Source organism: Apis laboriosa, unplaced genomic scaffold (genome assembly GCF_014066325.1).
Source record: "Apis laboriosa isolate Shangri-la unplaced genomic scaffold, ASM1406632v1 scaffold64_cov150, whole genome shotgun sequence".
In the NCBI taxonomy this organism is placed as follows: domain Eukaryota; kingdom Metazoa; phylum Arthropoda; class Insecta; order Hymenoptera; family Apidae; genus Apis; species Apis laboriosa.
This window is the reverse complement of record NW_025224011.1, coordinates 1298193-1412463: the sequence shown is the minus strand read 5'-3', so window position 1 is coordinate 1412463 and position 114271 is coordinate 1298193. Positions and strand designations below refer to the sequence as shown.

At 32.1% G+C, this 114271-nt stretch overlaps 8 protein-coding genes and 2 long non-coding RNA genes across 13 annotated transcripts; 5 read left to right on the top strand and 5 right to left on the bottom strand.

Annotated features, from left to right (window-relative positions):
- Positions 1 to 49989: 49989 nt before the first annotated feature.
- On the bottom strand, positions 49990 to 53374 carry LOC122718531 (mitotic spindle assembly checkpoint protein MAD1). Its single transcript, XM_043943634.1, has 7 exons — positions 52904 to 53374; positions 52482 to 52739; positions 52178 to 52408; positions 51637 to 52073; positions 51080 to 51529; positions 50708 to 51006; positions 49990 to 50462 (listed from the first exon to the last, which is right to left on the bottom strand). The coding sequence occupies exons 2-7, from the start codon at positions 52737 to 52739 to the stop codon at positions 50101 to 50103; spliced, it is 2037 nt and encodes a 678-aa protein (XP_043799569.1). The 5' UTR covers positions 52904 to 53374; the 3' UTR covers positions 49990 to 50100.
- A 1120-nt stretch (positions 53375 to 54494) lies between these two features.
- LOC122718549 (ER membrane protein complex subunit 10) lies at positions 54495 to 55841 on the top strand. Of its 2 annotated transcripts, none has more exons than XM_043943659.1 (4): positions 54495 to 54849; positions 54912 to 55190; positions 55261 to 55527; positions 55610 to 55841. In XM_043943659.1, exons 1-4 carry the CDS (start codon positions 54793 to 54795, stop codon positions 55703 to 55705), a joined length of 699 nt encoding a protein of 232 aa, XP_043799594.1. In that variant the 5' UTR covers positions 54495 to 54792; the 3' UTR covers positions 55706 to 55841. The 2 variants fall into 2 exon arrangements, with proteins under 2 accessions (XP_043799594.1, XP_043799595.1); XM_043943660.1 differs by having other exon boundaries at positions 54498 to 54849; positions 54927 to 55190.
- Positions 55842 to 56118: 277 nt separating this feature from the next.
- On the top strand, positions 56119 to 59030 carry LOC122718510 (Bardet-Biedl syndrome 2 protein homolog). The gene is made up of 11 exons (XM_043943598.1): positions 56119 to 56343; positions 56444 to 56563; positions 56637 to 56825; positions 56914 to 57096; positions 57158 to 57380; positions 57463 to 57674; positions 57802 to 57972; positions 58040 to 58144; positions 58238 to 58550; positions 58617 to 58871; positions 58932 to 59030. Exons 1-11 carry the CDS (start codon positions 56119 to 56121, stop codon positions 59024 to 59026), a joined length of 2091 nt encoding a protein of 696 aa, XP_043799533.1. The 3' UTR covers positions 59027 to 59030.
- A 107-nt stretch (positions 59031 to 59137) lies between these two features.
- Positions 59138 to 63067, bottom strand: LOC122718511 (ras-related and estrogen-regulated growth inhibitor). The gene is made up of 4 exons (XM_043943599.1): positions 62925 to 63067; positions 62421 to 62643; positions 61834 to 62020; positions 59138 to 59615 (listed from the first exon to the last, which is right to left on the bottom strand). The coding sequence occupies exons 1-4, from the start codon at positions 63061 to 63063 to the stop codon at positions 59433 to 59435; spliced, it is 732 nt and encodes a 243-aa protein (XP_043799534.1). The 5' UTR covers positions 63064 to 63067; the 3' UTR covers positions 59138 to 59432.
- Positions 61957 to 62437, top strand: LOC122718512. Its single transcript, XR_006347398.1, has 3 exons — positions 61957 to 62055; positions 62210 to 62333; positions 62396 to 62437. It is a non-coding gene; the product is annotated as an uncharacterized LOC122718512 (long non-coding RNA).
- Positions 63068 to 75449: 12382 nt separating the features above from the next.
- Positions 75450 to 80181, bottom strand: LOC122718498. Its single transcript, XR_006347394.1, has 3 exons — positions 80100 to 80181; positions 76350 to 76645; positions 75450 to 75764 (listed from the first exon to the last, which is right to left on the bottom strand). It is a non-coding gene; the product is annotated as an uncharacterized LOC122718498 (long non-coding RNA).
- A 1052-nt stretch (positions 80182 to 81233) lies between these two features.
- On the top strand, positions 81234 to 91249 carry LOC122718496 (insulin-like growth factor I). Of its 2 annotated transcripts, XM_043943581.1 has the most exons (3): positions 81234 to 81632; positions 86547 to 86817; positions 88934 to 91249. In XM_043943581.1, the coding sequence occupies exons 1-3, from the start codon at positions 81298 to 81300 to the stop codon at positions 89012 to 89014; spliced, it is 687 nt and encodes a 228-aa protein (XP_043799516.1). In that variant the 5' UTR covers positions 81234 to 81297; the 3' UTR covers positions 89015 to 91249. The 2 variants fall into 2 exon arrangements, with proteins under 2 accessions (XP_043799516.1, XP_043799515.1); XM_043943580.1 differs by lacking the exon at positions 88934 to 91249 and having other exon boundaries at positions 86547 to 87392.
- Positions 91250 to 94751: 3502 nt separating this feature from the next.
- LOC122718533 lies at positions 94752 to 96857 on the bottom strand. The gene is made up of 3 exons (XM_043943636.1): positions 96650 to 96857; positions 95975 to 96252; positions 94752 to 95262 (listed from the first exon to the last, which is right to left on the bottom strand). The coding sequence occupies exons 1-3, from the start codon at positions 96855 to 96857 to the stop codon at positions 95068 to 95070; spliced, it is 681 nt and encodes a 226-aa protein (XP_043799571.1). The 3' UTR covers positions 94752 to 95067.
- Positions 96858 to 100419: 3562 nt separating this feature from the next.
- LOC122718601 (coatomer subunit beta) lies at positions 100420 to 104260 on the top strand. Its single transcript, XM_043943783.1, has 10 exons — positions 100420 to 100543; positions 100710 to 101123; positions 101198 to 101531; positions 101607 to 101895; positions 101970 to 102310; positions 102404 to 102665; positions 102768 to 103135; positions 103206 to 103650; positions 103712 to 103947; positions 104030 to 104260. Exons 2-10 carry the CDS (start codon positions 100756 to 100758, stop codon positions 104258 to 104260), a joined length of 2874 nt encoding a protein of 957 aa, XP_043799718.1. The 5' UTR covers positions 100420 to 100543; positions 100710 to 100755.
- A 120-nt stretch (positions 104261 to 104380) lies between these two features.
- Positions 104381 to 114061, bottom strand: LOC122718600 (transient-receptor-potential-like protein). Of its 2 annotated transcripts, none has more exons than XM_043943781.1 (19): positions 113912 to 114061; positions 113130 to 113309; positions 112817 to 113036; positions 112317 to 112514; positions 111916 to 112105; positions 111159 to 111344; positions 110307 to 110497; positions 110038 to 110216; positions 109117 to 109401; positions 108777 to 108967; positions 108576 to 108658; positions 108366 to 108487; positions 108034 to 108215; positions 107634 to 107824; positions 106791 to 106984; positions 106407 to 106694; positions 105882 to 106002; positions 104713 to 105737; positions 104381 to 104518 (listed from the first exon to the last, which is right to left on the bottom strand). In XM_043943781.1, the coding sequence occupies exons 2-18, from the start codon at positions 113301 to 113303 to the stop codon at positions 105484 to 105486; spliced, it is 3249 nt and encodes a 1082-aa protein (XP_043799716.1). In that variant the 5' UTR covers positions 113304 to 113309; positions 113912 to 114061; the 3' UTR covers positions 104381 to 104518; positions 104713 to 105483. The 2 variants fall into 2 exon arrangements, with proteins under 2 accessions (XP_043799716.1, XP_043799717.1); XM_043943782.1 differs by having other exon boundaries at positions 104384 to 104518; positions 104605 to 105737.
- Between the last annotated feature and the right edge of the window lie 210 nt (positions 114062 to 114271).

Sequence of the window (114271 nt, the reverse complement as noted above, 5' to 3'; positions counted from 1 at the left end):
AATTTCAAGAATTATTATTTCGCCTCGCACGAGAATTTTGATTCGACGCGTAACACGTGGCCGGCCACCACGTTCGCTATTATTTCAACGTCCTTTCCAATTTCTCCGTGGTCTCGTTCCGAAATAAAAGCGGGAGTGGGAGAGGGGGGGAGGGCCCTGCCACAAAAGTGGTGGTGGCCGAGCAGAAAAACGACTGGCACGAGTGCGGTTGAAGGGAAGAACGGAAGCAAATATTGTCGATGCATTTGGCGGCGAGGAGAAATAGAAAAGCGTGGCTAGGCGAGACCGAACGAGAAAAATCGTGCCTCGAGATACCGAAGCCCGGTGGGGCCGAGAGAATCGAATTACGCGATCCGGGCCATAAAATAAATAGACGAATATTCATTCCGTTCTGGCGACCGACCACTTCTCCACTCTCCTCTCCTCTGTTTCCTTTCCACTCGTTCCGCTTCGTTCTTCTCCTTTATTTTCACCCCTTGTCACCTGTCTCGTGTTAATTGATCGCTTGGATTAATGGCGGCTACGATCTTCGACAACAGCCTGGTGAATTTTGTATTTTTCCTCCCCTCCTTTTTTTTCCCTCGATATTGGAATATTTTATTGATCTGGTGTTGTTTGTTCGTGTTTGTTTGTGGAGTGGATGGTCCCTGTGTTTGTACACTTTGTCATTCCTTTGCAATTTTCTCGTGTGACTTTTCCTCTTTTCGTTTGAGATCGACGTGAAGAATGGGATTCAGCTTCGTAAATTCTTCAATAAATTATGATCGACGCGAGTTATTTGTGTAATTATTAGTAAAAAATGGCATCTCGCCAAACTTTCTAATTTGTACATAAAATATAATAATTAAATTAATTAAATTATTGTTAAATTATTATCGATACAATACCTGATATTTATTCTAATCAAAGTATTCTAAAAAACGAAAAACGATAAAAGGAAACGCTCGCAAAAAATGATCTCTAACTATCTCTAATCTCAGTTATCAGAAGCCAGAAAAGAAATTTCCAACTGCTTTCGTATTCGATCACACGATCAGCCACCAGTTTAATTACAATCAAGTTTCCCCTAATTTAAAATTTCCTCTCTTCCAAATCGAATATTCCCAATTTCCCAATTCTCGTCGCGCGCGGTTACGTCGTTTCAATTTTCCGCGTTTCCGTTTCGCTCACAATTCAACCGGATATCCGACGCTCCTTCTCCCTCCTCCCCTTCCTCCCACTCTTTTTCCGCGAGATCCGCGCCACGAGTAATTCAAACGTCGGATACGGGTTCGAAGGCGGTCGAGATTCGCCGCGATATCCGCTCCTTCCTCTTCCCTCTCCCTCCCCTCTCCTTCCCATCTGCTTCTAACTTCAAAATTGAAAATTCGCGTAACACTCTCCCGTGTCACGTTCGCCCAAGATGCCGTACTCGATCGGCGGAATCGTACCGTGAAAACTGTGTGTGTGTGTGAGAGAGAGAAAGAGAGAGAGAGAGAAAGAGTCACGTAACGTGGTGGTAAATTTTGTGGTTCGAATTTTTCGAAATGGAAAAGTTTGGACAGAAGGATTCGAGGATCGAAAGAAATTAATAATAGAATTATGATGATATTGGATAGTTTGATAATGTTTCTTGGTTGAAAAAAAGAGAATTGTTAGGTTGGAAGTGTGGAAGATATAAATTAAAGAAGAATAAAGGGAATAAATGAATTTACTTATAATAATATTCTTGATTCTATTCTTATTGTGTTTAAATATTATTATATTATTATTTTGATTTCTAACCATATTTTGATCGTTACTACATATATATATATATATATACGATTAAATCTAATCTTTTGATAAGAAATATAATCAAGAATTAGTGATATGTATTATATAACAACTTTAATATAATAACTTAATTGAAACTATCATTCAATATTATCGATAACTACTTAATCTTCCCTCATCCAAACTAAATAGATCACTCCTGACCAATGTTTCCAAATACTTAGGCGATCTCTCTAGATATGGATCAAAAAAAATGATCATTTTTCAATCAAGCAATTCGTTAATGTCAAGTTTATTTAATTTTTCGGAAATCAGAGATCAATTCTCGTCTTAAATATTAGAATTTTAATTTTAATTTTGATTTTTCTTTTTTAGAATTCTCCTCCCACTCCTCCAATTTCAAGTCCAAACTGAAACCCGCCACCCCCCTATTTCAAGATCTCATCAAAAACTTCGGCCGAACGATAACGCTGGAAATTTTATTGGATCTCACGGAGAATTTCCATGCCTCCGATTCCGTGCACCGATTTCTTTCCAGCCGCGGTGCTCACATCGGAGAAACATCCAGGATATCAGGGATAGGCGGGACGAAACCGAAACGAGCGGTTCAGCTCGTACAGGGACAAAAACTGTAATCGAATCCTTCGCCTAGTTGCCGAACTCCCTTTTCCGGTCGCGCGACTCCACGAATTTTTTCTCTCTTTCTCTCTCTTTTTTTCTCTCTTTCTCTCTTCAGCCCCACACACACACCCGATCGCAATTTCGGGTGAATACCATCCGCTTGAACGATCTCGTTCCGATCGAATTAAAGAAGTTCGTGAATCGGCGATTAACGTTCCTCTGGTTGACGTTGCGAGCAACATCGTTGAAAACAATTTGTGTGAAGAGGAATGTACGTTGGAGGAATACGAAAATTTTTAACAGCTTTGATTCTCAAAAGGGAGGATATTCTTAAGTGGAGGATAATTAGAGAGTAAAGAAAAATATCTTGTCTTGTGAAAATTTTATCGGAAATTGAACGTTGTACGCACACACTTGATTTAATTGAATTTTATTTAAACTTGTAATGGTACGATATATCTATCGCAATATTAAAATGTAATATTGTTGTTCAAACAATTTCGAAGAATTTAATGGAAAAATTAATTTTTTCTTTTAAAGAAATGGAACAGCTGGAATAATTTCGTGCGCTATCGGATAAAATCCCTCCTTTGTACGATCGCTGGTAATTGTTTCATCCGAGAAGTTCCATCGACGGGGGGTCAACGTTCGAAAATCACGCACGTATCTCGAGTTTTGTCGTTTTTCATCGTTCCGAGCCCACTTCTTCCCTATCATCGGTCCATCTAACCCCGTATCCCTCGGGAAATTTTAAACTCTCTCTACCCTTGGCTCGAGCAAAAGCTGTGTGGGTGGAGAAAGAGAGGGAGAATACGTCTTCCGCTTCATCCTCTGCATACTGATCAGAGGACGTGAGTGGCTCCCACTTGCAACTATTCTGTAGTACACTGTTCAGCGACCAATGATATTGTTGTTAATGGCGTTGAATTAATTTAACGAGAATGTGTATTATTTTCTATTCGTTTTTCACCGTGGATTTTGTTGAATATATTCGAAATTTTGAAGGAAGTTGATGTAGATTCTGATCATGCTTCGCATAAAAGTTAGAAAAGTTTTTACTTTCTCTTCAAACTACTTCAATGATATTAACATCACTCGAATTTTATTAATTTAACAATAGTATTTATTTTTTTTTTTTTACAGTGGATTTTAAGAAATTCTAAGACAAAACATTGTGGACAAAAGACATTTAATACCGTCAATTATTCGATATGAAATGAAATTTACCATAAAGTGACCACGAGAAATTGTATCGGATCAAATCGGTTTTGTCTCGAGGAAGATTCTTAAAACGTAGGGCGCAAATTAATGGCGGACGCAAGTGGAGTATTCTGTATTTCTTCTCTCTCTCTCTCGTGGCGTCTTCTGGCAACGGTTTGCCAGAAAGCCGGCAAAAAGTGGGAAAAAAATGTTAAGCACGTGGAAGTAGGTACGGTTGATGGAAGTAATGGTCTTTGGGAAAAGGAAGCCGGGACTAAGGATCCTCTCTTAACGTTTAAAGGTCTATACGTTACCATATCTCTGGAACGGTAACATAGTTTACCTCCAATCTATTATACCACCGCGACCGCCATTTTTGCCCGCCTTGGCCCCTTGAAATTTTCATCGATCACGGGAATTCTCTTATGCCACCGTTCACTTTCAACTCGAGGCCGGGTAAATTTGTGGCATTGTTTAATCGGCTCTTCTCTTGGCGACTCTTGGCTTGGTTTACCATTTTCTTTTTTAGCAATTTAACGCTGAACAGTGGGGGGGGGGGGAATTTTTTATCTTGGAAAGAAACGGAGAATAATATCAATTAATTTCAAATAAGAAATTATCTTGAGAAATATTTGTTAGAAATGAAATTAAAATTACGTTCCTGTACGCGTCAAAGTTATATAACTCGACTTTTTCTTATAAAGATGAACAAGTTTAAAAAAAAAAATTGCAATCACCCTTGATCTAAACGTTTTACGAAGGCATCGATGCGAATGCCTCTTTATTTATCTCTTCCATAAGATGCTATATAATATCAGGCTGACCTATCGAATCGAGTACTAAAGATACTCGTAAAACTACCCTCTTGAAACAGGGACTCTCCTCGTGTGTCAGAATCGACGTGTGGAAGCACAATTTTTGCGCGAATCACGTCGTAGGAAGTGTAATAAATTATATTATATTGCAATTATTCAATACATATAAAAGAAAATTACAATAAAAATACACAATTTTCTATATAATAATAATTTATTCATCTGAACGAAGATCGAACAAAGAAAATTGTTTCTTTGATCTTGATAATAACAAAAACCAATTTTCCTTCTGTTACATATTAACATTCAACATATTGTTAAAACTAACATATTTACCATATTTATTCACTTAATAATGAATTAAAGTCACGTACAAAAGTGGCGCCTCGTTTTTCTCCATTCCGCACTGAAACATCTTAAATATTTATTCAACAAACTCAACAAAACCGTGCGAAACTCCACCGTCGAATTCACTGGACATTCACAACAACGGTTTCCCGATACCGTGCCTCGTATTCAAAGCTCGCTCGATAACGAAATGAAAAGACAGAGGCTAAAAAAAAATCCAAAACAAGATAGTAGTCCGATGTTCGCAGAAAGAGACAAGGAAAGAAAGAAAGGGGGAAAAAAGAATGAAAAAGCCGGCAAAAATAGGAAAAAGTTCGGCCAGCCGGCGGACGAAAATATCGTGCCACGTGTTACCCTGAAAAATTAATCGTTTCAGGACTCCCCCGGGGAGAGGCTGCGGCTTCCACTCTTATTGCCACCTCGCTCCACGATGGTCGCAGCCAGTCCTCGAGGACGAGTTAACCCGTAAATTCTCGGTGAACGCATCGGCCTGCATGAAAATTAATGACAGGGGCGTGACGAGGGATGATTCCACGGCCAAGTAACTCTCCAAGACCGACCAAAGTGATGATGATCCTTGCCTGTTCGCAACAAACAGATAATCCTCGATGGCTCGTTATCCGAGAGGAGGCGAGCAGGCGTAGTAAGTCATACGTGTGTTGGTGTCCCTTGATGAGGGTTGCTTACGTGTTACGAAACCAACCCCCGAAGATCCTCTAAACGGCCGGAAACCGTACCCATTTTCGGTCTATCCCTCGCCAGTTTTAAAGGTTTTTTAACCGGAGGCAGGAAGCGCAGTTTATATTATACGATGCGTTGAATCCAAGTGGTGGAAAAGGCAATTTTCTCCTCTTTTCGTGGATTTCGAGAGGGTTGAAAGAAGATTGCCGGTGTGGATGGAGTGGAGTTTAAAAGAGTTGCACGTTTGCTTGGTATTTGGGATTGTTGGTAAAGTAAATTTTGAGTGCGAAAATGTCAAAGGATGGACACAGAGATACTGATAATAAATATTTTTAGGTTTTACCATTAATAACATGGACGTAAGCAATATTTATTCAGAAATAAACGTATCTATTGCATAATTTATCTTGAAATTCGAGATTAAACTCTATTGAAATTAGGAAAATTTTGAATCGTTACAACTTCGAAGATAATGACTTCCGGTCGATGAATGAAGGCTTATACAAGCGCGAAACTTTCCCCTTTAAAACGCTTTTCGATTTATCTCGATACGACTTCCGGTTGTCGAGATATCGTCGTGTAAAGAAAAGGTAATTTTTAATCGTTTAGTATCTTCGTCCTTGTCGCTTACTCGGAACTCTCGCTCGCGCCTCGCCTCATTGACCTATTCCAAACTCCAGACAAGCGTCAGACGCGATTCCTGGAAGAATATAGTTCTAGGAAAAAGTATAGATCAATGGATCGCAGGCCCATTCATAATTTCTACACTGCGCTACGGACATTTTGAGCTCATCTTGACAACTAATTGAGATATTCGGGATAAAACGAAAAGGGACTTCAATGGCATTGTTTCCGTTATTTTCTGAGTAAGTTCGATATTTTTATTTTTTGCCATTTTTATATGAAAAATCGAAATTTAATTTGACGATTGCAATGATTCGTTCCCATGATGTTTAGAGAATTAAATTTATTTAATTTCACGCCTCTATATTCTATATTAAATTGGAACAATAATACAAATAATTTTTATTAATATTAATATTAATATTATATAATATTATAATGATTATATCAAATTCAATCGTTATATGTTCTTGAGAATTAAAGTAAGGGATTTGATCATTGCTTATTTTTATCAAAATTGTTTCCATTTCCCTTTTTTACGAATGTAAAATAATTTTAGTAAAATAGATTTACCTGATTTGGAGTTACGATCAAATTATAATCGCATGCTTTCGACAATTAACCAGGAGAACGATCGATTTAAGTAAAACTGTCTGGGAGCAAGGTTCAAGGATAACGCCGGAAGACAGATCGGCCGGCTTGGAAGGACTTAGCAAACCGTACTTAGAATCGAGCCGAAATCAATATTGTCATGCATCTTGAACAAGGCCAGCAAATCTGACTTGACTGAAACGATAATATTGATTAATTTAATAAATCGGAAATAAAAAAATATTTTCTTCCAATTAGGCATAACTCTTAAGAAAATTAATTTACTTTTATTAAAATTGGAAAAAGATATAAAAGATACAATCCCAGATCTCGCCATTCTTCGAAGATCTCTTTCTTCATAAACATCCTCCTGGTCGTTCATTGAAATAAATATCATCTTCAAGATTCCAATAAAAACTGCATGGATAAAGTAAAGAAGGGACATTAAATAAATACAAAAATGAAGCAACGAGTCGTGAATAGCGTTGTAGCGATTAGAGATGCGGCTAGCGGCCACTGCCAATCATCCGGAAGCCACCAGCCGCATAGCAATTTCCTGTGGCCTCTGCTTGATCCCCGGGAGCGTCCTTTAGCCTCCACCGATAATCAAGCCCCAGAATCTGGAGACGTTTCTCGAGGTAAAGGTTGTTGCAGATCTCCTTTGCAGATTGCGCCATTGCTCGGAAACAATCACAACCGAATCGTCTAATTGCATCGAAATTTCACCACGATCGCCCTCCTGCGATTTTCTTCCTCGTTATGCCCCTCCATCGTTTCTCTTCCCCTTCTTTTACCCTTTTATACGTTCTTGTATAAATGACAGTTGGCGAAACGATCCGCTCTTGATTCGAATGTGTTCCTTAGTAGAAAGTAGAAGATGAGGAGATATGGAAGCTTTATTCCAGAGATAGAAAATTGATGGGATGTAAGAACTTGAATTCGAAGTATATGTAATTATTAGTCTGGTTTCTTCGTTATTTATTTAGTAATAATATATTTTAGAGGATGTTTTTTTTTATATTTGCAAGATGTTTATTTAGGAAAGAACTTAAAGAATGTTTCAAATACATTCTTTTTAATATAATTTTTTGAATGTTATGATTCAAGGCTCCATATTCCGGTCTTATAAAATGGTTTTCATAGAATATAATGTGAAAGTAATATATTCTTATAATGGTTTCTACAGAGTTTAATAAATTTCATTTTTCCATCACACTGTTTTTGTTGAGAATTTCATGGACAAATTCTTCAGATTTATATATTTTAAATTTCACTTTACAACACAATGAATGAATTAACCACGTTGCAAATTGAAAAGAAAATTGACCGTGTAATACAAAAAAAAACTTCTAAACCTCACATTTATAATTTCCTTAAAATTTCCAAATTAATTCGAGATCAAAATTAATTAATTTTCCCCTCTCAGAGAGCCAAGAAGTCAATCCTAATCCAATCTCTCAAAGTGTTTCCTTCACTCTCAAATCAGTCTCAACCAAATCTAACGAAGCTGTGCAAGCTCCACTCAAAGAGATCCCTCGAAAAACTCCAGCAAAATCTCTGAACATAACGTACGAATATCTCTTTGACTCTTCATCTTCGCCATCTTGACACGAGCAAGCGACATCATCGAATCGTCCAATCATTCATAAAATATTCGTTTTTCGCGAGAGATCTTTCGTTCTTTGGTTTAAATATTCCAACATCTCCTCCTTCCCCTCCTGAACCACCCCTTCTCGCGCTTTAATCAAGCGACCGTATCCTTGTCGTCGCTTTTACACCCGCATTGAGACTCTTGGAACGAGTATGAATCTTCTCTGCAACACGTCCTTTTCTCCAAGATATTTACGATCCTTCGTTCGTTCGTCAAAAGAAACGAATTTCCAACCACCGTCCAAAGTTGCAATCCCCTTTTCACCGAATCATCCTCTGTTTCCTGAACGATCTCTCGACATGATTCACGCCTTCGTGTTGCAGTAAACATATTCTAAAATGATATTTCCATTCGATAGATTAAATCGTGAGGAGTTTTGATTTCACAGAGTTATCTGTTGTGGAATGGTTTTAGAGAGATGGAAATATGATTCTTTATTTCTTTTCATTTCTTTTTTTTTTTTTTTTTTTTTGGATTTGTGGTGGAATAGAGTGGATTAATGGTGTTCAATTTAATGTGTTATTAGAGTTTTTGGGTATGGATTGTGAATGGAATTTGATACATTTTATCTTTTTTTTTCTTCTTTAATTTTATGATATATTATTTTTTCATTAAGCGTAAATTTTGCCTTCAATGGTTAAATATGTGATAGTGTTTAACGTATGCTGAAATAAATTGGGGAAATAAGAGGTAAAATTTTTTTTAAATTAAGATTTGATTTGTGAAAAATTTGTATATGAAATGCATATTAAATATGCGTGCATTTAATTCCCGTGTCGTTAAAGAATAATCAACTCAAAGGGAACGTGATACACGATGAAAATTATTTATTCGAAAGTGAGATTTTATTCTTCATTTTTATTATAAAAAAATATCTGAGTTTGTAATGTATAATTATCATTACTTAACTTTTAGTACAGTTTAAACTACATGCTATTTGCACGATTCAAAAGCGCAACTTTTGATGAACCAACTTGAAGAAGGTTCCATAAAATAATAAAAAAATTTCCAAGTAAACATTACTGCAATCAGACTTTCTGAACACCTGTTACTTTTTCGAGTAACTCAAAGAAGGACCATCATTTAATTCAAAGAAAATCAAAACGATTTTGCAAAGTAAATACAAATATTTATGTGGTTCCTTTTAATTTCGAATCATATTCAACAAATTTTTAACAAAATTAAAATCATCTTATTATATATATGTTACAAATTTAAATAATAATTTTAAAAAATATTTCTAATTTATATACAAATATTATTTTATTTATTTCTTCTATGTCACATGCATTCTATAGACATTTCTACATTCACAATCTATTATTATCATTCAGTTACATAAAAAATCCTTAAATCTTTTGGATTCCAGGTCATGGAACATAAAATTACATTGAAAGATAGAACAATAGAATTTCTCCTCTATTTGTCTATTAACTTTTATTTGATATCCCAAAATATTGTGGAGAATCCTTCTATTTTTTATCTTCACAAGATCACAAAGATTCTCAGTTTTCATTGTTGCCATTGAAAAATATTTTCATTGAAAATAAACACCTTGAATGAAACTAATACACAATATTAGTTTTAGTGTATCCAATGTATTGACACTGCTTGCATTGGCCCATGTGCTAGATGCCTCGGATCAATATTACAATTCTACTGTCAATCAAATCTGAGCAAATATCTCGATTATGGAATATCTTGGAGACGGAAATATCTTATTATTTCTCAAGTATACAACGAATAAACGGTAATAATTCACGATCATCATCGATGAAAATTCACCGTTAACATCGTCAGACGTCCATTGGACGCAACCGTCGTTCCCCATCACGGTCACGGTTTCCCAATATCGATGCAAATTTTTTTGCACGCCACGCAACCATCCAACGACCGAAGAAAACGTTCCACGAAGGGAAATTAATAGCATGTCCCGTTTAAAGCAATCCGTGGAGCCGGAACGTGTCCTCGCCGTCGCCTTCGTCGTCGTCGTCGCAACGACGTGGAAATATATTACCTTTGGCGGAAACGTCATCGCTGAATATTCGGGATTTCTAGTCCGCGTGGCTTGATTCCGCGACACAATTTCGATGCAAATTCCCACGGATTCAATCCTCATCCCTAAATGTCCTGTGCAGGGGCTTCTCCTTTTGGAAAGTCTTTTGTTTCGCCGTTGACAAGAAATTTTCATTCGGGTTTCATTCGAATGTTGATGAATAGATCGTTGGGTTTTTGCGGTTATGCGGTTAGAACGAGGTAAAATATTCGATTCATTCGTAACAAAAATTTGTATTAAATATTAAAGTAAAAAATAGTTTCTTCGAATGAATTTCTATTGTTTAATGATATATGTTATAAGATTTATTACATTACATTCCATACATAAAAAAAAAATCACAATTTATTTAAATGTGATGATTCAAAGATGTTCTCTTTAATTGATAAGTGTATTTTTGCATAAATTCTGATCCCAAATTATTAATTATTAAATTATAAAATTATCGAGAAAGAATTTATCGACAGGGGGGAGTAGGAAGGAATCACAGCTGCATAAAGAATTTTTCCTCCAGGTCCCATTTGCCGTATTTCACGCGCGACTCTTTCACCCCTCCCCAAAATGCTCGAAAATACTCATAGCCGAGAGGCAAACGCCTCGCAGCGAGAGGGTTAAATGGCGGAAAACGGCCGCTCTGGAGGAGCGGCAGCGTGCTGACTTCATTCTGCTTCCCTGCTCGGTAAATTCTGGAACCGCCGGCCGAAGAAGCCAAACGGTGTAACGTGGAAAAGAGAAATGGCCTCGAATTAGAAAGTGGAATGGAGGGATGATCGTTGGATGAGTGTCGGACTCTATTCGCTGTGTGGACTTAAGGGAGTAGCTTTGGGGCGTTTTCAGAGAGGAATATCGTCTTTAAGGAAGCTCTGAGATGAGTAAATGCGGGTCTCATCTTCTTTTTTTTTTCCTTTTTTTCTTTTTTCTTTCTCGTTTCTCTGAGAATTGCGCCTCCTGGATGGGGTTTGGTGATGTTTGTGCTTGAATGTTGAGATGAGTTTGGAAAGGTATCAAGATATAAAGGATCTTGGAGGAATTTTTTATTCGGGAATGTTCGTTTATCGCATTCGAAAGTGATACGTTTGTTCATACGTTTGAAGATTGAGTTTAAAAAGGAATAATTAATTTTTGTTATAAATCGTAAGTATAAAAAAGTGATTTGAATAATGTTTGTATCGAATATTTCTATATCTTTTCTTTTAAATGCATGAATGTTCGAAATTTATTAATAATTATCTTGACATGTTGGTTAATTTTAGGTGTACGTGGGAATTGGTATGTAAATTAATTACTACATAAATACGTAAATACGAACGTCAGCATTGCGTATATATACGTGAACTAATTTAATGAAAAGCAATTCTTGTCACTACGCAAAATCAATAAATCATAAACGTAAATTATTTTAAATTTTTTACATTAAAAATCTCAAAAATAATGTATCAAAATTCAGTACTAATTTATATATATTACATTTATCTTTACTGATTCATTACTCATTTATTAAAATTCTGAATATTTTGAAAATATTTTGAAAATAATTCCAAATGTTCCTCATTAAAATTAAGTTACAATTAAAAAGAAGAAGATCTTTCTTTTAATTCGAAAAAATTTTCGAATCTTCCAACAATCTTTTTGATTGTTAATCGATAAAAAATAAAAAAAAACATATTCTTCGAGCTAAATATTATCCACATGATTGGAACACAGAAATTGTCCGTCTCTAATCCGATTCTCGTTCTTAGCTGTGAGATAATTTCATCGAGGAGGAACAATAAGGAAACAATTGGAGCGTGATCAAGGATTCGTTGAAAATTTCACTAAACTAGTTTCGAACCGCGAAACGACAATACGAAGCTTCGAAGAATCTTCAATTGAAATATTTATGAGCTCTAAGAGAACGCACATGGAGATCTTTTTTACTATGTCGAGGATGAACGAAATTGGTTGGTTTCACTTGAAACCTCAGTTTATATAAGATTAAAATAAAATATTTGATAATTCGATGATTGAAATTTGAGAAATGGATCGTTTAAATCTCAAAAATTCGAAAATTCTGAAGAAAATAGAAAATTAAAAATTACAGATTTAGAAGATTTAACAATTGGATCCTTCAAATCTCAAAGATGGATTTATCAATTTTTTCATCTCAATGGATTTATCAAATTTCAGAAATTCAAAGCTTGAAAAATCAGAAATAGAAAATTAAAAATAGAAAAAAAAATCATTTGGAACTAACTTCAAAGAAAATAGTTAAATCGACAAAGAATTAAAATTAATATATTTAAAATTATAATACATATAATTTGTTGATTGTTTGATACGAATCTCGATACAAAAATAAAGGGTTGAAAACTTTCAAAGTTGCATATACAGCTCGTATAAATTACGAGCAATAACAATGCACAGTTGTAGAAACATAATAGAAACTTTGGTGTATTTTTTTTTTCTTTGTTTTTTTTTTTTTTTTTGTTGAAAAGTAGCGATCGTGTTGCTCGACGCAGCCGAAACAAAAAAGGGCTGGGAGAATTGGATGCGAGGAAATGCAAACAAGCAGTGAATGTCGATAATAAAATTCGAGATGCATTTACTTTCCTGTTTCTATATTTGTTGAAAACCGTTCAATAATCGGGTACAAGGGTCTGAAAATTACGAGAGAAGATTTTCGTACTTTTGAATCTTTCTTAATCAAGAAATATTTATTAAAAACAATAAAGTTTTCAACGATTATCGTGTACGTATATTTTTGTCTTATTTCTTTAAATTGAGGTAGGAAGCTGCAAATTATTTTATTTTAAATATATAATAAAAAATTATAATAGAATATTTTTTTTAGGATACTGTTTTTCATTAAAAATTGGAAGATTTAAAATGAAATAAAAATTTCGTAAACTCTATGTTATATAATATCTTTTTGTTTAATTTAAAATATCTTTGTAATAAAATGTTTATTTTAAAAGTTTCAATTTATTTTATTTTACGTGACTTGGAAAAAGCTATAACTTATTTATAATATTTTATATAAAATATCTGAAATATAAAAATATTTCAATGAATTTTATTTTAAATATTTAAACGATGTTTTTATCTATTTAATTTTAAATATATAATATAAAAATTTTATTTTATTTTGTCACATCCAATATTTAAGAAAAAAATATTAATTGTTATTTTATTCTAAATATTCGATCATTTGGGTATATTTATCGATCCTCAGATAAGAGAAACGTATTCAAATTGCCCGTTAAAATATTTTTGGCATTTAGAAACGATCGTGCCGATATGGATAACTGGTAAATGCCGATTTCGAATGGAATGAATAACAACACAGACTGCAAACACGATAATCGGAAAATCTAATCTGAACCCGATATTATGGAGAACTTGTTCGAGTTTGATCATTGGGATTGATCAGATTACCCGAGCTGTGTTGAAATATTTCCAAATCCGGTGTAAATCAACCTGTAGCCATGGAAATCGATCATCTGATATCCTCGATACTGACAATTATAACATACCTCATCCACTTTTGATTTGGAGAGTATCCGTGATTCGTTAATGTTTTTTTTTTCATAATTATTTGCATTTTAATTGTAAATTTTTACTTAAACAAATGAATGACGAAAAAATATCGAAAACAAATGGAAAATATTTTCCACTTTCATTTTGCAAAGCATGAAATTAAACATTTGATTAAAAAATATATCAGTATATCAAAAAAAATTAGCGTTTCAACTTTTAATTTCCATATGAAGCTTTACAATCTCTCACTGTGCTGCGTTTCAGTCCAAAAATTTCTGATTCTTTTTCACTTCTCCTGGGATACACCATTCACATTATTGTAATATTAAAAAAGATAAGATTGAAAAGAACATTAAGGAATGACAAAGAATATTCTAAAGAATATTCTAAAGAATACATTAAAAAAGAGAAATAAATAAAAGATTTGAAGTGAAATTACAGAAAATAAAATCTTCATTTAAAAAAAGAATCTCTCAAGAATGAAACAGTAAAAGAAAGAAAAAGGGAAATAATTAGCTATAAATATTTTATTTTAATTTAAAAATTTCAAATACTCTCTTCAAGAACGAAAATAATTTAAATTAAAAAAAAAAGAAAAGAGAGAGAGAGAGAGCAAATTATTAAATTTAAATATTTTAATTTATATAATAGAAAATAGAATCTCACTTTGAAGCGCTTTGATGAATAACAAGACTTAAGATAATTTAAAGAAAAAAAACCTAAAAGAAGAAATAAAAGAATAAAAATAAAAAAGGAACGTGAAAAATAAATATTTTTATTTATATAACGCGAGATAAAGTCTCGAGATAAAGATAAAGTCAGAGTTTGAAACACCCTCGAGACATACCAACCTCCATTCTCGTTCTCAGCCGATGGCAAGAATAACTGACTTAAAGAAGATGGAGGATGGAATTTGTCTCGTCGCTTGAATTAGAAAGTTGCTCCTGTGAGAAATTCCAAGATAGTAATAAAATGGAAAAACGTGCAACATTATTATATTCATTATTTAGTGGCTGACCACTCCTTCATTCGCACCCTTAGGTAGTATTCACCCTCTTTTTTCGACTGATCCGTGAAAAGCGTATCGATTGGACTGATCCTCTGGTAAGATAAGGATTAATTTTTACCCTCGTGATCTCCTACTGTACTTAATTTACCGTGAATCAATTCTCATTCCCCTCTCATCTTCAAAACGAAGTCAGTCGTTATGAACGAAGTTAAATCAATTTTCATGAAATTGATTGTAAATGATTTTTTATTTTCGATAAATAACTCCAAAACTATCTGAAATCAAAATGTCAAAAGGAGAAACTGTTTTTCAAATATACAGCATTATCGATCATCGATCCCATCGTTAAAAACGATCTCAAACGACTCTAAACGATTCTGAACGATCTCAAATCAAAATAGCAAAAGAAAAAACGATGAAATTCCATTTCAAACAAACGATAACTATTTCAACGACATTTATTTAAACGTTAAATATTTTCTCACCAATTTTAAGAATAATCTCAAACAATCCCAAGCTTCGAACATTATCGATTTCATTCCCATTCAAATACTAAAAACAATTTGAAAAGATCTCAAACAATCTCAAATAACAAAGAAAAAAATCTCAATAAGAAAAAAGAAAAGCGAGATTTCGCTTCAAACATTCTCCATTGATCATCGATTTTGTCCCCACCAAACATTAAAAAACGATCTGAAACGATTCCAACAAACAAATCTCAAATCAAAATAGCAAAAGAAGGGACGAGATTTCGTTTCAAACTTCCTCCAACATTATCGATCATCGATTCCATCAGACACTCCGGCTCCGCCATGTTTTTCCACCGATTCCCCACACCCCTTTGAAAACTCAACAAGTGACTATCCTGACGCTTGACGAGCATCGCTCCCTTCGTATAGAAACGGAAGTGCAAAGTGGTTCATCGTCTTTTCCAAGTAATTTTCCCCAACCTTTTCCATCCTACCCTCCCTTCCTCCCCCTTGACTGTTCAACTTTCCTGATTTCCTTCGCGATTTTACTCCGTGACACTCGACAACGACGACGCGAAATTCTCGAACCGGCACGTCCTCCTGTTTGCCAACCACGAACGTTTCAACGTGAAATTTTATTCCGAAATTTCGCGCACGCGCTAATAACAATCGATTTGATCGGATTGATGGAAAGGATTGAAAAGGCGGGAAAAGAGGGATACTTCCGGTTTCTAGATTTCTAGCTTTCAGGGTTTATAGAATGGTGGTTGGAAATTTAGTTGCAACGTTGCTTGCGACGTGTAGATGTGTGTCGTACAATTTCTCTTGAAAGCGATTCGTTGTGGACTTTTGCCTCGTGCGAAGGTAAATTCTCTGTTTAAAAAGTAGAAATATTCGAGCGGATAAAATGAGAATTTCTCGAAGTTTTTTGATCAACGTTATAGTTTTAGAAGTATTGTGTAAGTAGTGGTTTTTTGAAGATTATTCTGATATGTAAATGAGAATGTGAGGTTTTTTTTCGAAAATTTTTTAATATCTTGCGTATTTTTTAAATGTTATTAACACATATTATTTTGTAGAAATGAAGTCGAGATTAAATACTTCGGTATTTCGTTATTAATTTTACAAATATTAATTCCAAAGTGGAAGTTTGATTTGTGAAAATATTTTTAATCTATTAATTTTAAAAAACGAGGAATTTTGTGTACTCTTAATATAAAAGTGATGTTTCTTTCCTATAAATAAATTATCGTGACAAATTCATTCATCAGATAAGCAATAATTGAACTAGAAACAAAACAAATATTCTACAATATACTTTGATATATCTACAATATATCATCACATTAAAATTATATTCACGTGAAACCAGACAGAATAAATGAATATAGATCCAACTTTGTCACGGCAACAATTCTAATGAACATCATTACGTTATTTTAGAGCATAATATTATAATCAATAATTATCATTATCACGTGATGAAACGTGCTAATTATACAAATCTCGTTGAATAATTATTCACACCGTCATTCTAATACCAGATAGCAACAATTTTAAGATATCTGAAAATTCTGAAACAACATATCACAACTTATCCATTTATAATATTTTCACTCGCTTGAGAAATTAAATTTCTTCGTATAGAAACGATAAATAAAAAAAAATTTGCTCGTAAAGACGATCAGACCCGTATAACGTTCCCCATTCTTCTCTTCAAAATAATTCAAACGTCTTTTATTGTTCGCCGGATACGTGGTGTTAAAATTCAACTCAAACAACTATCGATTCTCGAGAATCGTTCGATAAGGAAAGCACAATGGAAGAAAAATCCTCGATCGACGAACGGTTTGGAAATTCAATTAAAAGAATCGTGGACGCGTGTCGGCGCATTATCGATCTGGGCCGGGTTTAACAACGGCCTGGAGAAAACTGGCGCGTTAATGTCGGTGTAATTCAATTAATTAACCGCAGCTATTACACACGTTGCCGCATGTCAAGCGTTTCTCGCGCCGTGCACCCTCTCTCGTTTCTCGCTCGGTCAACGACTAACCCCATCCTTCGTCGCCCCCTCCCTCTCTTTTTCTCCTTCGAAAATTCCTCGAAAATTCACAGCGAATAAATAGCAAAGGGGAAAGGAACGAGAAGGAGAAATAAGAAATGAAAAAAATTGATAAATAAAAAACAATATCGCAACATTATTTTGGCGGAGAAAAGATTGGTGAAAGAAGGTGGGGAAAAATGATTTCGATAGGATAGGATATCGAAAATGTGCTCGAGATTCAAGAAGAAGAGTGAGAGGAGAGTATCGTGGAGGAAAATATAGAGGTGAAATATTTCGAAGTAATTGGGAAAGTAATTATCAGGCTTGTTTTGTCGATACGAAAGGCACTAACGAGACTAACGTTAGTGTTAACTGAACTAGTGCTGGCTAGAAACAACTTAATATCCCTAAATATAGTACAACTTAATATCCCTAAATATTTCTTCTCTTTTTCTCCCGCTTTGAACCCATTTCGAACATGTGATGTTAGGAATATAACTTTTGGTTATAATCTCTGAGACTTGGTTGAGTAATGGAATAGATTGGCAGGGAATTTTGGAAATATTTTTATGTTGGGTAATAAGAAATTCGACAAGTGAAGGAAACCAATCTTAGTCGAATCAAAACATTAAAAATTTGATAAGTAGAATAATATGAAACTAAGCATTTATAAAATCAACTAAAGCTCATAATTCTTTAATGAAAGAGAGAAGAGCCAAAAATTAATGAAAATAAAATAAATATTACATAAACGAATATGAAAAATTAAATTATATATATGGAAAAGAGAACAGTTAAGAAAAGACAAAGGAGGCAAATATTTAAAATAGATATCACTTATATAAATATTTTTCATTTCCTTTAAAAAAGATATTTCAATTCTTTGTGTCTCTAAAAATGAATTGACGAGAAATTGAATAATATTTTTAAAAAGATGGAAATACAATACACGTGTTCCTGATCCATTTTATTCGAATGAAATGATATTTTGTCGTATAGAGTTAGAATAGAATTACGTCCAGTTCTAAAAGGAATCAAGTTGAATGCAAAAAGAACCATGTACGTATGGCCATGTAATCTTGTTACTTTGAAAATTAAACTAAAAACGAATGAAACTGTCATTCGCAAACGACTTTAAAACCATGACAAGAAAGAAAGCTAATTTTATAGCGCAACGACAAGTAAATAGGCGATAAAAATTAAACGACCGAAACAGACACGAGCTCAACCCATTTCTCCACAATAAATAATATAAATAAAATAATAATTCTTATTTTTATTAAGAAATAACTAATGCAACAAGAATATAATTATATAAAAAGATATTTGAATGTTATATCATTTATATATCTATGAAAATAAATAAAGAATAACAGAAAGGAATGAAAGAATCATCTTGCAGTATCACGACTGAGATCGCCATCCTCTCCTGACTTAATAATTCTTACATAATACAAATCTCCTCGATAGCTTCTGTTTCGCTGACAATATTTTGAAAATAATTAACTTTTCACTTATTTAATTTACAATACAATTTTACGATAAAAAAATATATCATTCAATAATTCAATTATAACAATTTAAAAAAAAAGAAATTGCAACAATTATTCTTACTACACATCACAAATTTTATTATTCGACCATTTTCCCCTTCCTCTTCTTTCCTTTTATCTTCTATCTTTATAATTTTCAGATCTCCGATGATTTCATCCCAACTCGTTTACAATAAGATAAGTTACCAATCCCCCTTGATCACGGTTTCGAACGAGGTTGCACATAGCTACACGTGGCGACACGTCGCGGCCATTAGAGGGAAACGTATAAATAATAGAAAGCCGGGATAAGTTTCGGTGCTCTTAGAGCCTCGGTGTCCCCTGCGTAAAGGAGGCAGGATAAGAGGCTGCTTTTAAGGACATAAAATACGTAGACACGTAAGAATACCTGTGCGCGTCCTCCATACACATGCGACTCCACCACTTTACTCCTTCCTTCTCCTCGTACCCACGATTCCGGAACACCACTTTTCTTTCCCTCAGGAGAATTCCGTAAGTGTATCGTCTGATCCTGAGCGTGTGCCGGGTACGGATCGAACGATCCTCAATCGATGTGTCACTCGTGCCTTATTAAACTGAAACCATCGATGGCACGTTTCACAGACTGTTTCACAATTCGAGGATGGAGTTGTTGATGTATAAATTTTTGCATGAAATACGAAGTTGGTCACGAAAATGTTTGGTAAGAGTTTTATGTATGTACATATATGAACGAAAAAACTGGAGGAGGAAAAACTGATGAATTTATTTTTATCGGTTTTTTTATTTTTTTATTTTACGTGGTCTGAGGAGAAAAGTTATTTCTTGAAAGTTACAAATTTATTTTAAAGAACAAACGTGTTAAAAAGTCAAGTTTGAAATGTATGTAAATTAGTAAATCGTGTATACTGTGTAAAGAATTTAAGTGAGATCGATATTAGATCGATTGGAACGTAGTGTGAAAATGTTAAAGATGTAAAAAGGAGTCTGAGATTGTGCGAAGAATGCTATCCAAGACTTTGAACGTGCTGGAATGCTTCGTAGGAAATGGCTGCATCGAGTTTAAGGAAATAGAGAAGTAAACAGAGAGTGAAACGTATCCAAAGATACGTCTGTAAAAAAAAAATTCACTCTCATTGCATTCAATAGTACAAAAATATAACATTAAATTTATTATTAATTTCCTGATATTTTTAAAACATTTTTAATATTCTTATAAATAAATACAATTTATCAAAACTCAAGAAATCAAGAAAGGAAATACTTGGATATCGAAATATCGTCGCTATATAACGAAACATCATCGTCAAATTTACAATAAAATGTTTAAACGTAACCACGTTTTACGATCTCTCTTATAAAATTCGCATGATTTTTTCAACCTTGCATCACTTTCGTGGATCGTCCGCCATAGTTTCAGGGAATCGTTTCTCCAGCAATTTCGCAAAGAGCACAATGCGCTCCTTAAAAGCAGCACGGCCGACATATCAGAAATTCCTAGCAGGCCATTCCTTGGGATTCCAATAATATTTCAGTAAATGCTCGGTACGCATTTCAAATTTTGGTTTTTCTTTTTTTCGAGAAAGAAATGCGAGAAAAAAAATTATTTCACTATTAAAAATAATATCGATATAAACTGCATTGGATTTATTATAATTATATTCTAAAATTTATTAATTGGGTTCGATGAGATTGAACTTGTTGCGAACAATGAAAACTTATGGTGTACGTGAGGAGATACATCGATGCTTAAGCAGGCAACATCAAATTTATGCTCAACAGGGAAACATACTTTCGTATCCCTTACAAGCGAATTATTACTCTTAGCTTGGATTATCAGTTTCTTAATTAAAGGACCATGTTTCTAACTATGTTTTCGTCGTTGGAATGCTGGTTTCTCAGTTCAGTGAACTTATTTGGCCGATCTACTGTGATGTTGTACTATTTTGTGAGCTAGAATTTAGATTAAAAATTAATATTGACAAAAAATTTAACCAAAAAGTTTGATTATAAAAAGAAATATATCGAAAGAAAAGAAAAAAATATATCTCGATAATTTAAAAATCATATATTAATTCCATAAATCTTTTAGAACCTTTTCAATGAAAAATGAAAGCACTTTCTTTCTACCATGTATCGTTATTAAATTCTTCTTCACCCTTGTTCTTATCCCACACGCTTTTTCTCAAAGTATTTCTTTTTTCCTCTTCTTTTAAATACCCCTAATTAATTCAATTTTTAATTTAATAATATGTTTTACACGCATGTCAGAATAAACCAAATTCTCAATACATAACACGATATTTATTGGCAATTTCGAAATGGAATCGAAACCAATTAAAATTTTTCAATGGACTTAAAGCATAAACAAGATAAATTCCTGCGCGGAATACATAAAAAGGCAGAATCTGTGAACATAAATCAGGCGAAGTTTATGGAATAGAGTCAACGTCTATTACTCAACGTCCTGTCAACTCTTCGATTCATCCCTCAAAAGCTTTGGGTACAATTGGCCTTGTCGAAGCATTGCTAAGCAAGTCTCGCGCGATGATACATCTGAGGAAACTGAATTGTATAGTTTATGGTATAGCTGGTGTATACGATATCGTTTCAAGGGTTTCGAACGAGGGAATTAGGATGTACGGGTAACAATAAGATCAATTTTGGAGGGGAGTCTCTGTCGGGATAGTTGAGCTAACCAAGTTCTTGGAATTAGTTGGGTTTTCGAAACTTCTGCCCTTGCTTTGGACCAAGAATCACTCAGACAGGACGCGAATCACTTGAACATCGTAGTTAGAATTACTTACAACGAAACTTTTGGAAACGATTTGCTTTGGAATGATTTTTTAAATAATTTATAGAAAAGATAATTTAAGTGTATACAAGTTTGAAAAATAATAAAAAAAAAAATTAATATTTGAGAATTATTTAGACATCTTGAAAAATATATTAACTATCTTTGATTGTTTTTGATAAAAAAAAAAAATAACATTTTTGAAAGAAAAAAAATACTTTTGTATTTTCAACAATCTTGATATTAAAGACAAATAAGATTGTGCAATTAAGATAGGAAATTAATTTAAAGATTTTTTTTTAATATTATTATTCATATTTAGTATCACTTATTATTATCAATTAAAGTGAATTAAGAAAATATTTTTATCAGTCACTAATCATTAATATATTAAATATTTTCTAAATTTATTATATCATGAGATATCTAAGAAAATTATCTTACAAATTATCTTATTCTAAAATATATATCTATATATATTCACCATTTTATAAGAATCTTAACCTCAATCTTATTCGAAACAACAAGATTAAAAACGTGTAGAATAAATAGTACGGAGCAGACTATTCTTTCAAAATCTATCACAATAAAATAAAAAGTGCAAAAAAATTAGATTCTTATTCTAAAAATTTTCGCTGTTTCACAAAAATCCTAACCTCAATCTTATTCGAGATGACGGAAAGAAAAGTGACGTTTCAATCGTTTCGAAACGATAACGTTCAACGTTTTTCCTTCTTTTCTTCGTTTCATAATAAAAACTTTAAAAATAAAATCCACGGAAGGAAAAAAAGTGACGATGGTCTTTATATAGAAGACATATTTGACGGAGAAGAGGTTTAAATAGAGCGTAACAAATTGTTAACTTTATGGAACTATAGTTTCGTCTAAAGCTCCACTATACTAGGCCCGTATATTAATCTTGAAACTGGCAGACCACGGTTATCGATTCGCCTCTGTTTCATTCGACTCTTTCAACCTGGAAATATTATCGGTTCTATTAAGCGTCACGCGACACCGATTTCTCTCTTCCGCATTGATTCTCGTTTCCAGGACAAATTCTGGAAGAACAGAAATATAAAAAAATAAAAAAAGTATAGAATTAAAAAATTGAGAATTTTTTCCTAGAAAAACGCGTAGAAATGTTTAGAAGCAATTGTAATAATAATAAAGATAAGGATATGCATTTTGGAATTTCATTTTAAAATATTTTTAAATTGTGAAAAAGAGAAGAGAAGGATATAATTTTTCGGTAGTTAAATTTTTATTCGAAACTTTTTAAATTTTTATTATAAATTTTATCAAAAATGATATTACTTTTACGAATATTTCACGAATTGAGTTATTAAATTTCGATTGTTAAATTCTTAAATTTCTGGGTTGTTAAATTATATCGAAGTGTGAAAGCAAAAACGATATTATCGTTATGGATGTTAAAATAAATTGGATAGTTGTTAAATTTTCTTTTATAGTTTCGTATATATTTTTATGGATATTGGTCTATAAAATGATCGTTGTTATGAGACTGAATAGTTATTATATCAATTATTACTTACAGTTCCAATATCATTACTGTCTTCTTTATTAAAAGAATATTATTACAATTGAAAAAATTTCTTATATGAATATATATTTAATTTTAAAATAAGCAAATATTATAAATAAAAATTTATAAAGTTGCAATTTATAAAATGAAAATACAATATAGAATTATTTTAAAATGTTTAGAAAATTTACTGTAATAATATTCTCTTAATGTGACATATATAATCCTCTTGACAAAACAGGAATTTTAGCCTCTTGCTGTAAAATGTCTACTCGTGACACATGACACGGATTATGATTCCGTTTCAACAAAAGCAGATATCATTCGTAATAATCCTAATTTTATTTTTAAAATAAGTATCACCATGTATCACAAATATTACATGTGATATTTTACTTAATTTAACCTTACATCTTTATTAAAATAATAAAATTAATAAAATTAATATTACATTATTATTCAAAAAATCAAATCAATTTACATATTTTTCTTCGAAAATAAACAATAAATTTATCTATAGACAGAACACGTTCTCCATAATATATGAAGACTCAGACTGTCTAAACAGACTGTCTAAACTGTAATTCATATTCACAGACGGTAAACGGGGATTTCGCATGTCTCGACCTCATAAGGTGTTAATGATCGTGGTTATAACTTCGTATCCGCTTTTGATTAGTTGAACGTTCCACGTTCATCTATCGATGAAGGGCCAAACCCTTTCGATTGATGATCTTTTTATTCGACAGAATAAAATGAACGGAATGGCATCATAGTGGTGATAACAGCATTTGGATCTCATGGAGAAAAGATAGGGGAACAAAAATGATACTTTTTCGTAAAACTTGGCCGGGGAAAACACTTAAAACGCCACTTTGCGCGATTTCCTTCGAGATTCCCTCGAATTTTCTTGCATTGAGTGGTTTTTGCTGTTATTGCACTATACGTCCACCGTCCGATTTTCGGTTCAATTACCTTCGTGACAAATGTTTCGATACTAGTTAGGGTGGAGTGCGGATTTTTCGTTGATGATAATATAATTGATCGTTAGTTCTGAGAAAATTGATGTATTTTTAAAGAAGATATATAGGATTTTTCGAGGATGGTAATAAAGAAGAAATTGATGAATATTATTTTATATTCGGAATAATTATGAAATATTTAATTTCGAGAACTTTTGCGTTTTGATATTCTAGGATTAAATATTTTTAATCGTTGAATAATCATAGATTATATACTACATAGTACTACAATTTTTTTTATTTAATTATTGGTTATCAAAAAATGATTTTTGTATATATCTATAATCTATAATAATACATTCAATTAAGATTTAATTCAAAACGTCACATCGGATAATTTAACACCGTGTCAATCACTGTCAGAAAGCAGTTGAGATCGAAATTATCAAGCATCTCCATAATCCAACAAGAACTTATTACGAAAATTCCTGTTATGCGTTCTCATCGTGGATCTTCATTCATTAGTTGGAAATTCGGTTATGGTTAACCCTGAGATCAGTTGAGTTGATTCTGGATTATCCTATGGAATAGAAGCAGGATATAGATAAAGGCCAGCCAAACTTAGGACATTAAGGCTAGAATAGGGAGATTGCTGGTCGATGAAGAGTTCATTGAAAACTTAGAGATACAGTATGTTGCATAGGAAAATAGTTAACCGATTCAAGATCCTCTAGATAAAAAATATAAAGTGTCTTCGTATCGTTTCTCTGTATAATTTTTTAATTTTTGAAATTAATTTTTAATAAACTATTATAATATTTGTTTAAAAAATCATCTCCTATTGATAATTCGAAATTTTAATTAATTTTGATTTCTTTTACTTTCTTTTATTAAATTTTTCAAGTTAACCTATTACAATTGCAAAAATCATTAATAACTTTATATCGTGAATATAAAATCGAAATAATTAAACATTTTGTACATTTAATTATTCTTTTCCCCCGGAAAATCGCTCGAAATAACAGTTATTTTTTATCACAACTATTACAATATCAAATCTATAATTAGATTTCGTTGCAGTCTTTTTTAATAATTCAAAGTTGAAACAATTTTAATTTTCTCGTCCTCTTTCTCGCCCGAAAGAATAATGGGATTGATCTTTGTTTTTTCGTCCTATCCCTATCGCAACGAAACAAATATCCGTAGCTCTCTTAAAGAACCCCTTCGAACAGCCATGCATCCCCTCGTTTCGAACGATGCATCACAGTTAACACGCGATATCGCCTAGAATCGGTTCCAATCAATTTCAGAGCAATTTAAAGCTGCTCTCTAATTCAGCCAATGTTGTTCCTCTCCTCCACCCATCTTGTCTCCCTTATTTCTTACGTAGATAAAATTTGTATGTATTAACAGGATCGAATAATCCTTCCTTCCTTTATCAAACGTAATTAATCCTTCTTCGTTTCTTCATATTTCGAATTGGATTGTTTTAAAAATTGGATCAATATATTATAGTCTGAAAAATAAATTTTTATATATTTTTTTTTATTTCATTTCTTTTTTTTTCGTAAAATGATATTGAGTTGTAAATAACGGAAAATATTTCGTCCGAAATAAACGACATAGTACATAAATGTAAAGAGATGAAGTATTAAATTCATTTTATTTTAACAAGTATGATATGACACATTGAATGTGCAATATATGTAGTTTTTTAGAATATTTCTTTTTTTTTTCAAAATGTATAGACATATATTGAAATAAAAAACATATTACATATATTAAACATATTAATATAATAATACAAAAATGCAATATACGTAAAAATATTGTTTAATAACAAATAAAAAGAATTTAGAGATCGAAAAGTCATTAAAATTTTGAGAAAAATCGAAGATATTCAAGAACTGAAGGAGTAAATAAACAAAAATAGACAAAAGCTATTGAAAAATGAAAAATATGAACGAAACAAATAAATATTTAATTTATTTCAATATAGTTAATTTATAATATATAACATACTTACCAATTTAAATAAAAATTATTTCACTCGTATAATTAAAAACGATTAAATATAACAAAAATTAAAATAGACAATCAAATATAGGCATTCATACATATTTTTATAAAAAAACTACATTCGATTTTTTATTACTTGCAAATAAGTATTGTTTAATTTCTCTCTAAAGCTCTCAAGCTTACATCCAATCTTTATAAACGCGAAATTGAAAAACTTGTGACAAGATTGAAGAAGCTAGAATTACAACGGCGATTAATTGTTTTCCGTTTATGCAACCTTGTCCCTGTTAAGCTTGTCGAACAAAGAAACTGAACTTCCGTCCAGTTTAATAACTTCTCTTTCCCATCCTCGTTTCGATGTTCTCATTAAATTTCTTATCAATGTATTGGATCCATTCGATACAAATATCGTTTTCCATTTTACGCAATCAACGATCATTAATTGGTAATATTTTAAATTTCAATTGAACAAAGATATCTCGTAATCATCATTTAAAACACATGGCAACCTTAATTCTATTGATTTCATTAAAATAAATCTTTTTCAAATAAACATATAATTGAAAATCAAAATATTAAATGTAATTTTTCGAGATGATCGTGACAAGTGTCCCGAAAGAAAGAGAGTCTAGACGAGTCAAGGGATGAATTAGAATCATAAGGGTGGCCTATCACGCGATTGTCTTCCTTTTTGGAACATCTTTAAAAGCGACGATCATGCGAGTTTCACGGAAGTTCAAAGGTGTTTCGTGTCGGTTCGCATTACATTTTCTCAATCATGTAAATGGATTTTCGTTATCTGTCTTCCTTGATAAAAGGTTATATTCCGGAAATATAAAAATGATAACGTGAACAGGGGAGATCTCATCGAATTATCGAGTCCCTTTGATATTTTTCTTACGGTTAAACCATTTGTCGGGGGATAAAATTTCTTTGAAACGTAATATGTAGATTTTTCTTGTAGATTGTGGAGAGAATTTTATATCATGTAAAATGTATAAATATAAGTATATTTTATAAATTTTATGTGAAAAAAATTGATTCTTTTGAATTCAGAATAGAATAAAATAGAGTAAATAGGGAAAAAGTTAATTTAATGAATGTTGATTAGAAAAAAAACTTTCGATTTATAAGAAATATAAAATAAAAATAATGTGAAAGAATCTGCGACAAGATAGAATGAGGCAAGTAGAATAGATAAGCATATAGACAGACACATTAAGTGACGGAGAAAAGAAGTCGTGGAAAATTAAAATTGATGATAGCGTATAATCCATCAACTGCAAGAAAATGCATACTATGCATACCATCTAAACAATATAATATAAACAACAAAAGAACAAATACATCTAGTATCTAGTAATATCTAACAGAAAAGATGAAAATTACAAGTAGAAATATATTTGACTAGACAGGTAATCACGTTTAAGTATCTTTTATTTAAATTTTTATTTAATTTAATTTAGCTTGTAACGAAAAATTAATATTTTACTTGCATAAATAATGTAATGTAAATTAGAAAAGATTGTATATGTATATCTTAATAATAAATCAATATGTAAATCATAATTAAATTTAATTATGTATCATGTATGTATACATTATGAGTATACATAATAGAAAATTAATACCAGTCTAGTAATAATTTACGCTTGTATAAAGAATAATAAATGAAAAAAAGATCATACAGTATATAATTCAGAATATTTTCACATCTCATGAATTCTAACGCGTATTTTATCGAAAAAGAAATCCAGTCTTTAATTATTATTCCCCTGATTAAAATACGTACACACACCTTAATTAATCAAAACGGTTTTAAAAGTATTATAAATCAGTAATATAAATCAGAACGTTTAAATACGTAATATAAACCTGTCGTATATTTTAACGAAAAAAAAAAAAATTCACACCTTCTATTAAGATTCACGTATAAACAGCGTATATCTATTATACACAAATTATAATTAAGCAAACAGGTTTGGAAAAGGTGTTGCACACCGATACGTAGATCAACAAGTAGTATAAGGGCGGATCCGATCAGAACAGGCGGGGGTGATTTGCATGCAGAAAGTATCTCGCGTTATTCTCCAACACTTTTACGGTCTAACAAACAACTAAGATTTGTAGCTAAACTCGAGTAACGAGCGCTATCGCTAAATTGCCGTATTCCGCAACGGAGAAGTGAAAATTAAGGCGAGAGCTTGCCTCTCGATACGAGAGGCAGCCAGCTGATGAATGTGCGCGAGCGACCTGTTCACAGTATTTTTGCAACTTCCATTTACGTCCGTATAAAACAGAACCCCGTTGCAAGTCGCAATTTTTATCGCACAGGTTGAGAAGTGACGAGTTTTTCTCTCTCTCTCTCTCTCTCTCTCTCTCTCTCTCTCNTTCTCTCTCTCTCTCTCTCTCTCTCTCTCTGTTCTGTTCCTTCGTTTCTCTTTGCTCGTTGCGATATAATAAATCGATAGATTTGCTTCAACGAAGGGTATCACGTATGAAACTAAAGTTGCAATTTGTCACCGTTTACAATTGTTATGAAGGAGCAGAAATCTTTTCGAAAATTTTATTGGATGAGATTTTGAGATTTGAGAAATTTGTGGAATGATAGGTTGAATGAATTTTTCTGAAGAATTATTGTATACTTGAGAGATACGTTTGAATGTAAAGAGTGCAATTTTAAAATTGGACTTGTCGAATTATTTTCATTCTTTTTTAATTTAGAATATTATAGAATTAAAGTAGAAATTTTTTTGCTATGTATCGATTAATATTAATAAATATTAAATGATATATTAATAGATAATTTTAGATTAATATTGAATTTTATGGAACAAGATCAAAATCTTCTGTATCTTTTTGCACGATTATAATAAATAAAAATTCGAATTAAATTATGGAATTCATCAAAATACTTTTGAAATAAATTACATAATATCCAGATTCCAAAAGTCGAGTTAAAATATCCGAATAAAATTTAAAAGAAATTTGTTTAAGAATGTTTAAGAATTTTAAATTTATCTTAACAGAATTTTAAAACCGGAAGTAGTCACAAATCATTTTGGACGTTGATTTATCTGAAAGAATAACAAAACGAAGTAAGATTGAGAAGAGCGTTCCTGCGGTCGACATCAATTTTTAGCTTGGACGGAAGGAAGATTAGTCGTCGGTGATGAGATTTTATGGAGAAGAGGAGAACTATTACTCCTCTTTTGATGTAACAACTTCCGGTATCCGGTTTTACTCGAGGCAAACAATTAATTATCGGGAAAATGTATTTTAAAAGATGTAGCGATTATCGATCAGCTGATTATTTTTCAAATTATCGCAACACTCGGATAAATCCGCAATTCTGACTATTGGAAATTGAAATTAAGGGAAAACTGAAAGACGTGTATGCATTGAGGAAAAGTTTAACAAATAAATTCTTTGTGTGAATTTAAATTTTTTAATTCCGAATACAGTTCAAGTAAAAAAAAAATTCTATTGATGAACAATTTGCAATAAATACCTAATAAAGTGAAATAAATAAATTAATAATTAACAATACGAGATTTTATAGTTGCTAAAATCTCAATCAAAGAACTTCAGCTAAAAAATTTCTCAAAGAAATTAAATCCATTAATTAATTAATTAATTGCAGTATACAATTTTGTTAATTTAATTCATTTATTCATTCAATACCTAATCAATACTATTCTATTTAATCTATCAGATTAAAAATTATCCAATTTCAATTCCATTCACATAGCTTACCCTTAAACGCCTTCCATCCACTTTTTACCAAAATTCCTTAACTCGATCCCATCAGAAACAGAGCCAATATCTCAGACAAAAAAAAAAAAAGAACACCCCTGATTGTCCATCGGCCAATAAGCTTCATTTCCGATCACCTTTCTTCCTTTCTATTATATTTCGAACGCGTCTCGCCAAACTTTCTATATACATACCATCGGTCCATCCACACGAAACACGTGAGAGGCGAACCAATACTCGTTGGCTTCCTGACAGACACCATCTCCGGCTGATTCCGTTCGACCAAGGACGCTACAGTTAGGTGCCACACCCTCTTTCCTCCTCGTCACCGATTCTTTCCTGCTTCCCCCTTCTCCCCCTCCGTCTCTCTTAAATGGCGAGAGGAACAGGATGAAGGAGAATCGTTTGATGAATCGACTCTGAACTACGTCCGGCATACGTAAACTACTGGCGAGGGTGGGGAGTCGTGAACGATGTCATCTTCTAGAATGCCGAGGAAAGCAAACCCTTCGTAACGGTTGGAAACACTTGGAAGTGATTACAGAAGAGAAGTCTCTTGTTGGTGCTGCGACGCGGACACTCGAGAGGCCAGTTCGCTGACGCGAATTGCTCCTGGTAATGGGAAGCTTTGCCAGCTGCAATTGAAGAGGGATTGATGGGATGGAACACTTGCTACGAAATTTTTTCTTTTCTCTTCTCTTCTTTTCTTCCTTTTTTTTTTCTGTTTGGTTAATGTTTTTTTTTGGATATTTGTGAATCTAATCTGCATTTTGAGTAGCTAGGCTTGTAAGTTTTAACGGAATAAAGGTTTTAAGTTGAAATTGTTTCTTAAATGAGAAAAGTCTTCGACATTTTTTTTCTGCTTTTAATTCTTTTGCTTCTAATGGTGGAAAAGATTATATTTTGATATAAGGATTAAAGGTAAATTTGTTACAAAAGGTGAAAAGTAAAAAGAAGAATTATTAAGTAGAATAAATCTCTTGGAAATGGAAAGTGAAATTTTTCAAACAATGCCTGTATCTGTCTTTAAAAATCTTTCTAGTCTCTTATATTTCTTACGTTTCTTTTTTCTTTTAATAGCAAAAAAGTATTATTCTAATAAATAATAACAAGATGAATCTTTGAAGATAATAAAATATAAGAGAATTTTCATAACTGGATAAACAACTATTTGTTATATATTTTATATTTATGATTAAATATCCTGTAATGGAATTTTTATTATTAATTACATTTTTTTCATAATATAGCTATCTACTTCAAGTTGATCTACTTTTTTGTCTTAAAAAATTATCGAAACACCTTACCTTAAAAACTCTTCCTAAGTCTCTTTACAAAATAAAATAAAATAAGAACAAGGATCCTACAACGATCCCCCCAAAATTTAACCACCAAATACCAAAGTGTCCATAACAAAGAATCCACACATCCCAAAAGCGATCCTTCACCCAAGCCCGCCTTTCACCCAAAATTCACGCAACAATCGGTGTCGTCTGGACGCCGCCTTTAGGGTGGGTTTGGAAAGGGTAAACTGAACCCCGTCCCACGAGGTACATATTGTCAGTTTCAGCCTCGGTCTTCGCTACTTGTAGACTCTGTAATTTCCGGCTGCCACTCGACCCGCTCTTATTTCCCGTCACGTTCGCCATTCGCGTCGCTTTTCTCGCCGGTCCTTGCCGGCCCTTTAGGTGTAATGGAGCCGAGAAACAGATAATTACCCCCTTGGCCCTCTTTGCCCCAAAAGAATCGGCACTCGACCCGCCTCCCGTATCCTAACCCAGTCGTTTTTCGTTCCGTTTGTATCGACCATTCTCCTTGCAAAATGGAAACTCACACGGCGGATGAAAGTTTAGGGTTGCTCTAAGAAGAGAGAAGATCCGTTTTGTTTCTTTGAGGAGGAGGAGGAGGCAGACGATGGTTTTAAATTTTTTGAATCGAGTAGCAGGATCGAGGTAATGGTATTAGGATTGCAGAAAGGCACAAATGAATGATAATTGATTTTAATATTTTTTTTCACGGTTTCAAAACTAAAATTTTTCCTGTCCTCATCGAATTCGAACACGTATATTTAATTTGCAATTCTTAAACTTAAAAATCGTAATAAAGTAATCCTCCAATTTTTATAAACCTTTATCAAAAAAACGCATTCATTAATTCTCAATTCGGAATCGATCTTCCAAACTGCGCCGCACATTTTCCAAACACCCTTTACATCCGAAACATCTTCTTTCCACGTCACTCGTGACCCATTAATTCGCAATTCCCCGAATCGGAGACGCGTCAGATTCGAGCGACGATTGCCACCCTTCCACGAGGATTGGAGGGAGCGTAGTAAAGCGTAGCTGAAATTCGAATAAATTACACCGTGTTCCGGGCGTTAAGCGGGAAAATTTGTCGGCCGATTACCGTGGAAATTCGTGGATGGCCGCGCGCAATCGGCTGCTCTATCGTGGCAGATATGTCGGTATCAATGCGACACGGAGAGACGTATGATAGACGATCGCATTATTGGCCCATATTTCACCCTCGAACACGCCGCCACGAACAGCTACTGCTTCATTTTTATTGGGCGGATTACAAATATGTGCCAGCCGGTTGAAAGAGGGTTGGGCGCCGATATCCGTGAGGGTGGGGGAGGGGAGGGGTGATCGCGGCGGCGCCGATAAAACGACTGTTTTATGCAAACCGCGTTATCAATGCGGCGTAAACCGGGCGTTGACTCCTTCCGCCGGAAACCAACCTCTGCCTCTCCTTCCTTCGACGTCTTGGGTTTTTGCCGGCCTGTTGTTGGAAGGGCTCGTCACGCGCCCGTTTGGAGGAGGGTAATAGAGAGGCTGGAAGGGGCGAGTTGTGGATTCGTTGCTGAGAATGGTGGAAAAAGAATGTTGTAAATTGAAGAAGGGAGGGATAATACTAGAAGAAGAAATCTCTCTTTTCTAGAGAGAAGGAATCGACGATGAACGATAAATTTTGGTATTTGGTATTATACGATGATATGATTCCTTTATTCCTTGATTCTTTGATTTTGCTTTTAAATTGATTTTAAATTATTATATTTTTCAGTGAATGATTGAACTGTCAAGTTGAATTTGTCAAGTTTTGTCTTCCTCTCAGAAATTTGGAATAACGTTTTAGAAATTTTAATTTTTCCTCATTCCCAAATGGAAGTATTCATTCTAGAAAATATATATAATTATGTAAGAATGTTTATATTTTTATGTAAGTTTTAATTTATTCTTATATATTCAATATTTTTTTGATACTTGATACTAACTTTTTTTATTAAAATAATCTTCCTCCAAAATGATTCATTTATTCTTTGTTACAGTAAGCTTCATTTGCGGCTTCATACCAAGCACGATTGTTAATTGAACATCTTAGTTTTTCGTAATGTGCATTGTGCTTGCCCTTTTAATATAAATTCTTTGTTCACGATATTCGAGTAACTCTGAAAAGCTGTTAATTTCTTTTTTCATTCTTCTTTTTCTCCCAGCATGGTAAAAGACGAAATTCGTTCCATTTTTCCATCTCCTTTCTTTTTATTTTTCATTTAAACGCTTCCCTGTCAACGCGCTTCGTCGAATCGCTCTGTTTTTCTCGTTGGACAAAAAAAGAAAAAATAAAAATAACGCGATAAAGAAACTCGACGAATTAATAATCTGTTTATCTGTTTCATCGTTGAATCAAAGATATATTTTGAGCATCGATGTTTCTCATTTACAGAGACGTGAGAGCCAAAAGATTTATTTATTTATTTTTATATTTTAATAAAAAAATTAAAAATCTATTTATTCGTCATAATAATTGGATTAAATTTCGTTTGAAAGTATAGAAAAGTCAATCGTCTATAGAAAAGTTAATCTCGAGTTTGGATTTGGATTCTAAGTTTAAATTTTGAGTTTGAATTTGGAATTAAATTTAAATTTTGATTTAAATTGGACTTTGTATTTAAAGCAACGTTTAAAAGATATATCTACATTACACGTGGTTGCACGTATATGATAATCTCCAAGCCATACGTTATAAGATTTTAAACGTGAATCAGATAAATTGATAAAAGAGAAAAGAGGAAAAAAGATACGTTTATCTCCGTATTGGATCTATAGGAGAATATTCATTGGAGCTGATGATTGCATTATCGTGATTCCATTTTACGAATGCAAAGAAGTCGTTTGTTCTATTTGTAATTGTTCCATCATTGTTGTATCATGCATACACCGCTCCATTTGCGATTGGAACTTTTCATAACGAAATAAACTGAATGTATGAAAATATTTGCCTTCGTTCCGATTAAGCTAAAGAATTTTAAACGCTCGAAATTATGATCTTCTGTATTTTTTAATTCATTTTGCGAGTAAGCATCAAGTTCGATTAGACTTTAATCAATTACTCATCTCTCATTATTTCAACATGGGAAGAAATCTTTCACGTGTACATTGTAAAAAAAAAAACGCCAATAAAAAAACCAAGCCAATCAACTTCACCAAACGACAAACAATAATCTCTACAACATCGATCCGCTCGAACAACAAGAATCAATCAACCGAATACAAATTCAAAACCAAAAAAAAAAAAAAAGAAAAAACAGAAAAAAAAGAAGAAAAAACAAAAGCTCTTTCTCCACGAGAAACACGTTTCGCACACAAGCGAACATCCGGTGAACCGCAAACAATCTTCGAAGAACCTCTTTATATCTGTTCGAGATCAAATAGAGACCAACCGGGTTGGAACCGAGTCGAATTCGAGAAAATCTTCCGTGGGAGGAAAAGTTTCCTTGAAAACACCAAGAACAACGGGGTAACGAGAAGTAAATAATGCGCTTGGTGGTGAGGGTGGGGGGAGCAGGGAGGTGGAATGGTTGGAGGAAGCGAAAAACGGCGGGAATTATGCGTGGGCGAAGGAGGAGTGGGGCCACGAAAAGAAATATGCAAATACAATTGCGTCGGCGGTTTAATAAAATCTGAGTGAGCGCGGTTCCAGGGGATAATCACTGGCGCGGAATGATTGAAGCAATAACGCGTAAAAGAAGAAAGAAAAGGAGGATGGTGAAGACAGTCATGAATGCATGAGTCGGCGAGAGTGAGGGGGGGGGGGAGGGATGCATGAAAATTCAATGAAAGAGTGGACGAAGGGAGTGGCAGGGGGTGGAAAGCGAGAAACGTAATTAGATGTTTCCTGCCGCGAAGAAACTTTGATGGACGAAAGCTGAAAAAAAAATGAAAATGTTAAACGATTTTATTATTCTTCTTTTTTTGAGAGAAAGAGAGAGAGAGAGAGAAAATATATACGTTTTGATATTTTTTCTTTTTATTTGAGACAGATTGTTTTTTTTCTTGTTTTTGTTTTTTGATGGATGTCGTGGAGCAAGATTTAATTTAAAGTGGAAGCCAATGAGCAATTTTATTGTTGGAAACAAGCTTTAGAAGAGATTTTTTTGAGGAAAAAAATCCTTGAAAATTATTTATTGAATTATATTGTTGTATAAATAATTTTCTTAATAATACTTTTTTTCATCTTGGATTGGAGAAAATTTTTGAGTGAATTATTTTCGTCGAAAAATTATATGATATGTAATAAAAAGTGGTTAAAGATTCGCGTTTTATCCCCGAATGTTCCTTATTCGATGTCGTCTATCGGTTCAATTTCGATATTGTATCGACTTCAAGATCCGGCCTAGTCTCGCCTGGAAAAGCTCGCATCTAAGGCTGATGGAGCCAAGAAACAGGCAATTATGCCGCGATGGCTTCGAGAAACTACCCTCTTAGCCTTCGATGAACGTCATAGCAGTTTATAAGCCGTTGGTGAAGAGTTTTCTCGATTATAGGGAATATCGATCTCGACGATCAGGCGAAGAAAGAAGAAATATTTAATATAATTATTTCCCTGTTAGCGAAAATTATCTGGGGGAAAAAAATACTAAAAATTTTACTAAAAATTACAAAAATTTGAAACGTTTCGCCAGCATTATTAAATGTATTAAATTAAAATCATTTTTCATTTTTATTTCGTGGCAAAATTGTCTGAATTTTTTGAAGGAACAGTGCTATTTTTTAATAGACTTTAAATATATTTTAATCCAAAATACATTAACTTTTTAAAGAAACATTTTATGCCTATTGTATACGTATGTATATTTTATAACATCATAAATATAATTTTATCATTTTTTCTAAATCATTATAAAAACCTCTTTCTGATTATTAGACTGCGCTGCTAATTATTAATAACTATTATTCAAGGATATTTTACCGTATAAAATAAATACAATAAAGTATAGAAGGAATGAAAATAAAATAAAATAAAATGTATTTCCTACATTGAATTTAATTCAATTCAATCATTTGACATTTATACGATAATTAAGACGACATCAAACCTCGAGTGAAAACAGGTACAGGTACCAATATCATCAAAGATTTCGCTCTCGATTAACAGCTAAACGCATTCAATGTTCAAACAGTTTCACGGTGCTCGCAACCGAACAAACATTTGCTCCCGGCGAACTTCATATTCAAGGTAGGCGGCATCATAATTCGCGGATTCCGGTAGATTAATAAACTTGCTGATTAAATCTCGCGTCTTATGTACCTCGACAAGTCGTCACTTCTGAAGAAGATAACCAAGATGAACCGGTAATTAACTCCTACCAATTTCTTTTCCACCGAAGATTCAACTTCTTTCTCAACTTTTTTCACCCTCTCCCCCTCTTGTAAAACCCTTCCCTCGAAAGTTTCCTGCAAGTTTCTGCACGACACTGAGGGGATCGAAATGACTGATCGATTACTTATTGAAATGTGTTAAGATTGTGTCTGGAAACGGAGCGAAGATCGTTATCGAGAAATTTATATTACTTAAGATAAGTTACTTAAGGGAGTATCTGCACGAAGGTGAGAGATTTCTATTTTTGAAATTGATAGAGTTAAATTAAATTTTGAATGTAGTATCCTAGAATGTATTTTGATAATTTTTCCTGTAACAATTAAATTATTTTTGATTGATTGAAATATTTTTAAATAAAATGAAATGTGGAATTTATGTTTTAAATATATTTTATAATATTTTAGTACATTCAGAATATAGATTATTATATCTTGATGCATTTCAACTTTAATTTAAAGTAGTACATTTTTTGTTATATTTTCTTATATATTTATAATTGAATATGTAAAAATATAAAGAAATATTCTATATATAAAAAGTTCAATGAAATACATCAAATATAATAAATACTAAAATATATTTTGAATATATTTTATGAAATATAATTAATATTATTAATATTTTTCAGATTTGAAAGAATATATCTCGACACAACGAAGAAACTGCAATAAAATGTTATATTGTAACATATAACGAAATAAATTTGAAGAATTATTGCCAAAATCAATGAAACAACAATAACTATTTATTTATTTCATGTAAAATGCATCGTGTTTTCTTCTTTGTTTATTTTTAAAGAACATAATTTTATTTCATTAATGAAAATTACCAAAAATTTACAGGAATATAAATCAGCATCCAACAGAGAGCTTGGCAGAAATCCCTATTCCAGTAGTATATATATATGTACATCGCATATTCATATAGATCTTTTGTCCTAATACCAATGTCCCTACGTTTAAAGCATGGATCTAATGGATAGCCTAAGTAATCCACTCCCAGATGAAACGAAACCCTCTGATCCTCTCTTCTTCCTTTTCCATCCTCTTTCTCATCCTTCAACTTAACTAGTTCTACATATCAAGCACTCTTTTAAATTACATAATCCACCAAATTCCATTAATTCAACCGATTATCATCAAAAAATTTCATCTAAAATTTTTCAATATATCATTCGTCAACCATAATTTTTTATATAACGAACTTTTTAAATTTTATATAAATGATAATAGATATCATAAATATGATATCTTTAAACATTTATTATAAATTATTGTGTTGAGATCCTTAATTACAATTTAATAACTAGTACAGGTATAATATAGTCAGATAAAGAGAAACGCTCAAAACGTAGATCGGTTGTAAAATAATAAAATAGTAAAATAAGACAGCCATGATTAAATAAGAAGAAAATAAATGAGCGTATCAGATAAGTAACATAAGCATGTTATGATTAGATAAGTTATGCGGCATAAATATCAGCTTATTTACTAAAATTTCTCTTCTTCGACATTATTACATCTCACTACAAATGATAATCATAATAAATATACAAACTTGGAACGAATTCTTGAAATACACACGATTTCCATGACCCCATTTATAGAAGTAATGCTCATTCCACTACAGTACAGTAAATCCTTCCTATTTTTAAATAGGTTCTCTCGACTGTTCTAATATATCTCCATTATCCATTAAAAAAAATAATAAAAGACAATGATCAGAGCATCTCTTCGTCTCTACCAAGCGTAGAAACCCAATTGTCACTTTCACACTACAAACTGTCCTCGGTTTCTTTATCTTTCCGGCTGAAAAATTGCAAAGCAACGGGTCAGAAACTGCTTCAAAGTTGACCAGGATGATCCCTATAGGGACATAGAGTGTTCGATAAATCGGCAACACACTGGATCCACGGTCCACGTCACCTTTTCCTTCTCCTTTTCGCGTTGTCGCGGGATGGAAACTGGTTCAGAGAACGAAGAAAAAGGAAAAGAGGGAAGGATGAGCCATGGTATTCCTCCAGAGGTATCCGCAGCCTTGATATATACCAGCCTCCCGCACTCCTTGGCAACTCTGATCGAGCAAGTTCCTCGTGGCAGCGCCGCGAGCGCACACAGACTCGAAAGTTAGTCGAGGCTGCGCTTCGACACGTCTCTCCGTCTGTGTCGCCCGACCCTAACCACCCTCAACCCACCCTTGACTCGATCGAATGCGAAGAACACGAGTCCGTACACCAACGTTGAGAGTAAGTTTCATCGAAGATGGACCAACTTTGATAAGATACCCGTTTACCCTCCGCTCAACCCCCGATTGATTATCTTCCACGTTGGTGGTGGTATCGCGGATGATGAAGAATCACCAGAGAATTTTTACACGAAAAAAATATAAGAAACCGTTTTGGGAAACAGATTTTTTTGATTGGTGATTATTGATCGAAAAAATTTTGGCGATTACGATGGATGAATATAATGATGAAAAGTAAAAGGATCGTTGATTAATTGTGATTTCGTCGTGTCGAAATTATTGTTGGTGTGAAACTAAGGGTGAAAGATTTTAGATAGATTTTAGAAAGTGTTACAACAGCATCGGTGTTTGTCTTATAACCTAAGTGTAAAATTCTTGGAGGAAAGAAAGATGGTGGAAGATCGATAAAAAAGAAACAGGTACTGCATTATTCAATAAGGTTTTCGTCCTTATACGAAGTCAGCTTTTGAATTTTCTTAAAAACAGTGTGTAAGAAAGCTTTTTACCTTAAAAGAGATAGTGGTAATCGTGATAAATAGAGATACTATTCGAAACTAAAATTTTCGTTTCTTGAAATTATTAATTCTTTACGAATGGAATGGTGAAAATTATATATTTGTATGATCTCTTAAGTAACGAACAGTAAGGAATATCTATGAAAGCGGTGAAATAGAAGTGAAGTAGACTAGCTACTACGACTGCTTTTAAACGGAAGTCAAAGAATGAAGTTATTCGAGTGACAATGCTTTATAAACGAAACGTGGATCCCAAAGAGAGCCTCAATGCATTATAATGCAGCCGCTTACGATGCTAATTGTATCACAATGACAGACTATCCTCGAGCAAACTCAATAAAATTTAACATGGATATTTAACATCTTATTAAAGGAGAAATTATAATTATAAATAATATATTTATATTTAAACTAAAATATTATCAGCATAGAAACTTAATTTATAGTAATTTCATTATTCATTCTCGAAAAATAATCGTAAACTATTAAAATTGAATGCATAACGCACGCATAATCTTCTACTTCTTTATTATTGGCTACAACAGATTTATTCTATTTGTCTGACTGTTCTGAATATTCCATTATTATATATCTATTATTATTCTATGACAATCTTCCATTTCTCCGCTCCAAATTATAATTGTATTCTAATGTCTGGTTATGATTCACTTGTTCCGCTTGTCTGATTAAGACTGCCTTATTCTAGTTAATCTAGTGACTGTGACAATTAGACTGTCTTAATCTAACCTTGTCGAGATAAGCTTATTCTATTTATCTGACTATTCTAAGTGATTCTGTCGTATTATTATTTTACGAATTAATTTTAATTCGCTTTTCGAAAATAATTGATCAATGTGAGGGGAAAAAATGGACTACGTTGACAAGATCGTTGGAAACACGATAAAAATGTCGGTTTTTAAAAGGTAAAAGGAAATGCGCACGGGGAATAATAAAGGCAGTAATCGTAAAGCAAGGATCAATGTTTCAACGTGCACTGTTCTGCATCCAAGATGCACGTAAATGGAGACGGGTTCTCGTATTTCAGGCAAACAAGAACACTGCACAGGCCACGCCTTTAACCATGTTAATCATTGAGAGGCTTCTGTTAATCTTACAGGAATCGACACGCTGCATTAACACCCGACGTGCAACCAATCTTTGATGCAAATCATGCAAATTAACCAATACCCATTGATGTAATTGCAGCTACGTTACTAATACTTAGAATACTGAAATGAGAATCCAGGATCGATTCGCTTAATTAAGAAACATTCGACTGATTGATATATTCTAATTTGTAATATTCTACTGGAAATTCTTAATATTTTCTTTTCATATTACGTTAAATCTAGAAAAAAGATTACAATAGATTAAAAATAATACTTTACTTGTTTAAGCAAAGTTTAATTGATTGTAACGTACGAAGCGCTTTGACTCGTTATTAATTAAAAAGTAATACATATAGTATTTAAAAATAAAAATTACAATAAAAGAATATTATTCTATATTCAATTTATTTTAAAAAAAAATAATTATTTGACATTTTATAAAAATGTCAAAATTGGTCAAGAAATTTTTATGTTTTAAATCTTAAAGTCTAGTTAGTAATAAAAATCATCCTTTCAATTTTCCATGAAATGAAATATCAATATTTTATTGCAAAAATAAATATTTATCAATTTCATTTAGAACATCATAACCAAACTGGAAGATATGTTCAAATCTCCAAACTAAATTTCAATAACAGATCTCGAAAAATAGTTCCATTTTTCCAGTCCAAACTTTAAATAAAATCTCACAAAACAAATAACTATAAATATTTTATTGTAGAAATAAAAATAACTATTAATATAATTTTATTCTAAAACAAAAAAAAAGTCAAATCAAAAAAATATTACCTATTACCAGCCTTTTATAACAAATTCCCAATTATCCAATTTCTCATCCTCTAATAAAATCCAACTAATCAAAGAATTATTTCTTTAAATAAAATAATTTTAAATATATAACATACATTATTTTTCATAATATATAAATCTTGTGACGACAAAATCTTGTGACGTCTAGTCTTTATTCTGATTTAAAATTAAAAAATATCTTTCAACCAAACAAATTACACAATTTCATGATAAACATTAATACTTCTACATTCGAAATAAGATAGATTAGCCAAGTAGAATTAGACAGTTTCTTCTCAGGCAAATAGAACAAATCAGAATAACACACCGTATTAAAAATCACATTTAAACATACAAAATATCGTTGCCAATAAATTCCCTAAAATATTATCCTCACGAGTACAACATTAAAATCGACCACAAAATAAATCCTGCGCCCTTTCAAAAATCCTTCTCGAAAACGAATACCCATCAGCGAGGAACGCGCGCTGCTTTCGTTCCAAGACAGACTTTCCCCTGCATTGTTCCGCCGGCGGAAGAGGAGGATCCAATTAAAAACCGGGTCGGCGGGCATCGTGGAAACGCGATTAACGCCGCGCCATCTCGCTCGCGGAAATTCCGCGCCGCCTCGATGTAACTCCTCGCGACGGCGAACGGATTAACATGAAAACAGAGTTAATAGGAACTTGGAGAAAATTATGGCGGCGAGAATACAACGTCGCCTTGGCCGAACTTGCGCTCTCCTTGCGTCGTTCGTGATTAAAGGCGTGGCGCGTTTGAAAAATCGTACTCTCGTTAACCTCGTGGAACGCGGGTCGAGAGGGCCGTCGTGTAACCCTCCACGGGGTGGAAAAACAAGCGGAAACCGGCCGAGTGTAGGGGAGAGAGAGAGAGAAAGAGAGAAAAACGTTTCCAACTTATCGAATAAATTTAACGAACCAGGAGGCCAGGAAAGGTTTCTTGTTCGCGGGCTACGAGCACGCATTTAGAGGCTCCTCATTATCGAAGGTTTCGGCGGTGGGAAAAGCGGCGTTTACACGGCAACTTGACATCGTTCCGCTCGCATGCAAATTACATCTGGCAAGGAAAGAGGATTGGGCCATGTTTTTCTTTTTCTTTTTTTTTTTTTTTCTTGCTGAAGTACGAACATAAATCGCTGCGATATAATATTGTTACCCTCGTGAACCGGTTTCGTGGCTCTTGTATCGAGACTTTGGATCGTTTTTAAATCTTGAAACGTTGTATTTTCTTCGAGATTCGAAGAGGAGGCACGTGGTTGAATCTTTCTTTGCAATATTGTTTTTATTGTTAGAGATGTGTATTGAAATATTTTAAATTTTAATTTCTTTTTCCGAATATATTGTAGAGAAAATTATAAAAATTTTGATTTCGTCGAAATGCTAGATAATACACTTTAATTGAGGGCAGTGTATGTTTCTGCCCTGGGATTGATTACTTGGAGAATGATTGGAAAATTGATACAGTATTTGTGTATGTGTGTGTGTGTGTATGGAGATTGGTTTTAATGTTTGGTTTGCGGTGAATCGATTTTTCGAGAATATGTTGAGTAAATTTTAATTAATTTATGTATAAAGTGTGTAACCAAAATGGGTGGTCAAACTTTTCGTATTTGATCTGATTAATTAGGTTAATTGCTTTTGTTTTGTTTCTTTCTAATTCATTCTGGTCTCTTTAGATTTTAACTTAGAAGAAATATTTCTTAAATTTTAAAATTGTAATCTTGTACGAAGAAAGAACAGTTTCAGATTAAAACTTACTATTTTTAAAATCAAATTATAAATTATTAAATCGATTATTCATATACATAACAATTTTAACGAAAACTTGTCGTTCTCTTACTCCCATCTCGTTTTCCTTCGAATGAAATCCCTTCAGACGACATTGTCCACTCGGTCAACACCCAACATCCCCTTTTCTTCAATATCCCAACCTTTTTTTTTCTTCTTTTTCCTCTCCTTGCCATGGATCCAAATACTTTTTCGAGGCTAATATCCCATGGGATTAATCCACGATTTCCACGCGTAAAAGATACCTCAAAATGAAAAAAGAAAAAGCATCGAAGAACACGATGGATAATCTTTCCTCTAATTAAATGCCGTGTCTATCAATTGATCCATCCTCGAATCCTTTAAAGGATTCATTTCCTCGTTTCCCCCATGTTCGATCTGTAAATCGATGAAATTCTCGTATACGTGGGATCATTGGAAAGAGTACACACGTACACACTATCGAACGATGAAAAGTTAAAGCTTATCACGAAGCCTCGGCTCGAACTTTTGAAATAAGGAAGCTTCATTTGCCCCTACTTTCGATCCCTTTCCTTTCGAGTTTCTTTGAATTCCACTTGCCTCGTGACAATGACTTAAGTTTCATTCCTTTCGGATAGTTCGCGCAGTCTCGCGTATCTCCCTCCACCCCTCCGTGCCCCTTTCCCTGCTCCACGCCCTGTAATTTGCGCTTATCGACCTCGCAGACATCCGCTTTTTCGAGCTCCTCTCTCTTTCTCTCTCTCTCTCTCTCTCTCTCTCTCTCTCTCTCTCTCTCTCTCTCTCTCTCTCTGCAAACGTGCGGGATGGTTAAAAATTCCATCAATCTGCGCGGAAAATTGCACGTTTCTCATATTTCTTGATCACGAATGTGTATGTGGTTTGTTATAGTAAATATTATATTTAATACGTATTATTACCATATCGTACATTACGTTATTATATCGTACAAAGGTTTATTTTGATACGATTTTTGGTCGTAGGAAATTTTGAGTATATATATATATATATACGTGAAATGATAGTTATGAATAAATATTAGGTGTTACGTGCTGATGTGTTATTTAAATTGATGTAGATATATAGTAAATATGGAAATCATTTTGATATCAAAAATTTATTTCACGTGTAAGGTAATAATTTTATTGCTGTTTGTAAATTTGAATTTGGTGTACGAAGTAAATAAATGAATAATTGAAATTATTTATTTGAAATTCTATCCTCAATAACTTAACTTTATACCATAATTTTATTCGTAATGTTAATTTCTATTGTCATTTTATAAATTATTTTATAATATATTGTATATATGTTATATAAGAGAAGATAAATCTTATTTCTTCTGATTCAATATTAAAATTATTATCTTAAAAATGATGAAATAAATAAGAACGAAAGATTCCTCTCGCAAAAAGAATCTTATTCTATTAATTAGCATCCTTGCTAAGTGACGCAGTGCTCTAATATCGAAGAAAAAGCACAATAACGGGTACAATTGATTCCCCAGGGTACAACCCCTCGCTGGGAAAGCAAGAAATTTAGTTCATGGTTGCAGATAACTGAGCAAAATTGTTATATATTAATTATGCCGGTTAAGCTCGCAAATACCTGTTATTTTAATGGATCCTGATCGATATTTAACGAAAGAGGTGTAAGTTATTCCGTAAAAAAATTCTGTGTCGAAGATAGAAGAATTATTTAGGGAGAAAAAATAAGGATGATGAAGTAGAAAATATAAAAAATAATTTGTGTTAAATGTCTTCAATATTTTTAAAATTTTTAGAAATTTGAAGATGGAGTATTTACTAATTTTTGAATTGACGAAAGAGAATTGAATTTGAAATGGGAATGTATAGGAAGAATTTCTTTCTTGTTCTACTAATATCTTATTATTCCATTTATTGCATTATTTCACAAATAATGATAAATAATTCATTTTTCTAAAGTCTGAATATATATATATAACAAATTAAAATTACAAAAAATTGAAAATATTTCTATCTATAAAATTATTACTATCAATCTCTAATACAATAAAAATATAATAGCACATAATAGATATTTTTGTCGTAAATAATTAATAAAAACGAAATTCTTAAATTTCTTATCCCTTGCATAAAATCCTCTTACTTTTTCAACTCCTATACATCCCAATTACCATCATCGTCCATTTATTTTTAGAATCACTCACATTACAGCAACGCCGCAAGAATCGTTTCTCCGAGGATCCTGTCACGCCAGATTATTCTACGTGTCGCCTGCGAAAGGGTTGATCCCGAATTGATAAGCAAGGGGCCATTCGACGTGATCGCGAATTAAAGCGGAGAGAGTCGATGCGTGGCTGGCGCGCATATGGAAGGTAGTTGGATGAGTTTGCGATTAAACGCGATTATAATTAAGGATAATGGAGTTTCGGATGGGGAGTTCCCGTCTACTATCGAGCTCCCTTCGCAGCTGGCGCCGTTCTATCGAGTTCCTGTCGTCGCCCAGCCAGCACCCCCCTCGAAATGCTTTTGGTCATCCAGTAGTTACACCGTAGTACATCCTTCTGGTGCACGTACAAAACGTGCACCCTTCCCACCACGTTGCCGTATCCGACGCACCACGTGTGTGTTTCTACGTGTTTTTCGTTCGCTCGAATTCGAGCTGGGGGGTATGTGAAGGGAGGGTGTGTTCGGACATATTTCCAAACGATTGTTTCGCGATAGAAAAGAATAGCGAGGGAGAGAGAGAGAGAGAGAAAGAGAGAGTATTGATTTTATCGTGGGACGTGATTTTTCGGAAATTTGGATTAAATATAGGGGTATTTTTGTAAAGAATCGTAGAGCGGGGAGGTGTATAAACGATTCCTCGCGGGAGTCGTTTAATTATTTTTGCATCGTGATAATTTTTGTGGGGATATCCGGTTATTATTTTAACGAAGATAAAATGAAAAAAAGTGCAGTTTTTGCACTTTGAATAAATTGTTGGCGGTTGTTGTTTTGTCGTTTGTTAAATTCGTGACGATTTTGCTGGTTGAAACTTATAATTAATGTAATTAATGTAATATTACGTGAATTTATTAATTAAAAGTTATAATTTTCTAGTGGTTGTATTGGTAATGATTATACATTAATGTATACGAATGAAACGTTACTTTTAACATTTTTATTATTGGTCAAATCTTAATAAAGAGTTGAGAATTTGATATGAGAATTTGATATACTATGAGATACGTGTTCTTGGAAGATTATATAGATTCTCATTGAAGACTCAAACTTGATGGACACTTTGAACAAGAAACGTCGAAACTGAATTAATTATTAATTCTACTAGGTTGCAATAACTAACTAACTAATCAAGTATTGTAATAAATTTGATAATTAGCAATCGTCGATAATGAAATAATAAGAAATATAAGTCCACAAAGCGCAATTAATAATCGAATAATGCAATATACTTTAATGCAACATATGATTTACGATCTCTCATTCAAAAACGAAATTATGAAACTAATCAGAAAGAACTCATTTGGGAGCCATCTTGAGTTCCGGCAAAACAATCCTGTGTTAATAATTGTGTTAATAATATTTAAATATTATCTTTAAAAACATATACGCAAAAAATTTCTCAAAATAATTTTGAAAACAAGGATAATTAAATTTGATATTATAACTAATTCAATGATACTTTCTACTATGTACTTTTTTCAAGTACATTCTATTGAAATATACTTATCTCATTTTTATAAAAGTGTAGTTATATCACCTTTTCATTAATTTCCACGAATATATCTCAAAGATAAAGGTGATTCAAAGAAACACAAAAATAAGTAACTTCATTACACCCCCCAAGCTCATTGATTATTAAACTATTCCCTTTCCCTACACTACGTCGTTCCCAGTTCGGCTATTTACCTCGTGCAATAATAAATGCTCGAAAACACGTACGCGTAGACACACACATACACATACAATTCACACTCGTTCAATTCGGTCTCGTAAGTTGTACGAGGATGACTTCTCCTATAATAAAGACCGCAACCCTCGAAATAGTTTTTCTTCGCGGACAATGCAATTGGTATCATTCCTTTGGGAGCAGGCTGTCCTTCTTTCGGACACGTAGGGACAAGGTGGCAGTCCGCTAACGGATCCTGAGGGAACAGTCCATACAATCCTCCTCTGTGTCGTTCCATACTCGTGGAGAATTCGAAAAGTTACCTCCTTGGACACGGTGAAACCGCGTAATTGAGATGAACGATTTTCTGGCTCCTCAAGGAGGAATCCCTCTTCTGTATTTTTTTTTTTTTTTTTTTCTTCCTTTATATATATGTTTTTGGATTATAAACGACTACTTAGTTGAATACTGTAATGGACTATATAATAAAGGAACTGATTTCTGATGATTTCTGATCTAAAAGTTTACTGGATATAATTTTTTCTTTTTTTTTTTTGGAATCGTATTCTTTTTTGTTGTTCCATTAAAATAAAATAACATAGAAAATATAATGTATTACTTATTGAATTATGAATTATAATTGTTTAAAAATATGAAATGTAAGCAAGCATCTCTCTGCTGAGGAATTTTTCACACTCTAAGCGAAACGAGGCTTTTCTTTCGAACTATGAATTGATCTACGATCTTTAAATTAGTACGATTAAAGCAATATTTGAATAAAGAAATAAAGTATCGAGCAATTTGAAAATACAAAAAAAAGATACAAAAATAAACATGATATATTATATTATAAACGATACTGAACAACTATGGATTCTTGTTTGAAAATTTCTGAAGATGTGAAAATATTTTCTCCTCTTTTTGAAATATATAGTGCATCCCAACAATAAATGCAAATTAAATAAACTATGATTTCCAATGGAGAAGAATCATAATCATATTTCATAAGAATCAGAAGAATGGATAAAATATTTTTTTTTTTTTTTGAAAACTTTGAATAAAAGAATTGGAACTGTCCTTTTTTTAGAATTTGCGTAATATGTAATAATATTGAGTATAATTTAGATGAACAGTAGTTTTTTTAATGTAAAGTTTCGAAAAAATTTTAGATTTAATTTTGTTTCTTTTGATATCATATTTCTCTTTGGCTTCTCTTTTGAAAGCTTTGAGAGTGAAGTGTTGAAGGTTTCTCCTTTTTTTTTTAATTTATTCTCCTTCATATTTCATGAATGATATTTTTAGAAGGTAACTTGAAGAAAAAATATGATTTAGACTAGAATTATGCTTTCTTTTGTGATATTTAACTTCATTAGAGTAAGTTAGAGCAGAGAAAATATATGATGAGGTTTTTAAAGGAAATTGAATAAAGAGAGTATGGAAATGATACATTGCTCGACATTTTTACAGTTTTAAAATTATATATATTGTATGTATATCTATATATATATATAGATAATGTAAAAATTAATAAAAATTAATAAAAAATCAATGAAATTCTAAACGATGACTTTTGAACATAGATCTCTTTTGTTAAGAGTAAAATATATTTTATTTCGTTAAAGAGAAATAAAAGAATTGATATGACGAAAGTTTAGTTAGTTCATTTGTGCAACGTTCCATTGTTGATTAATGAGAGAAATTTACAAGGAACAAGAGCGAAAGCAAACAGACTATCAGTGTACGTTAACAGAATGTTTCTTTTGGTGAAGTTTCTGATTCCGTGTACCGACGGAATTGGACGCGAGATTAACATCGTCTGTCTTGAGTCAATCTATTCGAACACAGACAGAACCTGAAGTTTCTGAAGTTGGAAATCCCTAAGTTATAGAGACGAATACCATTGTGTTTCTCGCGTTAAGTGTTAGATCGCCGCAATGGTCAAACTAATTTCAACTTAACTTACTAGTAAAGTGATATTTCGTTTTCGAAGATTAATATTGACATAAGTGAATAAAAAGAATAAAAATAATTATCTAAATTATGTTTAATCCAATTGCTAAAAATTATTCAATAATTTTCTAACTTTTATTTCACTTATTCTATTTGTTTGTTTGTGTTCTTTTTTTAATAGATTAAAAAATAAATATTTCAAAAATAAGAACACAATACATTATTATACATTTTACTATTTATAATCGAATATCCTATGTAAAAGTAAATATCTCATGTAAGTGATTCGTAAAATAAGAATATTTTAAGCATTCTATATATATATGTATAAAAACAAGTTAAAAAATTATTTTTTACACGTTGAATGTTGTTTTCATGATCAATAAAAAATATTAATTTGCTATCAGGAATGTTAACCACAACTTAATATCTAAATTATTATTTCATAACATTCAGCTACTATTGTTGCGGATAATTTTATTAATTATTAAAAATTGACCGACTTCTATTATAACGAATGTAAATAATATAGATTGATCTCGCATCATGAACATAATTGATATTTCATTTCAAATACCAATATGGAATAAACAAGATGTATCGATTCGATTATATTTGATTACGATTAATTACATCGAATTTAATTTCATAAGAAATTAAAAGAAATTCTAATCGATGACACATGAAACTAGATGAAATAATATATCTTAAAAGCAATATGGCAGTTTTATTTGTTACTCCCATTCATTAAAAACACATGATTATGTAATGAATAAATGTTATTCGAGGATGAACTTTTTTATAAGATCTACGAGATCTAGCAATAAAAAATATATCAGGACGAACTAATCTACTATCACTATAATAAATTTTTACTTTTTGCTAGGAAATGCATTTAAATATTATTAATTTCATAATTAAAAGAATATATATAAAATAAATGATTTAAAAAATTATATTAACATCTTATGGATTTTAATTATTAAATTTTATCTTCCAACTAATTCATTTAAAAAGTTCTTTCAAAAAAAATGTTTTAAGATATGAAATAAATAATAAAAACCAGTAAGGATTGTCGCAAAGAATATAATTTCTGAACTATATGACTTGTCAAAAATAAAAGTTTTTCAAAGCTGTCTCGCTTTCTTTATACCAGATCTCGTACACGAAAATTAATTGGCGATTAGGAAGGTACACTTAGAATGTTCGTCATAGTTTGCTGATTAAATAAATCTGATTGCACGGCATTGAGAAACATAGGTACGCTGTGTTGTTGTTGTAAATATTGCTCCACCAATGCTCCAAGAGTCGCAGAGAAAGCAGTCTCTAGAAGATTCACTCCTTCCTCTCCGATTTTGAAAAACAAAAAATCATCTGGTGATTCAGCGTACTGACTATACAATTTATATTGACCTTCCTTTGTTCTATCTACTCGCCAACCAAATAATTGATAACAAGCTTGTCGATATTCTTGCGAGGATGCTTTGAAAGCCTCTTTGAGACGAGCTATTTTGATCTCGTGAGTCTGTTTGAGTTCTGCTATTTCTGAAAATAAAATGAAAAAAGTTAAAATAGTTATAAGTTAAAATAGTTATAAATTAAAATAATATAAATAGTTATAATTAAAAAAGTTTATAGGAAAAAAAAAGATTTCATTCATCGTTGATTATCCTATTTAAAAATTTCTTATTTAATTTAATTTAATTTTTTATTTAAGAACAGATTTTAATAAAAATAAAATTTAAATTTATTTTTCTAATAATAATAATAATAATAAAATAAATAATTACCTTGTGCTTGAAGAGAAGATGTTGTCGCATTAATTCCACCTTGCATTACTTTTGCCCTAAGTTCCTCCAGTTCACATAACAACGCCTTTTGCTTCTCTTCCGCCTGTTGTTCTGCGATAGCAGCAGGATTCATTGTAAAGTGTAATACTCTTGCATTGGAATTGAAGTCACCTTTTAGTGCTCGATGTTCCAATTCTCCCTTTAATCGCTCAACTTCTTCCTTTAATTTATTACACTCTTCTGTTTGGTTATAGCCTTCGGCTGCTTGTAGATCACTTTCTAATTTGGCAACTAAATCCCTGAAAATATAAATCTCTTCAATAATCATATTAATATTGAGGATAAAAACTTTCAAATGAAAATTAAATTTACCTATAAACATCTATCGTGCGTTCCAGCGCAGGTATTCTTTCGGTTATTGCATTATTGCTATCTATAGATATTTCCTTTTCGTACAAATCTAATTGTTGTCGATAACTATCTCTCTCCCTCGTGATAAGTAACATTTTTTTTTGTAGTCTACCCACATATGTATTCAATTTTTCTTTGGAAACTGTCACATTCATAGCTAATTTTTTAGCGTCTTCGTAATTTTTTGATAAAGTATGTGATTCCCTTAACGCAGCATCAAGTTTCGATCTGAGTTGTCCTTCTTCTGCTTTTAAAACTAATTCGGCTTGTTGCAATCGATTCAATTCACGTTTTAGAGCAGATGGTCCTGTAATTCCAATAGATTCATATTCAGCCAAACGTAACGAAAGCTCCGTTTTTTTAGCTTCAAGCATTGCAACTTGTTGTTCCACTCTTTCTGTATGTTCTAATCTACAGAAAAATAAAAACATATTTAAACACAATAAATAGCAAATATTTATCAATCATAGAGATATAGAAAAATATTCCTTTATATTATATTATATTCCGTTACATACCTTTTCATTACATTAGACATTTGTTCTTCTAAAAGTAGTTTCCCTCTAACAGATTCTCTTAATGAAGCAATGGTTTCTTTTGCAATAATTAATTCTTTCTCAAGTTCGTTTGCTTTTGCTGCTTTTGCAGTGAACATTTTTCCCTCCTCCCATTGCATCTTTTCTGATTCTAACCTCTCAACCTTTATTTTTATAGCCTGAAATTCTACATTTTGTAATTCCAATTCTTGCTGCTTTATTTGATATTCCTTCAATTTTTCTTCCAATTGTTTTATTCTTGTTTGTGCTGATTCTAATTTTGATTGTGTATCAAATCCATCAGTAAAATCTTTTGTTACTGCTTTATTTTCTTGGGTAGATGTATGTTTAAAATCACCTAATAACTTTGCATTTTCATTCATTAATGTCATAATTTTCTGTTCCAAATTTGTTTTTACCTACAAAAAATTTTATATATTAAATATATAATATATATAATATATAATATATATATATAAGTGGAAGATCATTAAAATAATTAAATTATATATAGATATTATACCTCAAACAATTCTTTTTCTGCAGCAGCCTGTGCTTCGCGAGTATCCTGAATTGTTCTACGTGAAATGTCAAGTCGTACTTCTAATTGTTTAATTGTTTGTTTATCTTGCTCTACTTGTATTTCTAAAATACCTTTTTCTTTTTCAAAAACTTCTTCCATTTGTCTACGTATTTTATGAAGCTGTTGTACAGCAGCTTCTTGATGAGATAATCTTGTTTTCAAAGATATAACCTAATAAAATATAGATTTTTGAAATACTTCATTTTCAAAAATTTATATATAACATTAATTGGAAACATATTACCTCTCCTTTTAATCTTCTCCATTCCCATGGACTACCAGGAATATTCTCTGTTTCACTTCTATTTAAATTAGAATTATTAGAATCACTCAACTTTGGTCTTTTTGGTGAAATTATACATTCATCAGTGTCAAGTACTGATGTATATGTAGTTCCTGATAATTTTACAGGCACACTATTATTACTCTTACGATATGCTTCAGAACCTGATCTAAGATCTTTTATCATTTGAATAACACTTGTTGGATCTTTATCATTCATCTATAAAAAGAATATAATATAAATTATTATATAAAAAAAAAGATTATGATTATAACCTCAAATTAGATAATTGTTTTAAATCATTTCCAATATATATTTAACCTTTTTAATCATTATATACATGTCACAAAAAATTAAATATGTATCATTTAAATTAAATTTACCTTAATAAATCTTTAATAATATTATATTGTTGAAAATTCAATTACTGGTATAAACGTTTTATTGTAATTTAAGTGTATATACATTTATAGCATACAGAATATTATAATATATAATTCGTTTTATTGAGAATAATTTCTGCAACACTGTTATTCAAATTATTATATTTGTTTCACAAACACTATATTTATAAATATTAAGCACCATCACTGCAACACATTCTTTGAATACATGTTCTGTAGCGTCACAATACGTTCTTATATACTGGTATGGTGGTAACATTTGCATAGAGCATCAACGCGTTAACTAACGTCAAATACCAAAGACATTACAATAAATACTGTTTAGTTGCATACAAATTACCATACAAATTCTTAAATTTGAAAATAAAAAAATTTAATATAGTAGATGTTCCTATTTCACATGTATATAAATACATTTGTGTATTAAATAAAATTATATAATCTGTATAATTTTTAACACAAAACATTCTTGTATTTTTATTACAAATCCAAATAAATTATTAAATTAATTAGATATCCGAGCCTTTAAAAACATAAATTTTATAGAACAATATAGACAAAGAGAACGAATAAGTGGAAAAAGGATAGAGATAGGATAAAAATTAGGGAATCAGCGCCATCTTCAGAGTGCCATAGATTAAACACAATTTAGACAAAGAAAGCAATAAAAAAAAGATAGAGATAGGATAAGAATTGATCATCAGAGCCATCTATTGAGTGATAAAGATATCTCTTCAAAAAGAAGGTAAAGTAGAGTAAGAATTGAAAATTAGCGCCATCAGAAGAATATTTTTGACACTAAAGAGAAGGCGCTAATTGTCAATTCTTACTCTACTTTACCTTGTTTTTAAAGAGATATCTTCATCATTCAAGAGATGGCTCTGGTGATCAATTCTTATATCTCTATCTCTTTTTTTTTGTTTTCTTTGTCTAAATTTGTGTTTAATCTACGGCACTCTGAAGATGGCGCTGATTCCCGAATTTTTATCCTATCTCTATCCTTTTTCCACTTATTCGTTTTCTTTGTCTAGAAGAAGTTTGTGCTTTTAAAAGACGATTTTAATGTTTTAATAATTTTATTATTTTTTAAGATAATAAGAAATATAATAATAAAATATATATACGTAATATAATAAAAATATATAAATTTTTGTGTGCTAAAAATTATATGGAATGAAGTTCGTTTTTTATACATTATGCATATATGTACACATGTATGTAGATATATATGAAAAAGAGATCTTTAATTATAACGAACTAAAATATATATAAAATAATTAAAATATCTAATAAAATTATCTTACTTTTAACAATTTTTTATATTTTACTCTTCGTTTATTCTCTAGAAAGTAATAGTCCGTATTACATATATTATAGCATTAATGTAATATATTGAAGAAAAATTACTATAAAATTCCCATATGTAATTATATTATACAATATACATTATACACAATATCATTGGTGAAAAAAGTATTGTGATTATTTTATTGGAGTACGTAAGTTTTGTAAATTTGCATTAGAAACTAACCAATATAAAAAAAAATGATGAAAACATTTTCACTATTGCTGAATTTAATTTTATGTTTCAATGAATATTTTAAATAAATTCAAAGAAATAAAGTCTGATAATAAAACAAATTTAATAAAAAATTTATTAAAACTAATAAAAAATAATAAACGTTATAAATAGCTAAACCTTTTAATCATTAGTAGTAGACTGTCAAACCACTTGCACTACAGTGTATAAATTTGCACATTCCGTTAATATCATTCGATAAATAAGTTTTAAAATATATTAAAATTATTAAAATGATTTGATTTTTTATTATATCATAGAAGATATACATGTATATATCATTTTAATAATGCAGACGATATATATTTGTATAAGTTTGTTAATCAGCATATCACTAGCTCTTGGGGTTAGTATTTCAATTTATTATAATTCTCAATACATATTTTACTACACATTTTAACGAAATAGTCATCAAAATTTCAGAGCGAACTTGATTATGATGGCTGGTTGCAATTACGATTGTGGCACGCATTTAACGATGAACCAGAGCCGATTTTCATAGAACGAGGTAATATTACAGTATCAAGTGTTCGTAGCGGTGCCTCTGTTATTGGACAAAATGGATTGCTGCAATCCCATATAAACGAACTAAAAAATCTTGCCAAAAATGATGGCAAATATAGACTTAAAGCAGTAGCTCGAACTTCTTCAGGAAATGAAATAACATTTTTATCTTCTGTACCTGCGGTAATTATATTTCTTAGTATTTTTATGTTTTATATATCTGTATTTTATTTATAATCTTTTTTCTATTTAGTGTTATCTTCTTGGTTCTGATCTTGAAGATGTCATAACAATTTGGCTAGATAGTGCAGCGGAACCAATAGTTGTCAGTATATCATCGCCTGGCCCCTGCAGTATAGAAAATCCATTTACAAATATGTGGACAACTAATGTTGTCGTTAAATATCCTGATGGTGGACCAGTTCCAGACACTGCTACATATATTCAAAAACTTGAACGTGAAAGAGAAGCAAGAGAAAGAGGAGAAGCAAAAGATAATAGATCTTTCCTTGCAAGATATGTAGGTTTATTATTGTAAACAATATTTGTATATAATACATTTTAAAATATTATTTATTGCTTGATTTATTTATCCATTTCAGTGGATGTACATTGTTCCTGCATTGATCTTTGTTATTCTATCATCTGCAACAAATCCAGAAGCTGGAGGAGCAGCAGGTGGCAGTGCTCAAAGATAATAACTTAAAGTGTCTGTGGTGCCTCCAAGAGTGCTTGTGTCGAATCTTTTATTTATAAACTTACAATATACTTTCATAATTACAATTGTAAAAATATAATTGTATCTTTTTCTGAATAAATTCTGATTTAATTAAATTTTTTTTATCTATTTTTTAGTATTCTAGATTATTATATAATATCGTGTAAAATGAAAGTTTTTCGCAATGTAGTACATGTATTTGTGCGTTACAATATATTTTTTTAACTTAAAGCCACCTATTATAATTGTATATCACTATTATATATAGTTTAGTCTTCTAGGTAAAGTTCACAGGTAAGGCAAGAAAAGATCAATAATCTACCATCCAATGAACAAAGCCACAAACTGTTACTATTATGTATTAGAATATTTTGTAATTTATCAGGCTGAAAAATGGCAGCTTTTTCTCTGAATATTCAGAAACATGTAGAACCAGGTCTTGTAACTTCAGGTAAATTCGATGGTTCTCATGCTTGTTTAGCAGCTGCAACATATGGTGGAAATATTTTGGTGCACAGTCCTCACAGGCAACCACAAATAACCGATCATGACCACGAGCAGTCCGATAGAAAATTATCTTGGAGCGGAGAACTCGCTGAACTTAAAATAGGAAGTGAGGTATTAATCAAATAATTATACATTTTTTAAAAATTTAAAATATTTTTTTAAGAAAATTTAATTTTGATACAAATTAATTAATATCTGAATAAATCGCTAGATTATTGCATTATGCACTGGTCGACTTAATGAAGATGAGAGAGATATCCTTCTAATTGGAACTGCATCTCATGTTCTGGCTTATCATATAGAAGACAATTCTGATATTTTTTATAAAGAAGTATTTTAATCATATTCATAATCAAACTTGTTTGGAAAAAAGTATAAAGAATTTAAATTATTTTTACGAATAGATGTCTGATGGTGCAAGATGCATACTCATTGGCAAATTGAGTTGGCTTCCAAATCAAGTTGCAATCGTCGGTGGCAATTGTTCTGTAACAATTTTAGATTCGCAAGGCATAGAAATATTTTGGACAGTAGTAGGAGGAATTGTTAGTTCATTAGCCGTTTTTGACTTCGATGGAGATGAAGAAAACGAGGTAAAGTATAATAAAAAAAAAAAATTCTTAAAAATTTTAATAAGAATCAACGAATGAAATAATGTACCATAAATATAAAAATATCTAGTTGATCGTTGGAACGAAGGATTTTGAAATAAAGGTGTACAAGAAAGATAATCTGCTTTGGGATGCCAAAGAAACTGCTTCCATTACCTCTTTAATCGGTCTACCTCATAGACGATTTGTTTATTCAGTAGGAAATGGAACTCTTGGTGTCTATGAAATGGCTCAAAGATTATGGCGTGTTAAGGTCAGCCTAAATTAAAATTAATAAAAATTGCAAATGGAAAAATATATGATAAATTTTTCAGTCAAAACACAGAGTAATAGTTACAAGGAGCTTTGATTTGAACGGAGACGGTTCACTGGAAGTCATAACCGGTTGGAATAATGGAAAAGTAGACGCGAGATTATCCAATAATGGAGAAGTAATTTTTAAAATTCAATTATCCGCTGGAATAGCTGGAATTGTGGAAGCTGATTACAGAAGAATTGGCAAATCTGATTTAGTCATAGTATCTTCTACTGGAGAAGGTAGGATAAAGTTTATAAATTGCATGGAAAAATAAATAGAAAAACTAGATTTTGTTTTATTTTTAAATGATATTGATTTTAGTGCGTGGTTATAGTTCTGGCTCCACAATGGATACACCAGAACCAGGTGAAGCTATGCGTGATTTGTTGGCCAAAAAACAAATACTTCAAATGGAAATTAGGCAGAGAGCTGCATCAGTTCCGAATATGTATCATGGAACAAAATTGGCTGTTAGTTTGATGAGTGCTGAAGGTGCAGCTCGTGTTGCTCTTGCTTCGGGACCTGGTCTTCTTGTAAGCGATTCAATTCTTGTACAAAATTTTTTCTGGTGTTTTTCTTTTGAAAATTTATCGTTAAAAAAAAGAGAAAATATAAATGGAATAGGAATATATATAATAAACTTTCAATATTGATATTTAGATACATTGTGCGATAGTTTTTACTGAAGGGGTATTCGAAGGCGAAACTTTAGTAGTCCATCCCAGCAGACCTAAAGGAGAACTCGAAATAGAGCTTCGTCCTCCTAAAAATAATCCTGTGGATCTCCATGTGAAAGTATGCGTTGGTCCAGCTGGTGCAGATCTACTACAGGTATTAAATGAAAAAGAAAAAAAATTTTTTAAATTTATTCTAATGTAACTTTTTCCCTTTCATGAAGGTGTTCGAAATGACACGTCAATTGCCTAGATTTTGCATGTACCAGATCATTGAGAAACCTCAACAAATTCCAGACGATTTTACAAAAAATAGTGTCACAACTGAGGTATTTATTTATCACATCATATTAATAATAAAAAGTATACTATTTCTTTTTTTTTTAAAAAAATTATAAACGAATCTAATATTTTTTAATTAGCTCGCAGAAAGACCTCAAAGAATCGCCCTCTGGTTGAACCAAAGTCTCATCCTCCCTGAAGAATTCGAAATTAAAGAGGACAAGCCAAATAATGGAAACATGGAGATATGGCTTCGAGGAATGAGAGATAACAAAATTCATTGTTTCATGGTAGACGCAAATGGGAAATTAACTATCCAAACGGAGGATTCTACATTTGCTGGCGACATTATTCAATCTTTAGCTCTATACTTGGGTCTCAGAGAACTTTCTTCCGAGGTCTCATTTCCGGCTGAAGAGAAGAAATTGTTGGACGCTTTGGAACGTGTCAAAGGTTAATATAAATAAATTATCGCATTTCTTAGAAGAATATTAAAAGATAATTATTAATTTATTGCAGAGCTAAAAGAAATTGATGCTAAACTGCAAGCAGAGACAGCCAATGAGACTACTTTATTGAAGAATATTATAATCCGTCTGGAGGATGCGAGAATTCTCGAGAATATCGACGAAATGAGAAGGAGACTCGTACAATTGAAAAATGTAAATGCTGATCTAATCAGGGAACATGAAATTAGGATGAAGAGCTATCGCGAATTTACAGCGAATTTAAAGGAGCTTAATCTTGGAGTTCAACGTGCAGCTAGATTAAGAGGTAATATATATATTTTTTTCTTTTCATCTTTTTTCAGAAACTGTTATTTGAATTTTTCAGTCGGAAAAAGTGCCTCGAATACCGTAGCCAATTGCAGAGCTGCGATCCAGGATGAAAATTCGAAAGCTCTCGTGATTGCAATAAGACATGGATGAATTTTAACATTGTATCTTATAATATTCACATTAATGAATATTATTTTATACAAACTTTATTTTTTTCACGTTTATTATACACATTCAAGAAATAACAATAATAATAAGATCATTCACAAGAGAAAGTATTGTAGAAAGTATTGTAGATCTTATTAACTATTTACAGCAAGATCAAAATTTAAAAAAGACTGTTCATTCAAAGATCTATATTTTTAAAAGGAGATGCAAATTGACGAATCTCATTGATTTACAATCAAATTTAAACAATTTTAAAAAATTTATCTCAAGGTAATAATACGTTACAATGGAAATTGACAATCAACAGTCAACAATTTTTAAAACACGAAGAATTAGAACACAAACTTCTCATCGAGGTACACAAATTGAGCTCTGAGGTCTCTTTTAGTCAATGAAGCGTTCCTCGAACTGATATACTGAATCTTCTTTTAAGAGGTATAGGTGATGGACGTCGAAGAGCGTCCAATGTTCCATCGGTAGAAGCTCTCACCCTGAAGGAATTCGTCTGTTGGCCAGAATTACCAGGCAATTCCGTCAACAGTTTGAAGATGTCTGTGAAGACGGCCATGACCTGTCGAATAAAAATAATCGGGCCAGTCTGTTGCTATCGTTACATAACCCCTTCGAGATTATCTTATTAAGCAGCTATCACAATTATACTTTATATATTTTTCTTTCATAATCTACTTTAAAAACCGTTCGTATTATCACTCGCCATTTTTTCATTCGTACCTCGTGCCGTGGTTCGCGACACGTGTAGGATCATCGATCTCCTTTTCTCGTTTTTCCTTCAATTTCTATGTTACATTTCTTCTAGTAATATAACAAATTGCAATATATAATGATTTAAAGGAAATTCAAATTGAAAGATATATAATTTCTAAATTAATCTCGATATAAAAATTTAATTTTATATTGAATTTATCTTTTGTTTATATTGTTTATTATATCAAATTATCATTTATAAATTTTATCTTCTAACAAATTTTCCAAATTCTATGACTTTTATTACAACTTCTCTAATCAAGCCAACAGAAACAGATAAATTTTTAAAATATACACACGAGACCTTAATATCTAATCAATAATCTTTGCTTCAAACTTCATCCATATCTTTTCAAAATAAGAAAAGAAAAAAGAAAAAAAAGAAAGAAGTGTAAAGTGTAAAGAAATATGAACAAATTCTAATCTCACGTCCAAAGACCGTAAATAGTTGTGGTCCCACGATTAAGTCCAAGCTTAGGGGTAATTAATTGTGAAACAAATTTTTAATTACGGCACATTTACGATACCGATAACACGATCATTGGAAGATGCTCCGGCGGTATCTCTCTTGCGTTCCGCTCGTTCCACGATACAGATTTTGTTTACCACTGTTTGATCACGCGTAAACGCCATGACCGGTTTCCCAGAGGAGTAAACAATCGTTTTAGAAAAATAACGAAGATTAGGTACGGTCGCGAGACAAAGCTTGAAACGATCGATCCGCCAAAACTTTGACCGCTCCTCCTCTTTCCTGCGCCATCCAAATAGGCGAGCAATGACGGAAGAAGAGGGGCATCTTCAGCCAGCTGAGAGATTTCCAATCGAGCAGACTTTCTTTCGCGATTGATGACGTATATTCGCGTATACGTCAACGATTCTCAATGTCTCTTCGTATCGAGACCTCACGAATAATTCAACTCGTTTCGCTGATAATGAAAACATTTGGGTCTGCCAGAAGCTTTCGATTGCCGATGACGCGATGTTGTGTCTGGTTGTGGCGAATTTTAGAAAATGTTACGAAGAATGTGCTTTCATTTTGCATTGTCATCATTTGGGATTGTAAAAGTATTTGAATTTTTAGAGAATATTTAATTTCGAAAGAATGCAATCCATTTGTCTTGGCAAGCCTTTGTATCTGATTTTTGTATCAAATTTTAATATATATATATATATATATATATAGGGGAAATGCATATCGTTGTTATTATAAGAATATCTAATTTTGATAAAATTTAAAGCTTGCAATTATTAGTTTTCGTGATGATTGATTACGTAATACTCTGTTTATCATTGGCAAATTTTAGAAAGTCGAGGAAGTGTATCATTATCAATTGTTATCTGAGAGAGATAGGATGTTTTAAATAAAATATTCGAAGATTTTGAGAATGTTTGATATTAAAGGCTTGCAAGATAGAAGGAAATGGGTTACGAAATGGATTTGGTAATCAATCTTTTATGCAATAAATCTGTTGCAATTGTTTACCTTATGTTATAGTCGTTAGATGATAATTTACACGTCGGATAGCCTGTGTCTTAGCCCTTGCCACTTAAGGTTAGATGTACGATGTCAGTGTTAACGTTACGTCAAAAGCTTGTTGTTTTATCGTGTCAACGACTGTTAATTTTTCCAAAGTGAACGACCTAACGCTATGTCATCACGAATATTATGACTATGACTCGAAAATAGCATTATATCATATTCTGTTATTAAATGTTTTATCTGCATTTTATTATTGTTTTGTGATTCGAAAGATTCAATATTTTTCATTTTTTTTTTTTTTTTTTAATAAAATTGAAATATGTGCAACTTTAATAGCAAAGTTCATGACTTGATTTATATTTTTCCATATAAATATCTTCGTTAATCTTTTTCAAGGTCAAGCACATCGATACAGCATTGACATTGAATTTATTAATGTTCATCTAACTTTATAGGGGATGAAGAGTTGAGAATAAGAAGGGTATATATCGAATAATGAATTCGATTAAATAGAAAGAATGGGAAATGAAAATTTTAATGTTACCTGTTCGACTGATTCTCTGACAGAAATTTCATGAAACGCTTGAGCCTCGATTTCTTCCGCTCTTTGACGACCTTCCGCGGTGGAAACCACCCTTTCGCCAGGTGTATATGTTAGATCCGCTTTGTTCGCTATGAGGATCACTATCGGTGGTACTTTCCTAGTTTTCCTTGCGTGTGATACTAGAAATCTGGAATAAATATTATGCAGAAATATGTATAAATGGTAAATAACATGAAAAAGAATTTATATGTACATATATTTATTCCAAGTAAAAATTGTCTTTTGACACGTCACTTAAAAAAATAATCGAAAGATATGATTATAAATTATGATGATAAAGATATGATATATATCCGTTATTTCTACTTTCTTCTAGATTTACCCTTTCTTCGATGTTTCTTTGACATTTATTGCGCAATATATTCAACCCTTCGATATTTAATTTAAAAATAGACTGAAAGTCAATTATATTTATTAGTGTGTTCGCACATGAGTTAAAGGTAAATTATTTATCCCTTATTTAATCATTAGAGATTGTTAACAAACAAGTTATTTGTTATAGATTATTGTTCAATGTATTCCCTCACCGAAGACGAGATGTTTCATCGAAGCTGACACGATCCGATACAGAATAAACGAGAACGATAGCATCTGCAAACCGCAATTTCAACTCGGACGGAGGTGGTAGATATCCTGGGGGATCTGTTATCTCCCATGACGCATCCAGGAAACTGTCCACCTTGTAAACCCTTTCGATGGTGCAGTCGTACTCCCCTATGTAACGTTTCGTAGCGAATCGCACCGCTAAAGCTAAATATTTACATTGTTATCTTAGAATCGTTGATTCTATTATCAGAACTTTTTTATTGTTGCTTTTTTTTTCTTTTTTATTATTTCTCTCAAAAAGTATAAGATTTGGGAAATCGAAAGTACAAATATTTGAAAGGGATTAAGAAATATTGAAAATCAAAAATACGTAACAAATTTTAAAATTTTCAAAAATATGCTATGTATCGAAAAAAATTTGAAAATGAAGATATTCGAATTAAGATTTTAAGATATCAAATTCGTTACAAATTTTGGATATTTACCAGTTTTTCCAACACCCTGATGACCCAGAAGGATCACTTTGATAATCCTCGGCTCCTTGGTGGTGAGGCCAAGATTCCAGGCAATCGGAGGGCTGATTCTTTTTTTCAACGACGCCGCTGGTGGACTGAATCTCTCCATGACTTGACCGCCACTGCGTTCCTTGTAGGGTGTTTCATCGATTATGAACCCTCTCTTTTACCCGCCGATATTTAATAAACGCGTTTTATCATGCACGCATCCCTCGAATTACCTTTTCCTTCATTGACCCGTAACAAACGATATCTTTTTTTTCCTCGCATTTATCTATTAACTCTATATTTGCATATTTCACTATTATATTATATTTTTATGCACTATACAAATATTATTTCTTTATTGTTTTTTTTTTCAGTATCTTTTAAATTATTTTATTTTTCGCAATTTTGAGTTTTTGTAATGGTCAATTATAATATACTATTTTATTTTATTTCTTTTTTTTTTTTTTATCTACAGATATTTATTTCGTAAAAAGTTAAATTATATCCCACGCCTGTTTTTTCGAGAGTTGAGATATTTTTATTTTTTCTTATTGTATTTAAGGCGTTTAAAGTAGAAAGTTTATCAACTTTGGAATATCCAATTCACTCGATAATCAATTATTTGAGTAATACGGTTACAGGGATCATACGATTTCGAATGAACACGTGCTTCGAATTCAAGAATTTATCAAATATTATACTTTGCTTATGACATGTGATTGTCAGTTTAATAAGTACACGAAAGAACTAAAAATATAATAAAAATCGGTGATAATTGGCCAGGAAAGAAAAATTCCTTCGCGATTACGATTCTATGTATATACACTCATCGAAAAAAAAAACGATCTAAAACGAATATGAATAATATAAAACTTAAGTTAAAATTTTCAAATGGATACATTGGTTAAGATATATTTCCACGTTGTTCTTATATATCTATATAAGATTTATTTATATACGAAGTATCGTTTATATAAAAGAATCGTCTCATGATATAAAAATGTAGCAATCCTATATATTCTTATCCTAAATCTCTTATCGAAATTCTCTAAATTTTAGGCCCCCTCGTCAAAACTTCGAACGCAGAATCGAACATGGAACAAATTTTTCTCTACTCCGTGCATTCTAACGATGCACGTGAATTTCAATTCTCAATATTATCAATTGTACGTTGTGGACGCAAGGATCTCGAGCAAAGGTTATTACACATAGGCTTAATCAAGATGCCTCGTATCAATGTCGCTAGGTCAAACGGTTTCACAATTCGCGACCCTTCTCCTGGATGGAATAAAACCGGGCATCGTGGCTGGTGCACCCGGTTAAATCATATGATTCTGCGACCTGGCTCGTTCGAAAGACCGGCACGCGTCCACGTGGTTATTATTACTTTTATGTAAGAGGCGGGGAGGGAGGAGGGCAGATGGTCGAGGGCGCTTTTATCACGCTTTCGTCACGCTGAACGATAGAACAATTGTCCAGGACCCGAGTGATTCACCGGCGTTTCGATTTTCACACGTGGTTTTTCGTGGACGAACACTTTCTTCCGTTTTTTCTGAGATTTGAGATCGATGACGATAATCTCGATATTTCATTCGATAGAGGAAATGATCGATCGTTATATAAATTATTGGGATGATATGATTCGATGAAGTGGAATTTTGAAAATAAATATTTAATGCAAATGATTTAATATAAGTGATTGACTGTTATATATGGTGAAAAATAGTAAAGAATTTATTGGACAATGGTTCATAAATATTTTCTTTTTTCTTGAGTAATAAAGTAATCTTCTCAAATTAATTTCGACTTTCCTTAACAAGGATTTTTTTTTGCAGATCGTGACAAACATTTTCTCGATATTCTGGTACGAGGAGATGATCGATGTATGTTACAAGTTGTTGAGAAACTTGGTCTTTTCTGGTGATACGACTGGATTCCCTTAATAGAATCCCAGATTTGCGAAGTACGGGCTTACGAAACGAGTACATGACTCGATCTGGCGATTGCAGATAACACGTACTTTATATCAATTTATATCAATACCTCGTTCACGACCTCTCATCGAACTATCTTCACGTAGATTATTTCCATATAAAATGGATCTCATCACTCTTGCGATTTAAGTAATCCCGTTTCCTAATCTTCAAATATACACGATTTCAACCTCTCGATACAGAGATCTCTCGTCGAGAAGAGAGAAGAGGGAGAAAAGTAAACGGAGAGTGACTCCATAAACGTGTCTATAATTTCATCCCTATTAATTCTAAATTTCCTAATCATTTCAGAAAATATAGATCGACTACCTATTATACTCTACATTGTTACAATTCCAATGGCACAACCAGACGAAATGACTCGTCTGACCAGACGAACGCCAGTTTTCGGCCAATCGCATGAGGAGGCAATGAGGAGCGACCCGATTTCCAGGAATCCCTGTTCCGTTTCTTCTAAGCGCGCTCGTGTTTCCTGGTACACCCCGCCATTGATAATCTAAATATAAACGCCACCAAGTCGGCCGTGTAGGAGGAAAGCGTGCCGCTCCCCGGTTGACCTCATCCGCGGGTTCCATGGGGTTATCGGCTTGTAACTCGCTTCCCTTATCGGTTATCATTGCCCCGTCGGCGCCGTAACCGCCGAAAAAATGTACCCGTCGGTCTCACCGGCCGATTCAAACATGGAGGACACGGGTTTCTGAAGAATCTACAATGTGCTCTTTTTTTTTTTTTTTTTTTTTTTTTCTAAGTATCCAAGTATCTCATGGTATCTTAGATTAGATAGAATTTTCTGAGTCTTGATCGTCTTCACTGAAGATAGAAAGAATTTTTTTTTTTTTTTCTTTTGGGAGGATAAGATAACGAGAAGTTTTATGGTGGATTCAGGGTGGAGATTGGAAGAGATTGGAAGAGGTCAATTTTTTAAGTTGTTTTGAACATTTAGAGATTGAGGGTAAATGGATGGAGTTCAAGGGTTTGTAAGTTTCAGATTACACGCCTAATTATTCGTGAGATGTATCGTGATTCGATTAGAGATGTGGATATATTTGTTGGAAAGTTAAGTGCAAACAGGAGATATAAAAAATATTGCTATTTGGTGAGGATAAAACGTATCCATATTTAATTAAAGTTTTATTTTTTGTAAAATTTGTTTGTGTTCGCTTTTAATTCTAATGTCTAAATTGAATATAAATAAGTTGATTACAAATATGGAGATGGAACGAAGTACAAAGTTTTTATTAATTGATTATAATGATGAACAAAAAAAATTATTGCAGAAATAAAATCAAAATAAAAAAAAGATATAGAAATTATTCAAACGTTGTAGAATAAAAATATCTTGTACACATTTTCATATATTTTACATATATCTGTATGTAAAAAAAATTAGAGATTGATAAAAGATATGTTTTAAAAAAAAAGACTATTTCTCTGATTATACTCGAGTAGAAGTTTATTCCTATGATTGGCCAACTCCGATCAGTATTTTTAGTAAATGTACGACCAAAAGAAGATCCTGTTATCTCGCTTATCTTTGGGACCTAAAGGGATCCAATTAAGCGGCCATAATTTTCGGAATCAAATTCCATGATCCCTCCTTGTGACTTCATAGAATCGTAGTATATTTCTTGTTTTTCCAAGGAATCTCATAAAAATCTAAAAATACTCTAAAATGATCTTTAAATGAATATCTCGGGAATAAGGTATTACAGCCTTATTTTCCCTCTGTGCAACGAAGCTATAAATCAAATAACGTGGTATAGCACTTTCCAATTATAGATCATGAAATTTATTTCTTATGATAATGCTCTCCTAAAATACTTTACTGGCGCCTTTTGATCTAATTTTATTTATCTAAGGAAAAAAAAAAAACACACGGAATCTGTTGTTCGAACAGGAAAAAGTGCAAAAGTAGATAAGATTGGTAATTGGAAAAATTGAAAAATGTTCTAATCTCGTTTATGATAAATTTAACTAATAAGATTTATTCGAATTTTCGAACCTCCTACGATCCTATCCTTATCCAATTTATCAATTATAATACTACTCCATTTTTTCAAATGATATAAAAAAAATTGTCAACAGATATAATATAATTTTCGTTATACAAATTAATAATTTTAATTACGATATCTATCGTTATCGAATATCAATTTGTATCGTTGAAAGACGGATCATGCTTATTGAAATGAAAAAAAAAAAAATCTTACTAATTAAGTGCATTTTTTGCATATAATCAATTTGCAAATCGTTCAACTGTCAAAAACTTGGAATTAATTATTTGAAATAAAACATTACTCAATTTTTAGATCAATAAGAGACATATGTGCAAAAGATTTTAAGGACTCGCGGATTCATAATAGTTTTTCCGCGAAAGAATCGAAAATATACTGAGGAATGACGTGACGGCATTAAAAACGACTATAAAGCCGATTTACAAGCTCGTAACATAAAATATTAAAACGATTATAAAATTAAAACGAGCAGAGAGTTAGTAAAAATAGTATTTTATGGCTACATGATTCTTTGTATGATTCGTTAAAAGATTTATCTTATTTAACTTCTAAATATATATTGAAAAGTGATTTATCGATTTCTTTCATTTTAAAAATAAAATTTATTTTATTATATTTTTTTCTTTGTGTCTTTCTTGATAATAATCACATACAATATATAAATGTATGTGATAAAAATACGATGAAATCATTTTTGTTTTTGTTTGATTGCTAACTAAATTTTATATTACATAACTGAAAGAAATATATCGAAATTCATTTTTTATAAATAAATAATGTTTCGAAAACTCCATTCCGTTCCTTAAATTGAATTTGTCTTTGGTATTATATAAAATTATGATGGTAATATTTAATAATCAATACGACTTTAAAGCACTTTAACGATCATGTAGCATATAATGATAATTAAAATGATACACAGTACTTTTACAATTTTTTAAAAATAATTTAATTTTTGACTTTTAAAGAATTTAACGATTGACTTTTAAAAAATTATGAAAAAAATAGAAAATTGTAAAAAATATTTACAAATACTCCACAAAATTTCTACTTATATTTACCTTAATTATGAAAGAAGTAAAAGAAATATGTTTACAAAATCTGCATTTATCGATATCAATTTCTGATAAAAAAAAATGTATACGATGGAATTGCAAGCGATAATCTTCTTGCTGTGACATATTGCACGTGATTTATTGAGATATTGATAATCCACGATCGAAATTAATAAACAAACGATTGTTTGTTTCGTGATTTCGCGAAAAAAAGTCACGTTTTCCGGTAAAAAAAAAGTCAATCTTGCATTTAATTTCGTCTGTTGTTATTCGTTTGCATATCTTGCGGCGATAAAACGAACTATATTCTTCCCAGAATCTTCTTCCGTCCAGATATCGAATGTGCTTAAAAGAATGTGCTTAATATCTACTGCATAATGTGATGCATAATTTAAGAAACATAAGTTAAGTTACATAATTATTACGTAATACCTGCGAAAAATCTTAGTAAAATTTAATCTCAAGTAAGATTTAATCTCGAAATTAAAAATGTTTTTATTACAACATTAATCCTTTTGTTGCTTCAAATGAATATGATCTTTCATTATGAATTTCAGCATAATTGGTTTTTGCACAAAAATCAATGTCTCATTTGTTTTATTTTCAATTTTATTTTATTTTATTTTCAATTTCTTTTTGCGATTTTTAATCATGATTAAAGTAACACTACCAGTCCAATTGGCATTGTATGAATTGCATTTCATACAATTGTTATTGTTTAACGAGGAATAAAACATTCAACTAAATTCAAATCAAACAAGCTAACCAGCTTAAAGTTTCGTCAGCAAGTTATTTTAACTTAATTAAACATCAACAACAGTTCATAAATTATCCTTCAGCTATCTCTGCAAATACATTTCCCAACATTTCAATCTAACTTCCTTCAGTCAACAAGGTAGCTATGTTGAAACAACGATCGTTTGTTATTAATCAAGAATCCTAATCGTGCCTTAAGATAGACAGACACGATAAAATTAAATATCAATAAAAAAGAATCATTATGCTCTCTCTCGAACAGTAAAACAGTTATTATATATACTCTCAAGTATGAAAATAGAACAGACTATAAATCATTTAATTTTAAAAAATTTTACAAATACAAATACAGTAAAAATTCTTAGCAACAAAGTTAAAATGAACTTTATTGATTGATACGAATGTTACTTTTAAAAAAAAAAAATACACTTATAAGGATTTATAACAATAAATATACCATTTTTCCACTGAACACCTGTTACACCAGCACTTACCTCGCGCCAATCACGATCCAATTATTAAACAACGATCCGTAATTATCGATCGAGAATCTACACATACCCATACAGTTGGATATTCTCCATGACCTGACACGATTCTCCACCAAACGATAGAGAAAGGATATTGTTGACCAGGGGTGACGGTGTCTACCAACGAACCTCTCTCCTGTCTATTAATACACGGCTCGCTCGTAAAAAACCCATTACCCGTTCGAGAATAATTGCGACAATAAAGATTGAAGTTTCAATTATAACGCGGCCGCCCATTAACGACCGGTTTTTAACGTTGGCGAGCGCACTCTCGCCTCTTCGCCACTCCATTCTCTCCTCTCGCTCCTTTCAATTGATTGACCTCTGAACCGATGTGAACGTTCCAAGATAGCGCGGGGCCCGTTCTGCGCCCTCTCTGTCCCTCTTTCCACGGGAAAGAACGGAGCCACGATGTGTCATGCACCTTATTGAATATCTCTCGTGTTTGTCCGCGGCCATTACGTATACACGATCTCGTCTTTTATATGCGCGTTACAATAATAATTGTTGGACGGCCGCGGGGTAAAGTTTCATGTTTAAATATAGAACAATAAGAGAACGAAAACGCGGTGGATGCGGACGGGACAGCGTAATATTCCGAATATTTAGTCGAACGCCGCGGAAAAAGTCGGAGATTGATAAGGAGGAAGAGTCGAGAGATAACGATGGCTGGTGGGGACTCTGAGTCTGATGGAACTTCGTGGTGGTTCGTTGCGATGGAAGAGATTTTTTTTTTTTTTGCGTTTTTTCTTTCGTGGATATCGATTTGTTTGAAATCCGTGGATAGATGAGTTATCTTCAGATAGTTCATTGATGCTTACGTTTTGTTAACGATACGTGTTTACGCTTAAAAATGCATTACATAATTAATTGAATTTACTTCCTTAATTATTAATCCATGAAATTTTGTACGATTATGGGTGAATTTCTGAAGGATGTGAAAGTATTATTACTCTCTCACTAGAATATACTTTTACAATCTTTTGAAGATTAAAATGAAGATAGTGTAAATGTTAAAATCACTTTGCAATTAATAAAAGCATAATCCATTCTTTCGTCTTATAGATATACATCTAGAAAAGAGTTAAAAGGTTATTCGTAAATAAAGAATGTTTTTCGCCGATGTGTATGTTTTACAGTCGATCGAAAAATTCTCATGGGATTGTATAACTCGTGTAATTGCACGCGGCACGCGCATGTTTCACGGAGCAACGTTCAGGGTGTGTTATTCACGAATCGGTTACGACAATTGTGTAACCGATGTTTTTCCTCCGAAGTGCTGTTTGGGTTCGATATGTTTACTTGAAGATACTCTTTAACAATGGCGATTAGGAAGCGATACATTTCAATGCGAGAAGAATTTTTTTTTTTTTTTGAAAATAATTGATACTTCTTGATGAGTTCTTTTAGATAAGGATAGTTTTTATTTATTCTTTCTTAATGGTAGAGTTATACATTTAATAATTGATTTTGTTGCATGTTATTCTTCCGATCGAATGATAAATTAGAGTTATTTAAAAAGCCATCAAAGAGTTTAAACATGATTTGAATGTTTTAAAGGCATTATAATTTTTAGGATATAATTCTTCTATAAAAATTTTCTCCTCTTTGTGAAAACAGCTTTCCTTTTTTCTTTTAAAGTCGTAGAAATCAAATCGATTCGTTTCATTTTAAAAAATTTCTAATCTCCTTCTGATAAAGGATAATGCATTAATCTTTCAGAAAATAAATTGTATTTTCTTAGAGGAGTAACAGAGCTCAAGATAGAGTTACTCATCGTCCGTTTATAGAATTCAATTTATCCTGTTCGATTCGGTGACTAGTCGGCGCATGATCGTTTCTCGATACAAGTAGCATTCCTCGATACAAATTGCCTAGGGGACGGCAGCCTCAAGTATAAAAATACAATTATGCATGCAATCTGCGAAGACGGTTGTTTTGCTGATTTACGCCGTCGAGGTCCAAGTTCAGACGCCACGATCGACCTGGCTGCGCCGTTGGGACTGGCTGGTGTCGACGACATCCTTATCGTTGTGCCGATCGGAAAACATCCACGTCGACTACTCACTCATTTATAGACACGTACCACTTAGGTGAGCGTGTCATTAGAATTCCCGATAATTTAACATTTTCAAATACTTATATATTTCATAAGGCAAGTTTTATTAATTAATTTTATAAAGTAAAACTTTCAATGTTTCAAATTGATCAATTCAAGTTAAAATTGATGGGCTTTAGATGAAATTTATTTTAGAATTTTAATTGGTCAATATTTTTAAATTTATTATTATAAAACTGTAATAAAAATCATTCAACTTGATCAATTTAAATTAATCAATATATACCAAATATGAAAATTCACTTATACTATATACTATAATATAAGCAGTAAACGATCTTTCTATATCTATAATAATTCAATAATTAAGAATTTCGAGTCACTTTCATGATATCTCGAAAAATAAAAGGAACATTAACCAAGAAGATTATTCTCTTTAAATTATCGGGTCATCATTTATCCATACGTACGATATTCTAAAAAAGCATTCCATTGTTTGGTTCAGCGTGGTCAGATCTGGACACCAATTACACAAGCAAGGGTTAAGGAACCGGAGACCCGGAGGTCTGAGGTGTCGCGACCGATTATTTCGGCGGTTCAAGGGCCTTAAATGAGAAAAAGAGAAAAGTTAGAGAGCCGGTGGATTCGCGTGTCTGCCAATTATTACCGGTAATCACGGTAATGGCGTGTGTCAATCGAGCAGAAGAGCGGCTTCGTCACCCGGCTCTCGACGATAGCAGAGGTCAATCCGGCTTGTACTAATGGCTTGCAACACCAGGGATGCGTGCATGAGCAAGGTGCATGATCAGTCAACGACAATGAGGTAAGTACGTATGGTAACACCGATTAAGATGATCCTCGCCGGAGACCTACTTCTTTCACGTGTTCCTCGGCTCTCTCTCGCACGTGCACTCTCCGCGACCAACCCCGCACCCATCCGCGCCAATCCAATTCAGGAAGTTTAGATTGTCGGAGCCAATTTGGTCGCGTGCAGTTCAGCCGTGTATAAGCATTAGTCAGGATTAGTTTCGATTCGAGTGACTTGATTTCTCTTTTTTTTTTTTTTTTTTATTTAGAGCGAGCGTCGAGATAAAAATCGAAGATTCGGTATTGTTTTGTTTTAATTTTATTATTGATCGGCGATATCGGTTGTATGATTTTGATCGAAATTGAGAGAAATTGGAGAAAACGATTCGAGAAGAACAGATAAAAATTTGGAAGAAAGATGCATACGTTATTGGTATTGTGATTGGATATATTGATCAAGTAACTTGATTAATTTGGACGACGAGTTTTTGGACTTTCGTTCGATCGCGCTATGAGGATTTTTGCGTCAAGGAATTTGGAATTTTGGAATTTTGAAACTTTTGGAAAATTTGGACGTAGCGATTTCGAGCGTTCCATTTATTTCACATTGTATCTCTATGGAATTTTAGAAATTCGATGGGCCATTTATTGTGCAATCGACTTTCTTTTTTTTTTTTTTTCTTTCATTTTGTTGTTTCGCGATATTCCTTTGAAGAATATTTTGGAAAGAGCAGACGCATATTTTATGAATAGAATTTTTGAAATTTTCAATTCTTTGCTATTTCATAATATTCGATTACTTTTAGAAAATAAATAAATTCTTTTGTTTAGAAACTATATTTTGGAAAGAATATTTTTTAAAAAATTTGTATTTTTTTTTTAAATATTTTCAAATCGTATTTGAGGACAAATTGTGCAGAAATTATTATGCCAATATTTTTAATAAATTATAGGCTCTTATTATAGGCAATCAAATGATTTACGATCGAAATACAGATGAGACTGAACCACTTATTCTCAAATCCATTAAAGGCGAGCAATTTGGCTCAAGATATCAGACAGAAAATTATTCCAAACTGTACATTAAGACCAATCATATATTGAATTAGATGGAATTACAATGTAATAATCAACGTATTAGATTAACATGAAACAGATTCTTTGGAAATTATTTGAAATATAATTTCAAATCGAAATTATTATTTTATCTCATAAATGTTTGTCAAAAAGTGTTCATACAATGCCAATTTTTCAAATTCAACATAAAGAAATAAAGAAATTATTTTATTATATCGAAATAATGAATTAACATTTCGATACGAATCTCGAATCAAAATTTAATTTCTTTTTTTAAAGAATAATATGTAATACAATACAAAAATAAATATCCTTTATATTCTCTTATAAAATTAATAGTGCTTAATATCAATTTTTGAATAATTAATTTTTACAAATCTGATACGAATTAGAAGCGAAGGGAGAGTGTTCTAAATGTCGGTCGGAAAACAATTATGTCAATTACGGCCAGAGGTACAATCATGTTTGATCATTTAACCGAACGAGGCATTAGGCGAATTAGATCACTAAGCTGAATTATTTTCGCCAATCATTCCGCTCTCGGTCCGCTCGAGTTCCGTCCCATTCGATTAGTGTAAACCCTACTATTAACCTGTTGAGTCTGCCCTATCGTAAATGCCGCGTGTTAAACGCTCGCTCTGGTTCACCGTGATTGCCCTCCTAAATAAAGAAGTGATATTACAGTGGCATGGGTGAGCTGTTCTCATTGGACGTTCGATGGAATTGTTATTGTAAAAATGATCTATTTGTTTATTTGGATTCGTTTCATTTTTATCCATCATCATTGTATCTCTTTTATAATTTTTTTTTTTATTTCACGTTGCTAAAATGTAAGAAGAAGAAGAATTATCCTAGATTTTAGAAAGTATTGATTAAAATAGGTAGCGCATGTTTCTTTATTAAGTTTTCGGATTTATTAGATATTTTATTTCATATTAGAAAGTATTATTGAAACATTTATTTTATATGTTAAAAAACATTATTGGTTATTAGTGTTTATGTTATTTTAGAAAGTATTAGAAAGTGAATTCTTGTTTGATTAAAAGATATTCTTGAAACTTTTCTTTCTTCAACGATTGCTATTTTTTATTTTTTTTGTAACACGAAATCTGAAAATTACATATTATATAAACTTATACATACAGATTGGATAGATTCTATCGAGATTGAATTTTATTATTCCGTAATCACATGGTAATAATTATTCTTAGAAAGAACATAAGAATTATGCACTTATAAAAATTTGCATCGATAAAGAAATGATTTATTAAAGAACTTTCATGTCGTTTACATAATCAAATTTTTATTTCACAAACAATCTCTAACTTTCCATTAAAAAAAGAAACAAATAGTACCATCGCGCTAAACTATTTTTATTAAAATAAAATTTGTTCAAGCATTATTATATCAATTTTCAATTTATTACATCGATTAAAAAGAAAGAAACAATTCATTGTCAATGAAAATGAAAACCTTTTCGAAACATCAAAAATCTGTTTCTGTCTGAAAAAAATCATCTTGCCAAAAACGAGAAAACGATACATCTCTCATTTTATATTAATCTTTCATCGTTTCGAAGAAAAAAAGTCCTTCAGCACGGTACAACAAGTAGTTACGCACGATGATTATTCCCACACGTGTCGAGATTGACGTCATTGATCTCACGACATGTGCGACAGTTGAGAACACGCTTGCAGGTCGTTGACGATGATGACGACCGGTCCGTGACTTTTGTGCCGCGGCACGAGCGTCAATATGGCGTTTATCATCGGGAAACGATATAGCGAGCGCAAGATGGCGATTGTGACCGTTTGCACTCGTGCGTTCGAGCCAACGGAGGCAATCATCCGAAGTTTACCCTACATATTCAATTTAGATCGTTAGTTCGCGCTGGATTGCGCGTTTATTGCATTCATTACGATTTTATTACACAGGAGGGAGAGGAGTCTTTCCTATGGTGTATACACTCGATACAGAATGAAATGCTGTGCGGGTGTTTTGCACTTTTGGAAATTAATTTTTAATTTTTCGACATTTTGCTTTGAAAACTTTTTATCTCGTTTAGATATTCGATATTTCTAAATAATAAATGAAAAATCTTTTACTTCTTTCTGATTTTGACATATATAGATAATGAATGTTTGTGCAAATTAATATTTTTGAGAACTAGGAGAAATTAATGGAAATTTATTTAATTTTATATACATATTTGAATGTTATTATTTTTTTAATATCATTCATCGATGAATATTGGATCTTGTTTTGGTCGAAAGGAAAAAAATTTGAAAATTTTGAAAAATTTCGATTGTTTGAGAAGATTTAAAATTTTTGGGAATAACTTAATCTCGTTACGAATTTATTTAAAAAAATAATAAGGAACCATTAATGTTGTTAGGGTCTGGCTTATTATTCGGCGAACCTTGTACTTGTTTACAATTCTTCTTTACAATCGTGTTGCGTCCCATTTGCCACTGATATTTTTCACATCCTCTGGATCAAGGCCGATGAATTGAGACGCAGAAAGAATAACTAGGAAAGAATTTTATATGAAAGAGAAGTAAATATTTCCCATCAAATCGTAAACTTGCTTAGAGAACTTCAATCCTTATCCAATAGTACTTCTTTTAGTGTTATCCATAATAACTAATCAATCCTTGTCACTAAACTTCACACTCAGAACATTCAAATATTCCACGATTTATCTAAATTATAAATAGACTTCAAACAAACTAGATCTCATCTACTATGTATATTCACTGCTTAAATCGTTTACATTAATTTACAACGAAATATAAAACTCATAATCAAAAAAAAAAAAAAAAAAATACAAATAAAGCCATCAAAACATTATTTCTCAATGAATTCAATACACAAATACTTATCTATCCCTAAATATATATTTACTAAAACCATATTTCCAAAACCCCAATGCGTATATCACACACGCAACATTAAACAATATTCCAATATATACATTCTGTTGAAACATTATTCCTAAATATCCGTTCAAAGTCAAAATTGGAAGAAATCCAAATGTGAATAAAATCGACGCGAATATTCGTATTATCCAGTAGTAGAGCCAAGTGGCTGGTCAGCCCGAAATTACATACGCACCTCGATCTTCACTCCTCATCGATTCTCACATGTGATAAAACGGCTGCTTCGAAGCGCTCACTTTCCTCCTCGTGATTCGTGCATACACAAACAGATCCTCCACTAATGCACGCTCGTCCTCGTTCTATCGGATACGGCCTCAGAGACAGCTTTATCGCCCCCCCCCGCGAGCCACATAGCCCCGATTTCAAAGTGCAGTCAACAGCAGTGTGCACGTGATTCCAGCCCAGAATCGGACCTAGATTCGGCCACAGCTGCACGCCCGTCTACCCGCCATTACCCCCCTGTCCAGTTTCCTAGAAAAAAAATAGAACTGGTGAAAAACAGATAGACAGGAATGATCGACAGCGCATACGATACTGTCTGGAAGACGCTCGAACTTAACCCCGTTCTCGACGCTCCCAGGAAGCAAGTCTAGACATGAGAGATTACTGTGTGTACAAGTATTGTTGTGTTCGTCGATTTGTTTTGGAATATTATTGGATAGTTTTGATTCTTCAGGGAGTTTAGACAGGGTTTTTGATTGGGAAAGTGAATTGAATTTTTTGACGAGTGTATATTTGGTAGTATTGAAAGATGGTGGAACATTTTTGAGAATATTTTTGTGTAGTTTATTCGAGTAATTTAAGCGAATTGTTTTGGATTTTTTTAAAATTTAATTTAATTACATAAGATTATAAAATTGTGAGAGATATATATAGCAAAATTAAATTATATTTATCAATCGAATAGTGATTTAGAATTTTTTTTTTTTAGAAAATGTCAATGGAATAATAGATATAATTATTGTGATTAAAGCAATAATTATCATGATTGTGTGTATGTATAATTTTTGCAACTCATGGGAAATTCTTGAATTTGCATTTCAACGCAGGATGATTTATGTAATGTGCATTTTGCAGTCGAGAAAAAAAATGTGAAATAATTTATGCTATCGAAGTGATTTTCGAGCATACGAGGCAATACTAATAATAAAAAATCAACGCTAACGTAGCAATAAAAATTCTTATCACAGATAAAATTAGTCTCTGTCTGATGGTTTTGAAAGAACTAAAAAACTTCGCGTGTAAGAAATTATCTGCTCCGGTTCTAAAGATATATATTCATCAAAAAATTCCATCATTGAAGAAGGTAACAACCCTTCGAATAATCCATCATTTAAAATTTTTCTTAGATCGAATTCTTTTAATAATACAAAATTAAAATTAAAAATTTTTAGATATTTAAAAGAAAGAGAAATATATATAAAATATCTTCAGGCCATTAGGTTAGATTAAGTTAATTTGAACATTATCATTACGTACATAACTCTTTCTAATTTCTAAATAAAGAAAAAAAAATTATCTGAAGTCAAAAAGAAAATTCTTAATTTCGAATATCCAAAATTATTATTATTAAGTATATTTTAGAACGTTATAATAATATAACATTATCTATGATACAATATCATTAAGGTAATATTACCATAAATTACGATAATGTATCACGACCATTGCAAAAGCATTCGAATCTTCTTTCTTCACGATCATATATCATTTTCGTACGATAATAACCCGCAATAAAAAAAAAAGAGCGTTTCACGTCATCACTCTAATCGATACGCGAATTCCTACCTATCTACGTAATGAAACGATAAATCGACACCATACGCGCCTCGGATATCATCGCGAAAATCCAAAGAATTCCTTTATAAATTGCTATCACGCGCAGATAAAGTGCACTATAACACGACACGTGGAGAAACTTGCTGACCATCGCACTAATTGAACATGATCACGAAGAGTTGACCATGTCGAACATCGATAATTTCAACGTGAAAAACCACGACAAATAACCAACAAACAAAGGGAAACAAAGAAACATCAGATTTATGGCAAAATTTATCTCGTTTCCTTGTTTAGAGAAAAGATGATATATTGGACTTATTGTTATTACAAACGCAAATATATTTATATACTTGTATAAAAATGGAAAGAGTGAATTTATAAACGTAGATATGCACGATTCGATTAACGAAAATATGGCACGTGAGAATTATCGTGGCAGAAAGATAAAAAAAATAAAATGACGTCATTGACGAGTTTGTAAACGTTGATATGCATGATTTGATTCACGTAAAATGAGTCATGATATATGCATATTATACATATAATATATATATAATATATATATATATATATATATGTGTGTGTGTGTGTGTGTGTATATATGTTGCTATTTTTGTAAAAGTTTAAATGGAATATTGTGATAAGTTATTTTTAGTTCATTTACAATCATGGATTCAAATAACTGTTAAATTTTGAATTGCGAAAATTCAATTCGAGAAAAAGAGAAAACATAAATCTGATCATAAAAGGATACTAAACGCTATTACAATATTTGTGAATATATTTAGCGTAACGTAATAAAAGAAATGTTAGTCATCGTATTTTTTCTTGCGGTTTTCTTCTATAAATAGATGAATAATGTATTTCTATACCAGCTTAGAAACGAGATTCATGAACAGGTATGGAATTCGTTCAAAAAAGATAGCAAGGGCACAGCCATGGAAATAGTAAAACTGATAGCCTGTACTGTTCTGCCTATCCCGTGTCTAATACCAGTAATACAATAAACATAGACAAAGTATCGATGTACGAGGTTCGCGAAACCCGTTATACGGGTTTATAAATATCCCTCGTTTTGCGTAACCAAACAGGAAAGTGATCAGAAATAAAGGAGACGAGAAGAAACCACGACCAAAATTCATCAAACGATCGATTCATCTTCCATCTTCATCTTTCATAATTTCGAACTAGATGAGAGTTTAAAATCGATCGTTTAACTTAAGAATGTAAAAAAAAAAAAAAGAAAAAAAAAAGAAAAATCATCCCGGACGCGTTTCGATTACACTTACGCGAAGGGAAATCGATACGAGTGCTGACGACCCGTAAATTGACACCGTCTATAACCAACGTTCTCGTTATTGCACTTTTATACCAATCGATTTAAAGAAAGAGAGAGAAAAAAGAACGGAATTGCTGTATAAAACAAAATATTATCGTTCCATTCCAAAAAACTGCACTCGAGCAAAGAATCATAGAAAAATTTACGTAAATCGTAATCGAATCTCTGATTCTTAACACGATGTTCTTCATTTTTTTAAATTTATAACTAATTTTCTATTTAAAAAGAAATACGAAGGGAGAAATGATTCCATATTCTCTAATCTTATAAATAAAAAGACCAAATATATAATATTTCGTTAATAATAATAATAAAAGATATTAATTTTCTATTTTTCAGTTATCATCCTTCTAATCTCCATTAATTCAGACAGAAAAAAAGTGAACGAATGCCGATGAAAGTTTAACAAATTCACATTACACGTCACGATGCTCGATCAAACATCGTCCTCGATAAAAACGAAGTAATATATCTCTTACGGAAACGTCACCTTTTAAATCGCTAGTGGAAACCTCGGCCTCTGTTATCTGCCGGTCTGTTTTCACCCCCCATACAAGGTTTCTATTCATAGAAACGTTGAACGATCTCTCGATACCCGGATAATCGGAATTAGTGCGATCGTCGGAAAGAAACGAGGGTAGGAGGTCGATCGGAACGTCTCCCGCCTATCTCCTCGAAAATACGATTTATCGTTTCGGTACGAAATAAAGCGCGATTAATTACGAACAATCTCAACCCCTGTATTATCTTTACACTTACAGATTCGAGTCGAGGAGGGGAAAAAAAAAAGGCACGCGTACGCACATCTACTCACGCATTCCTCGCTCTCGTCCACGTAAACTTCCGTCCACCACCATCTGCGTGACCGTGTGAAATGAAAAAATTCGAAATACACACTGCCACCATTACACGTAAAAATTACGACGTAAATTACAATGTTCGACGATCTCTCTCTCTCTCTCTCTCTTTTTTTCTTCTCTTCTCCCTCCCCCTTTCTTCCCCTTCCCCATTCGAGACGAGGTTGTATATTCCCTCCTCTCTCTGGGGATAATTAAATTCAGCTCAAGAAGAGAAGAAGAATAAGAAAAGAACGGTCGGTTTCAAACACGATTCGATTCCTTCCTTGCCGAAGAAACGTGACAGGGATCGAACGATCTCGCTCCATCGACCCCTTCTCTCCATCTAACCGTGGATCACACACGAGGCCGTGTACCACCAGCAGCCCGCCATGACCTCCCCCTTCCCTGTATAATCCCGCTCCAACTCTCCGCCACCTACTCCGTGGCTGATCGCTTTTCCCCTCTCTCGTGCGTCTCCTTATCGTTCCACTCCTCTAATCCGTGAAATCTGGAACAAGAACCGCGTGGCGAGGCGAGCCGGTACCAGTGGCACCGAGGAACTCGGTACCAACGGAGGTCTCATCTTCGGGAAACGAGAACCCGCGCGCTCCGTGCTCGCCGTCGTTCAACCGTTAACGACGAACGCCGCACGTTCCCGATCTCACCGTAAAGTGCGCGTATATAAAACCGATCCTGACCACCTGGAACACCTAGTTTATCGTAACACGGTGTCAGGTACGCATCGTTCCCAATTCGTCGCTCGGATGATCCTTTTTTCGAATCATTCGAATTATTTAAAAAAAAAACTTATGATTTCGATCGAATCGTATCACGTCGAAGAGCATAATATCACGGATAAAAATAGTTTGGGAAAGTTCTTGAAAGATCGGAAGGTAATATCAAAAGTTCACGAGGAATATTGAATCGAGTTTCGGAGCATATATATATATATATACATATATATATATATATATATATATATATATATATATACACATACATATATATATATTATATATATATATATATATATATATATATAAAGTTGGAGAAGTGGAAGGAACGACACGTGTCACTGTGTTGCTATAGTGAATCGGTATCAGTCTGGTTCACGAAAACGTTCAGTGTATTACGCACGAAAATTGATCGTTATCGACGACACGATGCCACGAAGTGGTTTCAAAACGGCCATGTTCAGGCCGAGCAGGGCCAGGACGATAGTCCTGGTCGGTTTGGTGTTGCTCACACTTCTCGACGCCGTGAATGGCATACCGTACAAGAGATCGTTGCTCAGGCTGTGCTCGAAAAGTCTCAGCGACGCCCTGTACCTCGCGTGCAAGGGTCGTGGATACAACGAACCGTTTTCGTACAGTGGCGAGGACGACCCTATGGACACTGTGGGGCCCGGACTCGCGGAGGAGTGTTGCTACCATCAGTGCAGCTATGCTCAGCTTGAACAGTACTGCAAACCGGATAACGCCAGCTCCGTGGACGCCGTGTGAGTGGATGTTAGTTTCTTCTGTTTTCTTTTGATATTTTTTTCCCCACCCTTCAACGTTGCAACGACATTTGCTTCTCTTTTCCATTTTTATATCGCTTTCTCTGCTTCCTTTGTTTTATATATATATATGGATATGATACTTTTTCTTGGGATGAATCTTGATCGTAAGGTTTGTTGGTGGAGTAATTTGGTGATTTTGGATGAGGAATTTTTAATTTTGGGAAATTTTAAATCCGTGAAAGTGAAAGTGATTGAAAGGAAATGATTGTGTTAATAGGATAGTATGATGAGTTTGGTTATCGATGATTTTGTAAGATTGTTTTTTGTGTAGTTTTTAATGGTTCCAAAGAGTGTTTCGATTGATTTTCTTTTCTAATGATTACCAGTGATTGTAATATTAAGAGTGATTGAAAATTAGATTATTAATCATAATAGCAATGATAACTTGCGATCTGCATCTATTAATCTTCTGTAGTAGGGTAGAATTTTATGGGTCAACTGAAAACTCACTCGAGAAGACGCGGTTTCATTAATAATTCTAGTGAAATTGAGGGGGTCAACATTATTTCTAGTTGTCAATTATGGTCGCTTACCTCTGACTTCGTTAATCTTTCCAATAATACCTCGGATGAGCCTTGACGATCAATCTTAAACGAAGGTGTTTAACATTCATCTCGACGATCAATTTCTTCTCTGTCTCGAGGATGCCGGAAATCATCGACTTCGTGGAATTCTAATCGATTTAATTGTTAAATTGGCCTGTTCAACTGCTGAATATTCCATTATGCAAAGTTTTTGTCTTTTTTTTTCCCCTCGCAACAACCTCCAATCCGCCTTGGGTTTTTTCCAGTGATTTCGGCTGCAATTATCGGGTACGAGATTAATTTCCCACCGACCTCGTTACAACAATTCCAAGTTCGAAATAGCTTCTACGACTCGATCGTTTCTTTTAACCTTCTTATTTATTCGTATATCACGCTTATTTTTATTTCTCTTGCAAGCGCTCGTTTATCGAATTATTTATAACACAAGGAAGTTGTTTTCGCGGAGATCGTCTTGCACGGCGAGACTATGTTAATAAAAATATTGACTTTTAATATTCAACGTTATATTTTTCTGTCAAACGTGAATTATTTTTTTTATTTAAATTTTATTTAGAATCTTTCATGTGTTCTTTTTTTAATATTCGAGAATCTGTTTTTAACTCTGATTGATCTATATATATAATCACAAATATTGACTATAACCCAGATATGTATTTAAAATGATGATCCAGATTGTTTAACCTAATTTTCGAAGCTTTTATTTAGATCTTTGAAGTTTCGATCTTGATAAAATTTAATGATAAAATCTTTCCATCAACAGCCAACACTGAGAAGATTCAAATATTTAGAATTGATTCAAATCACTGGCAAATACTTGCCAGAATCTATAAACAAACAAACGATCCATCCAAGATGAGAAAGAGCTTTCAATTCATATTCATCAACTATCCTAGTCAAGTTTTTTCGCAAAAGAATTCGTCAAAAATAAATTCAATCAATCCAAGACTGATCGACAGAGCATCCAGTACTATACCCATACCGTGCAATTAATATCCATCAGTTATTGGCTCGGTTCCGATCGGTACAACAAAATCATCTATTTACCCGCGTTCCATCGGGAACAGTTGAGTTTCCAATCAACGAGTTGTTATTCTTTCGTTCTCCACGATAGAATTCATCTCGTTGGACTTTACCATGTCGATAGTAGGTGGCTCGCGAAGCTGTAGTTATTAACCGGCCGGTTCAATTGTCGCTGAGAAAGAGAGAAAAAAAAAGGAGAGAAAAAAGGAGAGAGAAGAGCACGAGAGAGCAGCTCATTATCAGTCGCTCCACGATAATCTCTGTCGCTTTTCCTAAAGTTCACGGTTGCGTGAAGTGGCATGGCGCCAGGAAGGTTAGTCCGAAGTACTAGGACGATCAAACCGACGCTATCTGTTTCGTAGCTCGATCTACAGTTTTTTCATATTTTTTTTTTTTTTTCAATCCTCTTTTCTCGTCCCAGAGATGGACAAGCGGATCTCGTTCTTTATGACTCTTCAAAATCTTTTTCTTCTTATACTCGTTCTTATTCTTGGAGAACTTCTTTTCATCTTTCTTTCTTTTCTTTTTCTGCACAATCTTCTTTCTTAGTTGTCTTGCTCATCATCTTCTTATACTTCAAAATCTTCTCGCTCTGTATCTTCTTTTTCTCAGTCAAGATCCTCTTTGACCCTTCTTCTTCTTCCTTTTTTAAAGGTCTGATGGATTCTTCTGACAGGATCTTCTTTTATTTTCTTTCTCTCTCTCTCTCCCTCTCTCTTATTCTTCAAAATCTTCTTCTCGTTCTTTTTCAAGAATCTCTTTCAAGAATCTCTTCTTGTTTTTCTTCTTTGAAATATTTTTCTTCTTCTTCTCTTCCTTATTCTTTTTCTCCTTCTCTCAAAGATCGAATGCGCAAGCGCACAACATTCAGCTCCATTATCGATTTCGCGCTTCTTGTTTACCAAAGATATACAGAAACATGTGAATCAAATATTTTCAAGCGTGGCCAAATATGAAATATCAACTGTCGTTTTGATTAATGGTACATGCTGGTTCCTTGAACACGAGAGATTTTTAATAATGATGCATTCGTTTTTTTCCTTCTGTTTTGAAAAATGATCGCGTTATGTTTCTCATCCCGCTAAATTTGATATAGGTAATATCATTGTAAGAAAAAAAAAGAATTTTTCTGAATTAAGAAAATTACTTAAAATTCTTTTTCATTTATTTATTTCGTTTTAAAAATAATTAAATTCTGACGATTCGAATTCATTTTGCATTAATTATTTAATAACGATGTGTAGAATATGAAGAATGAAAATTATATTTTTTAATATATCTGTATAAATTTATTTATGGATCTTAAAGAAAAAAATTCAAAATAATATTTTTCACTCTGCTCAAAATTGAAAGTGATATTATCTATCCCTGTTATTAATTTTTTAATAACAATTAACAATTACTAATGAATGTTTAATTCTTTTATTTATTATTTCAATATTATCTTGCGTAGGTATTATCAACAGTATATTAAATCAGTAAAATTAGTCAAGCATGAATCATATTCTTAAGAGAAGAAAAAAATATTTATTAATACAAGAAAATAATGACATAATTAAGCTAAAAAGAAATAATAATATTGATATTATAAACAATTTACAAAGTAATAGAAATATTATTGTGCATGAATTATATCGACTGTGAACTTCTGTGAAAGAATAAAAACGTCCTTCATAACTACTTACCAATTTATATTAATGTAATTAAGAGTTTATCTCAATACGTTATATCATGTTGCAATTTTCAACTGTTTTATTTTTACATAATATTTATATCATCGTGTAGTATCTTTTTAACATATGTAATTCATTATCTGACATGGCTGTTAACCTCTTACGTCCACTTCTATTTTCTACTTAGCTGTTGCTTAAAAGTTTCTATTTAAAAGTTTATTTTTTTTTTTTTTTTTACTCTAAAATAAAAACCGTAATTTCTTGTCATTTGTAGAAATGTGTAGAATATTCTAGAAATCGATTGTTTCCTCTTCTATCATTTTCTTCTACCATTCTTTTTTCTACCATGTTTGCAAATGAATGATTATACCTTAGGCAAGACTTAATATTAAATCCAATGATTGCTACATGTGTCTTCCAATGTATTTATTCTTTTGAAATAATGTTTCCATGTCTCATTTTATATTGCACAATCGACTTCATCAGTGCCTCTTCATACATCTGACGAGGAACATCAATTATGATTAAGAATCTCTTCAGTTGTCCCGAAGGAATGTATATTCTTGCTGTCTAGACACGTACGCAATAATCTTGCGATGAATAATTTCTTGCTTTAACAATCATATGCTTTAAAAAAAAAATGTAATTATGGCCTGGACTGAAGGTAGAGGAAAAAAAAAAATTAAAAATTACTCGTTGCCATCAACATCATGAACAAGAATAATTGCAGTTTTCCGTATAAACATTCCTCGAACTTCAATAATGCTTTAATGAGTGGCCTAACAAACCTTGTTGCATTCATTATTCTCTTCACAAATATTTTACTGTCTACATTCTTCCATTTCCTTTCTCTGTCTCTTTCTCTCATTATCTTCTTTTTTATTAATACATTGAATGAGTAAAATAAATGTATCCAAGAGGAAAGAAAATAAATGATCTTGCATAATGTCTCTACTCTTTCTTGTAATTAACCTTTCCATTATTAAAGATGTCTGCCTACGGCCAGACATTGAACAAGTCTTTTTTTTATACCATTATAGATTTTATAATTAGAAACTCTATCTACATTATTATACTCGTCTATTTCATTTCTCATTAAGATGATTATTATCTACATTTAAATGCATAAGTTAATTTGTCATCTTTTTAAAGAAAATAATGCGGATAATTTTCTTTCAAAATTGTTATAAAGCCATATATTGAATTAAATTCCTAAAAATTTAATAACTTTTATCGACAATTTTATAATTCTGACGATATTAAAAAAAATCAAATAGAAATCTTTTAGAATTATTATGATATATACAATATATTTTTCAATTCGATATACTTTCAACTTTAAATTTATCCAACGGAACAATAATACTTTAACATAATAATAAAGAAAAGTATCTCGATACAACAATGAAAGATTCAAATATATATATCAATATATACCAATATATACCAATTCTATGCATGCGCCTTCAACGCACAAAACTTTCATTTGAGATAGACAGACAAAATACACATCGCTTCCGCTTGTATCTCATATACGTCTTCAAAATCAATAGCAAAATCAAACCTATCCTCATCTTCATTATTCGCCATTTTTGTTTCCGTTTATTTTATAGAAAGAGTCCGGTCTGGATAAAATACCCGTACCTGCCTACGAGGTCGGCAGCCTCGTCGTCGTCGGAAGAGAGATCGAGGTCGGATATCGGCTACGTCCACGGTACAATCAAGTGCAGGATCCATGGATCGAAGGGGGCACGAAAGAAGGGGGCTAACACGGACCGTGACGACGACGCCGGCGGCTGCGATGGGAGAAACTCGATGAGGAGGCATCGAACCGGCCATTGCGGTTGCAGGCATCGACGACAGAGGCGTCGTCGTCCTGGCAAGGTGTCTATCACCGTCCAATTAATCCCTCATCATTTCTCTCTTCCTCCTCCTCCTCCTCCTCCTCCTCCTCTCACTTATTCTCTCACTTATTCAAATTTTTATCCTCGTGATATCTTATTATTGGATCACTCGAGTTCTGGTGATATGCTACTGACATGTTATTAAGAAACTTCTCGATTTTCTTTCGACGAATCGTAAAATTTTTCGAGTCATTTAATTCTCGACGTGTGGGGAGAGCCATGATATTGCGGAGGCCCTGTGAGGGGTCGATATATTCCGTCCAATAAATCCATCCGTATATTTTCTTCTTCTTCTTCTTTTTTTTCTTTTTTTTTTTTTTTTTTTCTTTTTTTCGTTACTTAGGAATAGCTTAGGATTTTTATAAATCGATTTTTGTGATATTTTATGGGATTGTGTGGATCTTTTAGTTGTAATAAGCTGTGATTCTTTCTGAGGTTTCTTACGAGATACTTTATCTTGTGATTGTTTGTAAGATTGTTTGATGGAATTCCTTAGTTTGTAATCATTATGATTCTTTGTAAGACACTTTTTGATGGAATTCTTTTTTGTTGTAATGCCTAACTGTGATTCTTCGTGAGATTCTTATGGAATCATTTAAGTATAATTGTTTAAATTTTTATTATATATATATATATCTTAATTATATTATTTAAATTTTTAATCTATGATATATATATTTTACAAATATTTATTGTGGAATGAAAATAAAAAAAAATAATAAATAATAAATAGAAATTGAACATCATTTATACATGTGAACCAGTCGATGCACAAATACCTATGATTTTTCATTCAAATAATAAAAGTTCATTTATAAATAGTAATCTATTATTATTAGTATATATACATACATATATAAAAAAACATTTATATTTTTCACGAACAAATGTATCTTTCGAGATGCAGAAATATGTTGAGATCGAAGAATTCATTTCTACGAGATATCCAAGTCACCTTATCGACTATTAGAAACAGCTGCTGACCTAAGATAGTCATCGTGACCTGAACTCTAACAAAGCTCCTAAACACGTGGATTTAAATAGCATTAGGCACAGATCTCTAAATGTTAAGAGTTCTATCTATGTTTAATTTTTATACGACATCATACGAAAAATGATTGAAGATAAAAATGAATTGAATTTTGATACTTTAGAATAAAGAGATTTATTAGATATAAAAATATTGAAGCTTAATATTTATAAGTTAAAAAGAAAAAAAATATTGGCATTTGAAATATTTTGTTGTTTTATAGAATAGGAATATGAAAAATTTTTCAGAGAAAGAGAAGAGTTAATTAAAGCGATCAATTGAATTATTTGAAAATATTATTAAATTATATTTCGATAGGAATAAAATTTTAATATTTAAATATTATAAACATATTCATGATTTTACCATATGGTATCTTCATTGAAATTATGATGTTAGTTTAATCTACCATGATTAAAATTTGTTTTATCGGAAATTTTTTTAATTAATCTACATAACATAAATATATTTTTTTCCGAGATAAATATGGTCCGGTGGAATCAGCAGTTTTATAATAAGTCAACAGTTTTATAATAAACGTTTCCATAGTGTCGGTGAATTATCTTCGTCGAACTATTAGAGAAATTAAACGAGATCCAATAATAAGTAAACAAAGACGATAAGGGATCAGATCAGGCATTTTTAATTGCGCTTGCATAGCTAATTGTAAGTGCAATCTGCGGTTGCATTCATTCTCGAGCTCGTTTCGCGATTTCATTATCTTGGAACTTTTTTTCTTTTTTTTTTTCTTTTTTTCTAAATTATTATTTCGCAAATGGAATAAATATATAATATTGACGATACGCTGTATGAATATCACGCGATACTTTCCAAGTATTCTTGATTGAAAAAATGTTTATTTCTCTTTCTTAAATTTCATTGATGATTCGTTCCCTTATCGAACTAAACAAATTGTGTATATTTTATAAATGTTTGATCACACTGAAAGAAAAAGAATTTTCGAAACAAGTATCGAACGACAAAGAGAAAATAATTCTTTCTTATAGAAACAGAATGAGAAAAATTAACAGCAGATAGATAAAAATTCTCTTTTCTCACGTTCCAGATGTTAGACAAGACACCAGGCGTGAAAACATCAAGGCACGAAACATTAAAATTGCCGGTGTCATCGAACAAAAGCGAATAATTTCTTCAAAACGTATGGAGAAAAAAATAATGAAAAACGAGGGAGAGGAAAAGAATAATATCCTAAGCGGCGCCATTTTGCCGCGTCTCGGCATCGAACTCTCCGTTCTTACCTCTTCCCTCCTTCATTCGTGCATACTTATCAGGAATAATCGAAGTGACCACGAGTTTAAAAGTCAACGACAAAATTGTAACGAACAAAGAGAGTAGATTAAAAAGAAAAAAAAAAGAAAAAAAAGAAATAAAAAAGAACGAAAAGAAAGAAACGAAAGAAAAAGACGTAAAGAAAAAATCCGATGGACGAAAAAAGAAGAAATGCAAGAAGAAAAAATGAGAAACTGACGTAACTCGGAAAAGGAGAGCGTGAAAATCAATAAGAAGATGTCTAGTCCCATAAAACAGTGATAAATTTGGTCGTGGTATTTTCTCGAGTCAAAGGAAAAGAGATTTTTAAGAGACGAGAATAATAAGTCGTTCGATCGTCCTCCCTTCGAATCCACGGCGTGAAATGTCGGGAATTTTTGGGAAATTTATTGCTCTTATCTGTATATAAATTAAATTTCGACAAATTTTTCCATAAATCAAATATTTTAAGTCCAAATCTAAAGAAAGAATGAATATGATAAAAGAAGGAAAAAAAGAAAAAAAAAGAAAAGAAAAAATCGTGGATTTCTCGTACGTGGATCGTCGCATCGTTTCGAGAACGACATCTCTTCTTGAGTGACACGGAGGATTTTGGAATAAATTGCACGAATTCGTAGCTGAATAAGAAAAAAAAAAAAAAATGGAGAAGCTGTACATGTTTGAAAAGATCCCGGGCCAATAATCGCGCGCGATCTTCTGAGAAAGACTTAAATCCAGTGTTGTAACGTCTAATCTAATACGTTAAACGTATGTATATATATATATGTATATATATATATATATATATATGTACCTTTTTTGCTCGATTTTTCGTTTTATTTTATTATTATTTTTTTTCTTCTTTTTTTTTAACAAGACATAAATGTGAAATTTAGATTTAGTTTCGGAGATATTCTCTCTATACATTTTTTTTTTGTCTTTTTTCATTTTTCTCGCACGGTTACCGGCCACTTTCAACCCCCTTGTCGAACAATGATCTCACTAGTATTAGAGCTAAGGAATTTTCTAAGTTTAATAAATTAGTGCTGAACGAACTAGTCACTAAGGACGACGGTGAGAGGTAGCTAGCAACCAAGGGAAAAGTGAAAAATAATCGTGAAGTAGTTTTCAATCAAAAAATTTCCATGAAAATGATAAAAATCGAGTAATGGTTCTGACTTTCTTTATTTCTTTTTTTTTTTTTTTTGGATAAAATCCATGCGAAAAATTTAGTATCTGATTTATAAGAAAACGGATTTTAATAGAAATCGATTTTTTTTTTAAATCTATTTTTTTACATCTAAATTTTTCAGCCTGGATAATACTATTCTTCGTTTCCCACGAAAAGATTTGAAACAGAAGATTTCCAAATTAAATTGGAATCTTCTCGAGGCAAAATTGAACGATTTTAAGACAACCATTATAGTAATTTCGAAATTTATTTTCGTTACGTTCGCTATTCGTTACAAAGCGCATATTACTAATATAGAAATTTCAAAAGAACAACATTCAGACTGCTTTTCAATCGAATGACCTAAAAAGGAAGCGCAATTGCTCTTTACAACCGAACACAAATAAGCAGATGCATATAAACGGATATACCAGCGATAGAACATTGCCGTGCCGTTTAACACCATTCAATTTTGCCTCGTACTGTATAGTGAGATACTCGAGGCACACTCGAGTGGTGCATAATGATCGAGGATCGCGAACCACCAGATGTGTTTAAACGTCATTTGCTTAGTTTTTCAATTAGTTAATTTATTTCATTCGATCCTCGATACATTCGAGTGTGCCATTTTAAATTCCGCTGTTTTTATGCGTAGTGAGTAGTGTATGCAAATTAGTGAGATATCGGAAGAAATATAAGTAAGAATCTTAATAAATATTCTAGAATGATAATTAATCCTGCTATGCTCTTTGGATCATCTTTTGAGGTCCAATCTAATATTTTTCTATCTATATTGATGAATTGGGAATACGAAAGAATCGTAGTTATCTATTTTTATTTTTTATTCATAATTCTTCAAATTCGATTTTTCGTGAAAATTCGTATAGATAAAGATTTATAAAAGAATTCGTAGCAGAGTTAATACTTTTTTTTTTCTTTGTCAAAATTCAGAAGAATAAAAATAACACATAATTTTCTTTACAATTATTGTTATTTACACGATGCAATAAGAAGATTTATTTAGAATATCTTATTTATTATATTTCTTCCATCAAGTATTCATATTTCACGAGCATTTTATATATATATATAGCTTTCATTTATTCGTCATACGTATTCATACACATACACACACAAATCATAATCGACCTTTCATTGTAAATAATTTGTATGTCGCCATGGGTCCTGTGTAACGAGGAACGATTTATTTATATCAATCGAATAGTTACTTGTTCGCGAAGTCTTCCTTCCTGTTCAGACGCGTCGACCATAAGAGATCGCGATTCAAACGGGACACGTGGCGGGTTCTTGCGTAACCGGATTGCAGATAGCGATGGGATCGATTTTCGTTGTCGATATACATGGAAATTTTTTCCCAGTTCAATCTGTCAGAATTTGCATGGAAATACTAGAAAGAATTAACTTGACACATTTTTCTCGATTTATTTCTCGGGGATGATGATAATAATAATAATAATAATAATAATAATAATAATAATAATAATATTTACATTCGTAAAAAAAGTGAAATTTATTCCTGCAATTGATTAAACTTCATCGTTATTTTCAAATATTTTTCGAAATTGAAAAAGGATGGAGATATATCGGATGGAAAGTTCTTCTTTTCTGAATATTTAATAATAGTGGTGGATATTCATAACGGTCAGAGATATTTAATTTTGGATTTCTTATTTGTTACGTAAAAGTTGAAGATAATTTATCGTCTACTGTACATCTTCCTTCCCTCCCTCTTTCTGTCTTCACACATTTTGAAAGCCGCTCCGACAATGATATATTTCACTTGCTTGTACCATCATAATTCATTGTCATTTCTGTTTGCCTATTCTTTGGTCTCTGATTTTTCTTTCGTATTTAGTTCACCGCATTAATCCTCAATATATTATTAGTGAATCTTTAATTTTGAATTTAGAATTTATAACCACGTAATATTTTCTGCTTTTTGATAGAGAAATTATTATGATATAATTCAATATATAATTTCTTGAATATGTAAGAAGAAAATTATCTTCAAAATATCTATATTTATGTGATTCATCATAATGTTTTTTTTTCATAAACAAATAATTCATGATATTGTTGTAATTCTAATTAATCATTTAAAGTATTAACAATATTTTTCTCTTTTGAAACAAGTTTAATGATTGTCATTTATTGAGACTCGAAAAGATGAATCATCATTTTATTTATTATTTGTTCTCGTAATGTAAAAGAGTGAAACTAATCATTAAGATGGATATTAAAAAAATCTAAAAATGCATTTTGGTGCATCTTCTGATAGATTGAACTATTAACAGATCACGTTGTGTCAACGTGTCGGACATGCTACTCGTGCACAAAGAGCGAGAACAAGCATTGCTTCTCCTCGTCTTTCTACTCAATAGAAATTCACGAGAGATCGGCCTTTATTAGATTTCGTGATACGATTTCGGTACACGTGCTTCTTTAAAAATTAAAAATCGTTCTTGGTTCAACATGCTTTCTTCTTGTTGTTGTCTCGTAGGAGGAAAAAATATAAATCGCGTTCCCTAGAAATCATAAGAATTTCCGAAAATTTGAAAATATAAAATCAAAAATACGAGTTAGATTTTAAATCACGACAACGATAACTTAGATTATGTTGTTCTCTGACGAGAAAAATGATAATAATTTGATTTTCACGATACTTATTGAATCAATATGACCAATATCTTGATAAGACATGGTCGAGAATCAATCTTATAAAAATTAATATCTTCCCATTTTTAACATCGTGTCAAGATATTCTCCCTATGAAAAAATGCAAAACTCTGACTTCTACTCTATCTGTTCTTTCGTCAACGATCCTTCAGATCAATCAGAAATGAGATTCGAAATAGAATTCGTAAAGCAATAAACTGCACACACCGATTAAACATTGATTTCAAAAGCACACGTGTAACGTGTCGTTTCTTGAATAATTTTCTAGATGGCTCCAAAAATACGATCCCCGAAACAGGTATGCAAGAGCACATAAGAGTCATTCGAAAGCGCAGAAATAAACTTTATGACTTTTCGCAAAATTTGAAAAAAGAGAAGAATAATGAAAATGAAAGAGAGAAAGAGAGAAAGAGAGAGGAAAAGAGAGTATAAAACTTTGCAAAATCGTACGTAAACGAGAGAAACGATATTTTCGCGCAAAACGAATATTTTTCCACGTTCGATCCCATCACTACCTGAACACTGTCCATTATTCCGTCAGCCATTAACCGCTGCACACGGTTCGCTTGTAAATTGGATGATAGTAGCAAACCCACTACGGGACATCGTCTCTCTCTTTCTGTCTCTCTCTCTCTTTCTCTCCCTCGCGATTCTTCGTGCGAGTGCACTTTCGGCCCGAAGTGCCGCGGATGATACGGTATCCGATGCTCGAAGCGTGCGAGCGTGAAGATCGTCTGATTTCCGATTGATGATCTCGAGAACTCACCTTGTTTCCCTTTATCACGTTCATTAAAAACGCGAATCATCGACCGTGAGATTGGAGAAAACGAAATATGTATTAAATGTCGCGTTGGATGACTTGTATATAGAGGCGATGAAATTGTATTAATTTTGATGTAAATAAAATGTAAGGTATTATTTGTAAGGTAACTTTTGCTCGAGATTATTTTTCTCTTCGAGATTTCAACGAGCCTTTCGATCGAATTATGACGAATTTTAGGAACGAGCGGAGTAATATTTTTTCTTAAAGGAGGGAAGGGGAAGGGTTGTAAGTTTCGATTATTTATCGATCGAACTTTTATATATTTCTTTTTGGGAGTCCAAATTTTGTAGAGTCGAAGGAAAAATTATGAGAGAATCGTGTTATTACGTAAGTTATTAAACAATATAAAAAACATATGTCATTATGTTGATTTATGAACATGATTCTTTTTTAATCTGATTTAATTTTTTTAATATCCTACGAATGCATTTTATTTGAAAGATCTTGAGAAAATCATCTTGCGTGTTATCTTTTGCATTTGCAGTGGTTAAGTAGTAATCTTAAGAAGATTATGTAATTTTAAAAAGATTAATCATACGTATTGCAGTAGCAGTTCATACTTGTTAAATATATATCATGCATATATTAAATGCAAATGAAACCTGTTTTCAAATGAAAAGCGATGTTCTTATGTTATTTACATTTTAATATGAGATCGGATCGGAAATGTAATTATGTTATATTTTATCTAAATTTGCTTATTTTGCATAATTGTACGCAACAAATTATTATAATATTATAGCCCCACACATTGTTGTAACGTTTTAAGAAAATATTTATCGCGAAATGTTTCAAAAATGTTTTATTATTTTTAATAGAGAACGATCTAATCTAATCTAAAATTTTAACTTTTAATCTTTAAAAACAAGAAACATATCATATTTAAATAAATGAAACAGATTTATAAACTTTACAGATTTATAAATCTTTAAGATGAATCTAAATTAAATTATATTTGATTTATTCCCAGAATAAATGTTGATTCTAAATTCAGGTAAACGAATATAAAGATAAAGAAAAAAAAAGAAAAACGTATAAAAAAGATCGTAATTTATGCAAAACTAGACAAACGCAACAACATGTATTTTATTTCCTTTAAATATTCTCAAGAAGACATCTGAGAATTTAAGTAATATGTACATTTCCTTAAGTATCGTTTTCCTTAAATAATAAACTCTTAAGTAACCGTTTGTATTTCTTTTCGATGATAAAATATCAACAGTGAATCGCGAAGTCGTCTTTAATATCCCATACAAGGAATTATTCGTGGATTATCGTAGCACAGTCTCGCATTCGGACAGCATTTCATTGCAATCTGTTGGAAAATTCTCTTGTTAAGATTCTTCGAGTTTCTTGGCATTCTGTCACCGATCTCATTGTGAAGTTCTTCCAGTTCTTCTGGGCTTAAATTGAAGCCGAGAAGATCGTCCGATTTCTGTGAAATAGTTTGATTCATTCGTTAATTTCCCACAATTATCATAACTGTATAATTAACACTTAAATTTGTTATTACATATTATTATATATATATATTTTTTTTTACATTATTGCCTATAATTATATTTTAATAATTGAATTAACAATCCATAGAAAATTACAAATTAATAATAATAAACAATAAATTCATAATGAATTCTAAACAGAGAATATTTTACCATTCCTTTTCGAGAGTATAACACTTCTCGAATTTTTTTTTTTACATTTTTTTAATTGAAAATATTTTCGAAATAATAAATAAAACAAATGGATATGGAGATAGTAAGAGTTTTATTGCATTCATACCTATAATGCTACATTAACTTTCATTTTCATTGACAATATTATTCATTTTATCAGAACTATAAATAACCTGCACTTTCCCTCGCAGTTCTTAATTACAACAGATCCTCAAATATATAATACACGAAATCGATAATTTAATAATAACATTTTACGCTTTGAACATCTTCTTTACGCACGCAATAAACTTTACATAGAATCGACTTATATGTTTCTTTTTTTTCTTTTCATTGTTACTTTATACTGTGCGCTATTTTAATATTATTCTCCATTCGTATAATCATTTTGATTAAGATGAATAAATATCGAAACGTGAAGAAGTACGGAATTTAAATCCCCTTTTCATAACTTGATTATCAAGAACTTACGACGGATCTTATTAGGTATTTTGGTCGCATAGGTAGAGAGGAACCGTACATTCCTCCTGACATGCCAGTGTACTGAGTATCCATGAATTCGAGTCCTGGCGTGATAAGCTCTGATTGATGGAAATTGGTCGATTGATAATTTTGTCCTATCCCTCCGAATCTCGAAGGCATAAGTCCATAACCATAAGAGCCATGATGCAAAGGCATTCTAGCTTGTACATAATAGCTTCCTTCTGGCTCGAATATTTCCATTCCGACTGGATTTTCTTCCATCACATCTAAAAGTTAAATTAATTCTTTATTTCACTGACTTTCGATTCGATGAACAACACCATTTGCAAAAAATTTAATCAATTATCATTTAACATTGTTGTCTTCCATCACGATTGGCAGAAAATTTTTGTTTGGATGGTTTCTTTTTTCTATTGGATTCAATAATTTTATAATTCTATCTTACATCCTTCACAACGAGAAACATATCTTCTCCTCATTGGAGACCTCATTTCTCCATCAAATTACACGCGTATAATTGAATTTCGCGTAGAGTATTAATGTTTCTATTTTTCCAACACTTATACCAATTGAAATTAAATACACATAAATTCTTATAAACTAATAAAATCCAAAGTACACTTGAAGAAACATATATAAAAAAAAAGGAACGAGAAATCCAACCTGATATAGTCGCCTTTACGATCTGATCCGCATTACTAGTGTCAAATTTCTCCGGGGATCGTTTCATCCTTGGTCCTTTGCAGCTATTTATAATCACGTCCCTCGCGATGTTCTTGCACTGGAGGGACTGTCGAGTCGACTCGGCCCTCGAGATTTCGACGATCGTGGCCAGTATCGCCACGAATAAAGCGACTCGCATGCCACGCATATCTGCACCACGTACACTAACTTGTGCAATCGCTATTCGACGATGACGACGATGACGATGAACGATCGTGCACGCGAGATCCTCGGCTACTCCATGCCACGATCATGCTTCTTCGCACTTTTAACGCGGCAATTATGCGCTGAAACGTGTCGCAGGGCCGATCTTGCAATCGTGATTGTTTTACCCGGTAGTCGAATTCCTCGATGTCCTCGATTCACGACAGTTAATCCACGACACAGGAAACGACGAGGAGATTGAGAACAGGTGGAATTGTTGTCCGATCCGTGTTGTAATCATTGATATAATTTCCTTTTTTTATTTATCAAAATCGACGTACGGTGGAAGTCGAAGTAGATTAGAACTTCAGTTTTCAATGAATCTCAGAAGTTGTTTAAGGAAAATAAATTCGTATTTGGACGAGAAATTTGATTTAATTAAATTGGAAATTTCGAATTGGGGATGAAAAATAAAATTACATATATATATAGATAGATATCAATATCAGAAATAGATTAATTAAGAATTTGATGTATATAGAAATTACGAAGTTGTGCCGTGAGTGGATGAATTTTTGAAGAATGAATATCGTTAAATATGTTAATTGCTGACTTAATACAGCAAGTTATCACTGAAAAAAATGCAAAGAAGTCGATTGTAGTCGGAATGATCACGTCATTGAAAACTTGAAGCACGATAAAATTCTTATTTCATTGATGTAAAACTTCAAATTACAATCTGACAAATAAATTTTATCCATTTATTGATATAATCGAAATTAAAAAAGAGTACACGAATTTTTCCAATCATCGAGGAGTCCATCCTCCTCAAATTATGAAAATCCATCTTAAGAATACATAACTCTGGGATAAGGAGAATCTTTTATTCGTGACAAAATAGTTAAAAATGTGAAATACATCTCGTACAACCTTCGTTTCGAACATCTAATTATACGATCTAAAAGTAGACGGCCAAAAGTAGACACCAATAAATTTCTCTCAGAATTTCTTACACTATACGAACCATGCCAAATCTGAAAGATCCGAGTACGCAATTGCCGAGTTAATTACAATCGTAATAGTAACTTTCCAAACGCCAAAAAGAAACCATCCCCCCAACCATAAAAACTTTAAATATACCCATTCGGTGATCATGAAACGACCATTGAATTACCGGCATAAAATCGATCTTACGAAACGAGACCATAACTCGACGAGCACGAAAGAAAATTATTCGAACGATCGAGGCAACAAAGGGAAGCCGACGCAAGCGTGCAAACGCGAAACTCTTCGTGCCAATAACGACGATATTCCAGGCGATCGTTTCAAACTCTGTGAAACTACTCTTTCACCAAGGAGGGACAGGGATAGAGCGAGGGAAAGAGAGAGAGAGAGAGGAAGGACGGAGGGGGACGATGGCGTTCACGGGTGAGAGATAGCCGGTACGAGTTAAACGCGTGTCTGACCCTCTTTGTGCGTGCAACGGCCGGTGCAATAGGAGTTAATCGAAAAAAGTAGGCAAGACAGAGATGGGAGGCAATTGAGAATCGGCGACGTCGAGACGCTTGCAATTAGCCGCCGCTCGCTCTATCTAGCCGCTAATTTCGTCTGACGCCATAGAGCATAGAGGCTGGAGATGTTTCGAGAATGGAATTCTCGAAAAATTACTTAGGAGATTCTCCGCCGGTTGTTTGAACGAGAACGATCGGTTTTTGCCGGTTAACCGGTTTAGAATGGAGGCACGATGAGAGGTGGTCGTCCGTGTCACTCAGTCGACAGCACGATCGTGATCGATTGGAGAGAAATGTTGGATGGAGAAAAGACATGGATGATTCGAGGAATGCCTGCCTTCGGATATCGTTCATTCATCTCGCGTCACGTACATGGTACTTTGAAACTTTGTGAATTATAGTAAGACAATTATCGAGATCAAGATGTTTCGGATCTTGGTATCTTGTTTTTTAATTTTCAATGAGCAAGATGTGTTTTATCGTTGTAGTGATTTCAAGAGTTACTCGAAGAGAGGATATAGAGATATTTGTGCTTCTGGCATAAATTTATTACGTACAAGAGTACGTCAAGAGTAGGTTACATTGAGGTAGTGTAAGGTACAGTTAGATAGATGAGAGACTATTATATAGCAAGTTTTTTTTCTCTCAATTTTTGCTTCAATAGATAGTAGAAGAAGATTTTGTAGATAGTATCCCTTGGCATTCATAATAAAAGAGCATTGAGAAATGATCAAATATACTATTGGAACGATAGAAACGGAAAACAGAGATTTTATGTTATTGATTATCTTGAAATTTATCGTAAAAAAGAAGTAGAAAGTAAAAATGTATCTTTTTTAAATTTATAATAATTTCATCAATGAATTAAAAAATAAGATAAAAAGAATAAAAATATCAAATGTTATATCAATGTTAATGTTAAATATCAAAATAAAGTTATTTATAAAGATGTTCAATAATTAATTTTACATTACTGTTTACTGTCCAAAGAGAAAAATATGCTTGTCAATCATAGAAATCTGACCGACAAAAGTTTATCAGTAATTTAAAAAAATCATTTTGCGCATCAATAAAAAAATCCGTGATTTTTCAAAAAACGAATTGCTTTGAAATATACTAATATATTCATAACTGATAGTGCAATTATGCAACTTCTTTAATCTGTTCTATCTAAATTAAAATTATTTTAAGATCATGAAACAACATGATTCTTATTCCTCTGATAAATTTAAATTGTTAAAATTATTGTTTTATTTTTTCTTAATCAGTTAAATCAATTTAATATATTTTTATCATATGTAATTTATTGGTGGTAAAATTTGCGAATGAATTAATCGCTTCTTCGAACGCAGTTGCAATCTATTTAGTTCAGTTTGTTTTCTAGGTCAGTAGTGCTCCACTTGAGGCGGTTCTCTAATCGGGATGATTTATCTCTGAAAGAAATAAATTAATAATATTTAGTAACAATATGTTGCGCCATTAAGTTACGGGTTTTATTTGGTAAATATCTGTTTTGTTTATTTATTTTTTTTTTGAAATGTTGAAATAATTTACGAAATATTTTACGAATATATTTTAATTATAAATTATTTATAATAAATCTTTACGCAAATAACGACGTATGAATACGTATGAATACGTGCTCTTCAAATAAACGATAATTATTAATTGTTTTCCATTATGTAATTTTTATGAGTTTGGAGAAAAATTAAAGAATTAATAAAAATTAATTTTATTTTTGCTGATTAATTTAAAATATATAATTAGAGAATTATATATAAATAATTTTCTGAACATTTTTTTATAAGAATACAAAATTTAATATTAACAAAAGTCCTTTCTGTAATTTATATTAAAATGTAAATGTTGATTCTTTTAAAATCGAAGTATGATAGAATACAAAAATAAAAAACTATAAAAGAATTTATATTTATAAAAAAGTAATGTTTAAACAATATTTTAAAGAAAAAAAATATCTTAAATTCAAAAAATTCAAAATATTTTATGTGGAAGAAGTGGATCGTAGCGCTATCTATTCCTAGTTTCAGTAGACCCCTTGTATTGGGGTTTGACACGTATGCTGTTTTTCTTGTTTCCGGATTTATATAAATGTCAATTAGTCAATTGAAATATATTGTGTTACCTTTTGTTATCGCACAATTCACTTGTGATTACTCAGGTATGTCAAATTCGATCAATATAGTATATTACTTTATGTCCAATATGATAAGGTAAACGTATAACCTAACCTCACTTTTGTTATATGTTTTTCGAATTACTTTTATCACATAATGAATTTCGATCATTTATTCGGGAAGTATAGAATGATGGTTTTTAATTTGCAGGTAATAAAAAAAAGTTTTTCTAACAAAGTGTGAAACAATCGAAAAAATGAGTACCATAGCTGAACAACCTTGTTATACCTTGATAAATGTTCCAACCGATACGGAGCCATTAAATGAACTGCAATTAAAACAAGATCTTGAAAAAGGCGATGTTCATACAAAAATTGAAGCTCTTAAAAAAACTATTCATACAATCTTGAGTGGAGAACGCTTACCTGGACTTTTGATGACTATTATTAGATTTGTATTACCATTGCAAGATCACACTATAAAGAAATTACTTTTAATATTCTGGGAGATTGTTCCTAAAACCTCTCCTGATGGCAAATTACTTCAGGAAATGATTTTAGTTTGTGATGCTTATAGAAAAGATTTACAGCATCCAAATGAATTTGTTAGAGGTTCTACTTTAAGGTATTAAATATAATAATAGATATTTTATTCTAATGTTAAAAATTTTGATATATTTAAGAATTTTTATATTCTAGATTTTTGTGTAAATTAAAAGAACCAGAACTTTTGGAACCTTTAATGCCTGCCATAATTGCATGTTTGGAACACAGACACTCTTATGTTAGACGAAATGCAGTTCTAGCTATTTTTACAATTTATAGAAACTTTGAGTTTCTTATACCAGATGCTCCAGAATTAATTGCAAAATATTTGGAAGGAGAACAAGATATGTCTTGCAGAAGAAATGCATTTTTAATGCTATTACATGCTGATCAGAGCAGAGCATTGGCTTATTTAGCAGCTTGTTTGGACCAAGTACCCAATTTTGGTGATATATTACAATTGGTTATTGTTGAACTAATTTACAAGGTAAATATTTTTTTTATAAAAGTTATTTATTTATTTTTTTTTATTTTAAATATTAATAAACTTGTACTTTTATAGGTTTGCCTTGCAAATCCATCCGAAAGAGCCCGTTTTATCAGATGCATTTATAGTTTATTAAACTCGCCGAGTGCTGCAGTACGCTATGAAGCAGCTGGTACTTTAGTTACACTTTCCAATGCTCCTACAGCGATTAAAGCTGCAGCTTCTTGCTACATCGAACTAGTTGTTAAAGAAAGTGATAATAATGTTAAATTGATTGTTTTGGATCGCTTAATTGCGATGAAAGATAGTCCTGTTTATGAAAGAGTTCTCCAAGATCTAGTAATGGATGTACTTAGAGTTTTAGGTAGATTTCTAAAACTAATAAAAATAATAATATAATAATATAGAATGTCACTTAAGATTTTAATCTTATTTTAGGCTCTCCAGCATTGGAAGTTAGAACAAAAACATTAGCTCTAGCGATGGACTTAGTAACGACTCGTACTATCGATGAAATGGTTCAGTTATTGAAAAAAGAAGTGCTTAGAACGGCTGGCGGAGAACATGAAGATGCTGGTCGATATCGACAACTTCTTGTTCGAACGCTACATGCTTGTTCTATCAAGTTCTCAGATGTAGCAGCTACAGTAATTCCAGTATTAACAGATTTCTTGTCGGAAAATAACGAAGCTGCAGCTACTGATGTTCTAGTGTTTGTGCGTGAAGCTATTCAGCGTTTTGAAAATCTGAGACCACTTATTGTTGAAAAACTTCTTGAAGTACATATCAAAAAAATAAAAATTAAAAAATTAATCTTTGTTTCCATATTTTAAAAAAAAAACGATTTTAATTTTATTAATTATTAAAAATAGGTATTTCCACATATAAGATCGGTAAGAGTACACAGAGCAGCATTGTGGATTCTCGGTGAATACGCAACTACAAAGGAAGATATCGAAGCTGTAATGAGTCGCATACGAGCTGCATTGGGAGAATTACCATTATTAGAAGCGGAGAATAAACGTCAAGCTGGTGAGAAATTAGATGATGGGAGTGCTCAAGTTACACCAGCACAATTAGTCACATCAGACGGTACATACGCTACTCAAAGTGCATTCAGTGCAACATCTGCACGTAAATATCTTCTATTTTTTATTGACATTATTTGATGCGATTATAAATTTCGTTTTATTAGAGATAGTTTATATTATTTTTTTTCTTAAATGTAATTTATAGGTAAAAAAGAAGAGAAACGTCCTGCACTGGTTCAATATATGATGGAAGGTGATTTCTTCATAGGTGCCTCTTTAGCAACAACTTTAGCCAAGTTGGCGCTTCGATATAAAAGTCTCGAAAGTGATCTACAGAAGAGCAATCGTATGCAAGCTGAAGCAATGTTAATAATGTCTAGTGTGATGCAGTTGGGTCGTTCGGGTCTTCCTACTAAAGCAATAACACACGATGATGCAGAACGTTTATCATTATGTTTAAGATCCTTAGCCTGTCCAACACCTCTTGTACAGAAAGTTTTCACAGAAGGTTGTCGTGATGCTCTTGGTAGAATGTTGGCAGCAAAAGCTGAAGAAGATTCACAAAACCAAAAGGTTGTACTTTAAATTAATTCAATTCTTTGTAATATTTATGAACTATTAATTTCTAATTTTTTATTTATAGGCAAAAGAGAAACCAGGTAGTGTCGTTCAAGTAGACGATCCTATACAATTCTTGCAATTAAGCCGTGGTTCAGACTTAACAGGTGGAGCTGGTGATGTATTTGAGCAAAGTTTAAGTGCTGCTGTCGCTGGAAGACCCGGTGCTAGCGGAGATGCGCCAGCTCCTAGTGCTTTGAGCAAAGTTACTCAATTAACTGGTTTCTCAGATCCTGTTTATGCAGAAGCTCTTGTTCATGTCAACCAATATGATATAGTACTTGATGTACTAATTGTTAATCAAACCGAAGATACTTTGCAAAATTGTACTTTGGAACTTGCAACAATGGGCGATTTAAAACTCGTAGAAAGACCACAGCCTATTGTACTTGCTCCTCGAGACTTTGCAAGCATTAAGGCAAATGTAAAAGTAGCATCCACAGAAAATGGCATAATATTTGGCAACATAGGTAATTATTCAATAACATATCTTAGGAAAATAAAAATTTTATGAATTAAAAAAAATTTCAGTATATGATGTATCTGGCGCGGGATCTGATAGAAGTGTAGTAGTATTGAACGATATACATATCGACATCATGGATTACATAGTACCAGCAACATGCACCGATCTAGAATTCAGACAAATGTGGGCAGAATTTGAATGGGAAAATAAAGTGTCTGTAAATACGACATTATCAGATTTGAGGGAATATCTCGCTCATTTACTAAAATCCACAAATATGCGCTGTCTTACTCCAGAAAAGGTATTGTACTTCAAATTGATTTCTCCTAAAAAATGATTTCAGTGTTAAACAAATTATTGGATAAAATCAAATTTCTTTTCAGGCTCTCTCTGGGCAATGTGGTTTCATGGCCGCAAATATGTATGCAAAATCGATATTTGGTGAAGATGCTTTGGCAAATATGTCTATCGAAAAACCATTGAATAAACCTGATGCTCCAGTAGTTGGCCATATTCGTATCAGGGCGAAAAGTCAAGGCATGGCATTGTCGTTAGGCGATAAAATTAGTTCTACGCAGAAAGGTCCACAGAGTAAAGTGGTGCAAGCTGCTTAGAATATATAGTTTTTTTGATCCATGATATTTTCAGTATTCATGTTATTTCCAGAGAGGAATAAACGTGTAATCAAATTTGTTTAAAGAAAAGAATGCGTAATGGTATCGGAATGGCATGATGTCATTTGCCTTCAATTCCATATACAAAATTTTTTCAAATGCCAGGATGTTGAAATATATTTTATACGATCAGTGCATTAATTTATATGTTGTTTCAGTTTTATTTTTTCCAGCATCATTGAATGTCATTGATTGTATCTGAGCAAAAAAAAAAAAAATATATATATATATATATACACATGATACTTTAACTACATATTTGTATCTCTATTTTACATATATACCATACATAAATGAAAGGAATCTCATTGAAAATGAATTTCATTCCGTGTAATTTTTAGCATACGGATGTATATTTCTATTATAAGTATATTATATATTATAATACATACATATCATTTTTATATGTCGTAATATATTTTACATATATTTTTATATTTTTATTTTAAAAAACGATAAAGTTCATCAAATATCGAAACCCTTTTTAAAACGCACAATTTTAGGAATATGAACAAAGAGAACAAACAGTGAAGAAGGTTATTAATGATAGAAAGATAAAGTGTGAAATAATCGTCAGTGCCATCTCTTAAGTATTATAGAAACTTTTTCTCAGTCAAGATAAAACAGAGTAAGAATTAAAAATTAGCGCCATCTTTTAGAAAAAAATTTAATTTCACTTCAGAAATGGCGCTAATGATCAATTCTTACTCTACTTTATCTTTCTTTTAAAGAGATATCTTCATTACTCAAGAGATGGCTCTGATGATCAATTCTTATCCTATCTCTATCCTTTTTTCTTGCTTTCTTTGTCTAAATTTATGTTTAATCTACGGCACTCTATAGATGGCGCTGATTTCCGAATTTTTATCCTATCTTCATCCTTTTCTCACTATTTTCTCTCTTTGTCTTACTTTATATATTCATCTTTCGCACGTGATCATAAACAAGATATGAGATTTAATTGAACACAATTTCATCATTTCACTTTCAAAACTACAACGTGTCTTAATTTTTAAAAAAGAAATATAGATATTAAAATCTTTTTTACTTTATAATATATTCCTAAGACGATAATTTTATCAAAACATGCATGTGTATTAAGAACACAGATTTTTAAATCAAATCTCATAAATTACATATTTTATTTACTTTTATTCAGTATTTTACAGCCAACCTCCTTTTCGAGGTGATTTACTTGGTCCTCGTGGCGATCTAGGCATAACATTTACCAATTTTTCCTTATCCTCCGGCAAATTCATATTTTTTTTAGGACTTAATGTAGGTTTTAATCGTGATTTCAATGTTTTAGGAATTTCATCCATATGGGTAGACAATGTTGATTCTGTACCACCAGATTTCTTTATTGGAGAATTTGATGTGTACTTGAAAGTATTCGTGGAATGAGAAGATAACATTTCTGAAAATAAAATTAAAAAAAAGAATTCACTTTCTTTAAAAAATTATTGAATATTAATCGAATATATAAATTTTAATTTAAAATTTTAATAATTTAAATAATTTAATAAAAATATTTAAAACAATTTTAATTAAGATTACTTACCAGACGGTTGTTGATACGTCGTTGAACTGTTCAAAGCTTTTCTTTTGAATTGCTGCGGTGGCACTGGTGCAATTTTAGCGGATTTCTCATCGACATAATCCATTGACATTACAGGCTTCGACTATAAAGAAGAGTATAACAATCTATCAATATATTCATTATAGAATAAAAAATCAAAATCCAAATACATACAACGAACGTACATAATTTTTAAAAGAAATACTAAAAAAAAACCGTGTCTTGCATTATCTTATAGGTATTCAATTTTTAATAACGAAAAAAATATAATAAATGCCTCTGTACGAAACTTCTTCTATTAATTAGATAATTCAATGAATTTTTCTAAAAAAAAAGGTACAAGAAAATTTCTAAATATTCGCCTTCTTATTTGCATACGCATTCAATACGAATTTTTGCCATACATAGTTATGAATTTTTTTTTTTTTTAAAATCCATATCTGAACATCATTTTCGACATTAAATATTGTTAGCTTTATGAGAAACATATCGATATTCAATTCTTACTTTTTCTTTGGAATCTGTCGTTACATTAATTATCGTTTTCGAAGTTTCTTGCACCGTTTCAGATTTATCAGAAGTATCAGTTTCGTCGACCGTATCATGTAAAACATGAAGAATCGTGGAAGCAGTAGTTTCAGGAAGTTTCACAGCAAGTGATACAGGTGGCAATGTACTCTTATTGTTCAATTTTTGCGCCTCCTCCATAGCTTTCTTCAAGCTTATCTGATTTTGAATAGACGATTTACTGGTGCTTTTGCCAATCTGTGAACTTTTCACAGCGCTGTCCAGTACCTGGAATTTTTTTCATCCATCATTACCTTCCTCTCGGATCAACAAATAAAAATATCGATCTCATTTAAGGTAATTTTAAAATTAATCGATTCCCACCTGATTCCAACGATGATTAGCCGATTGTAACACGGCTAATTTTGCGATCCTTTTCCATTTCGCGATGTTGTCTTCGTCTTCGTTCGATTGCTGGAAAGATTCCATTTGATCCTCGTCTAGAGAAAGCGGAACTGCTACTTGGAAATCCTTCATTAATCTTCTTTCCCATACCTTCATCTTCTTGCCAAGAATAGCTAATCGTTCGTAAAGATTAAATTTAATAAACGAATCAGCTGATTGTCTGTAATTAATAATATATATATATATCAATTATAAAAATTATTAAAAAATTATGAATCGAGTCTTCTCTGAAAAATATCATAATTTCGGTTGATTTTTTTCAATTCCAATAAAATATATTCTCTCTCATTATTACTTAATTTATCAATATCATTGGAATATATTAATATAAAAATACGATATGAAAATACGTCAGGAATAAAGATGCATCGACTCGAGAATATCCTGAAATACAAAGATTACATTAACGTTACGACACATTAAAATAAAAAATGCAAAAAAAATCGATGTTAGCCGAACACGTCGATGCATTTTAAAATATATCGATATTCGTATGAAATATCGAATGTTACATTAATCCCTACAAAAAAGTTCCATGGCTAGAACTTGTATACGATAGGTGAAAAAAAGGAAAAAAGAAAAAAATTGATCTTCCACGCACAATTCTGAGATTAGAAGCGACCTACGAATAATTTTTTAAAAATTTTTCGAGGAGAAAAATAACATTTTTTTTTTTTTTCCAACAATTCTCCCCTTCCTTAATCTTTCTATCGATCGATAACCGACAAATAACAGATAACAATTAATCTAAATCGTACTCACTTTTCTCTTTCGTGTCAGCACTAGCAATATCCATTCCGTTCCTTCTCAAGATCTCCAACAATTCGCATCTCCACGAGGATAGATCCGACTTGAGCTCGTGTACGTCATCCTCGGTCACCGGATTCATCTCGTGTTCAGAGTGAGTGTTCACGATGTACCTCCATATCAGTGCTCTCATCACGGCTCCGTACCTGAAAGAAAAGCGAAATAATCCGGTCGTACAATTAGAAAATAGCGTCGATAATGGATTTAAGGGAAGAAGAAGAAGAAGAAGAAGAGGAAGAAGAAGAAGAAGAAGAAGAAGAAGAAGAAGAGGAAGAAGAAGAAGAAGAGGAAGAAGAAGAAGAAGAAGAGGAAGAAGAAGAAGAAGAAGAAGAAGAAAAAGAAGAAGGATCGTTACTTGGAATCGCGCGTTCGTTTGCAATCGTTCATCTTCTTGGTGATCTTTCGCAGGCCGCACCACCTGAGGAACAGTTTTGGGGGAGGGATAATGTTGAATGGAGGTGGAAGCGTGCCACTGTCCTCGAAATAGCTCATCCACAGCTTCGTCCTCGCGAATTTCCATTCTTTGTCTGCTCGTTCCTAGTTTATTGGGGAAGAATTAACGTTAGAAATTAAGGTTGAGTTATTAGAATTATTGGAATTGTTTAAATTGTTTATTGGATTGTTGTTTAGTGGATTAAATTCGATACTTTTTATTAATATAGAAAAATATATTTTTTTTTCAGTTACCTCAATGACAGCATAACTGTTGCTCATCATGGCGATGAGAAGATTCAGAAGGACGATCACGTTGATCACGGAATAAGAACCAAACATCAGCAGGCCCCAGAATCGAGTATAGCTCTTGATCCCTTAAAAATAAAACGAGCAGGATCGAAAATCGAAACACAGAGAAAACAAATATTCATAAACAAATATTATATTAAGTTTTTGATTTACCTGTGAGTTCGAAACTTTCTATGCCAATCCCGCCAAAACTGGCCCAAAATAAACTTTGACAGGACTCGAAGAGATTACTGAATCTGTAAAATCGAGAGATCAAGTCGATAAAGTATCAATTCAATGAAATAAAGATTCCATAAAATCCATAAAATCGAGAGATTAAATCGATTAGATTGGACTTGTGCATCGATCATCTACCTTCTCCATCTTAAACAATTGTCACTCGCGGGGTCCCAAGATGGATCAACAAAATCAACGTAGCACTTTTGTCTTTCCAATTCGGCAAAGTACCAGAGCAATTGATTCAGGCCACAGGCGAACGCGAAAAGTACCAACGTGTAGATGAAGAAGAACTTTACAATGTCTATCACCATTCTTCCTAGAGATATCTGGAAAAAAGATATTTTTCGAAAAAAAGAGAGAACAAAATCAATTAATCATCGCGCGAGGAAAAATTGTACACTCTTTTCTAGTTTGTTTTCTGATCTTTCGTTCTATGATATTCTACAATACTTAAAAAATTCACGAGAATGATCACCTGAAGAGGTCCCAAGTGAGGATTAATACTGAACAAATGGATCAATTTCAGGGCACTGTTGATGTTGGCGGCTGCGAACAGGCCTTCGGCGATTAACTGAGGATCGAAATCGCTCCAGTTCTCCCTTGGGATCAGAGCTGCCGAAGGATTGTCTCTAATCTCCGCTTTTTGCTGAAGATACGCTGCTAATCGAAGAATCGCAGTCGCGATGTAGAGAAAGTTTCTAGTGAAGTCGATGAAGTTCCACATGTCTCGTAGATACCCCTTTAATCCGTCTATGTAAGCCTTCAAATTTGTACATCGAATTACATTTCTCGATATCTCTTAATTATAATCGAGTTATTTAAATCGAATCAATCGAATTAAATGTATTCTTTGATGTAATTCTAAAGATTGATATTTCTGCTAATAATTTTTTTCTTCCTTTTCTCGTGGAAGATTTTCAAAAATCTTAATTCTCAATCTTTTATCTATCTTAACTATTATATTTTTCTATTTTTAATGAAATAATAAATATTTGATACAGGATGTTAATATATTTCTTTGTAAAATCGATTCAAGAGGCTAAAGTAATAAATACAATTGGTATATAGAAATTTCGATAATTCATATAAATAAATAATTCATATAAATAAATAAACAATTTTTATTGAATTATAAGCGATTGAAATTGAAACTGAAGTCATTTTGTCTCGCTTCATTTGGTATAAATTTACATTATAACTTATAACTTAAAAAAATAAGTCTCGATCGAAATTTTTATGCTATTTTGATCTCTAGAATCTATTTAATTAAATTTAACTCGAAGAAAGGAAAGGAAAGAAAAAATTGAAATCATTTCAGAAATCGATGAAAAGAAGCCTCGTCAATTGATTAGAAACAGATTTAGAACAGATTGAATATATTATAAAGGTAATATACCTCTTTCATTTCTTGCCAAATAAATCCAATAACATAAAGAATGACAATGCATTCCAAAAGCGATGGTGCTGCCCCTCTTTGCTTCGTCAATTCTATATTCATATTTTTTATTGTCTCATCGCTGCCGAATAATCTTACTATTTCTACCTCCGCGCGTAGAGATACCAACATTAGAATAACTGAAACGTCCAAGTTTATTCTCAAGAATTTTTCTTCGCTCAAGATAATTATTAATCTTGTCTAAATTGTGAAAATTAACTAAAACTTACACAAGAAGAATAGATACGAAGAGGCGTGAACGAGGAATTTAACAAATGGTTTACGCATTAATTGTCCGATCTTCGACTCTGGTGCTATTAAGTACATTATACAGTAGAATGGAAACATTAAAGCTGTTTTCGCGAGAATTCCACATCTTTTTCCTGTGCTCATGCGTCTAAATCCCGGTAGACCATCGTACCTTCGATCAAACGTAAATATAAGATTAATTTAAGAAAATTTAAAAGTGAGAAAAATGAGTTCGATTCATGAAATTATTTTCTCAAATAATATTTTAATCTTTTTAAAGAATTTTAATTATCATTTGAAATAATTTTCACATGATTTTATTCACCAATTTTGTTACAATTTCTTCATTTAATATTTATTAATTAAATCATTAATAATAATTTATTAATTAAAATATTATTCGAGATGGAATGGAACATGATATCTCTGTTTCTTTCCAAACAATCAATTTACGTATATCTAATTATAATTAGATTAGATCACGTCAATTATTTAAAAAGAGTAAAATATTTTTTAACAACTGCAACAAATACAGTACAGCCAATAAATATAGTTAATCCTTTGTACTAAACTATATATATAATCGTATTCATTGAATACGAAAGATTCGTGAAAATCAATAAAAAATAAAAAAGCTAGAGTATACCATACGATAAATATTATTTAAGAGAGTTGATTGTACGACAATTTAATTCCACATATTTTTAACGCAATTACCAAGTCGAATCGATTCTCATTTCATGACATGTAATAAGAGGAACAAAGTTTGAGAAAGTCAAGTTCGTGACAATTTCGGGTATGGAAAATCGAGGGAAGTTGCTTAACGAACTAACCAGATCGCTGCCAACAGTTGCTGCACGTGGGAATGGGAGACGAAAGTTTTCTGCTTATATTGTATGGCCAATTCTAATCTGGCCAGCTGCTTCGGGGGCAAGTTGGCATCGTCCTCAGGATCGTAGTTGAGAATCGTGTGCAACTCCGTAGTGGTTCTCACTTGTTGCAGAAGATCAACGGCGAATCTAATTCGAAACGAAATCGACCAATAGAATATTTCTCAATCTTTTAAGAATATTTCTCAACGACTGGAAAACTTGCTTGTACGATAAAAGAAAAAGAAAAGGAAAGTTATTTAAAATATATATATATATATTTTATTATTAATAGAAATCCAGTTTTCAATATCTCATATTTGGAAATGAAACATTTGCACAAGTCGTATTCATTCATTTTGAAATGCAATGAATTTTAAATTCGCGTTGCACAATTTCTTCTGATGTACGTAAGATGTATTAAATTATGTTACAATTTAAACGGAAGGTTCATTTATATTTTATTACTCTTTCTTTTTTCTTTGTAGATCCAATAGAATAGATGTAATATATAATGCAGAATATTATAAATATTTTTAAATTGGATAGATGTCCGATGGATAAATTAATAAATTGATATCGTACGTTGATGATCCAAGAATTTTCATTCGAAATAAAAAAAGGAGATAAATAAATATAAAAATTGTAATTAAAATTAAACGGGGAAATTATTGAATGTTTACGAATGAAAATGTGTAAAGAAAAAAGGTGGAAAGTTTACCTTTCCACCTGACGTCTCAACTTCAAGTATTCGCCTCTACTTTCCGGTTCGGCAATCGTCAATTCTCGAAGTTCCCAGCTCAATTGAAAAGCCGTCAGCAAAGGATCTGGCGAGCTAAGAGCTATCAAACTTGGACTTGCCAATGCTTTGTATTCAGAAACTCTAGTGGACGAAATTCTCAATGGATCTCCTGAGAATAGAGAACAATCAATGATTATTACAATACAAAAATTTTAAACAATTTCTTCTCTTATTTATCCCTTGTTTCGTGAAATAACTAGACAAACTCATATATTTTAATCTTGAAATAAATAAATTTCCTCGGAAAAATCAAGAGGAAAATGAAAGATATTCAGACACATAAAGGAAAATAGATGTTTATTCCTATTTGTTCGTTTTACCTATGGTTGATCGTAGACAATCGGCACATCCGCATCTAATATCGTGCGGCATAGGAAGAGTGGCGCCACGATCTAGTAACAATTTCAAAATCTCGTAATTGTTCCGCTGTGCCGCTAAAATCAATGGCGTAATTTCCGGTGGATACCTAGCGGAGGCTGGATCGATCTTTTGCCAACTGTGGATCACTTCTTTCTCAGCTGCAAATTACGTGAATATTTTATAGAAAACTTTCAATACTAAATATATTTTCTATTTTCTCATCTATAAATTAAGTATAATTCTCTATATACCTAAAAGATTACCTAAAATAAAATCGATCTTGAAAAAATATCGAAAAATCAAAACTAGATGGAAAAAAATTTGATCAATAATATTTAATATAATTTTGTAATCGAATAATTCATAATCACGATTGATCTTTTCTATACAGTTTCAAGTATTCATATGCCTTCTTATTTCGAGATAAAAATTCGTTAAACAAAAATAAAATATCACTCACAATTATTCTCCAACGAATTGGCGGTTAATAATTCTTCGTGTTCGAGCAGAAACTCAACAGCTTCTACAAATTCTTGATCAATAGCTCGAAGAAGGGCATCCTTCGTCTCTATACCCATTACTACTAATAATTTTACCATTTCTAGATTTTCTGAATCGATTGACAAGCACAATGCATCACGGCCCAAACTGTCCACGCAATTGATGTCTATTGATTTACCCTGAAAGTAAAAAAAAAAAAAATGGATTATTGGAGATGAAGAAGTATGATAGATCTCAAGTAAAGGGAAAAAGTGAATTTTCAAGGGACTCACGTGGCTTTTGTTGGCATATTGGATGAATCTTTTAACATTTACCAAATCACCGCGCTCTACTGCTAATAAGTATTTCTTCTCTTCTATGTTGAGTGATTTTGGAAGGTGAATCATATAGGTGTTTTCCTCGATTGGAGGAGCCTCTACCTCTTTCTCTGTCTTTTCACAGCCCATTGTGGACTACGGTTTTAAAGAGATGTTTAGAGATCGATAACGATAATTATTGAATTGCAAAAAAAAAAATTATAGAAAATATTGGTAACGTCAGAATTATCGATTGTCAATGTGTAACTAAATTTGTGGAAGTTACAGGAGAAATAATAATTGTTAAGAGAATATGTTTGACAAATTGTAAATTAAATGTTTTCTAATTGCAAAATTTTATTTGAAATATCGAAGCGAAATTTATAATATATAAATGTACGATTAAAAATTAAAAATATGATTAAGTATTACAAGATTATCTTAGGAGAAGCAAACTCATCAAAATAAAGGGTTTCATATTTTTGTCCAAAATCGTTATCCAAAAGCATGCAGTTTTATAATATTTTATAATATTTAAATTTCAATCATTTATCATTATCAAGAATGCAATTTCATTTATCAACATCATCAACATCTACTACATTCAAGTATATCAATCAAAGCTCGCTATAAATTCGTCCATTTGAAAATATTCCAAATCAATTACACAACCACCATTCCTCACAATTCTCTAAAAACAATTACAATATCTCGTACTCGTTCACTTTTCAATTTCCAAAGATTCCACTTCAATCTACCTTTATCGATTATATCCCTATTTATATTATATTTGGATAAATTTCAAATTTGATTCGATTTTATTATTATTTTCCACCGCACACTCATTAATAAGGAATACCGAAATATTCTCGCACCGGAATCTATTTGTGACGAAGAAGAATTTATCCAAGTCTGCAGGCAAACGATGGCGTCGAGTGCTGGTTTCGTTTATATACCGGATGATGGAAATTGAATTACGAGTATTAACCGAGACCCTGTTTATTTACTCGATTGCTTAAGGCGATGCTATACGAGACTAATTTGCTTATCGATATCTCGTTAACTACGTCAAAGGTCTCGTGAATAGTGGTAGGTATAATATGTCGGCGAGAAAAATG

What these genes read in the sequence shown, in the direction of transcription:
- LOC122718600 (XM_043943781.1), bottom strand. Translation starts at nt 113,303, where the DNA reads ATGGGCTGTGAAAAGACAGAGAAAGAGGTAGAGGCTCCTCCAATCGAG. An exon ending in CAACTGTTGGCAGCGATCTG is followed by an intron (nt 110,498 to 111,158) that starts GTTAGTTCGTTA and finishes GTTTGATCGAAG; the next exon opens with GTACGATGGTCTACCGGGAT. An exon ending in CGACAGATTCCAAAGAAAAA is followed by an intron (nt 106,003 to 106,406) that starts GTAAGAATTGAA and finishes TCTTCTTTATAG; the next exon opens with TCGAAGCCTGTAATGTCAAT.
- LOC122718510 (XM_043943598.1), top strand. Translation starts at nt 56,119, where the DNA reads ATGGCAGCTTTTTCTCTGAATATTCAGAAACATGTAGAACCAGGTCTT. An exon ending in AACTTAAAATAGGAAGTGAG is followed by an intron (nt 56,344 to 56,443) that starts GTATTAATCAAA and finishes ATAAATCGCTAG; the next exon opens with ATTATTGCATTATGCACTGG. An exon ending in CTGGTGCAGATCTACTACAG is followed by an intron (nt 57,973 to 58,039) that starts GTATTAAATGAA and finishes CCTTTCATGAAG; the next exon opens with GTGTTCGAAATGACACGTCA.
- LOC122718511 (XM_043943599.1), bottom strand. Translation starts at nt 63,063, where the DNA reads ATGGAGAGATTCAGTCCACCAGCGGCGTCGTTGAAAAAAAGAATCAGC. An exon ending in TCAGGGTGTTGGAAAAACTG is followed by an intron (nt 62,644 to 62,924) that starts GTAAATATCCAA and finishes GTAAATATTTAG; the next exon opens with CTTTAGCGGTGCGATTCGCT. An exon ending in GATGAAACATCTCGTCTTCG is followed by an intron (nt 62,021 to 62,420) that starts GTGAGGGAATAC and finishes TATTTATTCCAG; the next exon opens with ATTTCTAGTATCACACGCAA.
- LOC122718531 (XM_043943634.1), bottom strand. Translation starts at nt 52,739, where the DNA reads ATGAATGATAAAGATCCAACAAGTGTTATTCAAATGATAAAAGATCTT. An exon ending in GGAGAAGATTAAAAGGAGAG is followed by an intron (nt 52,409 to 52,481) that starts GTAATATGTTTC and finishes ATATTTTATTAG; the next exon opens with GTTATATCTTTGAAAACAAG. An exon ending in ATGTCTAATGTAATGAAAAG is followed by an intron (nt 51,530 to 51,636) that starts GTATGTAACGGA and finishes ATTTTTCTGTAG; the next exon opens with ATTAGAACATACAGAAAGAG.
- LOC122718496 (XM_043943580.1), top strand. Translation starts at nt 81,298, where the DNA reads ATGCCACGAAGTGGTTTCAAAACGGCCATGTTCAGGCCGAGCAGGGCC. An exon ending in GCCAGCTCCGTGGACGCCGT is followed by an intron (nt 81,633 to 86,546) that starts GTGAGTGGATGT and finishes TTTATTTTATAG; the next exon opens with AAAGAGTCCGGTCTGGATAA.
- LOC122718601 (XM_043943783.1), top strand. Translation starts at nt 100,756, where the DNA reads ATGAGTACCATAGCTGAACAACCTTGTTATACCTTGATAAATGTTCCA. An exon ending in GTTAGAGGTTCTACTTTAAG is followed by an intron (nt 101,124 to 101,197) that starts GTATTAAATATA and finishes TTTATATTCTAG; the next exon opens with ATTTTTGTGTAAATTAAAAG. An exon ending in CATAATATTTGGCAACATAG is followed by an intron (nt 103,651 to 103,711) that starts GTAATTATTCAA and finishes AAAAAATTTCAG; the next exon opens with TATATGATGTATCTGGCGCG.
- LOC122718533 (XM_043943636.1), bottom strand. Translation starts at nt 96,857, where the DNA reads ATGCGTGGCATGCGAGTCGCTTTATTCGTGGCGATACTGGCCACGATC. An exon ending in CGTAAAGGCGACTATATCAG is followed by an intron (nt 96,253 to 96,649) that starts GTTGGATTTCTC and finishes TTTAACTTTTAG; the next exon opens with ATGTGATGGAAGAAAATCCA. An exon ending in AATACCTAATAAGATCCGTC is followed by an intron (nt 95,263 to 95,974) that starts GTAAGTTCTTGA and finishes ACTATTTCACAG; the next exon opens with AAATCGGACGATCTTCTCGG.
- LOC122718549 (XM_043943659.1), top strand. Translation starts at nt 54,793, where the DNA reads ATGCAGACGATATATATTTGTATAAGTTTGTTAATCAGCATATCACTA. An exon ending in GCATATCACTAGCTCTTGGG is followed by an intron (nt 54,850 to 54,911) that starts GTTAGTATTTCA and finishes TTAACGAAATAG; the next exon opens with TCATCAAAATTTCAGAGCGA. An exon ending in GATCTTTCCTTGCAAGATAT is followed by an intron (nt 55,528 to 55,609) that starts GTAGGTTTATTA and finishes TATCCATTTCAG; the next exon opens with TGGATGTACATTGTTCCTGC.